At 44.6% G+C, this 144179-nt stretch overlaps 1 protein-coding gene across 11 annotated transcripts; it reads right to left on the bottom strand.

Annotated features, from left to right (window-relative positions):
- Positions 1-27629: 27629 nt before the first annotated feature.
- Positions 27630-143327, bottom strand: WDR59 (WD repeat domain 59). 11 transcript variants are annotated; one of them, XM_021932173.2, is made up of 29 exons: positions 143150-143327; positions 119629-119678; positions 109957-110092; positions 105260-105345; positions 103064-103144; positions 101527-101564; positions 95719-95807; positions 91037-91153; positions 79691-79777; positions 76232-76309; positions 74219-74375; positions 68870-68949; positions 67084-67216; positions 66828-66952; positions 63490-63654; positions 62053-62148; positions 61733-61889; positions 61141-61210; positions 56520-56673; positions 52236-52292; positions 46192-46325; positions 45008-45089; positions 42221-42333; positions 40689-40839; positions 40207-40279; positions 38783-38909; positions 38170-38312; positions 35655-35775; positions 28422-28521 (listed from the first exon to the last, which is right to left on the bottom strand). In XM_021932173.2, the coding sequence occupies exons 1-28, from the start codon at positions 143201-143203 to the stop codon at positions 35672-35674; spliced, it is 2937 nt and encodes a 978-aa protein (XP_021787865.2). In that variant the 5' UTR covers positions 143204-143327; the 3' UTR covers positions 28422-28521; positions 35655-35671. The 11 variants fall into 11 exon arrangements, with proteins under 11 accessions (XP_017809051.2, XP_009195120.3, XP_017809054.2 ...); XM_017953562.3 differs by lacking the exon at positions 35655-35775 and having other exon boundaries at positions 27630-28521; XM_009196856.4 differs by lacking the exons at positions 35655-35775; positions 52236-52292 and having other exon boundaries at positions 27630-28521.
- Positions 143328-144179: the final 852 nt, after the last annotated feature.

The raw sequence follows: 144179 nt of genomic DNA, 5'->3' as shown, positions 1-144179 counted from the left end.
AAAGTAGAGGTTACCAAGGGCTGGGCAGTGCAGAGAGCAGGGGGTTCTTATTGAACGGGTATGGAGTTTCTGTTTGGGAAGATACAGTCCTGGATTTGGATAGTGGTGATGGTTGCACAGCATCATCAATGTACTGAACGCCAGTGAACTGGTAAAATACCATTTTAAAATGGTAAAAATGGGGGAAAATGTTTAAAATGGTAAATGTTTATGTTATATATATTTTACCACAATAAAAAAAAAAAGCGGCCGGGTGCGGTGGCTCAAGCCTGTAATCCCAGCACTTTGGGAGGCCGAGACGGGCGGATCACAAGGTCAGGAGATTGAGACCATCCTGGCTAACACGGCGAAACCCTGTCTCTACTAAAAACACACAAAAAAATTAGCCGGGCGAGGTGGCGGCGCCTGTGGTCCCAGCTACTCGGGAGGCTGAGGCAGGAGAATGGCGGGAACCCGGGAGGCGGAGCTTGCAGTGAGCTGAGATCTGGCCACTGCACTCCAGCCTGGGCGACAGAGCGAGACTCCGTCTCAAAAAAAAAAAAAAAAAAAAAAAAAAAAGCATCTATTCACAAAGTGGATCTGAACTATGCACGAATTAAGGTCCATTTGATAGAAATGCTCTTTTTATAATTAATTTTTAAATTCTTTTTTCTTTGTATTTATTTTGTTTTTACCACAATAATGACTAAGAATGCTTTTTTTTTTTTTATTGGCTTCCTCAAATGCTGGGGAGCAAACGCCGACTCCTTTTTCCAGAACGCCTGCACTCTCTTTGCCTGTGAACAGTAATGACAAATGCTTATATCTGGTCTCTTGGACGTCAATTTGGAAAAGCTAAATGATTTTTCAGAATTATTACCAAGGCTTTCTTGTTGCTGCCTAAGAAATTCCCGTAAGCCCAAAACGATCATTTCTGAAATCTTAGAACCAGGAGATAAAAATCACGATACATTTGCCAAAGTCTACCCCCAGGTTTTTGCTGTAACTCGGCTACTGGTCATTCAAGGCATAAAGGGAAGAGCAGGGGGGAGGCTGGAGCCCTCAGCCACAGGTCCACTGTGTGTGCATGTCAGTTACACTACCAGGGAAACAAGAAACGAGTATCCTACACAAGGGAGAAACAAGTTTATATGGCTTTTATAGTAAAGGAAATGTTAAAACTTAAACCAGCCTGAGCACAGTGGCTCATGTCTGTAATCCTAACACTTTGGGAGGCTGAGGCAGGTAGATCACTTGAGGTCGGGAGTTCGAGACCAGCCTGGCCAACATGGAAATACCTCATCTCTACTAAAAATACAAAAATTAGCTGAATGTGGTGGCGCATGCCTGTAGTCCCAGCTACATGGGAGGCTGAGACAGGAGGATCACTTAAACCCCAGAGGCAGAGGTTGCAGTGAGCTGAGACTGCCCCACTGCACTCCAGCCTGGGCAACACAGCAAGACTCCATTTCAAAAAATAATAATAACTTAAACATTGTGATTGTCTAATCCAGATGGAGAGGCCTTACATTACAGTAGGCAGATTAGAGGTGGTGAGTGATATAAGTGGTGAAGGGTGGGCTTCCAGGAGCTGCTCAAATTTGTGGGGCCTGAAAACCACACACAGGAAGCCCCAACAAAGCCCCTCTAAGCACAAGAGGCATTGGTCATCTCCTGTGTCAGACTGTGGCCCTGTGGCCAGTGGGTCAGCAGCACACCACAGGGTCCATTCACAGGTGGGTCACCAGCCAATGGGTGGGAGCCGAGAAAGAGGGGTCCATGCCAAGGCCAACCTAGGTTTTCAGAATGAAAGAAGAATGGGTTTGGGAATCTGACCATGTACCTCTGACTCCAGCATTGCCAAATACTAGCCTAATGGCCTTGGGCACCGCTCTTAACACGGTCTCAGTTTCCTCACGTGTAAATGTGGGAAGAAAATACCTCCCGTTCAGGACTGCTATAAGGATTAAAGGTAATGAACTATTTATAAAGTGCCTGTTGTTTGGGGTGCTCAGATGAATGGGGGCCACCATGATGAAGTCTGCCTGACTTTGTTATTTAAAATAGTTTTAATGATATGCTCTATGGGAACTCTGTCCTTTCCGCTCAACTTGCAGTGAGCCTAAAACTGCTCTAAAACATAGTCTATTTTTTAAAAAAGCAAGGTTCCCTTTGAGCATCACTGCCAACCTTGGTCTCCCTGCTGCTCTGAGGTAACCAGTTATCAGTTTGGTGTCTCCTTCCAGAACATTCTCTGTGTATTTAGATATATACATGTACCATAGCAGACATAAGGCATCATTTTGTTTGTTTGTTTGTTTGTTTTGTTTTTTGAGATGGAGACTCTCTCTGTTGCCCAGGTTGGAGTGCAGTAGCACAGTCTCGGATCACTGCAACCTCTGCCTCCCAGGTTTGAGCAATTCTCCTGCCTCAGCCTCCCAAGTAGCTGGGGCTACAGGCATGTGCCACCATGCCTGGCTAATTTTTTTGTATTTTTAGTAGAGATGGGGTTTTGCCATATTGGTCAGGCTGGTCTCAAACTCCTGACCTCAAGTGATTAACCCGCCCCAGCCTCCCGAAGTGCTGAGATTACAGGCATGAGCCACTGCACCTGGCCCATTTTGTGTATTTCTGTGTGCTTGTTGATACGGTTTGGCTCTGTGTCCTCATCCAAATCTCATGTTGAATTGTAATCCCCGGTGTTGGGGGAGGGACCTGGTGGGAGGTGATTGGATCATGGGGCAGATCTCCCCCTTGCTGTTCTCAGGACAGTGAGTGAGGAGAGACAGCGCGAAGGTGGGCGGGGTGAGGGTGTTACACACTTATAAACAACCAGATCTTTGCGCTCTCTCTCTCCTGACACCATGTGAAGACATGCCTTCCTTCTCCTTTGCCTCTCGCCATGATTGTAAGTTTCCTGAGGCCTCTGCAGCCATGCAGAACTGTGAGCCCATTAAAACTGTTTATAAATTACCCAGTCTCAGGTATGTCTTTACAGCAGAGTGAGAACAGACTAATACATTCGTCTCCATCTCCTTCCTTGCTGTCATCTGACTGTTCTGTGAATCTTGACTAAAAGTATGTGATCATTAAGATACAGACTTATACATCGTTCATTGGAAGGAAGAAAGAAAAGAAGGAAGAGAGGAAGAGACTAAAAGACTGGAGAATAAGCAAAGCTACCAAGATGCTAAGGATTTGGCTGAGTAGATAAAAACTGGGTTTGTTACTTTGAAAGTGGAGTTGGTCTGACAAAATCTGTCATAATTGCGCGTGGGATAGAGGAAGGCATCCCTGACGCCCTTAGCTGTGTGTTGCTGTTCTGCTGGTGAGCACACACAATTTCACAAAGCATCTACATCAGACAAGGTAACAGATCAAGACAAAAAAACAGATCTCCACGATGGTAACAGATCAAGACAAAAACCAAGACCACTTGGGTATGGTGTTCGAACACAGACAAAACCTGAACATTTTCGAAGTCACAAATACCAATCATTGCCCCGCCTTCTCCCAGTCAGTATGAGGGATGGCTACTTCTTTACCAATTACAGCTGTAGCCTCACTCTCATCCATCCTTCCTATGATTAAGCTTTAGTAAGATATCCAATCATAGAATTATCCTTGCTTCCAACAGCAACATCTAACCCTGAGCAAATCTCCACTTCCATAAACCCACCCCCAAATCACCAGCCAGAAGTGCAAATCCTGCAACAAGGCCCTTAGAGCACTTTCCTTCTGAAATGCCCCAGGTTTCCATGGTGTGAGGTTTTCCTTCCCTGAAATGAACAATAAACCCAACTTGCTTAACTGCAGGTGTGTTCCTGGTGGTCTTTGGCTGGAGGTAGTCACAGGGATTTTCTTTAAAACTTGAAAAACGGTGGATCCAGTGGCTCACGCCTGTAATCCCAGCACTTTGGGAGGCTGAGACAGGCAGATCCTCTGAGATAGGGAGTTCTAGACCAGCTGGCCAACATAGTGAAACCCCGTCTCTACTAAAAATACAAAAATTAGCTGGGCATGGTGGTACGTGCTTGTAATCCCAGCTAATCGGGAGGTTGAGGCAGGAGAATCGCTTGAACCCAAGAGGCGGAGGTTACTGTGAGCTGAGATTGTGCCACTGCACTGCAGCCTGAGTGACAGAGCAAGACTCCATCTCAAAAAAAAAAAAAGAAAAAAGAAAGAAAGAAAGAAAAACAATGAATCCTGACCTAAATACTCATAGGCCAACCCTCATTAAAAACTGCTTCCCACAGTGGATTTAACGACCACCTTCCCGATATCCATTTCCCATTTCTCTTGGTAACCACCACTAACCCCACTTTTCAAGTAACCTCTCCCACTCAGCCTACCTGTCCAACAAGTTGACTTCCAGGAGCCCCCAAGACCCAGGCACTCAGAGACGAAGCCAGAGTAGATCTGCTTTCACAGGACCCAGGAAACTTCCAGGCCCACCTGCAGGGCCCCGAGCTGACTGGCAAGCACTTAAACCCTGCTAGTGGGCGGCCCAAGGCCTCACCACACCTGTCAGCCCCTAGACCTCAGCAGCCGGTTGGTATAGGAAAAGCAGATGGATGGACTGGAATTGTGAATGGGATAATTTTTCCATGATTTAAAATGTGTATATGTGCAGAATTTTGTTTTGTTTTAAACAAAAACTACTAACATAAATATAAGTGCTTTGTCATATCTTTTTTACTTAATATATTATCATTATTTGCTCCAAATTGTTCTAAACCCCTTGCATTCAAGTCTCTGAGAACTGACTTCAGCTGGCCTGTTTGAGTTATTAACAAAACCTCTCTTTCCTTCACTCTCTGCAATCGGCTTTTGAGACTATTGGGAAGAAGAGTCAAGTTTTTTGGGGTGACACTATTATTTCCATGGACTATGTAATATTCGGAATGCCAAAACTCTTTAGGGACGGAAAAAACTCTTTATATTTTCAAATATAATTTTAATTGTCACTATCTATTAAGTCAGCTATTAACCTTAATGTCAGGCTGATGACTTCAGGCCATATTGGCATAACATTTGAAATATCAAACACACCCATGAAAGCTGCCTTGTAATAAATCTGTTGATAAGCACACATTCTTTGGGTGTGTGCTTTATTTGACCCATATAAACATTTGGCTCCAGGTATAGCCATCCCAATTAAAACAAAGTGTAGGAATGACAGTGGTTTGCACCCAACAATGGGTGCTGAGTGCTGCCTCCAACACGTGTCATTCTCAAGAAAAAAAAAGAAAAGACTAATAATAAAATACATGTCATTCTTCTTAGCCACGCACTGAGCAGCCTGCAAAAACTTCCCTTTTTATATTTAAAAAAGTTTTGTTTTGGGTTTTTGTGGCAAGAAGACCTTACAATATTTAACTAGCTTTTGTTTTGTTTTGTTTTTGCTTTAAGACACGGTCTCACACTTTCACTCTGTCACCCAGGCTGGAGTGCAGTTGTGCAATCACAGCTCACTGCAGCCTCAAACTCCTGGGCTCAAGGGATCCTCCCGCCTCAGCCTCCCAAAGTGTCAACTAGCTTTTGTTTACATGTAAAAACTCAAAGAAACGTTAAAAAATCAAACAGGGCCCGGCGCGGTGGCTCATGCCTGTAATCTCAGCACTTAGGAGGCCAAGGCAGGCAGATGACTTGAACTCAGGAGTTCAAGATCAGCGTGGGCAACACGGTGAAACCACGTCTCTACAAAAAATACAAAAAAATTAGCTGGGTGTAGTGTTATGCGCCTGTAGTCCCAGCTACTTGCGGGGCTGAGGCAGAAGGATTGCTTGAACCTGGGAGGTCGAGGCTGCAGTGAGCCAAGATTGTGCTACCGCACTCCAGCCTAGGTGACAAAGTCAGACCCTGTCTCAAAAAAAAAAACAAAATAAAATCAAACAGTGCAAAACATTAAAAATATAAAAGTAAAATTCTGTTCCCATCCCAACTCCCTCAGGCCGATTCACCAGAGAAAATTCCCATTAACAATGTGGCCTTCCAGAAATTGTCTATGTATTTATAAATACATTTAGAATGTACATTTATATATAATTTATATATTATATATATCACTTATATATATTTAAACATTGATATAGTTTATATATCATATATCATTTTTAAGAAATAGAACCATACTGGCTGGGTGCGGTGGCTCACCTGTAATCCCAGTGCTTTGGGAGGCTGAGGCAGACGGGTCACGAGGTCAGCAGTTTGAGACCAGCCTGGCCAACATGGTGAAACCCCGTCTCTACTAAAAATACAAAAATTAGCCAGGTGTGGTGGCGGGCACCTGTAATCCCAGCTGCTTGGGAAGCTGAGGCAGGAGAATGGCTTGAACCTGGGAGGTGGAGCTTGCAGTGAGCCGAGACTGTGCCACTGCACTCCAGCCTGGGAGTCAGAGTGAGACTCTATCTCAAAAAAAAAAAAAAAAGAAAAAAGAAAAGAAAAGAAATAGAAGCACGTTTGATATGTAATTTCTCTGTGTGTTCTTTGAACAATATTTACGGCAGCATATATGATCCGGATCCATGTTTTCCCAGTGTTTTGTAGTATTCCATTGTATGAATATATCCACAATTTCTTTTATCAGTTCCCTGTTGATGAACATGTATTTAGGCTGCTTCCCCTTTTTCTCACTGTAATGAACAAAGTGAAAGTAAACATTCTGGCCAGGTCCAGTGGCTCTCATCTATAATCCTAGCACTCTGGGAGGCCGAAGTGGGAGGATTACTTGAGCCCAGGAGTTCAAGACCAGCCAGGGCAACATAAATAACACTCCCCCATCTTTACAAAAAATAAATTAAAAAAAAAATTAGCTGGGCACAGTGGATCATGTCTGTGGTCTCAGCTACTTAGGAGGCTGAAGTAGGAGGATCGCCTGAGCCCAGGAGTTCAAGGCTGCGATGATCTCGCCACTGCACTCCAGCCTAGGCAACAGAGTGAGAAAGAAAAACATTCTCATACAAACATTTTTGTGCATTTGTGTAAGCACACCGATGGGGTCAATTCCCTCTAATGAAGTTGAATGAAAGGACTGAGTATTGAACATTGAGAGCACTGTTGCCAAAGTGTTTTTCAAGAAGGCTTCATCAATTCACACTCCTCTTAGCAGCGTACAGCTCTGCATGCTTCCCCATACACTTGCAAACACTGTGTTTTCTTAGCTTTTAATCCTGCCAGCCAGAGAGGTAGGAAGTGGGATTCGCCTATGTACGTGTGTGTGCTTTTAGCCAGTACACAACGAGTTCAAGGTTGCTGCCGTTTCTGAATACAGGAGCCCAATTAAATAAATGCAGAGTAGTAAGAGGTATAAATGCTATTTCAAAAGTTTATCTTTTTGGTTTTTGGCTTTTTGTTTGTTTGTTTAGAGATAAGGTCTTGCTCTGTCACCCAGGCTGGAGTGCAGTGGCACGAACATAGCTCACTGTAGCATTGATCTCTTGGGCTCAAGCAAACCTCCCGCCTCAGCCTCCCTGAGTAGCCCTGAGGCATGCACCACCACACCTGGCTAATTTTCAACTTTTTTTGTAGAGAACAAGTCTCACTGTGTTGCCCAGGCTGGTCTCGAACTCCTGGCCTCAAGCAATCCTCCTACTTTGGCTTCCCAAAATGTTGGGATTACTGGCGTTAGCCACCATGCCCTGCCTATCCTTATTTCTAAGCATGATTAACTGGCTTTGCAGCCTAAATTGGAAAGATTTTCAGGTACTAAGTAGCACTTTTGTGCCACTTTCTGATTACTCCTTGATCTCAAAATGTCAAGCTAAGAATCAAGACAACCTCAAGATAACATAAAGAGTAATTACAATTTTGATTCAATTATTTAGAAAGGTCACCTCATGTACAGGCATGGTGGCTCACACTTGGAATCCTAGCACTTTGGGAGGCTGAGGCAGAAGGATTACTTGAGCTCAAGAGTTAAAGACCAGCCTGGACGACTTAGTGAGACACTGACTCCATTTTTAAAAAGTCAGGCCGGGCGTGGTGGCTCACACCTGTAATCTCAGCACTTTGGGAGGTCGAGGTAGGTTGATCACAAGGTTAGGAGATCGAGACCACCCTGGCTAACATGGTAAAACCCCATATCTACCAAAAATACAAAAATTAGCCAGGCGTGGTGGCAGGCACCTGTAGTCCCAGCTACTTGGGAGGCTGAGGCAGGAGAAACACTTGAACCTGGGAGGCAGAGGTTGCAGTGAGCCGAGATCGCACCACTGCACTCCAGCCTGGGCGACAGAGAAAGACTCCATTTCAAAAAAGAAAAAAAAAAGAAAGAAAAAATTTAGCACAAGTCATTTGAAATCATGGTAATGGTAACAATTCATAGGGGTCACCATATTGTATGTTTATACAAACATTCTCAAGAATATACTAAATATAAATCAAGTATAAGTATGGTAAATCTCATACCTTTTCTTTACCTCTAATGAACAGCTTTGGAAGAAAGTAGTTACTGCCGTTATGAGAAGTCTTAAAACCCTTACCAGCTGGGTGCGGTGTAATCCCAGCACTTTGGGAGGCCAAGGTGGATGGATCACCTGAGGTCAGGAGTTCAAGAACAGCCTGGCCAACATGGTGAAACCCCATCTCTACTAAAAACACAAAAATTAGCTGGGTGTGGTGGTGGGCGCCTGTAATCCCAGCTACTCAGGAGGCTGAGGCAAGGGAATCGCTTGAACCCAGGAGGCAGACATTGCAGTGAGCCGAGATCGTGCCACTGCACTCCAGCCTGGGTGACAGAGTGGGAGACAGAGCAAGACCATGTCTCAAAAAAAAAACCAAAACAGACAAACAACAACAACAACAAAAACCACAAACCTACCAATAAGCTTTTTATTTTAGAAGATTTTTATTTGTAGCAAAATTGCAAAGATGTACAGAGCTCCTACATCCCGTGTCCAGTTTACCCTATTTATTAATATCATACATTAGCGTGGTATATTTGTCATCATGAATGAACCAGTGTTGGAACATTATTACTAACTAAGTCCCACACTTTACTCAGATTTCTTTAGTTTTCACCTCATGGCCCTTTTCGGTTCTAGGGTCCCATCCAGGATCCCACAACATTTAGTTTTCTTCTCTCCCTCCGTAGGTTCCTCCTGGCTATAACACTTTCTCAGATTTTCCTTGGTCTTGATGATCTTGACAGTTTTGAGGAGTGCCGGTCAAGCATTTTGTAGACTGTCCCTCGGATGGGATTTCTTTCTCTCAGTTTCTTTCTCACGAACCTGGCCTGAGGTTCTGGTTTTAGACGAGGATGGCCACAGCGGCAAAATGCCTTCTTCACTGCATCATACCAACTAACTTATCTTACTACCGACATGACTGTCATCACTGTTGGCGTTGGCCTTGACGGCCTGAGTGAAATGCATTTCTAAACTTTTCCTGTTGGCATAAACAAGGATATAGGGCGTGATGGGTTGAGTCCTGATGGTTTCCAACATAAATCATGGTGGCGAGGCTGAGTATTAAGAGGCAGGAAGGGCACGTCCTTTCCGGGAGGCCCCACCAAGACAGCAGGCAGAACTCCACGCCAGAGCATAGAAACTTCAAAGCGCCGGCACAGCGGCTCACACCTGTAATCCCAGCACTTTGGGAGGCCGAAGCGGGTGGATCACCTGAGGTCAGGAGTATGAGACCAGCCTGACCAACGTGGAGAAACCCCGTCTCTACTAAAAATACAAAATTAGCCAAGCGTGGTGGCGCATGCCTGTAATCCCAGCCACTTGGGAGGCTGAGCTAGGAGAATCACTTGAACCTGGCAGGCGGAGGTTGCGGTGAGCCGAGATCGTGCCATTGCACTCCAGCCTGGGCAACAAGAGTGAAACTCCGTCTCAAAAAAAAAAATCAAAAACAAAAAACAAAACAAAACTTTAAAGCATATTAGAAATTTAGAAATACATTCTTCAAATGTATTGAGATAAGACTATTACCAGCACTTTACAGAGGAGGAAATTGAGGCACAGTGACAAACATACCACCAAGCCGAGATGCAAGTCCACATTGTCTGGCCACAGGGTCCAGGCTCTTAATTACTACCCACTGACTCACCAATGTGATCTTTTGTCTTAACTTGCATTTCCCTGATTACTGGTGAGAAGGGGCATCTTTTTCAATTGATCGGCTATTGGACTTCTTTCCAAGACCTCGATGTGGAGAGGTGTACAGAGGGGAACCTGTGAGGAACAGGTTCAGGGTGGGACAGCAGGTTTTCAGAGTCAGAGTTGGCAGAGACCTGGTAGGGGTGAGGGGGGCACATTGCCTGTTCAGAGTCAGGGCTGCGTAGCATCGCTGGTATTAGGACCTCGGATCATCTCAGAGTATAATTTAGGCATTTAGCCACCTTGGCTAGGGTGGCCAGATTTTGCAAATAAAAATAGCAGATGTCCATTTAAATTTGAACTTCAGGTTAAGAACAAATAAGTATGTTCCAAATGACATCCAGATTTGCCTGAGGATCCTGCATTTTATCTGACAGTACCCGCACTGGCTCTCATAGCCTTCAAGCCTGGTTTTCCAGCCTTCCTGGAATTTCTGTGAATTACTCAGTAACTTTTTTTTTTTTTTTTTTTTTTGAGATGGAGTCTTGCTCTGTTGCCCAGGCTGGAGTACAGTTGCATGATCTTGTCTCACTGCAACCTCCACCTCCCAGGTTCCAGCAATTATCCTGCCACAGCCTCCCAAGTAACTGGGATTACAGGTATGTGCCACCACACCTGGCTAATTCATTTTTATTTATTTTTAGCAGAGACGGGGTTTCACCATGTTGGCCAGGCTGGTCTGGAACTCCTGACCTCAAGTAATCCGCCTGCCTTGGCCTCCCAAAGTGCTGGGATTACAGGCATGAGCCACTGTGCCCGGCTCAGTATCTCTTTCATAAATCTCTTTCCTGCTTAACATAGCTGTAGTGGAGACTGTTGTGTGTCACTAAAACCCCTTACACTGTGTCTCTATCAATGTGGAAAAATAAATGAAAGATCTAGAAGGCAGAGTGTTTTAAGAAACATGGGACGGAACACAATTTTTTATATATATATTTTTTTATTATATATTAGTTTTATTATATATATTAGTTGTATATTTTATTTTAGGTTCAGGGCTACATGTACAGGTTTGCTATTTAGGTAAACTCGTGACTTGGGGGTTTAGTGTACGTATTATTTTGTCACTCAGGTACTAAGTGTAGTACCCAATAGTTGGGTTTTGTTTTCCTGAACCTCTCCCTCCTCCCACCCTCCACCCTCAAGTGAGCCCGTGTTCGTGGTTCCCCTCTTTCTGTCCATGGAGATCACAATTCTCTATGGAAGAGAAAATAGTGCAATATGCTTAAAAGGTGGGAATTCTACTTAATGTGGTTATGAAACAAATCATAACACCTGCTTGCTTCATGGTGCCTGAACCCCGTAGGCTTTGGAGTTTGCAACACCTGGAACAGTTCTGCATCTTGATTTTACAGATGAGTAATTGGAGATTGACAGAGGTCCTGTGTCTTCTCTCAGTCACACAGCAAAGCTAGAGTGAGAACAAAGGTCTCCAGATTCACAGATGCTATTCCCACTGCCCCGAATTCCTAATCCAGAAAATTCGTTCCAATAAGCACGGTGCATACAAAAATGTATCATAAAAGAATAGGAACCATGTCTAATTAACAAGTGTGTCTCTACAAAGGGTAGCATAATTGCCTGAAACTGAACAGATACTCCTTAAATAGATGGATGGAAAAGTAGAATCAGGCCTTTTAAAAAAGCCAGTGATTTAAATATTAATTTATTGAGTACCATGAAATTTTTTCCAACCCAAAGCTGATCTTTGAATGATAGGACATAATCAGGTGGGTAAAAGGAAAGGTAGTCAGTTTCTTTCCTAAACATCTTAACATTTTTTTTAAATTTTATTTTTTTTGAGATATGGTTTCACTCTATCTCCAGGCAGGAGTTCAGTGGTGTGACCATGGCTCACTGCAACCTTGACCTCCTGGGCTCAAGCAATCCTCCCACCTTAGCTTCCTGGGTAGCTGGGACCACAGGTATACCCCACCATGCCCAGCTGTACTTTTTTTTTTTTTCTCAGAGACAGGGTCTCCCTATGTTACCCAGGCTGATCTCAAGCTCCAGGGTCAAGCAATCCTCTCACCTCAGCCTTCCAAAGTGCTGGGATCACAGGCATGAGCCACTGTGCCTGGGTTTCATAAGGATCTTTATAGCTCATGGGTGCACCCTCTTAGCCAATGCAAGAATTCCCTCTACAACAGCTTTGACAGATGTTCCTAAGAGAACTCTTCCAGTGACGGGGAGCTCACTACCTCATTACTGGACAATTTTAAGTCTCCCCTAGTGTAATCTAGATACCCCAATCCCCCTGTCCTGCTGAAGTCACCTTTAAGAACTAAGGAAGGCGGATTGTGGGCAGCCTCCTCCAGCGTTCCCCATATTGAGCAGTTTGTCCAGGCTGCCGCTCACCTGCCCTCCTTGCCCACCATTCAGTGTCCACCTTCATCATCTTCCCTCCGGGGCCCCTCTATCTACCAAGAACTCCAGTCCTCTTCTGTCACTTCCCCCACCAAACACTGCTGATACAAGGTCACTGTGTCTGGCACACTTTTCTGAAGAGTTAGTGGTCGTCGAGGGTAATTATGGCACCAAACAGGAAATAATGTCAAACTTAATGAGAAATTTAACAGCCATTCCCCACCTTGGCAAATTTCTCACTCCATGAGTCCTGGACTTTCCCCAGCCCTCCTCATGTTTCTTCCTTCTTTCCATAGCTCCCTGGGGAAAGCAAACATTCTTCCCACCTTACCAGGCAGTGGAATTGGATTTTATTTTTTGTATCTTCCCCCTATGACTGCAGCCAGAGGCAACTCACCTTGCAAAGCCAAAGAGGCTCATCAAGGTTATCTCCCTAAACAGAAATACTCTCAGGTGAGTTATGTTACAGCCATAATATGTGAGTCAGTACTATCAATTGATTTATTTTTTTCTGCTACACTTAAACTGAGCTGAAATCCATATCCTTGTAGCTTGATTCCATTAATCCTACTTTTGATTTCTGGAACTACAGAATAAATCTAATTTACTTTTAGCCATTAAAAGTCAGCTTTTCAGGCCAGACTTGGTGGCTCATGCCTGCAATCCTGGCAGTTTGGGAGGCCAAGGTGGGAGGATTGCTTGAGGCCAGGAGTTTGAGAGCACCCTGGGCAACAAAGCAAGACCCCATCTCTACAAAAAATTTAAAAATTAGCCAGGCATGGTGGCACGTGTCTGTAGACCTAGCTACTTGGGAGGATCACTTGAGCCCAGGAGTTCAATGCTACAGTGAGCTGTGATTGCACCACTGCACTCCAGCCTGGGCAACAAAGTGAGACCCTGTCTCTTAAAAAAAAAAAGAAAAAAGAAAAAAGAAAAAAAAGTCAGCTTTTTATATCTTCTCTATATCTTCCCTTTACCAGGTTAAAATTTTCCAATTTTGCAGTAATTCTATTTTTTTTTTTTTTTTTTTTGAGACTGAGTCTTGCTGTGTTCCCCAGGCTGGAGTGCAATGGAGCAATCTTGGCTCACTGAAATTCCGCCTTCCAGGTTCAAGTGATTCTTCTGCCTCAGCCTCCAGAGCAGCTGGGATTACAGGCACCTGCCACCGTGCCCAGCTAATTTTTGTATGTTTTAGTAGAGACAGGGTTTCGCCAGGTTAGCCAGGCTGGTCTTGAACTCCTGACCTCAGGTGATCCACCTGCCTCGGCCTCCCAAAGTGCTGGGATTGCAGGCATGAGCCACCACGCCTGGCCAGTAATTCTTCATTGTATATAGTTTTCAAATTCGTCACCACCTTGCCCATTCTTTGAACTCTGTCCCTCTAACAATGTCCTAGAATTGAACAGAATGATTCACAAGTAGGTTAATAAAGTAGAATAAATGGGGCTATTTTTCTCTCTCCATTCAGTGAACTCTGAGATTTCATTGACTTTTTTGATCACAAATGCACATTGTTGCTTCATACCAAGCAATTCGCTAAAACCTGTGGGTCTTTTTCATAGGAACACCCTCATCCTGCACTTCTACAGTTATTTCCAACCAACTGGAGACTTTGCATCCATCCTTCATAAAACCTTTTTTTTTTTTTTTTTTTTTTGAGACAGAGTCTCGCTCTGTCGCCCAGGCCGGAGTGCAGTGGTGTGATCTTGGCTCACTGCAACCTCTGCCTCCTGGGTTCAAGTGATTCTCCTGCCTCAGCCTCCCGAGTAGTTGGGATTACAGGCATGCACCACCACGCCCAGCTAATTTTTGTATTTTTAGTAGAGATGGGGCTTTACCATGTTGGCCAGGCTGGTCTCGAACTCCTGATCTGCCCACCTTGGCCTCCCAAAGTGCTAGGATTACATGCATGAGCCACCGCACCCAGCCCCTTCGTAAAACTTATCTTTTCAGCCTGGATCTACAACCATCATTTGTTGAGATTTTTTTCATCTGGATTCGATGCAGTTATCCAGCACATGAATTACTATTTCCCTCTGGCTTCGACCCATCTTAGAAGGATATGTTGTCTGTGAACTGTCCCCACCAGGGGAGCTACACATTCTTGCCGTTAAAACAACGCGCTAGAGCAAAAGAAGTCAGGCTCACCTATAGGAGAGCTGGGTTCCAATCCTAGCTTCGTTGTCCTTCCTGTGAACTGCAGCAAAAGTCTCTGAGCTTCATTCTCACCGAACTGTCAAATGAGCTTTGTCTCTGATAGGGCTGGTGTGAAGGTCAATGGTGAAATACACAGAAAGACATGAACCTGGTTTCGGCTCGTTTTTATTTTTTATCTTTTATTGCTTATTTCAGTTCCGCCTTTGTCCTCCAATGCTGGGCTCTATGTTGTTGGAGTCCCCCTACCACCTTACTGACCAAGCTCCTGGATTTCATGTGACCACATCCATCTTCCTTATTTATATGTGCATTGTAACTATGTTTCTCATTTTAAAATGTAACTTTAGGCCAGGTGCAGTGGCTCACACCTGTAATCCCAGCACTTTGGGGGGCCCAGGCAGGCAGATCACTTGAGGTCAGGAGTTAGAGACCAGCCTGACCAACATGGAGAAACCCCCTCTCTACTAAAAATACAAAAAAATTTAGCCGAGCATGGTGGTGTGTGCCTGTAATCCCAGATACACTGGAGGCTGAGGCGGAGAATTGCTTGAACCCAGGAGGTAGAGGTTGCAGGCAGCCAAGATTACGCCATTGCACTCCAGCCTGGGCAACAAGAGTGAAACTCCATCTCAAAAAAAAAAAAAGAAAAGAAAAAGAAAATGTAATTTCAAGTTAATGTGTAGAGCTCTGATTTTAGCAAGAATGTGTAAGACACGTTCATGCCCAAGAAGGTGAGAGGCAGGATTTCAAACAGCTTTTCTGATGTTATGTTTGTCAATCACTGCATTGACAAATCCAGAATGAATTACAAGTGAGCGGATCTTTCATTTCACAACTAGCAAAACGAGTGTAACTAGACTGAATTAACTCTCATTCTTATCTGCACTTCAGATGGATGATGCACTCACCTGCACTAGGTCTCTGCTGCCACCCAGTGTTAATAATTTCTCAGTTTTAAAGACGTCAATGTTCAGGAAGAGATGAATGTTCTAAAGATTACACCCTCAGCTCTAAAAATTACACTCCGAGCTCTTGCAGCCATCTCTTACAGGATTTCCAATTCTTTCAAAGCCTTTTGTGGGAAAAACAAGAAAGAATGTATCCTCTATTTATACTGCACAAGCAACCAGTAGCTTGGGCCAGTTAATGCTGAAAGAACTTTCAATAAGGAAGTACCCAAGGTGAAGAGAAATGTTCTCCCGAATGGCAATTCAGGCCCATGACAGCGACGAGCTGAGTTCCGTGAAAAAAAGAGCTGCCATTTCTATTTCATTGTTTTTCTCATACTTTATATTGTGTCTTGGATTCACACAGCAAAATAAAGGCAGTAGTTAGATATCGTGTTGTAATTTATGTTGCTGGAAGAGAAAAACATTTATGATAAAAGAGCTGGGTCCTCATGTCCATGGTTTTCTTTCTTTTCTTTCTTTCTTCTTTCTTTCTTTTTTCTTTTTCTTTTTCTTTCTTTTTTTTTTTTTTTTTTTACAGAGTCCTGCTGTGTCACCCAGGCTGCAGTGCAGTGGCTGGATCTCGACTCAGTGCAACTTCTGCCTCCCGGGTTCAAGTGATTCTCCTGCCTCAGCCTCCCGAGTAGCTGGGATTTCAGGCACACGCCACTATGCTTGCTAATTTTTTTGTAGTTTTAGTAGAGACGGGGTTTCGTCATGTTGGCCAGGCAGTCTCAGACTCCTGACCTCAGGTGATCTGCCCCCCTCAGCCTCCCAAAGTGCTGGGAGTACAGGCATGAGCCACCGCACCCGGCTGTGGCTGCGGTTTTCTTATGTTTTCTGGTTAGCACACCGTGAAAACAGCTTATCCATGGGCCTTCCCATATGCTAATAGCCATTCTCTCTGATGGCAGCAGTGGGATTTTCTGATATCTGGTTTGGGAGGATATAACCAGTCTCCTGAGATTAGTTGTCTATTTCCAAAGTGATGGCAAACATGGTTGTCCGCTATTCCTGAAAGTTCATATTGCTTTTCAACCGCAAGTGTAACTGGAAAATAATTACCACTACCATAAGGGAAATATAGAAAGAGAACTCAAAACAGAACACAAACTAGAAGATATGGCTTGGCTCTGTGTCCCCACCCAAATCTCACCTTGAATTGTAATCCCCATAATCCCCACGTGTGGAGAGTGAGATCTGGTGGGAGGTGAATGGATCATGGAGGTAGTTTCCCCCACGCTGTTCTCGTGATAGTGAGTTCTCAGGAGATCTCATGGTTTTATAAGTGTTTGACAGTTCCTCTTACACACACACTCTCTCACCTGCCACCATGTAAGATGTGCCTGCTTCTCCTTCCACCATGATTGTAAGTTTCCTGAGGCCCCAGCCATGCAGAACTGTGAGTCAATTGAACCTCTTTCCTTTATAAATTACTCAGTCTCGGGCAGTTCTTTACAGCAGGGTGAAAACAGACTAATACACTAGATATGCTTATTATTTAACATCAGACAACCCTTCTAGTAGTGGCAAACCAGGGCTGAAGTCAGTCCGACTGAGTCTACCACCTAAATATCTGACTCTTTCCCCTTCTCTCCATTGCTACTCCTTATCAAAAAGAGTTTCACTCACTACTGTTACTCTCTTCACTCAAAGGAAAGACAAAAATCTTTACCATGACCCGCACAACGAGCCCCGAGTTTCTTTGTTTGTCAGGCAAGGGAGCACACACCATGCATGGCTCGGCCAGAAGAGACAGCAGCTGGGGTGTTGGTGTGTGTGTCGGGGAGTGAGTGTGCTAATGAAGGATCAAATCCTGCTCCCGAGGTAGGACAGAATGAGCCTACAAGCCCCTGTGCAATTAGTTAAAACAAGTCCCACTGGCCCGGTGCAGTGGCTCACACCAGCCCTTTGGGAGGTTGAGGTGGATAGATCACTTGAGGTCAGGAGCTTGACACCAGCCCAGCTAACTTGGTGAAACCCCATCTCTTCTAAAGATACAAAAATTAGCTGGGCATGGTGGCAGGCACCTGTAATCCCAGCTACTCAGGAGCCTGAGGCAGGAAAATCACTTGAACCCAGGAGGCAGAAGCTGCAGGAAGCTCTGACTGCACTCCAGCCTGGGCGACAGAGTCACTCTGTCTCAAAAAAAAAAAAAAAAAAAAAAAGAAGTCTTCAGTTACATCCAGAGAGGTTCTAGCACAGCTAAGTTGATGTTCAAAATTCATAGTTGTTTATCAGACCCAAATGTGGTGAATCACAGTACCCAGCTTTTTTTTTTTTTTTTTTTTTGAGACGGAGTCTTGCTCTGTTGCCCAGACTAGAGTGCAGTGGCGCGATCTCGGCTCACAGCAACCTCTGCCTCCTGGGTTCAAGTGATTCTCCTGCCTCAGCCTCCCAAGTAGCTGGGATTACAGGCACCTGCCACCGCACCTGGCTAGTTTTTGTAGTTTTAGTAGAGACGGGATTTTACCATTTTGGCCAGGCTGGTCTGGAACTCCTGACCTCGTGATCCACCCACCTCGGCCTCCCAAAGTGCTGGGATTACAGGCTTGAGCCACCGTGCCCGGCCCACAGTATGCAGCTTTTAAAAAATAATTACACTTTTTATTTTGATAGAATTGTTGATTCACATTCAGTTTTAAGAAACAACACAGACAGCCAGGCACAGTGGCTCACGCCTGTAATCCCCAGCACTTTGGGAGGCCGAGGCAGGCAGACTACCTGAGGTTGCGAGTTTGAGACCAGACTGACCAACATGGAGAAACACCACCTCTACTAAAAATACAAAATTAGCTGGGCGTGGTGGCGCATGCCTGTAATCCCAGCTACTCTGGAGACTGAGGCCGAAGAATCACTTGAACCCAGGAGGCGGAGGTTGCGGTGAGCCGAGATGCCGCCATTGTACTCCAGCCTGGGCAACAAGAGCGAGAGTTTATCGAAAGAAAGAAAGAAAAGAGAGAGAGAGAAGAAAGAAAACAGATAATCTGTGTATGCTTTGCCCAGTTTCCCCCAATGGTAACATCTTGCAAGACTACAGTACAGTATCAAACTCAGGATATTGACATTCAGACAATCCACTCATCTTCCTCAGATTTCCCTGGTGTTACTTGCACTTCATGGTGGGTACTTAGTTCTGTGCAATTTATCCCATCCCCACAAGGGTCCTTTGTGCTGCCCTTTTATAGCCACACCTCCCAACCTCCTGCCCCTGCCCACCGCTCATCACTGCCCAACTCTCTTCCAGCTGTAACCACCCAACGGGTTCATTTGCCTGCTGCCCAGACAGAGCCCATTTATCAAGACAGGGGAACTGCAATAGAGAAAGAATTTAATTGGTGCAGAGCTGGCTGAACAGGAGACTGAAGTTTTATTACTCAAATCAGTCTCTCCAAAAGCTCAGAGCCTAGGGTTTTTCAAGGACAGTTTGGCAGGCCAGGGTGCTGCTGACTGGTTGGGGGTGCAATCCTAGGAGTGTGGAACACGGTCCTTGCACAGGCTGAGTCTGCTTCTGGGTGGGGTCACAGGACTGGTTGGCGGGTAGGAATGGAGCCATCAATAGTCAGAAGTGCAAAAACCTGAACAGATAGCCAGGCATTGTGGCTCACACCTGTAATCCCAGCACTTTGGGAGGCTGAGGCAGGTGGATCACTTGGTCAGGAGTTCGAAACCAGACTGGCCAATTTTTCTGTTTTTAGTCTCTATTAAAAATACAAAAATTGGGCTGGGTGCAGTGGCTCATGACTGTAATCCCAGCACTTTGGGAGGCTGGATGACGACTTCAGGAGTTTGAGACCAACCTGACCAACATGGCGAAACCCTGTCTCTACTAAAAATACAAAATTAGCTGGGCATGGTGGCACATGCCTGTAATCCCAGCTACTTGGGAGGCTGAAGCAGGAGAATCGCTTGAACTCGGTAGGCAGAGTTTGCAGTGAGCCAAGATTGCGCCACTGCACTCCAGACTGGGCAACACGAGCGAAACCCTGTCCTCTCCCTAAAAGGTGGCAGTAATCCCAGCTATTCAGGAGGCTGAGGCAGGAGCATTGCTTGAACCCGGGAGGCGGAGGTTGCAGTGAGCCAAGATCACACCACTGCCTGGGCGACAAAGTGAGACTCCATCTCAAAAAAAAAAAAAGCCTGAAGAAACATCTCAAAAGACCAACCTTAGTTTCTTGAGGTGTTTTTGAGACCAGGTCTCTCTGTCACCCAGGCTGGAGCGCAGTGGTGCAATCTCGCTCGGCTCACTGCAACCTCTGTCTGTCTCCTGGGCTCAACCGATCCTCCCTCCTCAGCCTCCTGAGTAGCTGGGACTACAGGTGCGCACCACCATTCCCAGCTAATTTTTGTATTGTTTATAGAGATGGTGTTTTACCACATTGCCCGGGCTGGTCTTGAACTCCTGAGCTCATGCGATCTGCCCACCGTGGCCTCCCACAGTGCTGGTGTTACTGGTGGAGGGTCTGGACTGCAAGTTTTCCAGGTTCTTGGCATTCTGAACAAAGAATTGGATGAAACGCACAAAGCAAGGAAAGAATGAAGCAACAAAAGAGATGTACTGAAAGCACACTCCACAGGGTGGAAGCAACCCAGAAAAGAGGCTCAAGGGCTCCAGTTACAGAATTTTCTGGGGTTCAATACCCTTTGAGGTTTCCCATTGGTTACTTGGTGTACACCCTGTGTAAATGAAGAGGATATTTCCTGTTATTGCTGAAGTGTTTCCATTTGATTTTGTTCTAGGAAGCCCTTAGGTTCCCTACTTCCAGGCCCTATTCTCTTGCCTCCCTGGTATTATAGGCTTGAGACACTGTGCCCAGCCCCAATCTTAGTTTCTACAATAGTGATGTTATCTGCAGGAGTAATTGGGAAGTTACAAATCTTGTGACCTCCAGAAAAATGGCTGGTAATCATTTATGTCTACATCGTAGCAGAATTCAGGCTCTTCTTATCCTCCTTACCTGGTGGTCTTCTATTGGCTTTACAAAGGCAGTTTAGTTTTGGAGAAGGGCTATTATTATTTAAACTATAAACTACCTGTCGCCCAAAGTAGCTTGGCACAAGCCCAGGAATCATTAAGGGCAGTCTGGAAGTTAAAGGCAAGATGGGGGTTTGTTAGATCAGGTCTCTTTCACTGTCATAATTTTCTCACTGCTCTAATTTTTGCAAAGGCAGTTTCACAGCTCTAGAGTTTTGCCACTTCAAGAATGTTATATAATAACAGTTATCAACCAGGCCCACTGGCTCATGCCTGTAATCCCAGCACTTTGGGAGGCCGAGGTGGGCGGATCACCTGAGGTCAGGAGTTCAAGACCAGCCTGGCCAACATGGTGAAACCCCGTCTCTACTAAAAATACAAACATTAGCCAGGAGTCAGGTGGCAGGTGCCTGTAATCCCAGATACTCGGGAGGCTGAGGCAGGAGAATTGCTTGAATCTAGGAGACGGAGGTTGCAGAGAGCCGTGATCTCACCACTGCACTCCAGCCTGGGCAACAGAGTGAACCATCTCAAAAAAAAAAAAAGTCATGTGGAAGGTAACCTTTTGGGGTTGGCTTTTTTTCACTCAGCCTAATTCGCTTGAGAATCATCTAGATTGCTATGTGTATCTGATGACATAAGGGTGAAGAAGAAATTACTCAGGCAGCTAGTGAGTGTATGGGAGTCCTTACCTCGGTAAGGTTTCCTTTTTAACGAAAAGCAGCTCCCAAATCATTTTCTTTTCTAACAAAGAGCAGCCTGTAAAATCGAGCTGCAGACATAGACAAGCTAGAAGCTTGCACAGGTGAATGCCGGCAGCTGTGCCAATAAAAAAGGGCTACCTGGGACTAGGCATATTCAGCATGGTGGCTCCATCTTCCCTTCTCTTTGCCAAACCACGTGTACAGTAAGGAAGAGACAGCACGGCGCAGGCCAGGCAAAGACCCCATCTACATAATAAGATTACGGTGGGGCCACCAGCTTCCTCGTGTGCTAAAGGTCACACCTGGTCCACCCAATCTGTGGGTCCTGTGTAAACCAGACACTGCCTCCTCAATCCTGTCTATGAAATCTGGTGCACTCAGCCTCGGGCCAGATTTCCCACTCGGTGCCCCTCTCTGTCGCAGGAGACAGAGCTATTTTCTCTTCTCTTTCTTTCGCCTATTGAACCTCTGCTCTTAACCTCACTCCATGTGTGTCCGTGTCCTTGATTTCCTTGGCATGAGGCAATGACATGCCAAGACATGCCCCAAACCACAACACTGCTTCATTTCTGGGGCTGATTCCCTTTTATCGCTGAGTAGCATTCCACAGGATAGAGGCTAGAGTCTGTTTAACCATTCGCCTACTGAAGAACATCTGAGAGAGTTTCAGTTTGGGGCTATTACAAATCTGCCGTTTGAGTCTTTGTTTTCTATGTTTCCTGTTTCTTGTTCTTCTGTTTCTTTTGTCGTGCCTTCCTGTGCGTAGAAAGACGCCCTCACATAGAAGCTCCTATGCTCTTTTTCTTTTTTGAATATATATTTTTAAAATATAGACATAGGGTCTCACTATGTTGTCCAGACTGGTCTGGAACTCCTGGGCTAAAGTGAGCTGCCCACCTCGGCCTCCCAGAGTGCTGGGATTACAGGTGTGAGCCGCCGTGCCCGGCCTCCTGTGCTCTTTCTTAACTCTAGCTGTTCTCTCTCCCTGGGAAGCAGTGCTGAGGCTCCCTATACCTTCTTCATAAGGAAATGGCTTTTACCTCTTTTTGCCTTGTGTCTGTGTTTTCCTGATTTGTGAAAATAAAAATAAGCCCTACTTATGGAAATCATATGGAGACAAGGCAGACAGAACAAAATAGTAACAATATTTAAAGTGCTTCTATAATTGCAAAAAAAAAAATCAAGACATAAAAATCTTTTCTTAAAAATGTGTGGGTCAGATAGACCTGAGTGTGAGTTGAGACACTGCTTTCCTTTTCTGGGTGTGATACTGTGATTTAAAAAGAAATGTATATCCGGTCTGTGCCCTGGTTCCTGACATAGAGCTCCTCAACCCTGTCATTTCCTGAGCAATAGGGCTGCTAAGAGAATCTTTTGTTCTCATATTTAGTCTTTGATCTGGGTTCCTAACACAGAGCTCCTTTGACCTTTGTAATTTCCTGAGTGATAGGAGTGTCTGACACAAAGCTACTAAATCCCTTGGAATTTTGTGAGAGGAACGGCTTTTGTTCTAATGAGTGGACTCTTGGTGGCTTCTCAGACAGCCTCAGGATGGGGGCTGGTTGCCAGGGGAACCAACCCTGTGTGACTGTCCAATGTATCTCTTCATCTGGCTGCCCACCTGTATCCTTTTAAGGCCCTTTATAAAACATGAGGAGCCAGGTGCAGTGGCTCATGCCTGTAATCCCCGCACCTTGGGAAGCTGAGGCAGAAGGACTGCTTGAGTCCATGAGTTGAAGACCAGCCTGTGCAACATAGACCCCATTTCAATTAAAAAAAAAAAAAAGAAGAAGAAGAAGAAATACACAAATAAATGCAAGTAAAGTGTTTCCCTGAATTCGGCACATCTCCTAGTGAAACCCGAGCAGGGTGTCATTGGAACCCCCAATTTAGAGCCGGTAAGTCAGAAGCACAGGTCACACAACCTGCGACTTGAGACTGGCATCTGACGTGGGGGCAGCGTTGTGGGGGTTACCCTCAGCCTGTGGGATCTGACACCATCTCCAGGTAGATGGCTTCACAACCTGGGACTTGAGACTGGCATCTGAAGTGGGGGGCATCACAGGCTCCACTAAGAAACTACACACAGCACCCCCAATGCCACACTGTCTTGTCCCGCTCTTCCTCATTGAAAACACCCTTTATATGAACTCAGCCAAAGCCACCTCCTCTGCGCAATCTCGGCCCTTGGTAGAATTTCTTCTTTCCTTGGAGGCCAGCAGCACGTTTTGGTGTAAGCACTTACATACTTCAGTTTCCTGCCAGACTCCGCCTCCAGCAGGCCAGAGACCACATTCTGTATGGTTCATCCTTGCCCAAGTGTCTATCCTCATGTCCAATACTTGATGAATTATACCAGACCTTCTCAGATTTGAGGAATAAATAGTAAATTAGTGATATTGTGGCGACATAAACTTGCCAAGGTGACAGAATGCCAACATGGGAGATTTATTTCTGATTCTGACAAGATCATTAGATTCTAAGAAGGATGTAGAAACCCAGGTGTTTCCCCTGTGCCCGGGACCCGCCACTGGGTGCGTGAATCTTTGAGGGTGGGCACGCAAAGATAAGCCATAAAGAAGAGGGTGTGATTTGTCACCCTGTTTGCGGAACTATTTTGCTACAATTAGCAAAACCAACCCTTTAAGAAATTGTTCAGGGGCCAGGCACGGTGGCTCATGCCTGTAATCCCAGCATTTTGGGAAGCTGAGGCAGGTGGACAACTTGAGGTCAGGAGTTCAAGACCAGCCTGGGCAACATGGTGAAACCCTGTCTAAAATACAAAAAATACAAAAAATTTAGCCAGGTGTGGTGGCGCATACCTGTAATCTCAACTACTCAGGAGGCTGAGGCACAAGAATCACTTGAGCCTGGGAGATGGAGGTTGCAGTGAGCAGACATCACGTGCGCCACTACACTCCAGCCTGGGCGACAGAGAGAGGCTCCATCTCAAAGACCCCGACCCTAGGGTGGCTATAGCCTAGGTCCTCTCCTGCATTCCTGCTGCACTAAACCACTAAAAAGGAGTTGGCTTTCTCCCCAGTCCTGTCAGCCACCTAGGGAACCACACTGAGTAAGGGAAGGAGCTCCCAGCAGGTGAACTTGGTGTCTTCAGACTGATGCATTTTTATATTAAATTAAACAAAACATAGTTGGCTGGGCATGGGTGGCTCACATCTGTAATCCTAGCACTTTGGGAGGCCAAGGCGGGCAGATCACTCAAGGTCAGGAGTTCGAGACTGGCCTGGCCAACATGGTGAAACCCTGCCTCTATTAAAAATACAAAAAACAGCTGGGCATGGTGGCACACCCCTGTAATCCCAGCTACTCAGGGGGCTGAGGCAGGAGAATCGCTTGAACCTCGGAGACAGAGATTGCAGTGAGCTGAGATCGCACCACTGCACTCCAGCCTGGGTGACAGAGCAAGACTGTCTCAAAACAAACAAACACACACACAAACAAAAATTGTTAAAAGCAACATCGATTCTATCTATGTGACATTACCAACGAAAGCGTTATACCATTTGTGTCTTGGGGGGTTAGGGACAGGAACAAATAGTCAACGTGGTGGTTGCCCTGAGGCTTGCCCCTTCCCCCATCTTTTCCAGTAGCCTGCCTGAGCAACCTTTTGTTTCTGGTGTGCAAATAAGACTCCTGGGCATGTTTTCTTGCAAAGGTACTTTCAAACACAGTTTGTATTGCTTTTATTTATTTATTTATTTATTTAGAAACAGAGTTTTGCTTTGTCGCCCAGGCTGGAGTGCAGTGGCACAATCTCAGTTCACTGCAACCTCCGCCTCCCAGGTTCAAGCGATTCTCCTGCCTCATCCTCCCAAGTAGCTGGGATTACAGGCAACTGCCATCACCCCGGAAAATTTTTGCATTTTTCGTAAAGACAGGGTTTCGCCATGTTGGCCAGGCTGGTCTTGAACTCCTGACCTCAGGTGATCCACCCACCTCAGCCTCCCACAGTGCTGAGATTACAGGTGTGAGCCATCCCACTTGGCCTTATATTGCTTTTAAAAACAAACCAACAAAAAAAAGACTCAGGTGCTTGTAATCATCTATTCTGTGGCTGAGAGAATATCGGCCAAGGCCCATAACCAGACAACCAACCTGTTTCCAAACATGAATATTTTAAAAATATTAGACATCTGTTCTGGTAACTTGGAAATTCAAAAGGAATTTCCATATCGAAGGAAGACATTATGTAATATTTTAAACTTGAAATTTCTTCACACCCATTATTAAGGTTTTTCAGTTTTGAAAGTCAATGTTCCTCTAACAATAAAACAAGAAAAACATCTCATTCTTGATGGGGACTGATAGGGACAGATTTTTACACTAGCGTGAGCGGTCAAGAACAGAAAAAAATCGTTCTCTGCCAATGGTGTGATTTCACTGAGGAACACAACAGATCCTTTCTCTCCGTGTAAATCAGCCAACCTATTCTGTGACCACTATTACAACATAATTTGTGTGTGCAAATTCCTGGCTCGGCCTCCTCCTGTCATGCTCCCAGCAGGCCCCCCTGCTCACTCTACTGAGACACTGGCACCTTACCTCAGACCAGAGCCCAACACTAAACTTCTGGTTCCACTGCACAGGATCTAAGTTCTTTCTTATATCATGAAGTTTCATGTCCAGTAATACAGGCGACGAGGTGTAAGCTTCATTAAAAAAAAAGAGTTCTGAAAATGTTTTTGACTACAACTTTCAGTAAGAAATGAGTTTACACTGTGATCCGGTGTACACCTGTGCACACGTGTGCTGCACACTCATAAACAAGTTACACAAAACATTTTCCTTAGTTATGTATGGTACATTCTGATCATTTTTCTCCTACACCGTTTCATTTTTTTAAATGCTGATTTTCCGCAGTAGATCAATGTCACAATCCACTGATGGGTCCTGAACTGGAGTTTGAAACACACGAATACACAATACTCTCATATTATGGGACATGTTCTAGTCCCTAAGTTAATCTACTTGGAACTGTAACATTCTAAGAAATAGAAATAGATATTTCAATATAAATAATAAAAAAGATTTCTTTTCACTGGCACATACAAAATGTGAAGTTGAAAATCATTCTGAAATTAGCCAGGCATGGTGGTGCGCACCTGTAGTAGTCCCAGCTACTCAGGAGGCTGAGGTGCGAGGATCACTTGAGCTCAGGTGATAGAGGCTACAGTGAGCTATGATTGCATCATCACTCTCCAGTCTGGGTGACAGAGTGAGACCCTGTCTCTCTCTTAAAAAAAAAAAAAAAAAAATTAACTTAAAAAAAAGAAAGTCATTCTGAAGAATTGGTGGACACAGGTGTTACAACTACTCAGAACACAGGCAAACACAGGCAGTGTGCAAGAGAACCCAAAGGAAGAGTGAGGGCACTCACTGGAACCCAGCCCATCTGCACAGAGGCAAAGAAGACTGGCTTATTGACAGGGTCTCACTCTTTGCCCAGGCTGGAGTACAGTGGTGCAATCAAGGCTCACTGCAGCCTCGACCTCCTGGACTCAAGTGATCCTCCCATCTCGGCACCCCAAGTAGCTGGGACCACAGGCATGTGCCACCACAACCAGCTATTCTTTAAAATTTTTTTTTTCTTTTTTTGAGACGGAGTCTCACTCTTGTCACCCAGGCTGGAGTGCAATGGCATAATCTTGGCTCGCTGCAACCTCTGCTTCCCAGTTCAAGCAATTCTCCTATCTCAGCCTCCCCTGTACCTGGGATTACAGGCGCCCACCACCATGCCCAGCTAATTTTTGTATTTTTAGTAGAGATGGGGTTATACCATGTTGGCCAGGCTGGTCTCAAACTCCTGACTTCAGGTGATCCTCCTGCCTTGGCCTCCCAAAGTGCTGGGACTACAGGCATGAGCCACCACGCTCGGCCTATTTTTAAAATTTTTTACAGAGATGGGATCTCCTTATGTTGCCCAGGCTGGTCTTGAACTCCTGACCTCAGGTGATCCTCCCACCTTGGCCTCTCAAAGTGCTGAGATTACAGGCATGAGCCACCGCACTCAGCCTATTTTTTAAATTTTTTGCAGAGACGGGATCTCCTATGTTGCCCAGGCTGGTCTCGAACTCCTGAGCTCAGGTGATCCTCCCACTTTTGCCTCCTGAAGTGTTGGGATTATAGGCGTGAATCCCGTGCCTGGCCAAGGGAGACTTTTCTATCCATGCTGCACAGCAATCTCGTCCTCCTTCTGCTAGAAGAAATAAGAAGACTCTTGGGGTTGGGAAAAACCTTAAATGTCAAATTCTATTTTCTCCTGTCAGATGACAAAAGTAAATCAGCATTTCCTTTAAAAATCAGAGCACTGACTTTGGTCCTATTCAAAATAGCTACCTGCAATTAGAAGTAGGGTAAAAAATGATTCACCAAAATGTTGTTTAACTTTCTCTCTCTTTTTTTTTTTCAAATAATTACTAGAATTTTATTAGCCAAGGGATAGCAGCTGGAGGAGAAATAACAAACAAAAAAATACATCTTAAGAATCCTTAAGTACAGAGCATATTTACAATTTAAGTGTCATATTTTAGAAGGCCACTGTCCATCAGCTCAGTAAATGTACCAGCTTCTAAAGTCACAGTGCCATAGGCCCATTTGTTGATTCAATTCCGACCCCACTGTCCTCGGGCTCAGGAGACTGTCTTTTCCATCTGACTCTGGTCTCTCCATTGGCATCAGGAGAACACCGTTCGGCGGTTTAAGGCTAACATCTTACAGGGTAACATCGGCCCTGGAGCCAGGTGCTGTTCTCCATGAAAACCTCCCCCTTGGCAGCTCAGCCGACAGAGACAACACACAAGCGCAGCTCTGCACTTCTGCCCTCATCTTCCCACAGTGACATCCACGTCAGGTAGCCAAACAGAAGAGAAGGCAGAGGCCCACCAAGAGCTGACACTGCACAGTCCTGGGGGGACCATCCTCCCGTCTCACTGGGGACAAATTGAGGTTCTGGAGCCTCTCCCCTGACAGACAGCTTGTCAGGGGCATTTATGGGTCATCTGGGATTTCAGACAACACCTGTGGTCTGTAGGTTCAGAAAGTGCTTTCAAGCAGGCAGTGGCACCCACACCCAGTGGGACACACCTCCTGGGTCCGAAACCACTCCATCATGTGGCTGGTGTGGCCACCGTGCCCACAGGTCAGGCAGAAATTGGACGATCCCCGCACAGCCACATGGCAGATAGCACACTGGAACGTGAAGCCTTTGCAGATGGCACACTGCGTGCCACGGACCTCACTCCGGCAGTGGCTGCAGTACACGCCGAACTCTGGAAATGGGCAGGGATGGGCAAAACAAGAGGCAGCATGAGTTGAGTTCTGAAAAAGGAAACTGGGGCTTGCTGGGAAGAAGGACATCTCCTCTTAAGACTCCGGCAGATTCTCAGACCAGTGGTTTGCATTTTCTGTTTTTTTGGTTTTTTCTTTTTGAGACAGAGTTTCACTCTTGTCGCCCAGGCTTGAGTGCAATGGTACAATCTTGGCTCACTGCAACCTTCACAGCCCGGGTTCAAGTGTCCTGCCTCAGCCTCCCGAGTAGCTGGAATTACAGGCGCCTGCCACCATCCCTGGGGCTAAGTTTGTATTTTTAGCAGAGACGGGGTTTCGCCATGTTGGCCAGGCTGGTCTCGAACTCCTGACCTCAGGTGATCCACCTGCCTTGGCCTCCCAAAGTGCTGGGATTACAGGCGTGAGCCACCGTGCCCAGCCCATTTTCTGTTTTTTGTTTGTTTGTTTGTTTTAAATCAGAACTCCTTCTGAGCCACTGCACCTGGTTGAGTACTGTATTTACTCAGGGGTCCCACGTGGAAACCCAGTGCCCCACAGCAGGGGGCAGCTGCATCTGATGCCTCTTCCCACCCCGACGGCTGGCAGGGCCTGGCACGCAGGAGATGTTGAACAGGTGAAAGAACTGAATGACTCAGTAGTAACGCTTCAGCAGAGGGCAGACTGGTTTTACCAACGCCTGCTACTGCCCACTCGCCACTGGCCCAAGTCAGGACACCACGGTGCTGCTCCACCGCCGGGCAAGGACTGGTTCCACTGGGCTACCCCGAGTGAAACCTGCTCTATCTACTCTGCTGGCAATAATCTCCTCATCAACTGACCCTCCCGCCTCTGCTGGCCTTTGGATGAAAGGCCATTTCTTACTTAAGTCCTCTGACTGCAGGGGCAGTGGGGTGGGGACTGGGCCCCATCACCGCCTCCAGACCATGACCTTTCTGCTGGAGGCCAACGTCATCCAGCTTCACTAGCCTTTCCCCCTTTTCTCTGTGTCATCTGCGGACATTCTGGAGACACGCCCCCATTCACTGAAGACTTGTTCTCAGCTCTCAATTTTCTCTCTACCCCAGATCTTAGCACAATCCTGGAGGTCTCCCAAACCTACACCACTAACCCTGTGCCCACTTGGCCATTCAGGTCTTTGCCCTCGTCCCTAACCCACCACCACTAACCCTTTGGTCCACCTGCCCCTTTCTAGCTGCAGTTAGCCCTTTGGCCCACCTGCCCCTTTCTAGCTGCAGTTTGCCCTTTGGCCAACCTGAATTACATGGACTCACTTTATAATAATCACTTGTTTTGCAAATGCCTTCAATTCCTTTGCCCATCTCCTGCACCACCTGGCAAAACCTCTACCCGGGATGAACCATATCACCTGCCCATTCCATGCCTGCCCACAAGAGGCTGAGCAATCCTGCAGAAAGGCCCATGGTCAAGAAATGCATCTCACTTCATACACACGATCACCAACAGACACAACACCTAGCCCTGCACAGAGCCTGTGTTCCCTTCTGTCCCCGAGATGGTGACTTCAGGTCTCCGCCACATTCTGCAAACTCCTCCCTCAGGCCTTTTCTCCCCGCTCCTGCACCTGCCGGCCTCTCCTTTCACTTTCCCTCATCATTACACCAGGCATCTTCCAATCTCCCACCTCTCCTTCCCTCTTACAGCGGAGGGAGGGTCCTTTCTTCCGGCAGAACTGGCTGCTCTGTTGAATGACAACTGGTGGTTAGAAAAATACGCCAGTAAAAACTCCTCTGATATGTGGTACCTAAGGGCATATTTTATGATAGTCCCAATTAAGGCAAATCCTGAGACAAATCAGACTAGTTTGATAATTTTGGTTTAAAAATAGCTACGTCTTCTCCCTCTAAGCATAATTTTTTATATTATGTACAAACTTTGGTTATATTCTCATGAAAAGCCTAATTAGTTGAAAACTCTCAAATTTTCATTACTGGTTTTATTGGCCAACATTTAACATTAAGAGAATGCAAATATTGTGCGTTCAGGTAAACTTAATTCTAATGTTTAAAAGGGTTTGTTCTTTGGTACTTGAGATAACTGTAAACTTAATTATTCTCCATATCTATCTGGGTAAAATTATTAAAATGTCATCTCACAGTATCATTAATAATTATGTTTCTCTACAGTGGATCAGATTAAATATAGTTTTCAAGATCCTTGTTAACTTTAAGACCCTGAACTAATACTTCATTTCATTAATTAGTGAATGATCTTTGGGGGGATCTGGACAATTTCTAAGGAGATCTAAATTCACAAAGACAGAAAACACAAAAACCCCAGGACGCCCTCCCTTGCCTCTTCCCGGTATATACACAATGGGATGGCTCAGCAGACGAACCCGTTGAGAAGGATGGGCAGACGCCCGTGGGCCTTGCTGGTGCGCGCCTCCTCTCACCACTTTAGGGCATACAAAGGGATGTGGAATGTGTTCCCCAAACAGAGCTGGCAAGGTGTCTCACATCTGGTTGCCTTTAGAATTTTCCCTGACAATCCACTAATAGTGTCGGTCGCCAACGGTTCCAGGTTTTCTCTGGGTCTCTGAGGGAAGAAGAATGACTCCGGGAGGCTGGGGCTATACTAGATACAAATTGCAAAGCAGATGCCACTTGCAAGTATGAGATATGAATCTATATTCAAAATAATTGATGTGTTCTGTTAGTTCATCAAAGAAATGTTCCAGTTTTATTAAAACGATCAATCAATGTGGTGAGGGTATTGTCTTACTGAATGTGCTGATAAAGTTAGTATATTTTAAAGTTAAAATATTTAAATTTGCTGGTTTTGCGTACATCTCAAAACACACACATGCACACACAAACACACAAAGGTATCTTAACATTTTTAAACAAAATCAAATGATATACACTTTAAGAGGAAAAAAATACTTCCTAAGAAAACTGTTTAGTGATGAAGAAAATGTCAAATGTGATTCTGCGCCAGGATAAGAGGGTTCCTTACAGCACCAAAATAATCTCACTTGACAGCTGGTTAATTTCTGGTGCTTTTTGTCATGCTTTTGAATTACATTAAACAAAAATCTACTTCTGAAAGTCTAGGGTTCTTAATTATTTGCTGCTGTGTTTATTTATTTATTTATTTATTTATTTTTTTTGAGATGAAGTCTCGCTCTTGTCCCCCGGTTTGGAGTGCAATGGTGCGATCTCAGCTCACTGCAACCTCCGCCTCACGGATTCAAGCGATTCTCCTGCCTCAGCCTCCCGAGTAGCTGGGATTACAGGCGCCTGCCAACATGCCCGGCTAATTTTTGTATTTTTAGTAGAGAGGGGGTTTCACCATGTTGGCTAGGCTGGTCTCGAACTCCTAACCTCAGGTGATCCGCCTGCCTCAGCTTCCCAAAGTGCTGGGACTATAGGCGTGAGCCACTGCATCCCGCCTGCTGTGTTTATTTTAAATATCATCATTCTGAACCAAGTATGTTACAATGTCTTGTCTTTAGGCATATAATAACTTATGCTTATATCGAATCACCTCTGACAACTCTTTCTCAAACTGCCTTTTCCCAAATTTGGAAAAAAAAAGCTCTCACTGTCTTCTACACATGTCGGCTACATGTAGAACACTCCAGATGACAAGTGGCCAACACTACAGATTTGTTCCCTCACTATAGGAAGGAGGGAAGCCAGAAATGACTGGGAACGTCTGGCATTCTCTATACTTCTAATAGTTTAGCATTATTGTAAAAGCTCTTGTATTTGTTAAATCCACAATATGAGAAATCAAATAGGGAAGTTCAACCTCCCTGGGGAACTTTACTCAAGTGCAAGATTATTAATGGGAATTTGTCCGCAACTTCTTTCAAGATCAATAGAAGGATACTCATGTCTGTTACAAAGACTGGCATATCTTTCAACAAATTTATTTTTTAAACTTATGTTTAAAATGAAAATACAGCACTTGGCCGGGTGCCGTGGCTCTCGTCTGTAATCCCAGCACTTTGGGAGGCCAAGGTGGGTGGATCACCTGAGGCCAGGAGTTCGAGACCAGCCTGGCCAACATGGCAAAACCCATCTCCACTAAAAACATAAAAATTAGCTGGGTGTGGCAGTGCACACCTGTAATACCTGGAACGCTGAGGTAGGAGAAGTTACTGCTTGAACCTGGGCGGCGGAGGTTACAGTGAGCCAAGACTGCACCACTGCACTCCAGCCTGGGCGACAGAGAGAGACCTTGTTCCCCCACAGCACCCCCTCCACAAAAAAAGAAAACAAAAGCAAAAAGAAAACATAGTACTCCTTTCGTTTGGCAGTAACCTTACAAACATTTTACGGGATGAATTAAAAGAGCCTGGAGATTTGTCAATATCCTCAGAGTCCAAAATATTTTAGTGTTGGGGAATCACTAACTGAATCCTTAAGAAATGATTCCGTGTTTTTCTGCTCCATACGATACTGCTATCATAAACTAGCCAGAGCCATTTCGCATTATTGCCAATTGCCAGTTTCTGCTTTTGTCTCACACTTGCCTAAAGTTACCTGCTATAAACAATAGGTCATAAATAGAAACTTATAGAAGTTTCTATTTATCCAAATAAAGCCTCTTTAGGCACTAATAAAGGTACTCTTCACTACTGATATTACTGAAGAGATTCCTGAATACCAACTTTCCAAATAAGCGACACCAGCCACAAGCAGTTTCTCATGCCTGTAATCCCAGCACTTTGCGAGGCCAAGGTGGGGGTATCACTTGAGCCCAGGAGTTTGAGACCAGCCTGGGCAACATGGCGAGACCGCATCTCTACAAAAACATTTTCTAAAAAATTAGCCGGGCATGATGGTGTATGCCTGTGGTCCCAGCTACTCGGGAGACTGTGGTGGGAGGGTTGTTGAGCCCAGCAGGTCGAGGCTGCAGTGAGCTGTGATCATGCCTCTGCACTGTAGCCTAGGTGACAGAGTGAGACCCTGTCTCAAAAACAAACAAGCCAAACACCATTGCCACCAGGAGACACTTGTCAGGCTGTGGAATGGATCAGGATTTCTACGACTTTTTGGTTCAGAAGCAGATGACTTTAGTGAAAGCAGATGGGTAGAGAAGCCAAGATAATTAGAACAAGAATTACTTAGCAGGGACTGAATATAACTGATGGAAAAATTTAATTCTGGCTAATGATCTATTTTCTATTAGAAAGGAGAAAACATTCTTTCTTTTTTCTTGCTCCATCTCTACCCCTCAGTTTAACACATTATAAACATTGAAATGAGGCCGGGCGCGGTGGCTCAAGCCTGTAATCCCAGCACTTTGGGAGGCCGAGGCGGGTGGATCATGAGGTCAGGAGATCGAGACCATCCTGGCTAACATGGTGAAACCCCGTCTCTACTAAAAATACAAAAAACTAGCCGGGCGTGGTCGCGGGCGCCTGTAGTCCCAGCTACTCGGAGGCTGAGGCAGGAGAATAGCGTGAACCTGGGAGGCGGAGCTTGCAGTGAGCCGAGATCGCGCCAGTGCACTCCAGCCTGGGTGACACAGCGCGAGACTCCGTCTCAAAAAAAAAAAAAATAAAATAAATAAATAAACATTGAAATGAAACACTCTGGCAATGGTATCTTGTTCCAATTACCTTCAGGAGGAAGAAAAATCCAAAAAAGATCTTAATATAGACTATAAGATACCAAATCATTAGGAAAACCTTAGAACAATAATTCCATAGGAAATATCATATGTTGATTAATCTCATCTGCAGAAGTGCTCAGAACAATAGGTAAGTACCACACAAAGGCCTTTTCTTTCCATGACAAAATATTTATACAGGTTCAGTGAGTCTGCTGGGGCTGGGTGTGGCGGCTCATGCTTCCAATCCCAGCATGCTGGGAGGCTGAGATGGAAGGATCACTTGAACCCAAGAATTTGAAACCACAATGGACAACATAGTGAGACTCTGTCTCTATTTTATAAACATTTAAAAAATAAAAAATAAAAGAAGCTGCCCTCCTCCTTATCACGATATACATGGATAGATCAAATTTACAGCCAAGGTCGTGCCCAAAACATCACATTCAGATTCAAATCTCATTTAAATTAGGTATGATATGGCCAGGCACGGTGGCTCACGCCTATAATCCCAGCACTCTGGGACGCCGAGGCGGGCGGATCCCGAGGTCAGGAGATCGAGACCATCCTGGCTCACATGGTTAAACCCTGTCTCTACTAAAAACACAAAAAAATTAGCCGGGCATGGTGGCAGGCGCCTATAGTCCCAGCTACTTGGGAGGCTGAGGCAGGAGAATGGCGTGAGCCCGGCAGGCGGAGCTTGCAGTGAGCCGAGATTGCGCCACTGCACTCCAGCCTGGGCGAAAGAGCGAGACTCCATCTCAAAAAAATAAATAAATAAAATAAATTAGGTATGATAAGTCATTATGAAGGGGAGGAGATTGCTTCATATGTGGACATGCAGCCCACAAGTCCTCCCAGGAAACTTCTTTGGCTTAGGGAATCCCAGCCTTGCCCAAAGTACAGATGTCATTTCCTGACAGGCTGGAAACACTGACTACCCTGAGGATCACAGGTAAGAGGCACAGGACGACAGGATAGGTTTTGCCAGTGGAACTTGATAGGGATGAAATGAATCATTCTTGGGTCCCAACAGACAAACTAACAAAGACCATAAAAATACTCCCAGCACATGGAACAATCAAAGCATGATTCCAAGGCTTTTCAAAACTTCCAGGAGGAAGCGAACTCCAAAGGTGCAGGATCATATGGCTCCAGTTTGTCAACCATACAACAAAAAGTCTTGTGTATTAATCAACATCACCTATTACACAAAAGTAAATAAAACTGGCCAAAGAAATAAGACGTTAAATTAATATACTGAATCAATAAACTGCTGAACGAAATTTAGGTGCGCAGCTCTGTGCCTCTAGGGAGGGAATTCTCCCCATGAGGAGGCTCAGAAAGCAATCGCTTCGCTCTGCCACCATTAAGACCAAGCACATCACACGCCACAATCAGAAACAAAAACAAAAACATCATCTTATATCCTGAGACTTTCTTTAAGGGAATACTCTACCCAACAGTATCCCCACAGAATGAATGAAACCATGAGCCCCATCTGTAAATATTGAATCCCAATGAAACTAACTTTGTCCCTCAGATTTGCTATGCTGAAGTCTGTGGATATGGGCTGATCAAGGAGGTGGAGGTTGCAGTGACCCGACATTGTTCCATTGCACTCCAGCCTGGGCGACAGAGCGAGACTCCATCTCAAAAAAAAAAAAGAAAGAAAAGAAAATACTTCTTTTACTGCTTTTGTCTGTGAGTCCATCTTTTACAATCCTGCCCTGCTTTATAAACCTTGTGACATTGCTTTTATTGAAATTAGGATACATTATTCATCCTTAACTACCATTAAGTCTTCCTGAGTTTGTATTTCAGACTCTCTGACTGCACTACAGACATCTTGACCCGCCAAACCACACTTTTTATTTCTTTGTACATCCCACAGAATCCAGCATGACACTTTATAAAAGCAGATGTCAATAAGGGTTTAGCTGACTGATGGGCTGATACATCAGCTCTGTATCTCCATGATTCATATGTTTCCCTGAAAACTAATTTTTAAAAGACAAATTGCTCCAGGCCATCATTAATCTTTTCCTGAGATACTTTCATACATTTAGATGCTCTGAAAAAATATGTTGCCCACATAGCATTTTGTGTCTTTACATTTCTTCAGGTACACATACCAACATAATCTCTGTTAAAATAATCCTTGAAATTCACTACCTAAACCTACATATTACTCTAGTTTGTTTCTTCAAATAGAAACTACCAGGTATGGTGTCTCACATCTGTACTCCTAGCACTCTAGGAGGCCGAGGCGGACGCATCATTTGAGGCCAGTAGTTCAAGACCAGCCTGGACAACATGGCGAAACCCCGTCTCTACCAAAAACACAAGTGTTATTTGTATTGCATTTTACTATCTCAACTAAAAATTCCTATTAATTGTATTGTATTTTAGTGTCTCTACTAAAAATACAAGTGGCATGGTGGCAGGCGCCTGTAGTCCCAGCTACTTGGGAGGCTGAGGCATGAGAATCGCTTGCACTTGAGAGGCAGAGGTTGCAGTGAGCCAAGATCGCGTGACTGCACTCCAGCATGGGCAACAGAGAGACACTCTGTCTCAAAAACAAAAAAAAGAAAAGAAAAGAAAGGAAAAGAAACTATACCTACACAATTTAAGAGAGTCAAATCATTCTACGCATCTTATTATAAAACCCAGCATTCCCTGCCACTGCCCACCTCATCACTCCCTAGATGAAATCCTTTCCAATCATTTAACTGTTTCTTTTTTGTTGTTGTTTTTTGCTTTCTTTTTTTTGAGATGGAGTCTCACTCTGTCACTCAGGCTGGAGTGCAATGGCATGATCTTGGCTCACTGCAACCTCTGCCTCCTGGGTTCAAGCGATTCTCCTGCCTCAGCCTCCCAAGTAGCTGGGATTATTGGTGTGCACCACCATGCCTGGCTAATTTTGTATTGGTAGTAGAGACGGGGTTTCACCATGTTGGCCAGGCTAGTCTCAAACCCCTGGCCTCAAGTGATCTGCCGGACTTGGCCTCCCAAAGTGCTGGGATTACAGGCGTGAGTCACCATGTCTGGCTGAATCCGAATTCTTTACTGCAACTTACAAGCCCCTGCCTGACACAATCCTAAGTACTCTACACTCTAATTTGATATCGCTCTTCTCCCCACTGTACTCCAGCCACACCGCGCCACCTTCCTTCGCTTGTTCACAACGACAATCATTTCCCTGGGGCCTGACCCTCAGTGTGGGACGCTCTTTTCACCACTCTGCACTGATGGCTCCATGGTTCCTTTAAACCTTCAGACCGCAGCTCCTTGGAGGCCTTCCTAACACACCTCAATTCCTCTTTTAAGATTCTCCCTCTCTGTTCTCCCTGCCCCCACATCGTTTTTGTTTGCTTGTGAATATTTATTTGAAATCATTTAATATCCCCCCCCACTCAGTTGTAAGCTCCATGCAGGGAAGGAATGTGTGGGCACTGTGCCTAAGAGGAGTTGGACACATAGAGGAATAAATGAAGAAATATCCATCCCTCTGATCCATGCTGGAGTACTGTATATAAACTACTTCTGTTGCAATAGAAATTTCATCCTGGACCAGGCACCATGGCTCACACCTGTAATCCCAGCAATCTGGGAGGCCGAGGCAGGCATATCACCTGAGGTCAGGAGTTCAGCCTGGCCAACATGGTGAAACCTCATCTCTACTAAAAGTACAAAAATTTAGCTGGGCATGATAGCAGGCACCTGTAATCCCAGCTACTCAGGAGGCTGAGGGAGGAGAAGTTTGAACCCGGGAGGCAAAGGCTGCCATGAGCCGAGATCGCACCACTGCACTCCAGCCTGGGCGACAAGAGTGAAACTCCATCCCAAAAAAAAAAAAAAAAAAAGATTTAATCCTGTTATGAAATGCAAGGGCTTTTCAGAAGCTTGGAATAGACTCAAAATGCCTTTGAAATTTCTGCTTAGAAATGAGAAGCTGAAACTTCATTCCAAGTCTGATGCTGTGGACAAATTAAATTACAGGATCTTTCAGACAGTGATAGGAAGAGAGAGAAATGCATACTCACCGATCCCTTTGTGAGGGTCAGGAGGACAGGAGACAAACTTCAACACTTCGGCTCGCTTCTCTCTCAGACCCCAACGGTAGAGGATTTCCCCATAGCATTTCTTGAAGTCATCAAATTGCTGGGTGTTGGCGGGGTCCAGGAGCCTGGAGAAAGTGAAAAAGATTTCCTGTCAGTTCCTTTAAGAAAAAATAAGCTTGATCCTAAATGGCACTTAATATGCCCTTCTTAAAGCAACAGTCCTGGCCAGGCATGGTGGCTCACACCTGTCACTCCCCGCACTTTTGGAGGCCGAGGCTGGCAGATCACTTGAGGTCAGGAGTTTGAGACCAGCCTGGCCAACATGGTGAAACTCTGTCTCTACTAAAAATACAAAAAATTAGCTGGGCGTGGTGGCATGTGCCTGTAATCCCAGCTACTCAGGAGGCTGAGGCAGGAGAATCACTTGAGCCTAGGAAGCAGAGGTTGCAGTGAGCTGAGATTCCACCACTGCACTCCAACCTGGCGACAGAGTAAGACTCTGTGTCAAAAAAAAAAAAAAAAAAAGGCGCAAGAGTTGTGATTGTGGAGAAACTGGAGTCCTGGCATCGCAGCTCTCACCTGGGAGGGTGGTTACCTTTTATTTTTATCATGCTGGTCGCGTTCCCGCTCCCGGGGATCACTGCAGGTCAGACTCCCAAAGCGGAGCTCTTCTGGTGAGGATTCTCCCCAAGGGGAGGACAAGTGCTCTGCCTCTCTCCCCGCTGAAGAAAATCAAATGCGAAGGGAAGATGGCAATCAGAGAAGGCATGGAAAATATCTGAAAAGTCTCATAAGACCGCGTGTGGCCAATGGATTTCCCAGAAGAAAAGTAAGTGAGGCTGAATATTCTGAGAAATGTAACTAAACAGAACTCTTTCCTACCCTTACCTTTTTGCCCAGGTATTTATTACTAAGAGAACCTGATAGCTAAGTACACACACACATGATGCTAAAGCAAACGATGGGCTGGGCATGGTGGCTCATGCCTGGAATCCCAGCACTTTGGGAGGCCGAGGCGGGCAGATCACCTGAAGTCAGAGGTTTGAGACCAGCCTGACGAACATGGTGAAACCCCATCTCTACTAAAAAAAAAAATACAAAAATTAGCTGGGCATACTAGCACGTGCCTGTAATCCCAGCTACTCAGGAGGCTGAGGCAGGAGAATTGCTTGAACCTGGGAGGTGGAGGGTGCAGTGAGTCGAGATCACGCCATTGCACTCCAGCCTGGGCAACACAGCAAGACTCCATCTCAAAAAACTAAAAAAATAGATAAATAAATAAAGCAAATGATGGCACAGAGATATAGTGGAATGCTATGTAGTCATTATTTACAAAGACTTTTTGAACAATATTTGCTCATGATTTAATTAAAAATAGAACACAAAGTCACATATATGGAATGACCACACTCCTGCACACAAAGAATGGATGGAAATGTTCTAGAACATTAATGGACGCTATTCCTAGGTGGGAGATCAACGATTACAATTTTCTTCTCTAATACTTCGTGTTTGCTTTTCTTCACTGCGCATGAGCTACTTTTGAAATCAGGAAAACTAAGATCATTTTAAAAAACTGTTTCTTAAAAAAATTCCAGGAAATACAAATACACCTACTCCGCAAATAGCTTTATGATCAGCTGGAGTCAGATCCAGCTGTATTTGTCTACACTGAAAGCGTTCGTGGGAAGGAGTAGGCGGCAGATGAATATGGAAAGGGCATGTGAAGGAGAAAGGATAAGGGTTGGATTTTGGGGGTGAACAGCGGGAAGTCCCATTGTCAGTTTCTCAAGGTTATGAGATGAAAAGCAACACAGCAAAAGGCACAAAGACCCCCAGAACGTGGCCTGTTCAACCTGCAAAGCCAGGCCTCCAGCAAGAGGATCCCTATTACAGTAAATGTAAAGAGAAATAAGAAACAAGAAAAAATATGGAGACTAAGCATCAACTAAAGCTTACATATGCACAGCTATCAGAGAACTAAAAATCCAGCGTGGGCTAAGTCATTTCCATACAAACCTATGTTCCAGCCGCCAGTGCTGAGCCCTGGGTCTGACATACTGGAGCACGAACCAGAAGAGGTAAAGCTAGGCTACAGATGGAAAGAGAAGAACCAACAGGACTAGCGTCAGAATACTGTTCCCCATGACAGTTCACATTAAGAAAACAGCAGGCCAAGCGCGGTGGCTCATGCCTGTAATCCTAGCACTTTGGGAGGCCAAGGAAGGCAGAACACCTGAGATCAGGGGTTCGAGACCAGCCTACTCAACATGGTGAAACCTCATCTCTACTAAAAATACAAAAATATACGGGGGGGGGGGGGGCGGTGGTGCATGCCTGTAATCCCAGCTATTCAGGAGGCTGAGGCACGAGAATTGTTTGAACCCAGGAGGCAGAGGTTGCAGTGAGCTGAGATCGTGCCACTGCACTCCAGCCTGGACAATAGAGTAAAACTCCATCTAAAAAAAAAATCAGACAAAACCAGAAAAGGACAAACTTACATATCGACTATGGGACACCACAAGATTAGAAGAACGGTTGGGGAAAGGCCCAAAGGGGTTTGGTATCCCCTGAGGCCGAGACTGGGCTTCGAACACGCTACAGAGCATTGCCAGTGTCTGGACATCCCGGAGCCGGCAATAGTGAGCCAACCTGAGGAAAAGGTGAGAGGAAAGAAGACAAGTCAGGAGGAGGGACTGAGGAGGAACACGATCACAGTCATGGCGTGTTACCGTCACGGGGTGGGACGGGAGGATTCTTGATTTGGCCTCAAAAACCCGTCAGGAATGGGGGCTTTCTACAGATCCAGTGGTTTGACCTACTTTGAGTTTGCCTAAACTTGTTTTGGAATATAAGACATCGACGTATTGCAAATGATCTACAGAATGCATCTCAAAGCCTCTGGCTAACATTCAGGCATGGGCTTAAACATGAATTGGCTTCTCCAAGAATTAAGTGGACTAACCTGACATCTGAACTAGCCAATACATGCTCTCTCTGTCCTCCTAGCTCCAAGGAAGAATCACACTGCTTTTGGGGGATTCCCATACATGCCATTTATATAACCTAAAGCTACATGGAGGAGCCCAGAGGACACTGGACTACCACAGTATGCTAGCAGGCAATCAACTTTGGAGGTGCAGTTATGAAGATGAGCTATTAGGTAAGAACAACAAGGAGTGTTTCTACCCTTTAGGTACTCATACCCCCTTTGTCCTTTCAGGAAGATTAGGCTAGAATGTGAGTAAGGAATCAGAGGAGCTTTGCCTTTAAGAATGAATAATATTACTGTCTTCCTATCACTCAATGTCTAATATTTGTGTTTTCACACTCACTATCTTATTTGAGTCTTACACGAAGTAGGCAGAGCAAACCTTATCATCCCCGTGTTAGTGACAAGGAAACGGAAGCATGAACACGTGTTCCAGGGGTGGCCTTAATGCATAAATAAAACCTCAACCTGAAGGCAGGAGCATTTCTCTCCCCAGGCCCTGGGCCTCCAAGTTATGGAGATTCAAATGGTTTTACTTGGTGTTAAATTATATTGTATAGTATATTCCAGTTTGCCACATGTCAGTGCAATAAACTGAACACGAAGCCAATGTTTTCTCGAATTGCCTAACAGGGTGAAAGTGTCGTGGTCTCTGGCAAACATGAACACCAACACGCAGTTCTCTAATCCATTCTCAAAGGTGAGACCCTAGAGCTTTCAAGAAGAAACTTACCATCTCCTGAGCTCAAACTCCTGTGTTCAGACTGACGTGATTTGTGGACTAACGCATGAATCTCTAAAGGATACATGAGTCTCAGGGGTCTCAAATCCTTATCATAAATGACAAGTATTGTATAGTTCTGTCTGCTGTAAGAAGTTTGTTCTGCACAGAAATTATTTCAGCACTGAAAGGAAAGATCCTATTCCTTCCTTTCATTCCTCGGGCCTCTGCACCTTTCTCTTAGGTGATGACATTTCAAGTGTTCACAGACCAAAAATGGACATCACTCATTTTTCTCACTTTTAGCTCTCATAACCTACAGAGACTCCAGCAGCTGCCGCCCAAATGGATGTCGAGCCCAGGGTGTTTCCAAATCTGGGTCAGATTTCGGACCAAGGCAAAGATCTGTAGCTACCGTAGCCAGCGACCAAACCTGGACAGATCAAAGAGAAATACAAACTCAAACTGGCAAGGACAAGAACCGAAACCGTGAAGCAACCCCATCTGTCTTCCATATAAAACCCGATGCCTTGCTACTCTGGGGGCAGCAAAAGCTGGAACCTTATTGAAATGCAGAAGTTTAGGTCCCAGTTAGTTCTACTGAATCAGCATTTACATTTTCACCAACTCCTTCAGGGAGTTCAGTGCACTCTAAAGTTTGAGAAACACTAGGCTTAAAAACTTTTCATTAAGCAAACTTCAGAGAAATGACACAGTGTAATAATTTCAATGGGTCATCTACTTAACCACTAACTCACATGACTTTTTATTTTATTTTACTTTTTTGAGACAGAGTCTCGCTCTGTCGTCCAGGCTGGAGTGCCGTGGCACGATCACGGCTCACTGCAACCTCTGCCTCGTGGGTTCAAGCCACCCTCCTGCCTCAGCCTCCCGAGTATCTAGGATTACAGGCATGCACCACCACACCTGGCTAATTTTTGTATTTTTAGTAGAGATGGGGTTTTGCCATGTTGGCCAGGCTGGTCTGGAACTCCTGGACTCAAGTGATACGCCCACCTCGGCCCCAAAAAGTGCTGGGATTACAGGTGTGAGTCACCATGCCTAACCTCACATGACTTTTTAAAATGCTGCTTCATCAGTAAGTGGGGTTGGCAGGGAGGAAAAAAAAGGCAGTCTATAACACATTTAAGATCTGTCCTTCTTTACCTGAATAATGAAAGACTTTGTTGCCTTCATTATATAAGTTTCAGTATCCTCTCTGAAGCTAAAATGTACGAATAATAAAAATAGGCCAAGACAAAATGGATTTGGCTTTCTTTTTGTTGACATCAAATCTGAGGAATACCTCCCGACTTGAAATCCCATGGGGCCTGGAGCCATCGAGCAGAAACCAATAGCCACTAAGTGTCTATTTAAGTCCAAGGCACAGGCTAAACCCATCATGTCATAAGCAAAGCCCCCACCCCCACAATACCTTTAAAAATCAAATACGGCGGACCCCGTGGCTCACGCTTGTAATCCCAGCACTTTGGGAGGACAAGGAGGGCAAATCACGAGGTCAGGAGTTCGAGACCAGCCTCGGCCAATATGGTGAAACCCCGTCTCTACTAAAAATACAAAATTAGCTGGGCGTGGCGGTACACGCCTGTAATCCCAGTTACTTGTGAGGCTAAGGCAGAAGAATCGCTTGAACCCAGGAGGCAGAGGTTGCAGTGAGCCAAGATTGCGCCACTGCACTCCAGTCCGGGCAACAGAGTGAGACTCCGTCTCGGAAAAAAAAAAAATCAAATACTATTGTCTGGAAAACCTTTCTTAGTAGCAGCACATCACTGTATACCCATTAACTGGAAAACATTATACTAGACTCTGAGATGCTCAAAAGAAAGAAGATATGGACTTTGAATCAAGGAGTTTGCAATCTTAAGGAGAAAGAATAGGTAAACAAAGACACTGAGAAACAGGTAGAGAAGCATTAAGCATGCAAAATCAATTAAATCATGTGGCACTAACATACTTGAAAAATATATAGAAGGTATGATCGAGAAGGAGAAACCTGAAGTTCACATTCATCTCTATAATCAATGACCTAGTGAATCAGTACCAAAGGAAGTTGATGATCTTCTGGGATAAGATAAGATGCTTACTACCCTGGCTAAAAATTTAAGCATGTTATTTCCTCACTGATAATACACATTTCCTAAATGTCCTTAACAGAAACAGTGACTCTTGCATTTACTTCTGCAACTCTTTGCAAAATAGTAAACATATCTTCAACACAAGCATAAAGAACAAAAAGGCTGGGTGTGGTGGCTCATGCCTGTAATCCCAACACTTTGGGAGGCCAAGGCAGAAGGATCGCTTGAGGCCAGGAGTTCAAGACTAGCCTGGCCAACATGATGAAACCCCATCTCTACTAAAAAATACAAAAATTAGCTGGTCTTAGTAGCTATAATCCCAGCTACTCGGGAGGCTGAGGCAGGAGAATCACTTGAACCCGGGAGGCAGAGGTTGCAGTGAGCCGAGATCATGCCACTGCACTCTAGCCTGGGTGACAGAGTGAGACTCCATCACAAAAAAACAAAAACAAAACAAAACCACTGAATGGTGTATTTTAAATGAGTAAATTGCATGGTAGATGGGCTATATTTCAGTTAAGCCGTTTAAAAAAATACAGAGATACTTTGTTATAATACACTGATATGTTGCTGCAAAGATGAAGAAAATTTAAATAGTTGTCATGTTAAATCATATTTTAAAACTGAACATCTCTATCTAAAGGAACACTTTGGTAAATATTTCATCAAATGAAGCATTTTAGAAAAAAAAAAGAATTGAGGGTGCAAATGGCAAAGAAATGGGCATGCAAGTTTAGCTACACAGCAATCACCGTGATACTGGAACGGAAAAGAGATGTATGATAAAAAAAAAATTAATCAATGTTTTAGGATCTTCCCAACTAAGCACCAGGAAGAAAAATTTCCAGATTTGGAAAGGCACTCTAACCCTGCAGACTGGCAAAGAAAACGGAAAAGGAATTCCAAATCAAGACACACACTGTGAAAATGTCATTAAACGCCAGTGACGAGGTAAAAACAATTTGCTCCTGAAGAAAAATCCAAATCTCCACCAAAAGGGATGGACAATACCTGGACAAGATCCTTTCTTCCAACAAGCAAGGCAGAAGCGGCATTCTTCTGACACGTTTCCTGAATATCATTCACATTCAATCTGAAATGTTTTTTAAAGAATTAAAAATTTCATTCTAGTGTAACTTCCCACATCAACAAACAGATGAGAAACTGCCTCTTTGGTTGCTACTCAAAATGTTTTACTCTGTGTTTGCCTTGGGCCTCCTTCCTATCTGACTCAGAGGAAAAGCTTAACTAGAGCTGATGCTAATACATCTGTGGGTTCCAGCCTGGGGAAGATGAAATTGCTCACCTCTTTAAAGTCAGGAGGGGAGGCCATACTCAAATACCAATTTACCTACCAGCTTTTCTATGGAGTTCCCAAGCCCTGAGTGTTGAATAAAAATGAATTGAAATACATGCGACACTGACTATGGTTCCTAACAGAAAGAGTAGTGTGCTATGTACAGACTACAAAGGAAACACTTTCTGTTATGAGTTCGAGTTTAGGAAGAGGCAGGGGAACTGCAGGTGGCCTCTGCATGCCAATTACTCACCTCTCACTTCCGTCCAAACAAAAGTAGCTGTGCTTTGTATAATAGCTCTTCTGCTTTGTAAAGCAGCATGCCTTGTACAATACTCCACCCCTTTGAACGTGGGTGACACCAGTGAATATTGATGGGATATCACTTCTGTGATTATGTTATTAAGCAATTGACTTTGAAGTCACCTACAGAGAGACTATTCTGGGTGGGGCTGACCTCGTCAGGTGAGGCCTTAGAGGGAAGGTGAAGCATATGTGAGCCATTCCTGCTGGTCTCAAGACGAGATTTACAGATAAGTTCTACAGTTGCAAGGGTCTGAATTCTGCTGACAACCTGAACAAGCTTGGAAAAGGAGTCTGTGCATCGGATGAGACCACTGCCTGGCCAATGCCATTTCAGCCTGCTGAGACCCTGAGCAAGGACACAGAAAAGCTGTGCCCAGACTCATGACCCACAAAAACTGGAAGATGAGAAATGAATGTTGTTGGAAGCTAAGTTTGTGAGAATTTGTACACAGCAACAGAAAGCTAACACACTGGGCTTCTCCTGAAATTGCTTTTGAAGAAAGGATTCCCACACTCAAAAAAAGAAAAAAAAAAAAGGTTTGCTAATCCTAGCTAAGTGACGAGTACAGCAGACTTGAAATTTTGTACTTACATGTACAGTTCTCCCAGCGATTTGTGAACTGGCAGGAGGCACGCAACATCCTGGATGATGACTTTCCCAGCAGCCTTGATCTGTCGATTGCCAGAGTCCGATCCCTCACGCTTACTTTTCCATCGCCTTGATTTCTAGGGGTAGATGAAAGGATGTAACTAATGGGGACTTTGACAAGTGGAAACCAACAATTGCAGAGCTCATCATGTTGGGGTCATTGGTAATTTGCACTTTTTAAAAATTACATCATGCCTACAATTATAGGAATCAGCATCTGTAGGAAATAAAAGGATGAGCTCTTGATCCAATAATCCTAACAGGAAAAAAGCACCTACTGCCGGGCTAGATACATTCTGCAGGTGCTCAGAAACATGTATCAGGAAGCCAGGATTAATACATTAATTAATGAATTTGAAAACAGCAAGTAAATAAGTTAGTAAAGGCCACAAAAATGTGGGAGAACAATTTTTAGATTGAAATCAGTCCTAGGTTCAAAATTCCTGCCTGAAACTAATCAAAGTTTCTTTCCTTAGGCAGTTTGAACAACGTTTGTTGAAAATTTATTTCAGACATAGCAGTGTGTGGGCTCTGCAAACCTCGATCTGTAGTAGGAAGACAGAGAAATTTTGCAGCTTGAGGAGAATTACCCCGTTTTTCTGGAAGACTTGAATTATTTCCAAAAGTGATCTTTCTCAATGTCAAAAATACCTGATTTGAGGGGCTTGGGTAATGGACTTGAAATATCGTGGGCAAGTTTCCCATTTCCCCAGGCTTACCTATGGGTGGCTACATATGTGAGGAGTCTGTATGTATGAAATGAGAGATGTCCGGGAAAACTCGAATTATGAGAGCACAGCCCCATCTGGAATCTTTAAAATGACAAGCCAAGGAGCGGGATGCTATTTTATTACCAGAAGTTAAAAAGGGGGACACCAAAGTGATTCAACTAAGGAAGGAATGACATATTTATTAGCAAAAAAAGGCAAAAGGAGCTAGTAAAAAGGGCCTCCAATTCGGAATGAGAAAAACCAAGATTTCCAGGTCTTATTACTACGTGTACTGGCTCAGTAGGACCCTGCGCAAGTTTTCATTTGTTGTGAATTTAGCCTAAGGCATGTCACTCTTTGTTCGCTCACTGACAACTTATGGCCAATCATGACCTCTGTTGTTCCAATCTCACAAGGTTAATGAGCGTACAATGAAGAGGTAGGGGTGCAAATTAAACGGAAAAGTGTACTCTAGAAACCTGTAATTATTATGAATGTATATAAGCTCTCGGGAATTTAAATTGGATCATTATTTAGATTACTCACAAATAAATTCATTTTCTGTAAGTGATTTTTATACAATCATTCTTCCATAAATTAGCCTTGGTCTAAAGTCAGGGATTTCTGACCACTGATATCCCATTTAATCCCCAAAGTTGTCCAATGCATGTAACTTCCTATAGGGTTATCATGTGTCTTAGAACCTACTAAATTCAGGACATGTGGAGTTAGTTCAGGGCAGGTAAATGAAGAAGTTTAGCTGAAGTATCTGTCAATTGTTTATCGTCATTTGTAAATGCATGTATGCATGTTACACTATCAATTTGGAACTTTAACTCGTTTGATCTTTTTTTTTTTTCCTTTTGAGACAGAGTCTCCCTCTGTTGCTGAGGCTGGAGTGCAGTGGTGTGATCTTGGCTCACTGCAACCTCCGCCTCCTGGGTTCAAGTGATTCTCCTGCCTCAGCCTCACAAGTAGCTGGGATTACAGACATGCGCCACCATGGCGGCTAATTTTTGTATTTTTAGTAGAAATAGGGTTTCACCATATTGGCCAGGCTGGTCTTGAACTCCTGACCTCAAGTGATCCACCCACCTTGGCTGCCCAAAATGCTAGGATTACAGGAGTGAGCCATCACGCCTGGCCCCATTTGATCTTAAGAACCAGATCAGTGACTATTTACCATTTATCCATACCCAAGTCATCATTCTGCAATACAAGGGGAAGCTTTATCAATTATTATGGGGTAGCCCTTCCATTCCTACTTGCCCTGGTTTTCTAAAACATTATGTGCATACTCACAAAAGTGTTACCCTTTTAGACACAATCATCTTGACATGGGTGTAAGTAAGGGGAGGTTATGTTAAAGAGCAAAGAACCTGTCAGAATGGGCTGGAGCCAGGCAGTGTTACTGACCTAAGACAGACGTAGTCACATGTGCACTAAATACTATGGCAGGGCCTGTTTTAGGGAGGGTCATTTAACCTGTGTCTACCTTGCAGTGACAGTGAATAGCACAGGGGCTTTAGGATAATAGGGAAGGGACAAGGTACACAAGCTCATTCACTGTGATTTTCATTCAGGTTTCCAGGACTTAAAAAAGCCCAGGAAACAACACACCCACAGGCCCCACATAATTGGTCATCTCAAGTGAGACTCAGGGTACTGGATTTAAAAAAAAAAAAAAATCTATGCCAGAAAGATTCCACCTAGAATGGAATCTGATCCGTCTAATTTGATCTTCCGGGTAGGGTGGAAGGCTTCTAAAACACTGATCCAGGCAGTCACTCTGGCTCTTTATTCCAAAAAAAGAAGGAGAAGCGCTTAAACAATTAAGCAATTCACTATTGCTCAGTTTAACTACACAGCTGAATTGAAGGCCTCAATGAAGGATGAGGTCTACTAGCTTACAGAACACACGGAAAATAACCATGGGCCGAGCGCGGTGGCTCACACCTGTAATCCCACACTTTGGGAGCCCAAGGCAGGCAGATCACTTGAGGTCACGAGTTCAAGACCAGCCTGGCCTTGGCCCACATGGTGAAACCTCGTCCATACAAAATATACAAAAATTAGCAAGGCATGGTGGCATGGGCCTGTGGTCCCAGCTATTCGGGAAGCTGAGGCAGGAGAATTACTTGAACCGGGAGGCAGAAATTGCAATGAGCTGAGATCGCGCCACTGCACTCCAGTCTGGGCGACACAGCAAGACCCTGCCAAAAAAAAAAAAGTCGCAATTTCCTGACCTTTGAAACAAACCTAATGAAAGTATATTATTAATTATATTAAGATTCATATGCCCAAAGCAGCTCATTTGCAAAACAGACTAGCTCATTTGAAATTGACAAATGACACAAGTCCAAGTGTACAGATGTTTGACTGAGGACTTACAGTATCAGCTCCTGCTCCTGGACCGCTCACTCTGTGCTAGTATAAGCCTCACTATGACAGCTCTGTGACGAGGGATACTACCTGCATTTTACAAATGAGGACATGAGGCTTACTCTAGGTCACAGCCATCAGTGCTGAGATTTGAATACAGGCCTGTCAGGCTGCTAAGCTCATTCTTGTTAACTTGATTTTCAGTATACAATTTTATATTAAAAAATAATAAATAATAAATTCTAAGCCCCCTGTTAATATGGAAATTGCCTGGTCCATTTTTTAATGGATCCATTTCTGCAGGAAGGAGATTAGCACTGGATTCCAGCGATGCTTGTCCAGCTCCACCCTTCTACGACGACTTACTTCTTCAGTCACTTTCTGCCAGCATCGTGCCTCTGTTCTGCTCAGCCCGAGTGTCTACTGAAGATCTGCAGCTCCTGCAGCTACATGGTTTCATAGCAGGGCAGGCCAGATTCAGACCAAGATGCTGCATTTCAGGCCAGGCACCTCACACTGTTTAGGCTTTGGGGTTTAGGCACATTCAGGATTAGGCACATTGAGAGAGAAGAAAACTGAGTCCAAAGAGATGTCTTAGGGACTCTTCCCCCATTTGCAGCTTTGGGTTACAAAGGTGAGTAGAAACAAACCTATGTGACCCGTCCATACTTGATGCAAATACAGATAGTGGTCTTTGCAACTTTTTGCAATGATTCTTCAATGAATTATGAAAATCACAGTCTGTAATTCCTGGGACTTCTTGAGACACCAGGCTTCTAGATATTTCTGTTTGATCTGTACTGGATGGATAGCAGGTGCTTTATGAAACCTCACTCATCTGCCTTTAAGCCTGCCATAAAGGAGGTTCCGCAACAAAGGATCACCCTAATTAGAGTTGCTACCTGGAACCAAACTGTAAAAGCAATTACAGGACAGTGCTGTAAATTTTTTTAATCCAGCAAGAAATAACTGCAAAACATTGTCAAAAATCTTTAAGGGGCTGCAAAATATTGTCACTGTCAGTTTTTCATAATGTGTTGGTTAGCGGTTTTTAAACATAAATATCTCCCCTTTAGGCTTCAGGGGTCTCTTGGTAATCCTGCCTACTGGCCAATTACTCTGGGGATTCTAACAAGGCTGTCTAAATGGAGAGGCTAAATCTCAAATGAGATCAGATACCAGTTGGGGTCTTAGGCCCTTGCTGTTAGCTAATGAGTAGATGGACACCTTTTCAGGGTTTTTTCCCCAGTGCTCTGGCAATAAGAACCATTCATGTTCCATCCACATCTCTCCTAAGAAATTTTCACCTCAATATCTTGCTGGCAATGTTTGGAATCTCTCTTGTCTGTGCAACTGCCAGGTAATAACATACGGATTTCTTTTAGGATCCTCTGGTTCCAGAGCATACTGACACATGAGGCTAAGGTGTGGTTAATCTTTCTGCACTCAGGAAGGGTGCCATGGTCTAAAAGCCCCTGAACTTCCTGCATTGCTCCAGTCCCACTCTGACGGGCTTAAATATGGACACTTCTCTATGCAGTAAAGTTAGTACCTCTGGGAGGCAAAGGATTTGATCCTTTCAATGCTCCATCAATAGAAAATGTCCTGTCCCCACAGATTTCAGGAGAAGAAATTGAGGGAAGAGAGACAAAGCAAGACAGACAAATTATTACATGATGAGCACCAGGCTGCCCCTCTGAACAAACCAAAAAGGTGTTCATGGAGTTATGGCAAAGAGGACAAGGAAGAACGGAGTGGGGTGGAGGCTGGGGGGCAGGAGGGAGGCACTGGTGCAAATAGCACTGAATGACAACCAATAGCCAGCTTGCGACTGTACCACCAGTGTTACTGCTACAATCAGAGGCAACATTAATGCCAATAAATGGGTTGAATGTAAAAACAGCCCAAGAATAAGCCACCAACTGCTTCGCAGAAACCCCATTAGCAATGTATAATCCGCAGAGCGGGCAGGGAGTCTAAACGAATCCCTGTTTAAATAGCAGCGGGAGCAGGGACTTTTGGACAATCAGTGGAAATTCAGCAGTCGGGTTGGCTGGGACAGGCTTTTGGAAGGTGGCCCCATTGGTGGCTCCACCTACAAGCTGTTGGCAGCAGTGGTACTTGCTAATCGGGGCTTCTGATTCCAACTGGTTTTCTCTGACAAGGCTATAGGATGATTCCCCTCAGTATTCTTTATACCAAATGAAATTTATACAAAGCCTCAAGGCTGCCTTGCACAGCGTGAGGTCACCTTGGCACTACTGAAACATGAAGGGATGGGAGAGGAAGACAGAAGAGGGGAAATGGCCAATAGGAGTGAGTAAGAAAGAAAGAAAAGGAAGAGAGGATGTCCACAGCGGAGGTTTTACTGTCTACGCAAAATATTGATGGTAAGGAAAAAATTTGTTCCAGAAACTTCCCAAAGGATAAAAACTAGCTTCTGTGTTATGCCAATGAAGCAGGTGGGCACCTCCCTCTGTGATTGTAAAAGCAGAGACAAAATAGTGGAAGCCTCTTATATCTTCCTCTGCTCCCCCCATGCCAAAGGTAGGCTTTTGAAAGCTCCAAAAAATTACACAAATGCTCCAAGTGAAATTGGGTGAGCTAACGGCTTACAATCAGGGTTCTTTCCAAGAAACCCAGTATTTAGTTTCCTTTGCAAAAAGAGTCCATTCAGGATCCCTGACAATATTAGCCATTTGAAACTCTGTGATTGGACAAGGAGACAGTCCTTGGTGCCTGAACTCCCCCAAGCAAAACATTGACTGTTGCTGGTCCTGAAAACAGCTAGTCTGTCATTTCAGGTTCCTCAAAGCCAGGCAGGTGGCATTTTATTCTTGGGCCTTGGGTAGAGACAGGATTAGTTAAGGAGAGCATTTGCACAGCGCACAGTACCGGGAAGTCGTTAATTGCTTGTATGGACCAACGCCGCCGGGCAGAGCGAGGAGACATCTGTGCATGAAAACGTTACACCCAGGAGGAGGGAAGAAAAACACCAAGAAAATTAAAAGGGAAAAATATAGAATAAAATGAAAGCTTCCCACACATCCGATGGATTCAAATGTACCATAATACACTGTAAAGTTGGGATTGGAACGACTAAAAGATCTGATCCTAAGCACAGCGGTATTCGGCTTCCCTCACCTCCCTCCCACCCCATCACACTCCAAATACAGCTTCAATTTCATTGTTCTTTTGGTCACATTTCAAGGTATATGGAGGCTGACATCAACACAGTTCTGACAAAGGAACTACAAATAGGTTTGAGGAACACTAACACACACTAAGATCATTGTGCAAGTGGAGAAATAGGCAGAAGCCCGTTTTCCCCTGCAGGAGGTAAGAAGGAGAACATATATCGAGAGCACATACTCATTCCTAAAAGGAAGACATTCTTGAATAGACTCAATACCAAATTTTTTCTGGTATGCGGTTGGGGGGCGATGAGGGAATTCGGTGTCTTGACATTGGGCCTGCAGGACTGTCTTCAGAGTGACACCATGCAGAAATGGGAACCGTGAAGAAACGAGGGGAAGGAAGAGGCTAACACTGAGGAGGGACCTTCTTGAAAGCACCCTTGCTAACAAGATGAGTATCTGTTTATGGAGATCAGAAATTATTCTATTAACTTAAAGATCTCTCCAGTGATTTACATCAGAGCTATTTTAGTAACATAAACTAAAGCAAGAGTGGGAGGTTGCAACAATGTTTAAATGTATGCAAGGCAACACCTAACGCTTATCCTAAGTTCTGGGCCTTCTGATTTACCCTAGGAATGAACAACACTTCATCAGCTATTAAGAGTTCACTTGTCAAATTAATGTTAGCAATTTGATGGCTTTTGAGGCATCACACGTTTTAAAATTTTTAGGAGCAAACCTTAGCATTCCATCTAGAGAATATTTGGGTGAATAAAACAACATAACCTAAGTAGGGCAGGTTAAAACACACAAGACCACAGGAGAAACAAACAACAATCTCTAGATGGCTCTATAAAGATGTTTTGTTATTACACTCTACTGGGCCAGGCGCGGTGGCTCACACCTGTAATCCCAACACTTTGGGAGGCCAAGGCAGGTGGATCACCGGAGGTCATGAGTTCGAGACCAGACTGGCCAACATGGTGAAACCATGTCTCTACTAAAAATACAAAAAATTAGCCAGGTGTGGTGGTGGGCACCTGTGATCCCAGCTACTCGGGAGACTGAGCCAGGAGAATTGCTTGAGCCCAGGAGGTAGAGGTTGCGGTGAGCCAAGACTGTGCCTTTGTACCCCAGCCTGGGCAACAAGAACGAAATGCTGTCTCAAAAAAAAAAAAAAAAAAACACTATACTGGCTGGGTGAGATGGCTCATGTCTATAATCCCAGCACTTTGGGAGGCTGAGGTAGGAAGACTGCTAGAACCCAGGAGTTTGAGACCAGCCTGGGCAACATAGCAAGACCTCATCTCTACAAAACACAGACCAAAAAAAACCCAAAACCAAAAAACCACTACACTTCCCTCACTGCTATGCCTTAAGGCAGTTACATTCTGTTCTGTTTTTCTTACTCATTTAAAGCTCTCAGGGGCAGAGATCTAAAAGGGAATAAAAATATGTAGGAGAAAAATTTGGGCTAAAAATGAAGACCTAAACACAGAGAAATCCAGCCTGGGCAACATAGTGGGACCTCAGCTCTACACAAATATTTGTTTTTAATTAACTGGGTGATGAGGTGGACTCCTGTAGTTCTAGCTACTCAGGAGGCAGAGGTGGGAGGATCACTTGAGTACCGGAGTCTGAGGTTGCAGTGAGCCATGTTCACACCACTGCACTCCAGCCTGGGCAACGAGCAACAGAGTGAAGTCTCATCTCTTTAAAAAAAAAAAAAAAAAAAAAAAAAAAATTCCAAAACCCAAAAACACAAACAGAAATTTAGTAGACTGGAATCATTTCCAAAACAAAAGCAACAAAAGCGACATCATTTGACATGTGAAACTAGACAGCTGAGGATTAGAAAATGCTCCTCAAGGGTATCAACCTTTGTAAGGGAGGTAAGGTAGCCCACATAAGATATCATGGCCATATTACACTTATGTAATTCCCTCCTTGGCCCCTACGTAAATGGGATGAATGTGAACAAACTTCAAGGAGAGAGAAATTTATGTCAAATTCATCACAAAATGACTGACTTATTTTTATCTTGTTAACCTATTAAGTTGAACCACAAGAATCTTTGTTTAGGTCAAAAATGGTCAAATATCAGCAATTTCGTATGACTTAAGCTAATAATCCAAGGTTTCTGAGGTTCTTAAAATGTTCTATTTCTTGACCTGTGAGATTATTAATTCACTGAACTGTACACGCCTTTGATTTGTGAACTTTTCTGTATTTGGTATATATCAATACAAGAGTTTCATATGAAATTATAATCAAAGCATCACCCCATTTTATTTGGTCACTATTTGAAATAATACATAAAAGGCCACTTACTATGTCTATTAGGGGGCTCGAACAGCCCACTTTCTGTGCCGAACAGAACACTGGGAACCACCCCGAACTGAAATTTCACAACTCTTCCTCCACTACCCTGCATATGCTATCTGATGAGAGAATTATCCACGTGCTCTTGGTTCCTCTTTGTAATTATGGTGTTTGTAGTAAAAAAGTCCATACCATCAAAAACATGAACACAGGCTTAAAAGAGGCCCCATCTTGGAACCGGAGTTATTTTGATTTTTGTGGGCTTTTGTGGGCTTTACACACCCCCACAAAGTCAAAATTACTAGTCAGTCTATTCTGCCCAATCTGAACCCAAGCATGGGTGGCACACGACACGAATCAAAGAGGAATTCAGAACTGCCTCTTGGACTGAAAGATCTCCTTGACCTGCCCCTGATACTAAAGAGAACTCCCACATGTACCCAACCATAAGCCTGGCTTTCATCTCAACGAAATGTCTTAGTTCCAACCTGTTCATCAAATCATCTCTCCAATTACCTGCAAACATGTGGGAAAAAAGAACTAACAATTTTGAATGGAAAGGACCTGGAGATGATATAGATGAGTGGGTGTTCCAAGGAGGTCTGTACTAAGCAAGTGGGCAGAATTCCATCAGAGATGTGAGGAAGGGGACTATAGGAAAGTGTCCAGAAGAAAAAAAAAAAAAAACCATTTTCCCTATTCAACTAAATGGTTTTGTTCAAGGCTGGCTGGTCTCAAACATCACTTGCTGCCACTCATTTTAGTCACATACAACCCTAAAATAAAGTCAGAGATGGCCAACTCTCAGTGTAAACCAAGAAGGTTGGACATTCTACTGCAATCGAACTGAAGGCACTTCTAATACTCCCTAGAAATGGGTGTTTTGTCTAAAATAATTCAGTTTTTTTAAAAACAAATATTAATTACAATCCATTATTTCCCATTCAGCAAGAGATAACAACAAAGAATTCCTAAGGCCTGAGTTTGTGCAGTGCTCAGTGGTAACTCTGTTGAAAACATCATGTCAGCTAAAAGTCTGTTTAACCCAGACCTGCAATCTGCCAACACAGAAAGCTTTCTTAGGATCATTCCTATGCTCTGCCAACATTCTCTACATTGTTGGCACCACAGGTTTCTGACAGCTTAATGATAACTACTCAGGGACAATGAGTTCTTTAAGAAACTAGGCACATAAGAACAAGCTCAGGTGATTTCTGTGTCATCTGGTCCACTCAGATATGTATTTCCATGTAGACTTAGTAAAAAAAAAAAAAAAAAAAAAAAAAAAAAAAACCTTTTAGACATTAACTTTAAGACTTCTCACAACTATGAAGTTCCAAATATATTAAGATCCCAAGACTTCAGAGGCATCCCTTAATTTGTTGACAAACATCACAATACCACAGAAGACCTGAAGCTAAGGTATTCTACCCTGAAATAATGGGAATCAGCTCAGTGAATGGAGATTACAAGGACAGGGTTAAATGGGGAGTAAAGATTATGGACCATAAGAACTACCCCCCAACCCATACACACACAATTTAGAGCAGGTAAAACCAACCGAAAGGAACAAAGCAATGGCTTTCTTGAACAAACTGATTATGAAAGTGAATGGTTACAGGGGGATTACTAATCTAGCTGCTGCACCAGGCAGGAGCTGAGGAACAAGAATCCAGGAGAAGGGGTAAGAATCAAAGGCCGCGGCTCTGGCACTTACCCGCTCCTTGTAGTAGAAGGAGCTGATGGAGACCTGCTCTTTCTCGCTGCGAGTGGGGCTCCCACTGTATAAACGAAGGTTCCCCGGGGCCTCTGTGCGGATCTTCATGGGCGCGATCAAGCCAGTGTGATAAGCGGACAAGGCTGAGAGAGATCTGTAGTTGAAAATGATAATTATCCACACTGGCTGCAGTCCTGTCATATTTCCAATGGTGCTATTCTTAGCACTTGATACCAAGAGGAGAAGACAAAATGAGAAGATGGAAACTCCAGAAAAAGAAGTCAATAAAACTTTTAACACTGAAAAATGCTTTATCTGCAGAAGCATAGAATGCTTCTATGATTACAGACATGAAAAATTCAAAGGAATCTGCAAACTACTAGAATAAGTGAAATTGAATACAAGGTCAACCTACAAACATCTACTATAGTTCTATCAATTAGAAACAAACATTTGGAAAATAAGTATTTTTAAAGCTCATTTATAATAGCATTAAAACACATCAAATACCTAGGAATAAATTTAATTTTTGAAAATGTGCATGACAATACAAAATGTTGCTGAGAGAAATTAAACGAGACATACAATGATGGAGAAATACACCACACTAGTGGATTGGAAGAGTCCGTATTCTTAAGACATCAATTTTCTCTAAATTGTTCTACAGAGTCAACACAATTCCAATCAAAATACAAGCAGGCTTTGTAGTAGGAACTAATAAGCTGATTTCATAATTTTATTAAAAGACCTAGAATAGCCAACCTGAACTAAACAAGAATAATATAATTGGAGAACTTGACGTATCAGATTTGAAGACTGAACTATATAAAAGTACATTATAAATGTAGTGTTGGCATAAAGGATAAACAGATCAAAGGAAAAAGGAGAGTCCAGAAAGACCACAAATATATGATCTATTGATGTTCACCAAAGGCATCAATACAAATTCAATGAAGAAAGGAAATCTTTTTATAAATGGTGCTAGAACAACTGTTTTTCTACAAAATAAAACAAACTCTGACCCCTTAACTCACAATACATGCAAAAATTAATTTGAAATGGATTACAGACCTTAAATAAGGAATTTAAATCTATAAAGCATTTATTTTTATTTATTTATTTTTCTATAAAGCTTTTAAAAAGAAACACAAGGCCCGGTGTGGTAGCTCAAACCTGTAATCCCAGCACTTTGGGAAGCTGAGGCGGGCAGATCACCTGAGGTTAGGAGTTTGAGATCAGCCTGGCCAACAGAGTGAAACCCCGTCCCTACTAAAAATACAAAATGAGCCAGGCGTGGTGGTGCATGCCTGTAATCCCAGCTACTCGGGAGGCTGAGGCAGGAGAACCGCTTGAACCCGGGAGGCGGAGGTTGTGGTGAGCTGAGATTGCGCCATTGCACTCCAGCCTGGGGAACATGAGCGAAACTCCGTCTCAAAAAATAAAAAATAAAATAAATAGGCCAGGCACGGTGGCTCACGCCTGTAATCCCAGCACTTTGGGAGGCTGAGCCAGGTGGATCACGAGGTCAGGAGATTGAGATCATCCTGGCTAACACAGTGAAAACCCGTCTATAACTAAAAAATACAAAAAATTAGGCCGGTGTCGTGGTGGGCACCTGTAGTCCCAGCTACTTGGGAGGCTGACGCAGGAGAATGGCGTGAACCTGGGAGGCAGAGCTTGCAGTGAGCTGAGATCATGCCACTGCACTCCAGCCTGGGTGACAGAGCAAGACTCTGTCTCAAAAAAAAAAAAAAAAGAATAAAAAAATAAAATAAATAAAATTAAGTGATAAATTGGACATCATCAAAATTAAGAAAATCTGTTCACTGAAAAACATTAAAGAGGGAGAAAGACAAGCCACAGATTAGGAGAAAATCAATACATACATCTAGCAAAGAATTTGTAACCAAAATAGATAACAACCAGAAATAAATAAGAAATGCAGTTCCCCCAAAATGGGCAAAGTACTTAAGCACATCACAAAAAAAGATACCCAAATGGTTAATATGCACACAGAAGCTGCTTGACATCATTCATCATCAACATGGAAATGCAAATTAAAACGACAGTGAGATACGAGGACACTCACATCACAATGGCTAAAGTTGAAAAGACTGGCAATACCAAGTTTTGGAGTGGATACAGAGCAACCAGTGCTCTGAAACATTGCTGGTGACAGGGTAAATGGCACAATCACTATGCACAAACTTTTGGGCAATTTCTCAAGTTAAACATACATCTATTCAATGACTGAGGAATTCTGCTCCTCAGGTGCAGAAATTAATATACAAGTCTTTTTATGAAAATATGTATCCAGGTTTGCTCATAATGGCCAAAAACTGGAAAGGATGCAAATATCTATCAACAGGACAATGAATAAACAAAGTGTTATATTCATCGGATGGACCTACTGACACATGCGGCAATGTGGATCAACGTCAGTAACCTTAAATTGAGCAAAGTAAGCCAGACATAAAACAGGTCATGCCGCACAATTCCACTTCAATGAAGTTCAAGAACAGGCAAAACTATGAGGACAGAAGTCAAGACAGTGGTGTCCTCCGGGTGCTGAAGGGCTGGGAAAAGGGACTGGGAACCTTTGGGGGTGAGGACAATGTTCTATATCTTAATGAGAGTGTTGGTCACCGAGCCGTACACTTCAGATTTGTGTACTGTAAACTATACCTCAGTAAAGGACTGTCAGTTGAAAAACATTCTAATAGGAACATTTTCCCCTCTAATCCGAAGTCCGGATACAGATATTCCTTCTTTCCCTTTGAGAATACAGGACATTCTCTACTCCAATAAGGAACTGGGTGTAATGTAGGTATTCCCTAGTACTGAACCCCAGTTCCCATGGGGCCCAGGTCACATCTGCCCAGGTTACTGCAGAGATTGGCCACCTCTTGGCAAAACAGCAGTGTCTGCTCACACAGTTCTCTCATTCAGTTCTCTTTCTTTCTTGTTGGCTCAGCTATTCATTCATAACTGATAGGGTTAGGCTTTGTGTCCCCACCCAAATCTCATCTTGAATTGTAATCCCCACAATCCGCACATGTTGAGGGAGGGACAGAGTGGGAGGTGATTGGATCATGGGGGCTGTGTCCCCCATGCTGTTCTCATGATAGTGAGTTCTCACCAGACCTGATGGTTTTATAAGATCTGACAGTTTCTCCTTCACATACACACTCTCTCTCGCCTGCTGCCATGTAAGATGTGCCTCTTCCCCTTCCGCCACGATTTTAAGTTTCCTGAGGTCTCTCCAGCCATGTGGAACTGTGAGTCAATTAAACCTCTTTTCTTTATAAATTACCCAGTCTTGGGCAGTTCTTTATAGCAGTGTGAGAACGGACTAATATAATGACTATGCTGATGATACTGTATCCAGCGCCTTCAGGGGTTTGCAGCAGGGAGCTTTGCAAGTTATTATATCTTGGTCACCAGACTGCAGAACCAGAAGTCTACTGTATAATCCTAAAGTTTTAAAACCCAGTAATCATAACAGGACACACAGAGCACTTCCGATATACCAGGTGGTGTTTTAAATGTTTTTAGAGGGACTTAATCTTCCCAGCAACTACAGGTGGTGGGTGCTACGATCATCCCATGTTACTGTTGAAGGAACTGAAGCTGAAGTTGAGATAACTTGCCCAAGGTCATAAAATGAGAGGGCCAAAATTTGGATCTGGACACGTTGGCTCTGAAGTCCACATTCCTATCTGCTACACTAAAAGAAAAACTTTTTTTAAAGCACAGAAAAACAATGACTAGACAGAAACATGTTCTGTTGTTAAACATGATTATCTCTAAAACAGGGAAAAGGCAAAGAAAGGCTTTCACATTGTAATTTAAAACTTCCAGGCCGGGCATGGCGGCTCATGCCTTTAATCCCAGCACTTTGGGAGGCTGAGACAGGTGGACTGCTTGAGCTCAGGAGTTTGAGACTGGCCTGGCAACACTGCAAAACGTTATCTCTAAAAAAACATATAAAAATTAGCTGGGCATGGTGGTGCACGCCTGTAGTCCCAGCTACTTGGGAGGCAGAGGCAGGAGGATCACTTGAGCCAGGAGGTAAGGGCTGCAGTGAGCTATGATCATGCCACTGCACTCCAGCCTGGGTGACAGAGCCAGATCCTATCTTAAAAAAAAAAAAAAAAATTTCGTTTGTGTTTTCCCAATGTACTACTTACATAATGTTATAAAATTACACATTGTTTGGTAATATAAGAAGTGGCATATTAATGTTGTGAAACCACAGATGGTTTTTTTGTTATTTTTCCAGTTTTATTTAATGTTAAATTGAATAATAAAATAATCAAAAACAAATAATAAATAATATGCTAGCAATAGGGGAAAGGCATATTTAAAAACAATTTGCCTTGTTTTGACAAGAGCTTTTACCAATCTACTTCTTCTAATGGTTTGGTAATAACTGTACAGCAGAAATCTCAGCTTTCTTGTAACTTAATTGACTTCAATCTTTCTCAAATAAATCTTGTAATAGGAGTTTACTGAAGAACTAAAACGCATTGTCCAAAGACAAACTCCGTGGTCCTTCCCAGGTCTCTGGCCACTTCTGGCCACGGGAACGTAGAGTGGCTTCTGCATCTCCCGCACTCACCTCGGAGTAGGCTCTGTGGGAGACACCGCCCGATGCATTGTCATGGGCCTTGTGAAATACACCAGGTAACCTAAAGAAGAAGACATCACATGAGCCGTCAGTGTCAACAAGCTGGACGTGGGAAATCCTGAGGCAGGACTGGCCAGTCTTTCTTCTATCTCTGTATACCTGAGGGTAAGACACATGTTCATAAGCTGCAAGACTCATGAGTGTGGTGACCCTTACCAAGAACAAAGGTCGGCACTCGAGTCCAGGAGAGAGGATGTAGGTGGACGGGGCAGAGTCATCAGCGGGACTCTAAGGCTCCCTACCAGGGGACTGTCCCCTGCTAAGACTCAGGGCTCTGAGTAAAGACTCAAACCCAAGCTCATCAGAATGAAGAAAGTTAAGATCACCATTCTGGTGCACACTCTTAGGATAAGTCCAGAGACATCGACTGGGCCTCAGACCCTGCCACGCTACTATGAAAGTCTCGTTGGAGTTCTCTGGGACTAAAAGCGAACATTTTTTGCTCAAGATGTTTATACAGAATCTATGGCATTCTTAGCTGCTCCCTCTCAAAATCTAGAATCAGAGAACCAAAGAGACCCACCTGCTCCACAGAACCTGGCCCCAGAAGTCCTAGGAAACGGAATGTTGGCATCCTGGTATGACCCGTAGGCTGTGGTCACACGAGCAAAAGTCGGTAACGGGGGTGTGACGGAGTTGGGGAGTGCAAACGGATTGCTGGAAGCGCTGTCTTCCTGGTTCTGAAATTTAAAATTCCATAAGCTAAAACCACAACCTGTCTTGAAGTTGAATTACAAAATAAGCACCCAGCAGGAAAAAAAAAAAAAGCCCATGATTTTAGGGAGAAAGAAATGAAACAAAACCCCAAAGCATAAGTTGGTACAACAGTTTCATGCTTCCCACCACAAAGGACTCGAGGCAGGAGACGAGCTGGCGCAGGCAGGGCTCCAGGCAGCTCTGGCCGCGCTTCACTTTCTGCAGGGCCGTGTCCTTCAGGATCTAGAAAAGGCCCAAAACACAGTCAAGAAGAGGAACACATTTCTCTGACAGGCTATTCTGTTGTTTTTTTTTTTTTTTGAGATAGAGTCTGTCTTTGTTGCCCAGACTGGAGTGCAGTGGTGCGATCTCGGTTCATTGCAAACTCTGCCTCCCGTGTTCAAGTGATTCTCCTGCCTCAGCCTACCGAGTAGCTGGGAATACAGGCATGCGCCACCATGCCTGGCTACTTTTTGTATTTTTAGTAGAGATGGGGTTTCACCATGTTGCCCAGGCTGGTCTTGAACTCCTGACCTCAGGTGACCCATGCGCCTCGGCCACCCAAAGTGCTGAGATTACAGGAGTGAGCCACTGCACTGGGAAAAGGTCTGATTTTTCACAAAAAAATTTTGCAATCTAATCGTATCATTTTATACTAATAGAAAAATCTATCTTTTTTGTATGTCCAAACTAGGCAATGACATATTCAGATTCCAAGTTTAACATGTCAAATACCACAAGATCTGAGTTACTGGCATTTCAGAGATCCTTAAGCCACTTGAAAATGTCCTGGTTCCATGTGATACCCCAACAAAGTGGAACAATCAAGTGTCCATGACCCAAACCGGGCAAAAAATGAGCAACATTCAGGTTGGCCTGAGTTTGTCAAAAAACTTCAGTCCCTTTACTTGTGACACTGCTCAAAATGAACAAGGGGTATGAAGAGGCTCATGGGGCTTTGTCATGGAGATTCCACCTGATTTGCTCTGGATGAACTGACACATCAAGTCTCTGAATCTGCAGAATTAAACACTGATGTCAGGCTGTGGCACCTCCATCTGGACACCCACTGTGTAGCTAGCCAGCCTACCTCTAGGATAACACCAGCTCCTTCTATGGGATAAAATTTTTTTATGACCTTACACATGTTTTTTTCTAATTATAAAATATCTTTTAGCTTCAGAATACATCTTGCTTGTTGTTTCCACATAAATGAAATTGGACTGCAGTGCTCCTAACCTGGGCTCCTAAATGAAATTGGATTGCAAATGTTAATAATGTTAATGAGATCTGTGGACAGATTATATGCAATTCACATATTTATAGGCAGTATTTCTCAAACCATATGCAATCATTGTGTAGATTTTTCTGAGGAAGGCCATGACCCAAAAAAGGTTAAGAACCACGCTCTTATGTTTTCTACACAAAGTAAATGGCAAGTGCAGAGGTTACGTTGTTAACACTAGTGTGTATATGAAACAGATGACTTCTGAATCTCATCTACTAGAGTTTTCAGTCTTCTTTCCTACTCAGTCTAGACAATGATGCAGAACAGCAGGAGAATTTGGGAACCCAGACCCCTACCTTTAGCAGCTTAGCTTTCATGGTGGACGTGATGGTTGTGGGGTTAATAAACTGGAAGGAAGGGGCGGCGTTGTTTGGATACTGAGCAGGGAACTTCACCAGCATCTTGACGCGATGGTTGCTGCAGTGCACAGACACTGTGCAGCTCCTGTCTGCCGCATCCATCTGCAAGAGACAAATCCACAATGGCTTTGGAAACAAACCACAAAGTGTCTTTCGATGCACGTGCATTTAACTGAACGCTCCATGTTCCTAGTAACTGGGTGAAGGGAAAGACTCTACAAATTTGTGTGGAAGACAATTCATTTTCAAAAAGATTCTTAAATTTTCATATCAGATTATTAAATTTTCATACCAATGAAATAAGCTGAAAGGTTTTTTTTTCTTTGACACGGGGTCTCACTCTGTCGCCCAGGCTGGAGTGCAGTGTGGCACAATCTCAGCTCACTGCAACCTCCACCTTCTGGGTTCAAGTGATTCTCCCACCTCCTACCTCCCAAATACTGGGAATACAGGCAGGCGCCACCATGCCCAGGGAATCTTTGTTTTTGTTTTTTTGGTTTTTTTGTTTTGTTTTGGTAGAGATGGAGTTTCGCCATGTTGGCCAGGCCGGTCTCAAACTCCTGACCTCAAGTGATCCGCCCACCTTGGCCTCCTAAAGTGCTGGGATTCCAGGCGTGAGCCACCGTGAAGTCCAAAGTATTCTGACTTTAACGAAGCTTCCTCCCCAAGTCGTGGGATAGACTGAAACTTGTTATATTTACTTTGAGATAGGAAAATAAAGCAGGAAGAAGTTAAACACCAGATTCGATTTAAAAAGTGCTCCTGGGAAAATCCATAGGGGAAGAAAGTAGATTTGGGATTGCCGGGGGCTGGGGGAAGGGGAAATAGGGAGGGACTGCTCATGAGTATGCGGTTTCTTCTGGGAATGATGAAAATGTTCTGCAATCACACAATGGTAATGGCTGCACAACTTTGTGAACATACCCACAACCGCCAGATTATTCACTTTAAAAAGGGGAATTCTGGCTGGGCGTGGTGGCTGATACCCGTAATCCCAGTACTTTGGGAGGCCAGGGTGGGCAGATCATCTGAGATCAGGAGTTCAAGACCAACCTGGCTGACATGGCAAAAACCCCATCTCTACTAAAAATACAAAAAACAATTAGCTGAGTGTGGTGGTGTACGCCCATAATCCCAGCTATTTGGGAGGCTCAGGCAGGAGAATCGCTTGAACCCGGGAGGCAGAGGTTGCAGTGAGTCATGATAGTGTCATTGCACTCCAGCCTGGGTGGAAAGAGCAAGACTCCATCTCAAAAAAAAACCAAAAAGATTAATTTTATAGTATGTGAATTATATCTCAATAATTTTTTTAAAGTACTCTCAAAGAAAGGAATCAAGATCTTCAACTAGATCACTAGGAATCCACACTGTCCTCAAATGCGACAAAGGGAGTATACACTGACTTGATATAGATCACTAATTAAGCAAAGAATCTTTTATATCTTTCGATTTCTTGTGCTGCCAACTAGAGACAGCAGCTGGAGTAAAGTGACGAGAACCACATGTGGGAAATCTGGAGACTTGGATTCACATGTTATTTCTTCCACCAAATACCTGCTGATCTTGGACATTTCTTCTCTTGATGTCTCTGTTTCCTCAGCTATAAAGTGAGGCTAAAACCACTTAGACTTTTTTTTTGTTTTTGTTTTGTTTTTTGAGACAGAGTCTTGCTCTGTTGCCAGGCTGGAGTGCAGTGGCACAATCTTGGCTCACTGCAAGCTCTGTTTCCCGGGTTCAAGCGATTCTCCTGCCTCAGCCTTGCGAATAGCTGGGATTACAGGCGCACACCACCATGCCCAGCTAATTTTTGTATTTTTAGTAGAGACGGGGTTTCACCATGTTGGTCAAGATGGTGTCGATCTCTTGACCTCGTGATCCGCCTACCTCAGCCTCCCAAAGTGCTTACAGGCGTGAGCCACCACACCCAGCCAGCAGACTTGTTTTAAAGGCCACATGAGATAGTTATGTAACAGCACATATTTGGGTAAAGGAAAAACTAATCAAGCTTTAAAACTCCTTTCTGGAGAGATACTCAATTTTCTAAAGCAAAGACTTTCAATACTTGCCCCCACAAAAAAAGCAAATGTTCCACAGGCTAAGTGAACAAAGAAATTTTGGTCACCTTCTTACTATGAATCGAAATCACCAGGAAATGGCCAGCCTGAGGGAAGACGGCACAGCACAGCACAGCACAGCACAGCACAGCACAGCACAGCACAGCACAGAGAGTGCCCTGGAGGGGCTGGAGGTTTGGCTTCCCAAGGCAACTCTGCCCCTAACTTCAGCAGCAACTCCTGCCAAATTACTAAGCCTCCTGGGCCTAAGTATCTTCCTCTATAGTAAAATGAGATGCTGGAGCATCTAAGGAGGAGCTAAGGCACACAAGCGTCAGGTTCTCCTTTGGCTCATCTTAGGAGAAAAGAATAGGGTTAGAAACAAAGTCTGCATCCATTTATTTATTTATTTATTTAGAGACAGAGTCTTGCTCTGTCACCCAGGCTGGAGGGCAGTGGTACGATCTTGGCTCACTGCAATCTCTGCTTCTCAAGTTCAAGTGATTCCTGTGCCTCAGCCTCTCGAGTAGTTGGAACTACAGGTGCCCGCCACCATATCTGGCTAATTTTTTTTTTTTTTTTTTTTTTTTTTTGTATTTTTAGTAGAGACGGGGTTTCACCATGTTGGCCAGGCTGGTCTCGAACTCCTGGCTTCCTGGTTTCAAGTGATCTGCCCATCTCAGCCTCCCAAAGTGCTGGGATTACAGGTGTAAGCCACCGCGCCTGGCCAGAAAACCCAGGAAATAAAAAAGCAAGCAGAGAGAGTTCTGTTAAAGCTGCGGGGCCGGGCGCGGTGGCTCAAGCCTTTAATCCCAGCACTTTGGGAGGCCGAGACGGGCGGATCACGAGGTCAGGAGATCGAGACCATCCTGGCGAACACGGTGAAACCCCGTCTCTACTAAAAAATACAAAAAACTAGCCGGGTGAGGCGGCGGGCGCCTGTAGTCCCAGCTACTCGGGAGGCTGAGGCAGGAGAATGGCGTAAACCCGGGGGGCGGAGCTTGCAGTGAGCCGAGATCCGACCATTGCACTCCAGCCCGGGCGACAGAGCCAGACTCCGTCTCAAAAAAAAAAAAAAAAAAAAAAAAAAAAAAAAAGCAAGCAGAGAGAGTTCTGTTAAAGCTGCGAAGTTATTTGCTAACCGAAATCGTGGCTGAAACGGTTCCCTCTCCCACAAACTGCCATCAGCAAACATGAGATACAGCCGATTAAACTAAGTACCTCCACATTGACATTCCGGATTTGTACATTGATCAGGGAGAATTCCTGCTGCAAGGTCTGAGGCAGCCCCAACTGATCTGATTTCCTCTCTTCCGGGAGATTTCTAGGGGGATCTTCCTTTAGGGCTAGCAGGAGAGAGAAGTTCAATGTTGGAAAGCATTTTTGAAAAGGAATCAGAGAATAGGTCTGGGGTATCTGCCAAACTCTACAATGCGTAGACTGGCACCTCACCTGAGACATCAGTTTGACAAATTACCTTCTTCCTCCCCATGGCTTGCATTGTGCTGGTGATCTGTATCTTCAGTGTGCAGGGTCTTCTCGGGTTCCGGCAGAAGGGAAATACTCTCAATGAACTCATCGACACCATCTAATATGTCATTTGCACAAAGCTGCAACAAAGGGTAGAAGATGTAGTTCTAGAGAAGTCAGTGGAAATGATCGTCATGTCTGATTAAAGAGTTCTGACTTAAAAATGGGAATGGCAAAGGATGGAGATGTGTCAGCCAAGAGCTGACATAATCAAAATAGATTTTACCCACTGCCAACTCTCCCCGGTTAAAGACTCGGGATAATAGACTCTATTATTCAGCCCTGGCAATTTTTTATCATGTTTGGAGTTTATGCAAGCCTCAGAAAAAAAATTAATTTAAACACCAATCCTTGATGGAGTTATTCAGCTAATCCAGGAGCAAAAATACCATAACCGGCCAGGCGTGGTGGCTCATACCTGTAATCCCAGTACTTTGGGAGGCCAAGGTGGGCGGATCACCTGAGGTTAGGAGTTTGAGACCAGCCTGACCAGCAGGGTGAAACCCCGTCTCTACTAAAAAGACAAAAATTAGCCAGGCATGGTGGTGGACGCCTGTAATCCCAGCTACTTGGGAGGATGAGGCAGGAGAATCACTTGAACCCAGGAGGCAGAGGTTGCAGTGAACAAAGATCACGTGGCTGCACTCCAGCCTGGGCAACAGAGAGAGACTCCGTCTCAAAAAAAAAAAAAAAACATAACCCCAAGGCATTTTGGTGCAAATTGTACCTTTCGGAGAAAACAGATTGAAAATGCAATAAAGTAATGAGATTTGACCAAATTGCTCAAGAGTGACTTCATACTAAGCAGTGTTGAAATTTTTATCCAGTATTTTCTATTCATTCTGTGCAAAGCAGTGTGCCAAGTGCTGTGGGAGATCCAATACAAGTGAGACACCTTCCCACTGTCAAGAAATTTAGCCATCACATGAGGAGAGGACAGAGCCCTGTGATAAGGCAGAGAAGAGCAAGGGCCAACAAAGCAGCTCATACCGGCTACTACTGTGGTTCATGTAAGAAACAGACATCATTTATCGGGAAAAAGTTACAAACAGCTTCATAGAAGTGGTGTTGTTGATGGATGTAGAAGCCTCTAAGCATTTGCAGAGTATAAGGTAGGCTTCTTAGTCCATTAAGAAGAGAAAGAAATGAAGCCCACAGGGCACATGATCAGGGAACTACCCATACTATCTTATGCTAGAATAAGGGAGGGAAAGACATTTAGAGGCTCTCTGGCCTTAAAGTGCTGAATACTGAAGTTGGTTCTTAAAGACCTCAAAGCCTTGATGTGGTACACACCAGCCACTCAGCCAACCAATAAGTACGTATTAAATGTCTATCCTGCTGGGCACGGTGGCTCACATCGGCGATCCCAGCACTTTGGGAGGCTGAGGCAGGTGGATCACTTGAGGTCAGGAGTTCGAGACCAGCCTGGCCAACTTGGTGAAACCCTATGTCTACTAAAAATACAAAAATTAACCGAGTGTGGTGGTGGGCGCCTGTAATCCCAGCTTCTCGGGAGGCTGAGGGACGAGAATTGCTTGAACCCAGGAGGCAGGGGTTGTAGTGAGCCAAGATCATGCCACTGCACTCCAGCCTGGGAGATTGAGTGAGACTCAGTCTCAAAAACAAAACAAAAAAAAGTTCATCTTGTAACCTCTGATTTCCACAAATCCTGAATCTTATATTTTTGGTGGATCCAGGTACATTTCTCCACAATAGCACTGAATACATACCCTCTGCATCTGGGAATCTACCCGCCACATTCTCAAGGTCTGATCCCGGGACCACGTCACCAGTTGATAGTCCTTGGACCCTAGAAATCACCAAATAAGAATCCTGGAAATTCTTCTGGATTCAACATCCATTTTGCTATAGGTTGAAATGGAGTGAGATTCATCCATCCGTTCGACAAATATCTACTGAACATCTCTGAAATGCCAGGCACTATTCTAGGTACCGGGACTAGATCATGAATAAAATAATTTCTATCTTTATAGATCTTGCATTCCAGTGGTAGAAATAGACAAATAAATATCTGATAAAACATCTGGTATAAAAAATAACACAGGATAAGAGGACAGAGACTGACGGTGGAACCATTTTTAGATAGAACTCCCCAAGGAAATGACATTTGAGCAGAAACTTAAATGAAGTGAAATACTAACTGGCAAATTAGCAGGTAAAGAGCGATGCTGGGATTTAATGTGACACTAACCTTTCACCTCTGCAAATGTTCCTCCTTTTACATGCTCTCAAGGAGCTGGAGATGAACATATTTTTGCAAAATGGGTTGTTTCAAATGCATCACAGCATCTTACCATTCAAAAGAATTTTTTGGTAAAGTGATGCATCTCTTTGTAAAATGAATAATCAATCCTTAATGTTCTTACTTGACTGAATCATATTTTCATCTTAAGTCTGGTCAAAGGGATTATCCTGAAAAGGTTCAGGGTGCTTTATGAAATAACTTCTTGGAAGATCAGGACATTTGCAGATAATTTTGCAGTACCTAGAATCTCCTTCACAGCCACCTTCAGAAAGCAAAGAATTTAGAAATAATTTCATCTAATTTCTTAACTTAATGGATGGGGAAACTGAGGCGAGAGAATATGATCTGTCCAAGGTCACAGGGTGAGTTGGTTCCTTCTCTGCGTCACCACCTTCAACCAAAACTTCACTCCTCAATATTTCATATAAAACTAGGCATGGCCAGCCAGAGAGCAACTATTCTGAACCACGGCTTGTTACAAGTGCCACCATCTTGCCTCATGTCCACATCAACAATCTTCTGACCCTACATCTGGCCTCTCTTCATGCCCCTGACTTTGAGGAAAAGGTGCCTAATTCCTTTCTAAAGGTTATAAATTAACTCAACCCCTCGACCTGTGCCTCCCCAGCTGGTCCCAAGGGGCCCTTTGCTTCCCCGACTCCCTTGTATCTTCTCCCTGCCTTCCAGAGAGGGCAGCAGCCTCTCCCAATTGGCTAATCCTATGCCTTGCCTTTGAGGGTAACTTCATTCCCTAAACCGGTTCCTGCTGCCCCTGTTTATGCTACCCTATGATCTGGCTTCTCTCCTCAATTCGCTTTTGGAAAGCCTTTTTTTTTTTTTTTTTTTAAATTTTTTGTATTTTGAGATAGGGTCTCACTCTGTCACCCAGGCTGGACTACAGTGATGCAATCTCGGCCCACTGCAACAACCTCTGCCTCCTGGTTCAGGCAATTCTCCTGCCTCAGCCTCCCGAGTGGCTGAGATTACAGGCACGCGCTACCACACCTGGCTAATCTTTTTTTCTTTTTTTTTTAATATATTTTGGTAGAGATGGGATTTCACCATGTTGGCCAGGCTGGTCTCGAACTCCTGGCCTCAAGTGATCAACCTGCCTTGGCCTCCCAAAGTCCTGGGATTATAGGCGTGAGCCACTACCTGGCCTGGAACTACTTTCTTAATGATTATATGGCTTCCGATTTGGTCAGTTAAATGCTTTTCTCTTACTCTACATTTTGATCTGTCAGCAACACCTGAAACCAAGGACTACTGCTTCCCTCAGGAGGCATCCTTGTCCCCTGGCCACAACATCCTGACTCACTTCCTACCTCTTTGAGAAATCCTTCCCCACAGTAAAATCAAAGCATGAAGTGGTCCAATAAAACTTGATGACTACTACCAGCCTGGGCAACATGGTGAAACCCATCGCTACAAAAACACAAAAAATTAGGTGGCGTGGTGGCACACTCCTGTAGTGCCAGCTACTCAGGTGGCTGAAGTGGAAGTACTGCTTGAGCCCAGGAGGTCGAGGCTACAGTGAGCCATGTTTGTACCACACTGCACTCTAGCCTGGGTGACACAGTGGGACCCTACTTCAAAAAAAAAAAAAAATTGATGATGAAGACATGGCAGTAAAAGTAAACTGGAACAACCTTCGGTTGAGAAAGAAGTAAAATACAGATGGTTCCCAACTTACAATGGTTCAACTTAACAATTTTTTGACTTTATGATGGCGTGAAACTGTCACAATTTTAACATAATGTACAGTATTCAATAAAGTATATGAGATATTCAACACTTTTTTAAATAAAATAGGCTTTGTATTAGAGGATTTAGCCCAAACATAGGCCGATGGAAGTGTTCTGAGCATGTTTAAGGTAGGCTACTTAAGCTATGATGTTCAGTGGGTTAGGAGGGTAAAATATGTTTGGTTTTTTTTTTTTTCTTTTGAGACAGTCTCGCTCTGTCTCCAGGCTGGAGTGCAGCGGCACAATCTCAGCTCACTGAAACCTCTGCCTCCCGGGTTCAGGAGATTCTCCTGCCTCAGCCTCTAGAGTACCTGGGACTACAGGCATGCACTACCACACCTGGCTCATTTTTGTATTTTTAGTAGAGATGGGGTTTTGCCATGTTGGCCAAGCTGGTCTTGAACTCCTGGCCTCAAGTGATCCACCCACCTCAGCCTCCCAAAGTACTGAGATTACAGGTGTAAGCCACGGTGCCCGGCCTAAAATAAATTTTCTACTTATGATATTTTCAACTTACAATGGGTTTATCGGGACATAACCCCATCATAAGGAACATCTGAATAAAAACACATGCATAATTAAATTTGTAAAAGGTTCAGAAACAGGCAAACCTAAACTACCTTTAGGGATTCAGAAATAGGCAGTGAAACCACACAGGAAAAATCCAGCAATGGTTATCACAAGCATTAGGGGAGTAGGGCTCTCAGGGAAGGAGGGGGTTATGATCAGGAAGCTTTGGGGCTCCTGGCATCGTTTTCTTTCTTGACCTGCATGGTAATTACATAGATTTTCACTTTATAATTATTTGTTGCACTATACATGTTCCATGTAATTTTCAAATACATGATATATTTCACAGGAAAAAAAAAAATTTTAATTTAAACTTTTATTTTAGATTCAGGGGTTCATGTGCAGGTTTGTTACACAGGCAAACTCGTGTCACGGGAGTTTGCTGTACAGATTATTTCATCACCCAGGTACTAAGCCTAGTACCCAACAATTATTTTTCTCTGATCCTCTCCCCACTCCACCCTCCGTACTCAAGTAGGCCCCAGTGTTTATTATTCCCCTCTTTCACAGTTAAAAATTTAAAAAAAGTTAAATAGTAACTTGTACTCAAAATTTTGCTACTGGCCAGCCAGTTCCAATTTACACAACTCACCCCACCAGCTTAAAGACAACATGAGTAACTAAAAATGGGTTCCTAAAAACTTTATTTCCATCCAAAACTACCGGTCAACCCCTCCCACTAGACTGAGGAAATCACATCATCTGTTTTGTTTTCTTGGTTTTTGTTTTTGAGACGGAGTCTTGCTCTGTTTCCCAGGCTGGAGTGCAATGGCGCGATCTCAGCTCAATGCAACCTCTGCCTGAGGGTTCAAGTCATTCTCCTGCCTCAGCCTCCCAGGTAGCTGGGACTATAGGCATGTGCCACTAGGCCTGGCTAATTTTTTTTGTATTTTTAGTAAAGATGGGGTTTCACCATGCTGGCCAGGTTGGTCTCGAACTCCTGACCTCAAGTTATCCACCCACCTTGGCCTCCCAAAGTGCTGGGATTATAGACGTGAGCCACCACGCCTGGCCACATCATCTGTTTTCTATGGCAAAATGCAAGAGAAAAAGTTCAAAGCCAAAACCCATGCATGCAATTGGTAGGATAAACATCAGGCAATCTCATGTCTCTAGAAGCAAGAGAGATTTTGGAAATATGCATAGGAAAGTTAACAGGATGATCAAAAGAATATCTTTTTTTTTTTTTTTTTTTTTTTGAGACAGATTCTCACTCTGTCACCCAGGCTGGAGTGCAGTGGCGCATCTCAGCTCACTGCAAGTTCCACCTCCCGGGTTCACGCCATTTTCCTGCCTCAGCCTCCCGAGTAGCTGGGACTACAGGCGCCCGCCATTACGCCTGGCTAATTTTTTGTATTTTTAGTAGAGATGGGGTTTCATCGTGTTAGCCAGGATGGTTGCGATCTCCTGACCTCAAGATCCGCCCATCTCGGCCTGCCAAAGTGCTGGGATTACAGGTGTGAGCCACCGTGCCCGGCCAAAAGAGTCTCTTTAATAAATATCCTGGAAGAAGTTTATGAGAGTCACAAACAAGCTGGGACAGAAGATGACTGCTCTAATTCCAGGTCCACTAGAGACCTTTCCGGGGACCCTGGACAAGTCACATCACTCCACCTGCCTGGCTTCCCATGTGCAACATGAAAACACCAACAAATAAACTTGTATTCTGTCAAACACTTAGAGATCATAGCAAAACGATCGCAAGAAAAGACAGGCTGTATCTAAACTTGCATGGTGAGCTGATGGAGAAACTGAGGCTGCGGCTTCTTGACTCCCATTACACTGGGGCCCTGCATGAGCGAGGGCTGGATGATGAAGCTGCAATAACAAACCACCCCAACACCTCGGTGGCTTACATTTCCTGCTTGCTCTGCATCTCCGCCTCATCCTCATGCCAGGATGTGCTGGAAGCAGCTCTATCTTGAGCTTTGCCAACTGATGTGGCAGAGGCAAAGAGGGCGTTTAACTGCACATCAGCCCCTAACCTTTCAACCCAGAAGGGACCACATCATGTGTCATGATCAAAGCAAGTCTATCAGCCAAATCTATCTTCAAAGGGCTGGGAGGTAAAATAGCACTACGTGCTTATGAAGACAACTGAGGGTAGGTAGTAGGCAGTCCTAACGACCACCTTGGGTCTCCCTCATCAACAGAGTGGCAGGGGTAAATGCCCTGGACTTCTGAGCCCAGAGTCTTTCAGTCCCAGAAACAATCCGACAGCAAATCTCTATCTTCCATCTCTTACTGGAGCAGATCTCTTCCAAGCAAGAGAGACTACGCTGAAAATTAAGAGAAGAGGACAGAATTTGGAAGAGGAACAGCAGCCTTATATAGTCCCTTTACCCACCTATGATGAAAGATGGCAACAGTCCTGGCTCTCTGGTTCCTAAAGCCTAGCTCTCTCTATGTCTTCCTTATTGGACTCCACGGCAGCACTGACTGGCACTGCTCTCACCAGAGTTCAGAAGGAAAGTCGGCAGCAGGCCTCTGCCACTCACCTTCCTTCTGCTTCCTCCACTGGAACTCCAGCACCACATCATCATGCCCCACGAAGGTGTGGACTGGGGTGTTCAAGTCAAAGACATTCCACAGGAGAAGGCTGTTTTCCCTCCGCAGCTGGGGAACCATCACAGTCACCAATCCATTGCTGAAAGGCTAAGGCAGAGAAGGCAAAAGCAGATGATCAGATTATTTCAGGGAGCGTCGGCTGAGTCTTGAGTTTCCAAACCTAGAATCCTTCCTAAGTAAAATAATTAGATAATGGAAGGCCCCAACTCATCTGGAGAAATTTTTCCCAAACACCGTTAAGCTGAACATCGTTACTTTTCTCTTTGCTTATGGAAGGTACCACAGCAAGTAAAAACTCAGGCTGAGGCAAGCGCTTGAAGAACTTTGAAAATTCTAAAATAAGCAAATGGTTCTGATTGCTATGCACGGAAACACACTGTTTCACATCCTAGCTACTCTCCACGAGTAGCTCAAGAGTTACTAAGTGCTTTCCCAGAATGAGCATGCAGGGCTGACGGGGAAAATCCCTGGAGCAGCAAACCGAATTCTTGCCACGTGGAAACGCACCAGAAACACGCCATCCATGTGAAGCATCACCTTCCCGCCTCCCCAGCACTGCAACTGCTCAGAGGAAAACTTGCTCACTTCAGGACTGACATGTTTTACTTGGCAAAACCCAATCTGCTAGGTAGCTAAGGGGTCCATTTAGTTGAATTAGACTGTTATTTAAGGAATAAATAATCACCTAAGAGCACATTTATCTTCATCACCCTTCCTGGTAGCACTCTTGGACTTTTCTGTTTATTTTTTAAAGCAAACATATTAATCCAGAAAAGTATTTCAATTCATAAGAAGGGTGTCTGATTTCTTGGCAAGTGATCCCAGGTGCAAAACCACCTTAATACCCTAGTTATCTTAATACCCAGGTTATCTTTTTTGCTCCCCATGGTGACAGTCGAATATATAAAGGTAGCTTTATTCATCCCTGTGCTAGCTTTCAGATTGACATTAAAGGAAAAACATTATCTCTCACCCGTGTGGCAATGGAAAATTACTGGAAGGTTGATAATTGCCTACCCACTCTATTTGTAGCATTTAATGGTTTAAAAAGCACATTCATATAAGTTATTTCAAAAGAAAGTCAGCTTGTGAACCACAGAATTGTATACTTTAAAATGGATTTTATCACAATTTTAAAAAAAGGAGGGCATAGTAAAAATTACTATCCATATTCTACAGTAGAGGAAATTTCTGCTCAAAAACATCAAATGGCTTCCCCAAGGCCACATCCGTATTAAATGATAGAGCATGACCCCCAGCCCAGGTCTTGTTAATTTAAAGCCAGAGTTCACTCCACCACAACTGACAGACCTCGAGCCTCCTCACCCTCTCCTTCATCTACCCTGCTGCCAGCCCTATCATTAGTCTCTTTACATGGCCTAGCTTCTCTGTGGAGCTTTGATCAGCAATTCTGATATACTTACCCAACACTCGAAGAATAAAATGTTTTTATTTTATTTACTTATTTATTTTTTTGGAAATGGAGTCTCACTCTGTCACTCAGGCTGGAGTGCAGTGGCGCAATCTCTGCTTACGGCAATCTCTGCCTCCTGGGTTCAAGAGATTCTCCTGCCTCAGCCTCTCAAATAGCTGGGACTACAGGCGTGCGCCACCACACCCGGCTAATTTTTGTATTTTTAGTAGAGACGGGGTTTCACCACATTGGCCAGGCTGGTCTCGAACTCCTGACCTCAGGTGATCCACCCGCCTCGGCCTCCCAAGGTGCTGGGATTACAGGTGTGAGCCACTGCGACCAGCCAAGAATAAAATTTGAAATAGTTAACAGCATTTATGCCATCATTATCAAATTTGTCCCACCACTAAACCAAGAGAGAAAGATAAAATCACCTCACAAAGAAAATAAGAGAACATGTCCCTGGGCTCCTTGTTTTTGGAACACCCAAAAAGAAGTTTCCTATCAGGAGGCAAGGTGGCTCACTCACTGTGTATCTGGCCTTCCAGACAGGCACCTGGCAAGGAAGAATATTGAGGTATTTCCGAGGCTGGCGGTAATCCCAGAACTAGAAGAGAGCAAGCAAGATCGTTTGTGAAATAAATGCCATAAAAAATTCTACCGAAATAAGCATAGCCTTTGAACTCATTGCTTCTGGTCCTCTAAAGATACACTTCAACAGCATATTTTTAGTTCAGCTCCTATGACCATACTACTGTGACAGAGACACAAAGAAACCTCCCTTTCCATTTCTAAAACATTACAGGAGAATTTCTGGACTTTATGAGGACCACTAATCAGGGCAGGTCACTATCAACAGGCTTGATTGTGAAATGACCTTTAGAGCTGAAAATTAAAAGAGATGTGTTTGATCCTGTATCACGTTTACATCACGCAGGTAATTTCAAAACAATAGCTGAAGTATCCTGACTACTCATTACATTTCAGACATATATTTAGAACTTTTTTCTCCCATTTAATCTTTGTACCAACCACATAATGCATGTTTTTAATCTCTTTTTTAAATGTAGAGGCTATATAAAGACAAGACATAATGTGCAAGGTCACAAAGAAAAAAGGCAGCTGTGTGAGAACCTAGGAGCCAATCCATTCAAGTCCACACCCACTATCATCCTCCAACGTCTGAGGTGCAGTTCTTGAAACTGTAGAGCACACAAAGTGAGCCACATAAACTACCATAGAGACACCTATGCTTCTAACGTGAGGGGCACATACGCTTAGAACTCCAGCATTTGTCACAAAGGCAGGAAAGCCAAGAGTGAAACTCAGAACTGTTTTAATGAAATTATTTTCAAAAACAGATGACAGCAATCACTCTGGAAATCGCTATAGCAATTTCTTTTTTTAATAGAGATGGGATCTTGCCATGTTGCCCAGGCTGGTCTCGAACCCCTGGGCTCAGGCAATCCTCCCACTTTGACCTCCCAAAGTGCTGGGATTACAGGTGTGAGCCACCACTCCCGGCTACTTTGGCAATTTCCTATAAAGTTAAGAGTATACATACCATATGACCCAGCAATACCACTCCTACATAACTGCCCTAGAAAATTGAAAATGTCTGTTCACACAAAAACCTATACATGAATGTTTATAGTGGCTCTATTCACAATCACCAAAAACCAAAAATAGTCCAAATGTCCTTAAATGGGTCAACAGAAAATTAATGGTGGCATATCCATAAGTGGAATACTACTCAGTACTAAAAAGTCTATGCATTATTACTTTTTAAAACAACTTGGATGACTCTTAAAGGCATTATATTGAATGAAAAAAAGACAATCTTAAAAGGTTATATACTAGTCCGGGTGCAGTGGCTCATGCCTGTAATCCTAGCACTTTGGGAGGCCAAGGCAGGCAGATCACTTGAGCTCAGGAGTTCAAGACCAGCTTGGCTCACATGGTGAAAACCCATATCTACCAAAAGCACAAAAATTAGCTGGGCATGGCGGCACACACCTGTAGTCCCAGCTACTCAGGAGGCTGAGGCACAACAATTGCTTGAACCCGGGAGGCAGAGGTTGTAGTGAGCCAAGACAGCACCACTGCATCCCAGCCTGGGCAACAGAACAAGACTCCATCTCAAAAAAAAAAAAAAAGCCCTTCTCAAAAAGACCAAATTATAGTGATGGGGAACAGACAAGTGGCTGCCAGAGGTTAGGGGCAGGAGAGGGTATGAGTGCAAAGGAATAACACGAGGTGGCTCTTCAGTGTCATGGAACTGTTCAGTACCCTGACTGTTTGGGGGGCAGTTATATGCAACTCTGCATATGTGTATTTCATAGGTTTTCAAGGCTGGTGCAGTGGCTCATGCCTGTAATCTCAGTGCTTTGGGAGGCTAAGGTAGGAGGATCACTTGACGCCAGGAGTTCAAGACCAGCCTGGGCAACAAAGCAAGACCCCGTCTCCTCACCTAGCTGATTGGGAGGTTGAAGTGGGAAGACTCACTGAGCCAAGGAGTTCAAGGTTACAGTGAGCTATGATCATACCACTGCATGCCAGCATGGGCAACAGAGCATGACCCTGTCTCAAAAAAAATGTTTTAAATAAAACAGTAAAAAGTATATCAGACTATATGGAAAACAGTGAAGAAGTCTAATAAATGTATAATTTTTTTTTTTTTTGAGAGTGAGTTTCGCTCTTGTTGCCCAGGCTGGAGTGCAATGGCGCAATCTCGGCTCACTACAACATCCGCCTCCCGATTTCAAGCGATTCTCCTGCCTCAGCCTCCCAAGTAGCTGGGATTACCGGCACGCACCACCACACCTGGCTAATTTTTTGTATTTTTAGTACAGATGGGGTTTTACCATGGCCAGGCTGGTCTTGAACTCCTGACCTCAGGTGATTTGCCTGCCTCGGTCTCCCAGAGTGCTGGTATTACAGGTGTGAGCCACCGCGCCCAGCTGATGTATAATTATTGTTCCAGAGGAAAGGAAAGAGAAGGAATAGAACAGAAATAATATTTGAAGAGTGGCCGGGCGCAGTGGCTCAAGCCTGTAATCCCAGCACTTTGGGAGGCCGAGACGGGCGGATCACGAGGTCAGGAGATCGAGACCATCCTGGCCTACACAGTGAAACCCCTTCTCTACTAAAAAATACAAAAACTAGCCGGGCGAGGTAGCGGGTGCCTGTAGTCTCAGCTACTCGGGAGGCTGAGGCAGGAGAATGGTGTGAACCCGGGAGGCGGAGCTTGCAGTGAGCTGAGATCCGGCCACTGCACTCCAACCTGGGTGATAGAGTGAGACTCCGTCCCAAAAAAATAAATAAATAAAATTGAAGAGTGAATAATGGTTGAAAATTTCCCCAAAGTGAGGATGGCCAACAAGCCACAGATGTGAGAAGTACTTTCCTCCTCCTTACAAAAGAAACCAGTTTTGATAACGGCCTTTAATAATCATAACCTTTGCTGTAGAAGGATATGACCCACACAAGTACTGTCACACTGGCCTTCTCTTTTCAAAACTTTTAGAGACTTAATAAAGTATAGGGATATATATTCAGACCCACAAATCTCTTACTACACTTTAAAATATTCAAAATGGTTTAAAGCTGGTTTTACATGGTTTTAGAGCAAAGGAAGAGACTTTCTAAAGGTTTTGCTTGGTTTGGTTAATAATTTTGTGAATAAGCCTGAATGGAAATGGATATGACTTGTCTGGAGTTTCATAACCTTCTGAAAAATCTAAATAGAGTTCGAAGTGGGTGACTTTTTCTCCTCTCAAAAGAAAATCACGATATCCCAAAGAAATATACAAATGAGCCAACCTGGAATGTAAGGGAGCGTTCTATGTGCCAACAATGAGGTGTTAATAAATCTTAGAAGCTGTTCCTCTACTTAATGCACAATCTGAATGAACGAGTATTACAGAGCACAGCACACAGGAACAGGCAAACACCCAGCTGTAAACTCTTGCTTAGTTCCCCAGCCTGCCTGAGGGCTGGATGAGGTTCCTCCATTGAGTGCGTGGGAAGAGGTGAACGCAGTCATTTCTGAGCAGACGTGTGAGTGTAATTTTGCCTATTTCCAAAAAAAAAAAATTAATGATTTAGATTGAAAAGTTTAGATGGCATAACTGCTAAATTTAATAGCATCCCTGTTTTGATTCAAGACTAATAATCAAATAGCTAAACATAAAATGAGAAAACTCAAGAATTTCTAGGAAGAAGCCAGGCACGGTGGCTCACACCTACAATCCCAGCACTTTCGGAGGCTGAGGCGGGCAGATCACCTGAGGTCAGGAGTTAAAGACCAGCCTGGCCAACATGGTAAAACCCAGTCTCTACTAAAAATACACAAATTAGCCGGGCAAAGTGGCACGCGCCTGGAGTCCCAGCTACTTGCGAGGATGAGGCAGGAGAATCGCTTGAACCCAGGAGGTGGAGGCTGCAGTGAGCTGAGACTGCACCACTACACTCCAGCCTGGGCAATGGAGTGAGACTCCATCTCAAAAAAAAAAAAAACAAAACAAAACAAAAAAAAAAGAATTTCTAGGAAGAAAATAAATTTAAAAAAAGCTTCTAATAAACTTCTAATGTTTTAGATTTGCTGCTCTTTAAAAAAAAAAAAAATCGGCCGGGCGCGGTGGCTCAAGCCTGTAATCCCAGCACTTTGGGAGGCCGAGGCGGGTGGATCACAAGGTCAGGAGATCGAGACTATCCTGGCTAACATGGTGAAACCCCGTCTCTACTAAAAATACAAAAAACTAGCCGGGCGCGGTAGCGGGCGCCTGTAGTCCCAGCTACTTGGGAGGCTGAGGCGGGAGAATGGCGTGAACCCGGGGGGCGGAGCTTGCAGTGAGCCGAGATCGCGCCACTGCACTCCAGCCTGGGAGACACAGTGAGACTCCGTCTCAAAAAAAAAAAAAAAAAAAAAAAAAAAAAAATCTCAGCTTTCTCATTTTCAGTCCAAGGGACACATTTGGTGGCAGCAAGAGAAACTTTACTCAATGGCTGTTTTATTAAAAGATCTTTTCTATGTCACGAGATGTGTATTTAAAGAACCAGATGCTGGACTTGAAGAGGAAAGTATCAAGGATTCCTTTTCTTCCCCCTTTTCTTTATTCTTTCTTTTTTTTTTTTTTTTTTTGGAGATGGAATCTTGCTCTGTTGCCAGGCTGGAGTGCGGTGGTGCGATCTCGGCTGACTGCAACCTCCGCCTCCCAGGTTCAAGCAAGTCTGCTGCCTCAGCCTCCCGAGTAGCTGGGACTACAGGCATGCACCACCACGTCCAGCTAATTTTTGTATTTTTAGTAGAGACAGGGTTTTACCATGTTAGTCAGGATGATTCCGATCTCTTGACCTCGTGATCCACCCACCCCAGCCTCCCAAAGTGCTGGGATTATAGGTGTGAGCCACCATGCCCAGCTTTTTTTTTTGTTTTTTGTTTTTTTTTTTGAGACAGAATCTCACTTTGTAGCCCAGGCTGGAGTATAGTGACAGGATTATGACTCACTGCAGCTTTGACCTCCCCAGTTCAAGTGATCTTCCTGCCTCAGCAGCCTTGTGAGTAGATGGGACTACAAGGGCACACCACCACATCTGGCTACTTTTTTTAAATTTTTCTGTAGAGACAAGGTCTCCCTGTGTTGCCCAGGCTGGTCTTGAACCCCTGGACTCAAGTGATCTGCTTGCCTAAACATCCCAAAGTGCTGAGATTACAGGTGTGAGCCACTGCGCCCAGCTTTTTTCCCTGTTCTTGTAAGGCCAGATTTGCCTTATGTGGGATAGCTACATTGAAAGAGTTATGCAACTGTCCTTAGTTTTATGTTAAAATACTCCATGAAATGGGTACACTGGCTCATGCCTGTAATCCCAGCACTTTGGGAGACCAAGGCGGGCAGATCACTTGAGGTCAGGAGTCTGAGACCAGCCTGGCCACCATGGTGAAACCCTGTCTCTATTGAAAAACAAAATACAAAAATAAGCCTGGTGTGGTGGTGTGCACCTGTAATCTCAGCTACTCGAGAGGCTGAGGCACAAGAATCGCTTGAACCCAGGAGGTGGAGGTTGTAGTGAGCTGAGATCACACTACTGCACTGCAGCCGGGATGACAGGGCAAGACTCTGTAGCAAAAAAAAAAAATAAAAGAGACAATACACAGAATGGGAGAAATGATCTGCAAACTATCTAAAATGATCTGCAAACTATCTATGTAACAAGGGATTAATAACCAGAATATATAAGGATCTCAAACAACTCAATAGGAAAAAAATCTAATAATCCAATTAAAACATGGCAAAAGATCTGAACAGACATCTCTCAAAAGAAGACATACAAATGGCAAACAGTATGTGAAAAGATGCTCAACATCACTGATCATCAGAGAAATGCAAATCAAAACTACAATGAGATATCATCTCACACCCGTTAAAATGGCTGTTATCCAAAAGACAGGCAATAATGAATGCTGGCAAGGATGTAGAGAAAAGGGAACCCTCATACACTGTTGGCAGGAATGTAAATTAGTACAGCCACCATGGAGCAGAGCTATCGTATGATCCAGCAACCCCACTGCTAGGCATATACCCCAAAGAAAAGAAACCAGTATAGCGAAGAAATATCTGCACTCCCATACTTATTGCAGTATTATTCTCAATAGGCGAGGTATTCCGATCCCTGGTAGGATGAGGATATAGACTTCAGGGTGACCGAAGAATCAGAATAAATGTTGATACAAGATGGGATCACCTCCTCCAGCTGGATCAAAGAAAGTGGTACTGAGGTTACGGTCTGTTAATAGTATGGGGATGCCAGCGGCTAGGACTGGTAGAGAGAGGAGGAGTAGAACTGCTGTAATTTCTGGAAGCAAAGTAAATGTTCACCAACAGACAAATGGAAAAGAAAATATGCATATACACAATGGAGTACTATTCATCCATGAAAAAGAATGCAATCCTATCATTTACAACAACATGGAAGGAACTAGAGGAAATTTTGTTAAGTGAAACAAGCCAGGCACAGAAAAATAAACTTTGCATGTTCTCACTCATCTGTGGGAGCTAAAAATTAAAACAATTGAACTCATGAAGATAGAGAGCAGAATGATGGTTACCAGAGGCTGGGAAGCATAGGAGGGTAGGGCAGGGGGAGCCAGAAGTGGGGATGGTTAATGGGTAGAAAAATATAGTTAGGGCCGGGCGCGGTGGCTCAAGCCTGTATCCCAGCACTTTGGGAGGCCGAGACGGGCGGATCACGAGGTCAGGAGATCGAGATCATCCTGGCTAACACGGTGAAACCCCGTCTCTACTAAAAATACAAAAAACTAGCCGGGCGAGGTGGCGGGCGCCTGTAGTCCCAGCTACTTGGGAGGCTGAGGCAGGAGAATGGCGTAAACCTGGGAGGCAGAGCTTGCAGTGAGCTGAGATCTGGCCACTGCACTCCAGCCTGGGTGACAGAGCGAGACTCCATCTCAAAAAAAAAAAAAAAAAAAAAAAAAAGAAAAATATAGTTAGGCAGAATAAATAAGAGCCAGTATTTGACAGCACAACAGGGTGATTACAGTAAACAATAATTCACTGTACATTTAAAAACAACTGAAAGGGTATGATTAGAATGTTTGTAACAGAAAAAATTGATAAATGCTTGAGGTGATGGATACCCAGTTTGCCCTAATGTGATTATTACTCATTATACGCCTGTATCAAAATATCTCATGTACCCCATAAATATATACACCTACTAGTTACCCATAAATTTCTTTTTTAAAAAATGGAAACGGTAAAACAAAAAAACAAAACAAAACAAAAAAAGTCTTAAACGCTTGCTGAAACTGTACCTCAGGGAAAAACTAGCAGTGAGTTAAATTAATGGCTGTGAACAGTAGAGTATAAAATAAGAAGCTTGACAACAGGATAAAAACAAAACACAAAAATCAAATAAACAAAAATGGAAAAAAATTCCAGTACCTTGAAACAAACTTTATGAAAGTTCTTTTTAATTAATATATAACCATAGAAAGAAGTTCTGCCAGGAACGCTGGCTCACTCCTGTAACCCCACCACTTTGGGAGGTCGAGGTGGGTAGATCACCTGAGGTCAGGAGTTCGAGATCAATCTGGCCAACATGGTGAAACTCTGTCTCTACTAAAAATACAAAAATTAGCCAAATGTGGTGGCACACACCTGTTATCCCAGCTACTTGGGAGGCTGAGGCAGGAGAATCATTTGAATCCAGGAGGAGAAGGTTGCAGTGAGCTGAGATCATGCCACCACACTCCTAGCCTGGATGACAGAGAGAGACTCTGTCTCTGACTCCAAAAAAAAAAAAAAGAGCGAGACTCTGTCTCCAAAAAAAAAGAAAGGAAAGAAAAAAGTTCAGGTAATGTTCTAACGTAGATGAATCCCTGGAGAAATTAGACTATGTAGTTTAATAATTTGGATTTATAAATATCTATGTGTGTTTTCCTGACTCTATCATAGTATAAATATTAATTTTTAACATACTATTCTAACTTAAATAAGCCTTGGGTTTATTTTCTCATGGAAAGCTTAATTAAACTTTCTAAATTACATAACTATTTATATGGATTATAGGAGTTGTCACTGTTTCCACAAAATATTTAAAATTATTAAAATGTAAAAATTACATCAAATCGAATGAATGAAAACAACTGATGCTCTTAAAAAAATGTTTGCTCTCATGCTCTTATGAACTTTTATTTTTTCTTTTTTGAGAGATGGTCTCCCTTTTTCAGGCAGGTTGGAGTGCAGTGGCTCAATACAACCTCAACCTCTTGGGTTTGAACAGTTCTCCCACCTCCACCTCCCAAGTAGCTGGGACTACAGGTGCTTGTTACCACGCCTGGCTAATTTTTTGCATTTTTTGCAGAGATAGGGTTTTGCCATGTTGCCCATGCTGGTCCCAAACTCCTATGTTCAAGCAATCTGCCCGCTTCAGCCTCCCAAAGTGATGGGAATTCAGGTACGAGTCACTGCACCCGGCTGCACTTTCTATAATAATAAGGATCACAAGAACTGAGTCTACAGCCTGGTGACATGCGGAGACCCATCTCTAAAAAAAAAACCTCGAAAATTAGCCAGGCATTGTGGCTTGCACCTGCAGTCCCAGCTACTCCGAAGGCTGACATGGGAAGATTGTTTGAGCCCAGGAGGTCAAGCCTGCAGTGAGCTGTGATTGTGCCATTGCATTCCAGCCTGGGTAACAGAGCAAGATCTTGTCTCAAAAAAAAAAAAAAAAAAAGAGCAACAACTTAGCTATTCCATTACAGTATCAAGGTAAATATGTTTAATATTTCTCTAACAAACTCTTAATATAAACTTTTGTTTCTGTGTTATAATATAAACTTAAATTGTAATTTCAAAATCTTTAGATTAACTTTAAGACCTTGAACTAATATTAATGAATAACCTTTGAATATATTATAAATAATGTCTAGGCATAATTTTATATATATATATATATATATTTTTTTTTTTTTTAAGAGATAGGGTCTCACTCTGTCACCTAAACTGGAGTGCAGTGGTTTGATCACAGCTCATGGCAGCCTCGAACTCCTGGGCTCAAGCAATCCTCCGGCCTTAGCCTGCTGAGTAGCTGGGATGACAGGTGCATGCCACCAGCCCGGCTATTTTTTTATTTTTTAGAAACAGGGTCTCACTATGTTGTCTAGGCTCATTTTAAACTCCAGGCCTGAAGGAATCCTCCCACCTCAGCCTCTCAAGGTGCTAAGATTACAGGCATGAACCACCACACCTAGCCAAGAATACCTTTTGAAAATTGAGTCATGAAACACAATTTTCACACACACACCCTTGCTCCTTGATACTATTTATTTATTTATTTGAGACAGGGTCTCACTCTGTCACCCAGGTTGGAGTGCAGTGGTATGATCACAGCTCACTGCAGCCTCAACCTCCTCGGCTCCAACAATCCTCCTACCTCAGCCTTCTGGGTGGCTGAGACTACTGGTATGCACCATCACCCCAAGCTAATTTGTTTATTTTTTGTGGAGATGGGGTTTCACTATGTTGGCCGGGCTGGTCTCCAACTCCTGGGCTCAAGTGATCCTCCCTCCTCAGACTCCCAAAGTGCCGAGATTACATGCGTGAGCCACCATGCCCAGTCTTGATGCTTTATTGATTGTCCAGTTAATAGGGTGAAAGGATTTACAAATACCTTTTGATCACACTGGTATACATGCTTACTTCTGCTGCCTTAAAAATGTCAAATACTATCTATGATTGTATGAGGATGTGTTTGCAAGATAATACATGCATTTCTTGCCTTATCAAGGAGAAAAATAGAATATTTTTGCCTTATATAAGACATTGACAAAGTTGGCCAAATGTTATGGATTTTCTTATAAAACAAAAATGACTTGTGGAAAAGATTTTTGTGCAAAACATTATATGGATAGTACACAAAAGGAATAAAACTAAAATGCCAGCCTGGGCAACATAGCAAGACCCTACCTCTACAAAAAACAAAATAATATGACATGGTGGCATACACCTGTAGTCCTAGCAACTTGAGAGGCTGAGGTGGGAGGATCACTTGAGCCCAGCAGTTCAAGGCTGCAGTGAGCTGTGATCATGCCACTTGTAGTGCAGCCTGGGTGACACAGTGAGACCCTGTCTCTAAAAAAGAAAAACAAAACCTAAAATGTAGGTTTTCTTTCCATTTAAACAGCAACTGATCTCTGAGCACATCATTTGTTTAAAACAGTAAAAACTTAGTCTATATCTACAGAGCAGAGGTTCACCAAAATACTGTTACTTTTTGTGTTTTTCATAAAGCTCCTGAATTATTTGCCTAAATCTCGTTTTTTAAAAATGCTACCATTCTTAATAATTTTTATCACTTACTGCTGTATTTAACTTTAGTTTCACTGTATATCAAGACTCTAATCATTTCTTATCTTTATTTTATTTATTCGGTTATTTTTTAATTTTTTTTTTTTTTTTTTGAGACGGAGTTTAGCTCTTGTTGCCCAGGCTGGAGTGCATGTAGCATGATCTCAGCTCACTGCAACCTCCACCTCCTGGGTTCAAGCGATTCTCCTGCCTCAACCTCCTGAGTAGCTGGGATTACAGGCATGCGCCACCACACCCAGCTATGTATTTTTAGTAGAGATGGAGTTACACCATGTTGGCCATGACCTCAGGTGATCCACCCACCTTGGCCTCCCAAAGCGGTGGGATTACAGGCGTGAGCCACTGTGCCAGCCATTTCTTATCTTTAGACCCTTATATGACAACTCTTTGTTGCCAAATTCAGGTCCTATGTTCAAAATAATAAAATGGTCAAGATCTCTTTTCAGCTTAAACTACTTTTGGGTTTCCCATATGGCCACATGGTAAACTATAATTCGCCCCTCAACTTATAAAAGGAATTATACTCAAAATAATTAGGTATGCTTGTCATTCTCCAGATTTCTAACGAGCTCCACACTGTGCATGCCGCCCTATTATCAAACCCACAGTGTGTGGAAAGCTAGCAAAGAAAAGTTCAGCCTCCCCAGATTAATTATATACAAGTAAAATGTTGTTAATATGAATACATTCTAGCAACTGTTTACTTTTCAATTGGGATAGAAACATATTCACATTCATGTACAAAGATCGGCATATAACTGTTAGCAAGATTAATGGTTTTTTTAAGAAAAAAAGAAAGATTTTGTTTCTAGATTTAAATATGCTCACCAACTGGTGACAATTATATAATTTATGGGATTAATTAGAGGACCCTGGAGATTTGACGATGTCCTTACTGTTCATAACATGCTCTTGATCTCAAGGCAATCACTGATGCAGTCTTACAAAATGATTACACGTCATTTGGAAACAGAAGACTTCATTCTATTTCAATCTGATACAGGTAGTTATTACAAATTAACCGGAGCCATTGCATCCCCCCATTCACAGACAATTTCTCCTTTTCATTTACCCTCGCCAAAGGGTTCCTGCTACAAACTACAGAGCAGAAAAAAAGTCCTCTGAAGAAATATCAGGGGCTAGGTGTGGCTCACGCCTGTAATCCCAACACTTTGGGAGGCTGAAGCAGGAAGACAGCTTGAGCCCAGGAGTTCAAAAGCAGCCTGGGCAACACAGTGAGACAGAATACATATTTTTCCTTTATATATAGATATAGATATACACATATCTACATAGAGATGGAGAAAGAGAGGTATAAAGAAATATCACAAGAGCCTTGGTCAAAAATGAACCAGGTTTCCTTGAGTGTTGATACCCTAGGAAATAGACTCAAAGCTACATGTTTCTCATCAGAATGTACCAAGGGTGGCAGGGCATGGTGGCTCATTCCTGTAATCCCAGCACTTTGGGAGGCCGAGACAGGTAGATTGCTTGAGGTCAGGAGTTTGAGATCAGCCTGGCCAACATGGTGAAACTCCGTCTCTACTAAAAATACAAAAATTAGCCTGGCATGTTGGTGCACCCTTGTAATCCCAGCTACTGAGGGAGGCTGAGACATGAGAATCGCTTGAACCCGGGAGGCAGAGGTGCAGTGAGCCAAGATCACGCCACTGCAATCCAGCCTGGGCAACAGAACAAGACTCTGTCTCAAAAAAAAAAGAATGTACCAAGGGACTATGTCTGGATTTCCAGGACTCTCTTTGTCTAGAAGGCAGCAATTTTTGTGAAATAGGCTGCTGTTAACCCAAGATCAGGAAAAACAAAAAGATTATGTAAAATGATATGAACTCATTTAATTATAGTTAATGTTCTATTTCTAAGGGCCACATAAGAAAAATTCTTTTCTTTCTTCTTGATCTACCCCTAACCTTCAACTCAACTGTTCTGTAGTTAAACAATTTACAAACTGAAGTGAAATACACATTCAGTGATAACCTTGCTCCAGCTGACCCCTTCGAATTTAGAAAATAAAAATACAATAAAAATAACTAATATTAATTATGAGCTAATAATTTTGTATTTTTACATCATATGGATAGTATACAAAAGGAATAAAACTAAAACACCAGCTTGGGCATTTGTCATATACACCTAAGAATTGTCATATAAACCTAACAATGATTATGTAGAAAAATTACACATATTGATCCTTATCTACCGAAAAAATGGTTGAATGTTATGCAAAGTCCCTTTTATAAGTTTCTTCACTTTTTATGATCATGCTGTTTACATACATTCAATAAAACTGTCTTGCTAGCACTGTGGGAGCCTGAGGCAGGTGGATCATGAGGTTAAGAGATTGAGACCAACTTGGCCAACATGGTGAAACCACGTCTCTACTAAAAATACAAAAGTTAGCTGGGCGTGGTGGCATGTGGCATGCGTGGGAGAATCACTTGAACCTGGGAGGTGGAGGCTGCAGTGAGCCAAGATCGTGCCACTGCACTCCAGCCTGGGTGACAGAGCAAGATTCCATCTCAAAAAAAAAAAAAATTGTCTTGCTTCCAGGATATAGTGGAATAAATCAAATACCATGCCAAAAATCTCATTTCATTAATAAGCTAAGCCTGCTGGTAGAGAACAGAGAAGGCTCTTTGTATGGGGAAACAATGCCTATAAAGTCCTCCCAGGAAACTGGCTGTTACCTGCTTTATTACCTATGAAACCCCAGACTCACAGGTAGGAAAGATGCCACTGAGTATCAACAAACTCGGGCATCTCATAGAAAGAGGTAGAGTCGAACTGGATGGTTTCTGGTTTCTGAACTTGGGAGACAAGCTGATTGGGGTATGGGGACAGAAACCCAAATGCGGCCGGGCATGGTAGCTCCTGCCTGTAATCCCAGCACTTTGGGAGGCTGAGATGGGTGGATCACTTGAGGTTAGGAGTTCAAGACCATCCTGGCCAACATGGTTAAATCCCATCTGTACTAAAATTACAAAAATTAGCCAGGCATGATGGCGTGCATCTGTAATCCCAGCTACTCGGGAGGCTAAGGCAGAAGAACCAGGAGCGGACGTTGCAGTGAGCCGAGATAACACCACTGCACTTCCGCCTGGGTGACAAAGCAAGACTCAGTCTCAAAAAATAAAAATAAAAATAAAAACGGAAAACCAAATGCAATATGAACAAACAAACAAAAAAGTCACATCTGGCACATTAAAAATAACTTACAACCCTGAGGGAATTACAAACTTCAAGACAGGAGTTAACTTTTAACTTAGTGTATGTCTGTAGTTTGCTAATCATATCACAAAGATGTCATCTATGACTATATAAATACAACAAAGCATTAAATAAATGACACTGAATCATAAAATTGCTAAACCAACTTCTGTAGTCAAACCCCTGTCCTTAGAGACCTGACCACAAGGAGGAACTACTGGAGCAAAGATGACTCTGCCCTGCCATCATTCTGACCAAGGGTGAACACCACATGCCACAGAGAGGAAAGGCAAACAAACAACGCTGTACCTTGTGATAAACCAAAAATAATCGGGTTACTGAAACACAAAAAATCTTGAGCATTTCCTGTAAGTTAGAGAATCACTAATAAAACGACTCTAGCCTGAAAACGTCAGAACTTTCTACATATGATAAGCATGTGAGGGAGCAGCTGTTTTTCCACCAGGAATAGACTAATTGTAAACTTTGCAACCTTAACAACTCTGTAGGCTTTTCTCCTTTACTTAGATCTGTTATGCATACCTGACATCCTTGCAGTTTCTTTGCAAGGGAACCTCTTTCCCTTTCTTGAGGCAGAATCTCGCTCGGTCGCCCAGGATGGAGTGCAGTGGCTCAATCTCGGCTCAGTGCAACCTCTGCCTCCCAGGTTCAAGCGATTCTTGTGTCTCAGCCTCCTGAGTAGCTGGAATTACAGGTGTGCGCCACCACACCCAGCTAATTTTTGTATTTTTAGTAGAGATCAGGTTTCACCAGGTTGGCCGGGCTGGTCTCGAACTCCTGACCTCAAGTGATCTGCCTGCCTTGGCCTCCCAAAGTGCTGGGATTACAGGTGTGAGCCACTGCACCCGGCCAACTTCTTTCCCTTTCTAAGTACTTTTATCTCTGACTTCCTTTCACAAAGGGAAAGACGAAAACCTTCTGAACAAATTCTAAGAGACGTATCAGAGGAGATCCTATGGCATGTCACTCTGCCATCATAACGCAGCGCGGTTACGTTGAACAGCACCATGTTGGATCTCGCTCTGTTGCATTGCACTGGTCAACATAACCAAATTTATGTGTTCAATTGCCCAAGAAGCACATGCACCATGAAATACATACTATGCTAACACACTATAGCTTTCCTCCCAAGGTGGAATCATACATCCCTTATGCCACCCAAACACTGCTCCTCTAACTTCCCCATGGGCGCCACTGACCTTCACAGAATTGTCTTGACTGGAGGTAGCAAGAATGTGCTCGCTGTCTGGGTGCCAGTCCAGGCCATGGATTTTGGAGAGGTGGGCGGCTAGATATTCCACTGCTGTACTGGGTTTCTGCAACAGATCAGCACCGAATGTTATCGATTTAGAAAGAACTCATTGAGTGTCTACCACATAAAAGTCTGCTAGGTAGTGAGTGAGGATGCAAAAATACTACCAGATACTGTTTCTACCCTACACAGACTTTGTTTTGGTTAAGCCAAACAAAACACCATCACCAAAAGACTCATCCAACTCTCCTTCACATGCTCTGGAAATGCACCTGTGAGCCTCATTTCTTCCCACTTCAATGGAGGATACAAGGTAGTGGGTACTTTTCCCCCCGCTTTTTGTTTTATGAGACGAAGTCTTGCTCTGTGTGCAGTGGCACCATCACGGCACACTGCAGCCTCAACTTACTGGGCTCAAGCAGTCCTCCCGCCTCAGCCCTCCAAATAGCTGGGACTACAGGTGCATGCCACCTTGCCTGGCTAATTTTTTTGCATTTTTTGTAGAGATAGGGTTTTGCATGTTGTCCAGGCTGGTCTTGAACTCCCGGGCTCAAGCGACCCACCTGTTTTGGCCGCCCAAAGTCCTGGGATTACAGGCACGATCCACTGTGCTCAGCCTCACACTTTAATAGTGCAATCTGACAATTCCCACTCGCCTTCCCCATGATCACCCACGAAGAGCGACTGAGACATCCAGATGAACCCAGCTTCAACAAAAGGGTAAAACCACCATCTTAAAGTGATGGAGTGCTAAGATTCCGAAGGAGAATGAATGTACATCACAAAAGAAAACAATATACGATTAATAAGCATAGAAAATAAACAGGCCGGGGGCGGTGGCTCACGCCTGTAATCCCGGCACTTTGGGAGGCCAAGACAGGTGGATCACCTGAGGTCAGGAGTTCGTGACCAGCCTGGCCAACATGGTGAAGCTGGTCTCGAACTCCTGGCCTTAAGCAATCTTCTTGCCATGGCCTCCCAAAGTGCTGGGATTATAGGTTTGAGCCACTTTTCCCACCCCAAAATTTTTCCTGTCTTAAGGGAATAATCCAAACTCACAAAAAGCTTTAGATACAAAAGAAGTTCATCTTGATGCTATCTGAAACACTAGAAAACCAGAAAAAACCTAAATGATCAACAAATGGGAAATAATGAAGCTGAATCAATATCCTACAGCTACGTGACACCATATGATGATACAATATGATGTGGCCACTGAAAGCTATACTTAGAGCTTATAGTACGAGGATAATGCATCTGTTATAATGTTAAATGAAAAAAAGTGTACACAACTACGTATACAGTATGACAAACTAAGTTAAAAAAAAAAAAAAGCATAAAACAGAAAACACCAAAATGTTAGCATTTGTCTCTGGGTAGTAGGATTATGAATGATTTTTATTTTTTCATTTATATTTTCTACAAAGAGCTTGTATTACTTCTATAATTAGCATTAGTCTATGAGGTTAAGAGTGCAATCTCCAGGCTGGGTGCAGTGGCTCACACCTGTAATCCCAGCGTTTTGGGAAGCCAAGGCAGAAGGATCACTTGAGACCAGAAGTCAAGACCAGCCTGGGCAACACAGTAAGATTCCCATCTATACAAAAATAATTTTTTTAAATTACCTCATCATGGTGGTGCATACCCGCAGTCCCAGCTACTCAGGTGGGAGGATCACTTCAGCGCAGGAGTTTGAGGCTGCAGTGAGCTATGATTGTACAACTGTACTCCGACCTGGGAGACAGAGGGAGACTCTGTCTCAAAAACAAAAAAAGAGTGCAGTCTCTAGCACCAGCCTGCCTGGGTTCAAATTTTGGCAGCAAATTGTGCTTTGGTTTACGCATCTGTAGAACAGGGATAACAATAGCACGTACTGGCCAGGCACAGTGGCTCACGCCTGTAATTCCAGCACTTTGGGAGGCGGAGACGGGTGGATCACCTGTGGCCGGGAGTCGAGACCAGCCTGACCAACACAGTGAAACCCTGTCTCTACTAAAAATACAAAAATTAGCCAGATTTGGTGGTGGGCACCTGTGATCCCAGCTACTCGGGAGGCTGAAGCAGGAGAATTGCTTGAACCTGGGAGGTGGAGGTTGCAGTGAGCCAAGATCGTGCCATTGCACTCCAGCCTGGGCAACAGAGTGAGACTCTGTCTCCAAAAAAAAAAAAAAAAAAAAAACCTTTACTTTAAAGGCTAATTATAAAGAGACATTAATCAATAAATGTAAAGCTCTTAAAATAATGCTTATGTACAATAAATGCTCAGTAAATGTTAGTATGTTAGTCATACATGAGTTTGGGTTAAAATTCACTGTCAGCGCTGACACTGAACTTTTTGAAGTCTGTAATGCTTGTTGCAATCAGTGCTGCTTTGACACTACAAAGCGCCAGAGAAGTGAAAATATAATCAACAAGTTCTACAACTCACCTGAGCAGAAGTCCTAAGTATCATTATTTTTAGTTTATTTATTTATTTATTTATTTTTGAGACAGAGGCTCACTCTGTCGCCCAGGTTGGAGTGCAGTTGCGTGATCTTGGCTCACTGCAACCTCCGCCTCCTGGGTTCAAGCAATTCTCCTGCCTCAGCCTCCCGAGTAGCTGGGACTATAGGCATGCAGCACCACCCCTAGCTAATTTTTGTATTTTTAGTAGAGACGGGGTTTCACCATGTTGGCCAGAAATGGTCGCGATCTCATGATCCACCCAACTAGGCCTCCCAAAGTGCTGGGATTACAGGTGTGAGCCACCGCCCCTGGCCCTAAGTATCATTATTAATTTAAAAAAAGAGAAAAAAAGCTAAAACCCTTTCAATAAAATAGATAAAAAGATTTGCTGAGGGAAATTAGTGTTATCAGTTACCTCCTTTCTAATCAGGAGACTAGAAAATGTTGTTCTAGTGACAAATTGAATAAAACCAATCACTAATTGAAGAAATAAAGAAGGCCAGGAGCAGTGGCTCATATCCGTAATCCCAGCACTTTGGGAGGCTGAAGTGGGAGGATCGCTTGACCCCAGGAATTCAAGACCAGCCTGGGCAACATAAGAAGACCTTGTCTCTACAAAAAAATATTTTTTTTAATTGGCTGGGTGTGGTGGCATGCACCTGCAGTCCCAGTTACTCAGGAGGCTGAGGCAGAAGAATAGCTTGAGCCCAAGAGGTCGAGGCTGCAGTGAGCTATAGTCACACCACTACTCTCCAGCCTGTGTGACAGAGTAAGGCTCCAACTCAAAAAAAAAGAGAGAAAGGGAAAATGGCCATACAGGAACAGAAGACAAAAACTAACATGTAGAAGATGCGGCTGGGCACAGTGGCTCATGCCTGTAATCCCAGCACTTTGGGAGGCCGAGGCAGGCAGATCACTTGAGGTCAGGAGTTTAAGACCATCCTGGCCAACATGGTGAAACCCCATCTGTACTAAAAAATACAAAAATTACCTGGGTGTGGTGGTGCGCGCCTATAGTCCCAGCTACTCGGGATGCTGAGGCAGGAGAATTGCTTGAACCCAGGAGGCAGAGGTTGCAGTGAGGGAAGGTCCCCACTGTACTCCAGCCAGGGCAACAGAGCCAGACTCCGTCTCAAGAAAAAATAAAAAAAGAAGATGCACCCGCCCAACCTCTACGAAATCACCTTCTCACTTAAGAGCTACCTAAGGCAGAGGGCTTCTGCCACATAAGGCTTCCCCAGCATGCCTGGAGCCTGATGCAGCAGACAGGATCTGCCACGCCTGATCTCTGCTCCACTTCCCGCTTCTCTTCCAAATGTATGAAGCGAGGGGAGCAGCCGGAAGATAAGACGGTGGAGACATCCCTGAACAAGCCATCCCCACAACGCCTGAGCATCTCTAGCCCCAGGTCTCACAGGCAGTGAGCAGGATATACACCCAGGTCCCATGGCAGCGATGGCTCTGTTCATTATTACTCAATAGTCTGGCAGTCAATACGGGGGAGGCCTTTTCCCTGTGCCGTGACCCTCACTGAAGCCAACACAACCAACTTCAGTAGACTTTCCATTACAGTCACAGCCTAGGAGCCGGTGCTATTTCCATCCCTAGATGTCCAATGGGCTGCTGCAGTGAGAACGTATGATCGATATGCAGGCTACTTTGAGGCTGATGGGACATCTAGGCTTGTAAGGGGAAATTTAAGCATCATGAGTGCCCTGCCTCGCTCATCGTTACTGGAAGTATTCAGGATGGCAGGCATTCGAGAACAAATACATTTCACTTTGCAAGCATGGGCAGGGATAAGACACCTGCTGACAATTCTAGAATAGTGTCTGGGCTCCACGGCTTAACCCCAGTGATACACACACAGTTAGTATCTTTATTTTGAAGGAAACTGAGGTTAAGAGAAATGACAGTGGCTAGCTTACCTGGTGTCATAATTAGGAGGTGGCAAAATGGGGCTGATTTTTTCAATCACGGTTGCTAATGTCTCACTTCCCTAGCTTCCTTCAACACTGGACTGAGACGCAAATATCATCTGGTACTACAAGCTTAAAATGAGCATTTACCATGCTGCCCAGGGTTCCCCGGACTCTCAAGACAAGCCCTGGCATTCATAAAGTCATCTTCACACCCTCTGGGAGGGATCAAAGACCAACAAGGGGGAAAAAAGAGATTACTCACCCTCTTATCCCATATCCGCACATCACCGTCATGGCTGGTGGCAAGGCAGTTAGCATTTTTTTTATTCCATTTGACCTGGGAGGCACCCGCTGCAAAGAAAAATCAGGGAAGAAAGCTGCTGCCCTTGGTGCCTTCGGAAGCAGAGCGGAGCACAGCCAGGGGAGCTGGATAATGAGTTCTGGCTGAATAAGCCCAGAACCCTTCAAGTTTCTATGACTACACCAACTCCACTATTCCAGATAAAATGAAGCCAAAAAATAAATGAATTAACACATGGGAACAGGATCATAGTCACCTAATTGAGGAAATCATCTCAGGGGAAAAAATCTACAGGTTACTCTGAGCAGAATCAGCAGGAAAACGTAGTTTCTTACAGAGCAGTAGTTGAGCATGGCACTGCTGGCTGGTAATTGACTTGTCACACAACCTGACCATTTCTCATCCCCAAATGACACCTGCTCGCACTCCTAATCAGAACAGCCTCAGCTCTTATGCCTGCCCCTTCTTCTTGTTTTAATTGTTGAGCGATAGTCTTAGAAAAACACAGCCTTAGCTGAAGATCAACTACAGAATAAGCCCCAGTGGTGACCAGTTCTGCCCCAAGGGTTACATGCTCCCGGCACCCCATCTCCCCATGAGCTGCGTCAGCCGTGGCCACTGGTACCACATTGATAAGGGAAAGGGAACACCCTCAGCAGTGTGTGACCTCAGTCCTTTTCCCTCTCCGCCAGTACAGAGTGTCATTGATACATTAGTGACAAAAGGGCTACTTAAGACAGGAGGCATAATGTGAGATGCAAGAAAGAGCTGAGACATGGAAAACTGGGACATAGTGGCACTTCTAGCTGACTCCTAAAAAATAAATCATTAATCAAGAACCAAACCAGAACCAAAGTGACAGCACTGCTTCCTGCCTCCTCCTGCCCTTGCTCACAGCACACATGACATTACTGCCGTGACACTGGTCCCTCTGCCTGGTGGTTATTACTGGGGAAACCCACGGTAGATCCACAGCTTTGGAGAGCTACTAGATCCAAGAAGTCCAGAGTAGGACAGAGCAATGACTCAGAACCTAACAGGACATAGAGCATTAGGCCCAGAACTTGGTCCTGTCCAAGGATATGCTTTGTTGGTTTTGATGAGGCTATTTGTCTGCCTTGTTCTTTCTTGAGACATAGGGTATCTTAAGTCATCTAAGAACAAATGGAGACCAGTGAAGATGAAGCAAGAAAGCGTGTCAGGAGGTGGTTTCTTTGCAAGGAAGGATATCAGCTGGAGGAGAAAGTGAGTGAGAAGAACTTGCTCTACCTCCTCTTGACAGAGTTACTTAAGAGTCCAAGAGAACACACCTTTCTCAGTGAGAAGCCATCAGAACTCAAGGGCTCACAAAGGACTCTGGGAAGCCCCCCAGTGCAATCTGCTTTATCAAGATCATGTATACCAGGGGCCAGGCGCAGTGGCTCACGCCTGTAATCCCAGCACTTTGGAAGGCCGAAGCGGGTGGATCACCTGAGGTCAGGAGTTCGCGACCAGCCTGGCAAACATGGCAAAACCGTGTCTCTACTAAAAATAAAAAAATTAGCCAGGCGTGGTGGCGTATACCTGTAATCCCAGCTACTTGGGAGACCAAGGCAGGAGAATCACTTAAACCCAGGAGGGAGAGATTGCAGTGAGCCAAGATTGCACCACTGCACTCCGGCCTGGGCAACAGAGCAAGACTCTGTCTAAAAAAAAAAAAAGGCCGGGCGCGGTGGCTCAAGCCTGTAATCCCAGCACTTTGGGAGGCCGAGACGGGCGGATCACGAGGTCAGGAGATCGAGACCATCCGGGCTAACACGGTGAAACCCCGTCTCTACTAAAAAAAATACAAGAAACTAGCCGGGCGATGTGGCGGGCGCCTGTAGTCCCAGCTACTCGGGAGGCTGAGGCAGGAGAATGGCGTGAACCCGGGAGGCGGAGCTTGCAGTGAGCTGAGATCCGGCCACTGCACTCCAGCCTGGGCGACAGAGCGAGACTCCGTCTCAAAAAAAAAAAAAAAAAAAAAAAAAAATCATTACACCAGGGTCAGATGGACGTCCCGGGCTCTGAAAGCGCTCAGACACAGAGAACACTCTGGAATGCTTACAACGTGATCCCCTATCCCAAAGGGCATGAATAATGTGCCCCCTTAGAGATGGGGACCATGGGCTCTGGGGAGCAGGCAGTACCTGAGGCTGCACCACTCGGGGGATGTTAGGTCCAGCAGCTTATCAAGGTCCACAAGCCTCTCACTTGCCTCTTTTCCCCCACGGTAGCTCTGCCACCACTGAGAAACCTCACTGAGTACAAAGGAAAGAAGTCTTCTACTTCCCATTTTTTTAGAAAGATCTATAACAGAAAAAAAAGCAATGAGAACAAGCAGGCTAAAAAAAGAACCACTTTCAGCTGGGCGCGGCAGCTCATGCCATAATCCCAGCACTTTGGGAGGCCGAGGCAGGTGGGCCATGAGGTCAGGAATTAGAGACCAGCCTGGCCCATATGGTGAAACTCCGTCTCTACTAAAAATAGAAAAATTAGCTGGGTGTGGTGGCCCATGCCTGTAGTCCCAGCTGCTTGGGAGGTTGAGGCAGGAGAATTGCTTGAACCCAGGAGGTGGAGGTTGCGGTGAGCCAAGATCGCATCACTGCACTACAGCCTGGACAACAGAGCAAGACTCCGTCTCAAAAAAAAAAGAGCCACTTTCCTTTTTAGGATTTCCCTAAAACCAATCTAACTCAGAAATCTATAAATGTGACCGGGCGCAGTGGCTCACGCCTGTAACCCCAGCACTTTGGGAGGCTGAGATGGGCGCGTCACATGGTCAGGAGATTGAAACCATACTGGCTAACATGGTGAAATCCCATCTCTACGAAAAATACAAAAAATTAGCCGGGCGTGGTGGCAGGCGCCTGTAGTCACAGCTACTCAGGAGGCTGAGGCAGGAGAATGGCGAGAACCCGGGAGGGGGAGCTTGCAGTGAGCCGAGATTGCGCCACTGCACTCCAGCCTGGGCAACAGAGCAAAGTTCTATCTCAAAAAAAAAAAAAAAAAAAAGAAACCTATAAATGTAAGTAACAAAGTCAGGAGAACCTGATTGAGGCATCTGTAGACCATCTATATTTCCACTCAGTTATACGCCCTCTCCAGCCAGTCTGTGTCTCAGATCATAAGTACCTAAAGCAGGTGGGGGGCGGGGGGTAGAGCAGTAGAACTGTTAAGCACTTAGCACAGAAGCACAGGTGTTTGATTCACATATCCATGCAACAAATGCTTAGTCCCCCTTATCCACAGTTCTACCTTCTGCAGTGTCAGTCACCCCCGATACAGTACAAGGAGATATTCTGAGACAGAGAGAGACAGACCACATTCACATCACCTTTATTGTGGTACAGTGTTATAACTGTTCTATTTTATTATTATTAGTTGTTGTTGTTAATCACTTACTGTGCCTAATTTATAAATTAAACCTTATCCAAGTTATGTATGTACAGAAAAAAACATAGTATATTTGGTTCAGTATTATCTGCGGTTTCAGGCATCCAGTGGGGGTCTTGGACTGTGTCCTCTGAGAATGAGGGGGGGGGGGATTACTGTATTACTATATTAAGTATCTCCTTGGATCAGTCACAAATGCCTGTAGTGCACAAATACATACACTAGTCTACAGGACTGAATAAGAAGGAAATGGTTTCTGCCTGGGCGCGGTGGCTTGCGCCTACAAACCCAACACTTTAGGAGGCCGAGGCAGGCACATCACTTGAGGTCAGGAGTTCGAGACCAGCCTGGCCAACATGGTAAAACCCTGTCTGTCTCTACTACAAATACAAAAATTAGCTGGGTGTGGTGGTACGTGCCTGTAATCCCAGCTACTCGGGAGGCTGAGGTGGGAGAAACGCTTGAACAACAGGAGGTGGAGGTTGCAGTGAGCTGAGATTCCGCCACTGCACTCTAACCTGGGTGACAGAGTGAGGATCTGCCTCAAAAAAGAAAAAAAAGAAAAAAAGAAAAGAAAAGAGGTTTCTAACTTCACAAATCATATCACCCAGCTGCTAATACAATCATGATGCTACAGGCCTTTACATAAAAAGGCGTGGGGGTACAGAGGGAAAAAGAACCATGTACAGTAACCATTTCAGAGCAAACACCAAATGTGTGTTCCAATGCACCAAGGAGAGGCAAAGGGACAGAATTTAAGAGACAGATAATACATGCTTTTATAAAGGATGCCAAAATATTGACAATTTAGCTTTATCTCTGTGAATAAGTTATACCAGTTCTATTCCACATTCTACTCTTAGTAAGTGCTGGGAATATTCCCTAGTAGCCCCAATTGAGAATTCCAGAAAAGGTCAGTTCCAAGTAAGCAATGAAAACAGGTAGATCAGAATGTAACTACAAAGGCTTGGTTCATCCATGTTAAACAACACCATGGGCCAGGCACGGTGGCTCAAGCCTGTAATCCCAGCACTTCGGGAAGCCAAGGCGGGTGGATCACCTGAGGTCAGGAGTTCGAGACCAGCCTGACCAACAAGGAGAAACCCCATCTTTATTAAAAATACAAAATTAGCTAGGCATGGTGGCACATGCCTGTAATCCCGCCATTGCACTATAGCCTGGGCAACAAGAGCAAAACTCTGTCTCAAAAAAACAAAAAAAAAAACAAAAAAAAACCACCATGCAGATACAGTCAGTGTAATCTAATTGTGGAGAAACCACAGGATGAACCATTGCTTTAATAAACTACAGGAAAAGAAAAACAAAAATCCAAAGAGGAGGAGAGAGACTTAAAAAGATGAGAAATATGTCAACCACTTACAAGTATAGACTTTATGTAGATTCTTATTCAAACCATTTTTCAAACAATTTGTAACTAAAAAGGAGAGAGAGACTATTGGGGAAATTTGAATGCTGCTTAGATACTTGATGATATTAGAGAGTTACTGTTAATATTTTCAGGTATTTTTAAGTATGGTACTGGGATTCTTCTTTTGTAAAAATATACACTGAAATATTTGTTGAAGAAATGATATAATACTTAGCTTCAAAATAATCGCAAGGGGGCCGGGCACGGTGGCTCACACCCATAATCCCAGCACTTGGGAGGCCGAGGCAGGAAGATCACTTGAGGTTAGGAGTTCAAGACCAGCCTGGCCAATATGGTGAAACCTGTCTCTACTAAAAATACAAAAATCACCCAGGTGTGGTGGCAGGCGCCTGTAATCCCAGTTGTTTGGGAGGCTGAGGCAGGAGAATTGCTTGAACCTGAGAAGCAGAGGCTACAGTGAGCCGAGGTTGCACTACTGCACTTCAGCCTGGGCAATAAGAGCGAGACTCTGTCTCAGAAAAGAAAAAAAAAATCACAAGGGGAATGAAGGTGGAGGTAAAATAGTGGGTGGAGGAAAAGATGAAATAAAATTGGATGTATGATGACAAGTGTTGAAGCTGATGATGAACACAGGCAGTTCATTTTCTTCTCCCTATTTTTACAGAATGTTTGAAATTTTCCACTACAAAAAGGTTAAAACAAATCAACTTGGCTCTTGTCCTTGGACTCTGAAATGAGGTCCTGCTCCACACCCAACAGTCCTAACCGTGGCTTCTGGGAGCAGTCTAAAGTGAGCCTCTTGCAACAACATGGGACTCACGATTCCACTCGGCCATGGCGCAGCCCAGGGAGAGGCAGTCAGAGAGGAAGATGGAAAGAAATAGGAAGGAACAGGAAAGAAGTGGAAGGAAGAAAATGAAGACAAACCGAGGCGCCGGGGCGAGGTAGGAGAAGCGTACACTCACCAACAGCAGATAGTGCAACAGTAGGTTTCCTTGTGTCTCTGAAATATGAAAATAAAAAATCAAATCCCCAATTTATATGCCACCACCCACCTGGTATTTTTCACCCTTTGTACACAATTCTTCACCTTCCTTTTAGCCGGAACTTGGAGTAGGTAGATCCGCTGTGAGGGCCTTAAAAAGAGGTGTAAAGAGAGACCTGCTGGCCAGGCGCGGTGGCTCATGCCAGCACTTCGGGAGGCTGAGGTGGGTGGATCGCCTGAGGTCAGAGTTCAAAACCAGCCTGACCAACATGGTGAAATCCTGTCTCTACTAAAAATACAAAAATTAGCCAGGTGTGGCAGGCACCTAAAATCCCAGCTACTCGGGAGGCCGAAGCAGGAGAATTGTTTGAACCCGGGAGGCAGAGGTTGCAGTGAGCCAAGATCGCGCCATTGCACTCCAGCCAGGAAGATAAGAGCAAAACTCTGTCTAAAAAAAAAAAAAAAAAAAGAAAAGAAAAGAAAAGGAAAGAAAGAAAGAAAGAAAGAGAAAGAAAAAAGCAAGAAAACAAATTATAGGCCATGTACAATGGCTCACACCTGTAATCCCAACACTTTGGGAGACCAAGGTGGAAGGACTGCTTGAGGCCAGGAGTTTGAGATCAGCCTGACAACACAGCAAGACTCTGTCTCTACAAAAAAAACCTAAAAAATAAAAATTAGGCCAGGTGCGGTGGCTCATGCCTGTAATCCTAGCACTTTGGGAGGCTGAGGCAGGCAGATCACGAGGTCAGGAGATTGAGACCATCCTGGCTAACACAGTGAAACCCCGTCTCTACTAAAAACATACAAAAAAATTAGCCGGGTGTGGTGGCCAGCACCTGTAGTCCCAGCTACTTGGGAGGCTGAGGCAGGAGAATGGTGTGAACCCGGGAGGCAGAGCAGGCAGTGAGCCGAGATCACGCCACTGCACTCCAGCCTGGGTGACAGAGCGAGACTCCATCTCAAAATAAATAAATAAATAAATAAATAAATAAATAAATATTGGCTGGGCATGGCTGAAGTGAGAAGATCACTTGAGCCCAGAGTTTCAAGACTGTACTGAGCTAAGATGACACCACAGTGCTCCAGCCTGGGTGACAGAGTGAGACCATGTCTCTAAAAAAAAAAAAAAAAAAGAAAGAAAGAAAGAAGAAAGGAAAGAAAGAGAGGAAGGAAGGAAAGACAGGAGGGAAGGGGGTAAGGATGAAAATGAGGGAGGGAAGGAGGGAGGGAGGAAGAGAAGGAAGGAGGGAGGGAGGGTGGGTGGGACAGAAGGAAGAAAGGAAGGAAGGAAGGAAGTCTAACTAAGGAGAGTTCTCCTTAAGGTCTTACCTAGAGAGGTCCTAGCTCTCTTCTCCATCCCCCTACAACTGTGTCTTTCACTCCCAAATAATACATTTGCACTCAAATCCTTGCCTCGAGGTATTGAGGGGAAACCAAACTAAGACACTTGATCTCTAAAACAAAGGTCCCAAATCACCCCCAACCAAGTGGTTATACCTCCTAATTGTTCTTACTTGATATCCCAAATGTAGATGTAGGTGTCCACAGAGCTGGTAACCAGGAGGTCAGGCTCAAACACTGCCCAGTCCAAGTCGCTGGGACACAAAGAATAAACAGAACAAAGAAAAGAAAAAAATTTCAGAGTCCAGGTCCGAAGCACTAGCACATCGAGTCTCCAGTGGCTTCAGAATGTCATTGTTAATGGGCTTCTTAATGTGGTTTAGGCTGAGAATCTCCAAAGTTCCTTGGTAATGAACATGAGTTTGGAAGGAACCTGTCAGGTCCTTCGCCCTGTAGTTGCCAGCTATTCTATCATCTGCTCCCAGAAAAGAAATGCAGTGCTTCAACTTAAAACATTCTCTCAGGGCTGAGCCTGGTGGCTCATGACTGTAATTCCAGCACTTTGGGAGTCCAAGGTGGGCTATCACTTGAGGTCAGGAGTTCAAGACCAGCCTGGCCAATATGGTGAAACCCCATCTCTACTAATAATACAAAAATTAGCCAGGTGTGGTGGCACACACCTGTAATCCCAGCTAGTCGGGAGGCTGAGGCAGGAGAATCGTTAGAACCTGGGAGGCAGATGTTGCAGTGAGCTGAAATTGCACCACTGTACTCCAGCCTGGGTAACAAGAGTGAAACTCCATCTCAAAACAAACAAACAAACAAACAAACAATAACCTTTCTCTCTCTAAATAAACAGAAAAAAAGAAGGAAAAACACACAAAGTAATCTTTGCATTATCATTTTCTAAATCAAATTCCACCACAGGCACCTTGGGTAAACTCAACATCCTTAAGCAGCGGAAAACTGTCACACCGCCATGCAGCACCCAGAGACGGCCAGAGGCCTGTGGTGTTCCCTACCCGTGCTCTGCTTCCTAGACAGGCAGTGAATCCACAGAACTTCCACCCGACCCAGGTGTCTCACCTTCCCCAGCACTTCCAGGTCAGCTTAGCCCAGAAATAGTGACCCAGGGAAAGAGTGGATCAAGGAAGACTCAAAACCAACTGGAAGCCTTGACTGGGAGGCGGCTGTGCCCTTGGGTTATGAACTGTGATGCAGGAGCTCTGTTACCACTGCCACCAGAGAGAGAGCCAAGGGCCACTCCCTGACATCTCCATGTCCTCTCAGGCACCACTGACCATGAACTGGGGGATTCTGCTGCATAATCCCTCCTCTCCTATGACAAAAATCAGTTCTAGGCCAGGCATGGTGGTTCACGCCTATAATCCCAACACTTTGGGAGGCCAAGGCAGGTGGGTCACTTCAGGTCAGGAGTTCAAGACTAGCCTGGCCAACATGGTAAGACCCTGTCTCTACTAAAAAAAAAAATACAAAAATTAGCCCGGCATGGTGGAGCACACCTGTAATCCCAGCTACTCGGAAGGCTGAGGCAGGAGAATCGCTTGAACCCAGGAAGCAGTGGTTGCAGTGAGCCAAGATGGCACCATTGCACTCCAGCCTGGGCGACAGAGTGAAACTTCGTCTCAAAAAAAAAAAGGCCGGGCGCGGTGGCTGAAGCCTGTAATCCCAGCACTTTGGGAGGCCGAGACAGGTGGATCACGAGGTCAGGAGATCGAGACCATCCTGGCTAACACAGTGAAACCCCGTCTCTACTAAAAAATACAAAAAACTTGCGGTGGCTCAAGCCTGTAATCCCAGCACTTTGGGAGGCCGAGACGGGCGGATCACGAGGTCAGGAGATCGAGAACATCCTGGCTAACACGGTGAAACCCCGTCTCTACTAAAAAATACAAAAAACTAGCCGTGCGAGGTGGCGGGCGCCTGTAGTCCCAGCTACTCGGGAGGCTGAGGCAGAAGAATGACATAAACCCGGGAGGCAGAGCTTGCAGTGAGCTGAGATCCGGCCACTGCACTCCAGCCTGGGCAACAGAGCGAGACTCCGCCTCAAAAAAAAAAAAAAGAAAAAAAAAATCAGCTCTAATCCTTTACCCTGGACTGGACTATATCTGTCCGGGATGTGGTCTGGGATGGGGGTCAACAGCTACGCGATGGTGCTTTCTAAATGACAGCTGTTCCTCACTGTGTTCTCCACCATCATCTTAGTGAATGCTAATAACCCGCTGACCACCCAGGGCCTGTGTAACACAGACGGTCAAGCCATGCAAGGAGGATGGTATCATCATTTCGTTCCCAGGGGACTGTGACAAAGCAAGACAGCTAAGGAGCTGTGGAGGACTGGTGCCTACCTGATGACACGAGTGTGGCCTTGTAAGGTTGTGCCAACTTCCCCACTGCCGTCTTTCCACTTGTAAAGGTCCACCCGTTGGTTGCTCTGAAAAGAAGGGAAAGAAGGCCGCAGGCAAGTACGTTGGTATATATGCTCTTGCCCCAATCAGCTTAAGGCGGAGAAGAGGAAGCCAGGGATCTCACGCATGGCAGAGATCCTTCAGGCTGAACTTTTCTTTGAAAAGCCATCAGGAATAAGTACAATTAACATTAGCTTGAGCTAACTTCAGCTCAGTATGTAGGTCTGTGAATCTCAAAATGGAAAGGCAGGACTATCTTAAGAGACACATCTTGAACAGTCACAGCTGAACTGAAGGTGCAGAAACACTTCTGCACATGAGCTTCATGGGCCAGGAAAATGTCCCGGCCACTGGAGGAACCTCCTCCCTCTGAAGGTCACACTCGTCTCCCCAGCTGCTGGTATACTGGATGTCTCCAGCTCACCCTTCCATGATCAAATGGCCAGAGTCCACCTACCACAGGTTTTTGTTTTTTTTTTTTTTGAGATGGGATCTATATTGCCCATGCTTTTCTAGAACTCCTGAGCTCAAACGATCCCCTTGCCTCAGAGTCCAGGATAGCTGGGATAAGGTGTGAGGAGTGAAGACTGCGCCATCACAACTGGGTCCTACGACACTTTAAAACCAGAGGTGCATAAGAGAGAAAAAAGAGGCTGGGCGTGGTGGCTCATGCCTGTAATCCCAGCACTTTGAGAGGCTGAGGCAGGAGGACTGCTTGAGCCCAGGAGTTCAAGACCAGTCTGGGCAACATAGCCAAATCACATCTCTACAAAAAAAATTAAAAATTAGCCAGTCATGGTGGTGCATGCCTGTGGTCTCAGCTACTCGAGAGGCTAAGGTGGGAGGATCGCTTGAGCCTGGGAGGTCGAGGCTACAGTAAGCTGTGATTGTGCCACTGTACTCCAGCCTGGGTGACACAGCAAGACCCTATCTCAAAAAAAAAAAAAAGAAAGAAAGAAAAGAAGAAAGACCATCAAAAGGGTGTCCTAGAAGGCAAAATTATTTAACATTCCTTGAAATATGCCTGTATTTAATTTCATAAAGAGTTAAGCAGAAAGTGACAGGGAAAATGGACCGGAAGAAACCACAGCTACAATAGAAAAATAACTTCTATCGAAGTACATTTCACTTAAATATATAACAAAACAGCAAAGGCTCCCTACATACCATGAGTTTATGAAACACACTGAAAGTGATAAAGATTACTAATAGGCTGAGAACAATGGCAGGCCACTTAATAATTTTCGAAATGATATATATGTAATAGACTGTCATTTTAGCTCAGAGACAGATGTATAAAATTCTGAGATTTTTATCCTGAAATACCAGTTTCCAAATTGAAAAAGGTAAGATTCTTGTGAAAAGGTTAGGATTCAAAATAGCTTCCAACGGGAACAGGAATGAAAAGAAAAGTCCCCTCATCTTCTGATAATTTTCCCTGCCGTTTCTGGAGGGTCTGCTAGTGCCAGTCCACCTTAACGCATCTGGCCTCTGTCCTCCCCCAGCACACGCCACAGTGGGTATCATCACCCACATTATAGATGAGGCAAGCAAGGCTCAGAAAATTGTGGGGCCTCTCAAGATAAAAGATAGAATGTTAAAACTAGGACTTGACCTCAGATTTCCCTAACTAAAGCTTTCTCAAAAGGTTTTCTTCCTGCCAGGGGCAGTGGCTCACGCCTGTAATCCCAGCACTTTGGGAAGCTGAGGCAGGCAGATCACTTGAGGTCAGGAGTTAGAGACCAGCACGGCCAACATGGTGAAAGCCCGTCTCTATTTAAAAATACAAAAATTAGCCAGGTGTGGAGGCACGTGCCTATAGTCCCAGCTACTTGGGAGGCTGAGGCACAAGAATTCTTTGAACCTGGGAGGTGGAGGCTGCAATGAACTGAGATGGCGCCACTGCACTCCAGCCTGGGCAACAGAGCAAGACTCTGTCTCCAAAAAAAAAAAAAAAGTTGCCTTCCAACCAAGAAAAAAGAAAAGAACAGATAAACTTCATTAAAATTAAAGCTTTTGTGCATCAAAGAACACTGTCAAGAATGTAAAAAGACAACCAACAAAAGGGGAGAAAACATTTGCAAATCATATATCTGATAAAGGTCTAATATCCAGAATATATAAAGAACTCCTGCGATTCAACAGCAAAAATGCAAATAACCCAATTCAAAAAAGGGCAGAGGCCTTGAATAGACATTTCTCAAAAAAAAAATGACATATGCATGGCCAATAAGATACTCAACATCCTTAGTCACTGGGGAAATGTAAATTAAAACCACAATAAGGCCGGGTGCAATGGCGCACGCCTGTAATTCCAGCACTTTGGGAGGCCGAGGTGGGTGGATCACCTGAGGTCAGGAGTTTGAGACCAGCCTGACCAACATGGAGAAACCCTGCCTCTACTAAAAATACAAAATTAGCCAGGCATGGTGGTACATGCCTGTAATCCCAGCTACTCGGGAGGCTGAGGCAGCAGAATCACTTGAACCCGGGAGGTGGAGGTTGTGGTGAGCCGAGATCGCGCCACTGCACTCTAGCCTGGGCAACAAGAGTGAAACTCCAGCTCAAAACAAACAAACAAACAAACATAGTAAAGTACCACTTCACACCTTCACATCCACTAGGATGGCTACAATTTTTTAAAAATACAAAAAATAAATTTTGGAGAAGATGTGGAAAAATTGGAACTCTGCATTGCTGATGGGAGTTTAAAAGGTTTAGCAACTGTGAAAATAGTTTGGTGGTTCCCTCCAAAAGTTCAACACAGAATTACCATATGACCCTGTAATTCCACTCTTAGGTGTATACCCAAAAGAAGTGAAAACAAGTACATCCACACATCTGTTCATGCCAGCTCTAGTCAATAGCCAGTCAAATGTCCTCTGATGGATGGACAGCTAGATAAATAATTACACAATGGAATATTATTCACTCATAAAAAGGAATGAAGTTCTGATACCTGCTATAACATGGATGAACTTCAAAACATTATGCTAAGTAAAAGAAGTCAGACACAAAAGACCACTTATTTTATGATCTCATGTCTATGAAAGATCCAGAATAGATCAATCCATTGAGACAGAGCGCAGACTGGTGGTTGCCACGAGTTGCAAGGGAGGGAGAAATGGGGAGAAACTGCTTAATGAGTAAAGGGTTTTACCCTGGAGGGATAGAAATGCTTGGGAATTGGATAGAGGTGGTGATTATACAACACTGTGAATGCAGTGAAGGATACTGAATTGTTCACTTTAAAATGATTAATTGTGAAAGAACAAATTTTAAAAAGGCTGTCTTTGTTAGCACTCCCGAACAAATGCAGTGTTAATCCACGGAGTACAACTACTGAGGCGTCAGTCTAAACCAAAGGTTCCCAATCAGAGGTGATTTCGCTTCCCAGAGGACACCTGACAGTGTCTGGAGACATTTTTGATTGTTATAACAAGGGGAGGGGAGGATACTACTGAGATCTAGCAGGTAGGTCCAGGGATGCTGCTGAACTTCCTACAATGCACAGGACAGCCCCCACCACAAAGAGTGACCTAACAAGCCAGTAGTGCCAAGGTTAAAAAATCCTGGACTAGATGATCAGGGGCTGAGGGTGAGAGGGGAATAAGAGGCCCAAGGTATAAACCAACTAAAAGAGCTCCTTCTATCACCCAGGAGAGAGGCTGAGAGTAGAAAGGCAGGAAGACTGACTATCCCTTTCTCTTTCAGAATAGCCCTGAAAATCAGCGCAACCTCAGACATCCACAGTTAAAGGCAGATCCTATTTTGGAAACAGCTTTGGAAGGGCGGCTTTCTGTTCCTTCTCAAGCTGACAAAGTTGCTCTTCTTTCTTTGCTCAGATGCTTTCCTTCCGCAGACTGCCTTTCCTGACAAGAACAGACTGAGACAGGCTGTACAGTGGTCCTGCCCCTGGTGAATCAGAAGGATTCCTTTAAATACTCTCCTGCCAGCCCAATGCAAAAAGAGCAAAAAGTTTAGATCTCTCATTATTCTAGAATACAATGTGACACAGAATCTGGAGAAAGATGCCAGAGAGGTTCTAGTCCAGAATCCTTTTGTATAAAGAAAAGATTTTTGTATTAGAAAACCTAACAAAACATATACATGTTTTCCCAAGGGAAAAAAATCACACATAAACAGGCACATAAAATTTGATGGGGTTAACGAAATCTAATGATTCCCAACCAAGGAAGAATCCTTTCCTTTGAATGGAAGGGTAGGGGAAGTCTTCTGATCCCTCTGAAAGCAATGAAGGTCAACTCCATACCAGCTCCCCAGTTACCCTCCTTAGAATGTTTTTCAAAGTCATCTGCCATTTGGCCGCTGGCTAGTTACATTGCTGCTGATGAAACAGGTTCTCATCACTCACAGAAATGGATGCATCTGCCTGTTTCCCTTTCAAAATCTGGATTCAGTCCCTAGAAATACAAGGCCTGACACCGATGGGACCAGCGAGCATTCCCACATATATTTAATTTGTAACTTGCCTCTGTCTTTCTTTCAGAACCATCCAAACCTCTTTTCCAACTGAGCAATGAGGACTGCACTCTCTTCTCTACACAGGACATAGATCTGCCAGCCCCAGATGACACATTTAACAGCATTCTCCTGTATTCCTTAAATAAGCTCACCGAAGCTGCAAAATAGTGTGCAAAGCTGTCATGAGGATTCCACTGCACAGCTCCAATGTCCCATTTGCTCTGGCGAGAGATCTTTCGGTGACCTTCGAAAGGGGCATCCAGATTGACGATGTACAAGAATCTGCGGCTAGAGACCAACATCAACATTGTAATAGTATAAAAGCACAACATCATTAGCATTAGGATAGAAAAGCACAATTGGAATTGCATACAATTTGCAAGCAGTGCTCCAAAAAACCCAAACCCATATGGCATTTATTTACTCTGAAAGGCAAAGAAGTGACAAGAGTAACTCAAGATGGCTGTCACACAAAGAGAAGAAGTGTCCCTGTGACAGTCCTACCTCCAGAGATGGCCTTCCCTACCACATCCATTCATGAGAGTCTGGCCTTCTCCCGGGATTCTTCTCCAACTCTCCCAGCCTTTCCTAATCCCCCAGCTAGGGTTAATTACTAAATTAGTTAATTCCACATTACTCCCATTGCATAGTTTGCATTTTGACCGCAGCATTTATCTTGTAGCAGGACTACTAATTTAAGGCTCTTGTCCTGAGTCAACTAAGTGTTCAAAGAACGAACCATGTCTTGAGTATCTTTTGTTTTTTTTTTTTGAGACAGAGTCTCGCTCTGTCACCCAGGCTGGAGTACAGTGGTATGATCTCGGCTCACTGCAACCTCCACTTTCCAAGTTCAAGTGATTCTCCTGCCTCAGCCTCCCGAGTAGCTGGGTTTACAGGCACCCGCTATCGCACCTAGCTAATTTTTGTATTTTGTGTAGAGACGGAGTTTCACCATGTTGGCCAGGCTGATCTCGAACTTCTGACCTCAGGTGATCCACCCGCCTCAGCCTCCCAAAGTGCTGGGATTACAGGCATGAGCCACCGTGCCCAGCCGTCTTGAATATCTTTGTATGCTTCACATCACTAGGCACAGTGCTCTGCACTCAACAAATGTGAGTTAAATTAAACATATCACTTATTATTAAGCCAAAATCCTGTAGAAGCAGAAAATCTCAAAATTCCCCGTACTAATCCCTGGTCAAGAAAACTAAACTAAATCTATCAGGAGGGTTACAATTTCCCCGTACTACTCCCTGGTCAAGAAAACTAAACTAAATCTATCAGGAGGGTTAACAATAACAACCAAAAGGAATAATAATTAAAATAACATATGAAGTGCCAGTAATGTTCAAGGTGCCAATCAACACAAAGGATCTGAGAACAGGGAGGTCCTGCATTCACCTATTTTCTTTTTAAGTAAAATATCCTTGGTGTGTGAATCAACCTCTCTGCAGCCATCAGCTATTGATTCTTTGCTAGAGACCACTCCAAGCCCCTGGAGTTCAATGAGAATAGGCAGGCTCAAAAATGAAGAAAAAGATTAATCATCCCTGCTCAGAAGAGCCAGGAAATGGCATACAAAACTCTAGGTGGTAGCAGAAACTCTGAGGAGAGATGATGGAGGGAGAAGAAGAAAAGTCAGGGGAATACACAATTTCACAGAATTTCCAGGACTTCTAAGAAAGTGCAGAACAAAGATCACATAGAATCTCTGGCCTCCTCCAAAGGAATCACCTGATCCTGCAATGGCTGGCTGGCATCGTCCCATCAGAACAACAGGACAAGCCTAGTAATCATATATGTGAGGTGTGTATCAATAGCGGGGTGCAGAGACCTTAAGGGCAAATGTACAAAGGCAGAAAGTGTGCACTTCAGGGTGAACATGCCTGATGCAACATAGGTGTTTATCTTCATTTTCCCCAGTGCTCCACTACAGTAAGAGTAAAGAAAGACAAAAAACCTCCAAAGACAAAGAAAATGAGACAGGAAATGAAAAGCAAGTGGACAAACAGTAATTGATCTAAAGAAAGCTAAATAGGTCGGGCATGGTGGCTCACAACCGTATTCCCAGCACTTTGAGAGGCCAAGGTGGGTGGATCGCCTCAGGTCAGAAGTTGGAGACCAGCCTGGTCAACATGGTGAAACCCTGTCTCTACTAAAAATACTAAAAAATTAGCTAGACATGGTGGCAGGCACCTGTAATCCCAGCTACTCAGGAGGTTGAGGCAGGAGAATTGCTTGAACCTGGGAAGCAGAGGTTGCAGTGAGCTGAGACCATGCCACTGCACTCCAGCCTGGGCGATCGGCTGAGACTCCATCTTGGGGGAAAAAAAAAAAAAAAAAAATCTAAATACAGCCAAAGTGCGTAAAGAGAGGAGTGAGTGCAAAGCAAGCTGCTTCCCCCCAACTGGAGGCTTTAGTCTCAAGACAAGGGCAAGGGGTGGGGCTAGAGGACAACAGGCAGAACAAAAGTAGGAGAGCTGTTTGAAAGAGCACTAAGGAGGCCAGGCACAGTGGCTCACACCTGTAATCCCAGCACTGTGGGAGGCCAAGGCGGGTGGATCACCTGAGGTCGGGAGTTCGAGACCAGCCCGATCAACATGGAGAAACCCCTGGCTAATAAAAAATTAGCCAAGCATGGCGGTGCATGCCTGTAATCCCAGCTACTTGGGAGACTGAGGCAGGAGGATCGCTTGAACCTGGGAGGCGGAGGTTGCAGTGAGCCGAGATCCCACCATTGCACTCCAGCCTGGGCAACAAGAGCAAAACTCTGTCTCAAAAAAAAAAGAAAAGAAAAGAAAAAAAACCACTGAGGAGAGGGTTATGTGCAACCCATCCAGGCAGGTGGTTGCCTCAGTGGAGAGTGGGTGCTGTTCTCCCCTAGAGCAGCCGCAGACCTGGGAAGTGGGAAGTGCGGCACTAAATCATTCCTCTCTGTATGCGGCACTCACAACTCTGCCTTTTACTCCTCAGATAGAGACTTCTTAGGAGAAAATGACCAGCCCAGGAAAAAACAAAAGCAAGCAAACAACAACAAAACCCTAGAGATAATGACATTTGGACACTCACTAACAGGGCCTGGTTCCCACCTGATCTCCTCCACCATCTACCCACTTAAAGAGAGATGCCAATCGCTCTTTAACATTAGCAGCCAATGATCTCAACCACTGGAGGAAACCTGAAGGATAGAGACTAACACAACGGAAAGAAGAAAAGGCTTCATGGCTGGACACAGCAGCTCACACTGGAACTCTCAGTGCTACAGGTAGAAGGATCGCTTGAGGCCTGGAGTTAAGACCAGCCTGGGCAACCTGGCAAGACCCTCTCTGCATTAAAAAAAAATTAAAATAAAATAAAATAAAATCAGCCAGGAGTGGTGACATGTGCCTGTAGTCTCAGTTACGGAGAAGGCTGAGACGGGAGGATTGCTTGCCCAGCAATTCAAGGCTGCAGTGAGCCATGACTGTGCCACTGCGCTCCAGCCTAGGTGACAAAACAGAAAAAGAAAAGGAAAGAAAAAACTCCTCCCTTGCCTCCCTACTGCCCTCCAAAATAAAAACAATAACAAAAAAAAAAAAAAGAGAGAGAGAAAGGAAGAAGAAAAGAAGGAATTCAAAGGAAACAGCGATAAATGCAGAAGAGAAAAAATCTTGGAAACACTATTCTCCAAGAGTTAAGAGATAATATAAATAATAATAAATATTAAAACAATAGTTGAAATTTTTTGAAAATTAAAATAGTTGAAATTTTTTTTTAAATCTGAAAGTAGTGTTAGAAGCTAAAGTTTAGGCTGGGCGCCGTGGCTCACGCCTGTAATCCTAGCACTTTGGGAGGCTGAGGCAGGTGGATTGCCTGAGCTCAGGGCTTTGAGACCAGCCTGGGCAAAACGGTGAAACCCCGTCTCACTAAAATACAGAAAAGTTAGCTGGGCATGGCAGCGTGCGCCTGTAACCCCAGTTACTTGGGAGGCTGAGGCAGCAGAATTGCTTGAACCTGGGAGGCGGAGGTTGCAGTGAGCCGACATCGCGCCACTGCACTCCAGCCTGGGCAGCGGAGCAAAACTCCATCTAAAAAAAAGAAAGAAGCTAAAGTTTAAAACTCCCAGAATGCAAAACTGACAACAAGGCCAGAAGAAAAGTCATACAAGATATCCAACATTGACTACTAGTAGGAATTCCAACAAAAAAGAATGAGAAGAGAAAATGAGGTCAGGCACAGTGATTCACAGCACTTTGGGAGACTGAGGTGGGTAGATCACCCAAGGTCACGAGTTTGAGATCAGCCTGGCCAACGTGGCAAAACCCTGTCTCTACTAAAACTACAAAAATTAGCTGGGTGTGGTGGCATTCACCTGTAATCCCAGCTACTTGGGAGGCTGAGGCATGAGAATCGCTTGAACCCAGGAGGCAGAGGTGGTTGCAGTGAACCAAGTTTTCATCACTGCACTCCAACCTTGGTGACAGAGCAAGACTCCGTCACAAAAGGCAGAAAATGATCAAAGACATAATACAGAAAAATTTCTCTAAACTAAAAGATTCAGATTTCCAGATTTGAAGGGCCTTTCAAGGTGCTAAAAAAAAAAAAATTCTGTATCTTAATCAGAATGGTGATTACATGAGTGTATATATTTGTAAATTTTAGCTATTTACTTAAATTTACCACACTTTATACAATTTACTACACATATTGTAAAATTCAACATAAGAAAAGGTCAGGTGCATGGCTCACGTCTATAATCCCAGCACTTTGGGAGGCCAAGGCAGGAGCATCACTTGAGCGCAGGAGCTCAAGATCAGCCTGGGCAACATAGGGAGATCCTGTCTCTACGAAAAAAAAAAAAAAATTAGCCAGGCAGGTATAATGGTACATGCCAGCAGTCCCAGCAGTTCAGAGGCTGAGGTGGAAGGATCACTTGAGCCCTGGAAGTCGAGACTGCAGTGAGCCTTGATCTGCATTCCAGCCTAGGCAACAGAGTGAAACCTTGTCTCAAAACAACAACAAAAAGAAACCCAATATAAGAAAATGAAAGTTCTAGGTCTTTCAAGAATCACCTGTCTTTCACAATGTCTTCCACAATGGTTGAACTAGTTTACATTCCCACCAACAGTGTAAAAGCATTCCTATTTCTCCACAGCTTTGCCAGCATCTGTTGTTTCTTGACTTTTTAATAATTGACACTTTGGTGAGAGATGGTATCTCATTGCGGTTTTGATTTGCATTTCTCTAATGATCAGTAATGATAAGCTTTTTTTCATATGTTTGTTGGCTGCATAAATGTCTTCTTTTGAGAGGTGTCTGTTCATGTCCTTTGCCCACTTTTTAATGTTTTTTTTTTTTTTTTCTTGTACATTTGTTTAAGTTCCTTGCAGATTTTGGATATTAGACCTTTGTCAGATGGATAGGTTGCAAGAATTTTCTCCCATTCTGTAGGCTGTCCACTCTGATGATAGTTTCTTTTGCTATGGGGAAGCTCTTTAGTTTAATTAGATCCCATTTGTCAATTTTTGCTTTTGTTGCAATTGCTTTTTGTGTTTTTGTCATAAAATCTTTGCCCGTGCCTATGTCTTGAATGGTACTGCCTAGATTTTCTTCTAGGGTTTTTATAGTTTTGGATTTTACATTTAAGTCTTTAATCCATCTTGAGTTCATTTTTTTATAAGGTGTAAGGAAGGGGTCCAGTTTCCATTTTCTGCATATGACTAGCCAGTTCTTCCAGCACCACTTGTTAAATAGGGAATCTTTTCCCCATTGATTGTTTTTGTCAGGTTGATCGAAGGTCAGATGGTTGTAGATGCACAGTCTTATTTCTAATATCTTTATTCTGTTCCATTGGTCTATGTGTCTGTTTTGTACCAGTACCGTGCTGTTTTAGTTACTGCAGGCTTGTAGGATAGTTTGAAGTCAGGTAATGTGATACCTCCAGCTTTGTTCTTTTTGTTTAGGATTTTCTTGGCTATACAAGCTCTTTTTGGCTTCCATATGAATTTTATACTTTTTTCTAATTCTGTGAAGAATGTCAATGGTAGTTTAATGGGAACAGCACTGAATCTATAAATTACTTTGGGAGGTATGGCCATTTTCATGATATTGATTCTTCCTATCCATGAGCATGGAATGTTTTTCTATTTGTTTCTGTCCTTTCTGATTTCGTTGTACAGTGGTTTACAGTTCTCCTTGAAGAGGTCTTTCACTTCCCTTGTTAGCTGTATTCCTAGGTATTTTATTCTCTTTGTAACAATCGTGAATGGGAGTTCATTCATGATTTGGCTCTCTGCTTGCCTATTGTTGTTGTATAGGAATGCTTGTGATTTTTGCACACTGATTTTGTATCCTGAAATTCTGCTAAAGTTGCTTATCAACTTAAGAAACTTTGGGGCTGAGACAATGGGGTTTCCTAGATACACGATCATGTCATCTGCAAACAGGGACAGTTTGACTTCCTCTTTTTCTATTTATTTTTTCTTTTTTTATCTCTCTCTTCCTATTTGAATATTCATTATTTCTTTCTCTTGCCTGATTGCCCTGGCCAGAACTTTCAATACTATGTTGAATAGGAGTGGTGAGAGATTCCTGAAAGACCTAGAGGCAGAAATACCATTTGATCCAGCAATCCCATTATTGGGTATGTACCCAGAGGAATCTAAATCATTCTATTATAAAGATATGGCCGGGCGTGGTGGCTCACTCCTAGCACTTTGGGAGGCCGAGGAGGGTGGACTGCCTGAGTTCAGGAGTTCAAGACCAGCCTGGGCAACACGGTGAAACCCCGTTTCTACTAAAATATAAAAAATTAGCCAGGCGTGGCAGCGTGCGCCTGTAGTCCCAGCTACTCTGGAGGTTGAGGCAGGAGAATTGCTTGAACCCGGGAGGCAGAAGTTGTAGTGAGCCGACATCACGCCACTGCACTCCAGCCTGGGTGACAGAGTGAGACTCCATCTCCAAAAAAAAATACAAATAAAAATAAAGATACATGCATGCATATGTTCAGTGAAGCACTATTCACAATAGCAAAGACATGGAATCAACCCAAATGCCCACCAGTGATAGACTGGATAAAGAAAATGCGGTACTATGAGTACTATGTACCCATAAAAAGAATGAGATCATGTCCTTTGCAGGGACATAGATAGAGCTGGAAGCCATTATCCTTAGCAAACTAACACAAGAACAGAAAACCAAATACCACATGTTCTCACTTATAAGTATGAGCTGAACAGTGAGAACACATGGACACAGGGAGGGAAACAATGCACAATGGGACTTGTTGGGGGGCCGGCGGGGAGGGAGAGCATCAGGATAAATAGCTAATGTACGTGGGGCTTAATACCTACGTGATGGGTTGATAGGTGCAGCAAACCACCATAGCACACGTTTACCTACGTAACAAACCTGCACATCCTGCACATGTATCCTGGAACTTTAAATTAAATTAAATTTTTTTAAAAAAGAAAAGAAAAGAAAATACTTCAAGAGGCCAAGGCAGAGGCAGGTGGATTGCTTGAGTCTGGGATGTTGAGGCTGCAGTGAGCCAAGATCACATCAGCAACTGCACTCCAGCCTGGGCAACGGAGTGAGACCCTGTCTCAAAAGAAAGAAAGCGAAAAAGAAAGTAAGAGAGAAAAGGTGAGAGAGAGAGAGAGAGAGAGAGAGAGGGAGGGAGGGAGGGGGGAGAGAGAGAGAGAGAGAGAGAAAATATGAAATGAGGCCAAGGTGAGAGGATTGCTTGAGTCCAGCAGTTCAAGACCAGCCTGGGCAACAAAGCAAGACCCCCATCTCTAAAAACAGAAAAAAAGGCAAGAAAATTAAATAGAAACCTTCGAGATCATGTTGAAAAATAGTAAGAATGTGTGCCAGGCACGGTGGCTCACGTCTGTAATCCCAGCACTTTGAGAGAACGAGCCGGGTGGATCCCTAGGAGTTCAAGATCAGCCTGGCCAGCATGGTGAAACTCCATCTCTACTAAAAATACAAAAATTAGCTGGGCGTGGTGGTGGGTGCCTGTAATCCCAGGTACTCGGGAGGCTGAGGCAGGAGAATCACTTGAAACTGGAAGGCGGAGGTTGCAGTGAGCCAAGATCGTGCCACTGCACTCCAGCCTGGGCAACAAGGGCGAAACACCATCTCAAGAAAAAAAAAAAGAGTAGGGAGCTGCAGGCAGAAAAGAGATACCAATTTTCCCTTATCTAGGCACCCAGTATGACACACAAAAAAATGGTATCAATAATTTTTTCTGGGGAGGTGGTCAGAGGTAGGAAGGAAATTTACTTTTCATTGTATATCCTTCTGAACTTTTTAAATGTTTACTATGTTGTGTGGTTTTTTAAAAAGGTAAATTAAAACACAGTTTCAAAATAAAGTAATGAAGCTGATAGAAAAGAAAATATTTTCATTGATTTGTAAAGGAGTTCATAAACAACTACATTAATGAAAACACAGTGGATCCTAGAGGTAAGGACTGTAATCGAGAGCAACACAAAAGGGAAAGGGGACCATGACCATCAAAAAAAAATTTTTCACCAGGTGCTGTGGCTCATGCCTGTAATCCCCAGCACTTCAGGAGGCACTTTGGGAGGCCAAGGCAGGTGGATCACCTGAGGTCAGGAGTTCGAGGTCAGCCCAGCCAACATGGTGAAACCCTGTCTCTGCTAAAAATACAAAAAATGAGCCGGGCATGGTGGCACGCACCTGTAATCCCAGCTACCTGGGAGGTTGAGGCAGGAGAATCACTTGAACACCGGAGGCAGAGTGAGCCGAGATCGCACCATTGCACTCCAGCCTGGGCGACATGAGCAAAACTCTGTCTCAAAAAAAAAAAAATTTTTTTTGAGATGGTGTCTTGCTATGTTGACCCGGCTGCTCTTGAACTCTTTGGCTCAAGTGATCCTCCCACCTCAGCTTCACAAGTAGCTGGGACTACAGGCGACGCCTGGCTTAATTATTACATTTTATCCCAATAGTACAATATTAGGGTTATTAGCAAAAACAGAGATGGCCCTTAATTGCCAGAGTCTTAAAAATTTTGAGCCAGGGCCGGGCGCGGTGGCTCAAGCCTGTAATCCCAGCACTTTGGGAGGCCGAGATGGGCGGATCACGAGGTCAGGAGATCGAGACCATCCTGGCTAACACGGTGAAACCCCGTCTCTACTAAGAAATACAAAAAAATAGCCGGGCGAGGTGGCAGCGCCTGTAGTCCCAGCTACTCGGGAGGCTGAGGCCGGAGAATGGCGTGAACCCGGGAGGCGGAGCTTGCAGTGAGCTGAGATCCGGCCACTGCACTCCAGCCTGGGCGACAGCGCGAGACTCCGTCTCAAAAAAAAAAAAAAAAAATTTTGAGCCAGAAGACGCTACAGAAACTATGTCATTCGATTCCTTCATGATGAAATCAAATTCCTTCATGAGAAAACCAAAGTCCAGTTAAGCCAAACTGAATAAATGTCCAGGGGCTCACAGTTAGTGGCACCGTCAAACTGGAACTCAGAATCCTTCAATCCTAGGAATCACCTGCTTGACCATAATAGATTACATCCTTCAGGTATATAGTAGCAAACATCCTTGAGTCTTGTAGTAAACAGAAAATTGCAATTTCAAGTTCAAGCTACCAGTCCCTAAAACTTCAAAGGTGTTTTATTGCTTACCTATTAGGGCAGAGAGTAAAATAAACTGCGAATAATCCCTCCAAGTAGCCCTGAAGCAAACAGGACATCAGAACTAAACCCTATGATCATAATCCTAAATAAAAGAATAGCTTCCAAGCTCCCAGAAACTCCCTGATTTGCAATTCGTTTCTAGAAATCATGGCAGACAAACTCAGCAAGCTCACTTACCCAGAAAGCACTGCATGCTGCCCAAGACAGTCCACAGACATCGCAGTTGCCTGAGAGAGAGAACACAGTCAGTGCTGCCAGCAAACCCAGCCAGGGATATAAGACAGAGGTCTCTGTGGCTCTTCCTATCTCCCAAGAAGTCCCCAGCTCACAAGTATCATTAGTTCTCTACAGTGGATGCTTTTACCCACCTACTTCTAATTCGCAACCAAATTTCACATTCACTTTATTTTTTGTAGAGACAGGGTCCTGCTATGTTGCCCAGGCTGGACTCGAACTCCTGGTCTCAAGTGATCCTCCCATCTCAGCCTCCCAAGTACACATTCATTTTTGACAATAGGGCAGTTGTTATCTGTTACCCCCACATCAAGACTATACGTAACCAAGCTGGTACCTTCTAAATTGAAGAGACAGACTGGGCGGGGTGGCTCACATCTGTAATCCCACCACTTTGGGAGGCCAAGGCAGGCAGATCACCTGAGGTCAGGAGTTCAAGACCAGTTTGGCCAACATAGTGAAATCCCGTCTCTACTAAAAATACAAAAATTAGCCAGGTGTTATGGTGGGCACCTGTAATACCAGCTACTTGGGAGGACGAGGCAGGAGCATCGCTTGAACCTAGGAGGTGGAGGATGCAGTGAGTCAAGATCAAGCCACTGCACTCTAGCCTGGGTGACAGAGTGAGACTCCATCTCGAAAAATAAAAATAAATAAATGGAAGAGACAGAAGTCCTGGAGTCCATGGGGAGGCTGATTAGCTCAGAGAAAACAGCAGCTACTATGCACAAAAAGCCTCTTCCAAGTGAAATCTAACCTGGACACCCCCATCCCACACACACCCAAGACATCCATGACTTTCCAAAGGGCATGGACTTCTCCTCAAGCCATACGGCAGCTGGCAATATTCAAACACCATCCCTGCTGAATCCAAGGTAAGATGCTTGATACTGACATGCCCAGGTCACATTCGCTCTGAAATTTCTAGTGCATTTAACTGGTTTCTATTTCCCGGGTCTCCCAATTCCCAGGGAGCACTATCACATAGTTTCAGGATCCAATGTCTAACTCCCAAGAGACTGCACTGCGTCCAAAGAATGTGCATTCAGGCTGAGCACAAGGCTTATTTTAATCCTGGCAGTTATTGCCCTGAATTTCTTTGGACAAGTTCAAATCCTGCTGCATTCTCATGTCAATATCATGAAACAGTTTGTGCCACTGTTTGGTTATTAAACGCTCTAAGTTCCCTCTGAGAGAATATCAACGAAGAATCCATTTAATACATTCTGCCACAATCACAAATCACAAATGGTAAGCACATTCTTCCCCTCACCCTCGCTGGCCTTATTTAGTGGGTTTCTCAAGTCGTTCACCCTCAAGAAACATCACAGGTAATACTGGGGACAAGAAGCCAGAGTACTCTCACCAGACGTTGCAAAGTGATTAATATGCATCCTTCAGTGCACCACAGTCAGAAGCAGAGAGAAGCCCAGAAGGAAAGGCAGGCAGTGAAATGAGATGCCGTTTCCAGGATTCCTCTGTGCAATTTACAGACGGTAAGGAGACGACAAGGAGGAGGGCAAGACGGTTCCTCTAACAAGATCTCAGTAATCTTTCTGGGGAGTCTGTGGTAGGCAGAATCCTAACAGATAGCCCCCAAGATTCCAGGCCCTTGGTAAATACACACCTTTTCCCTGCTATTCAACACTCACAGAACACGAATCTAGCTACTATTGAGAAGGGATTTTAATTTAGCTACTATTGGGAAGGGACTGTCACCCAGGCTGGAGTACAGTGGCAAGTGCAGTGGCTAGCGTCTGGGATATCTTAAAACTTCCCTTTCTATCTCCTACCCTCTTTACCCCTAACCTCCCAATCAGTTGACCTTAAGATAGAACTCAGCAGGGCGTGGTGGCTCATGCCTGTAAGCCTGGCACTTTGGGAGGCCAAGGCTGGTGAATCACTTGAGGTCAGGAGTTCGAGACCAGCCTGGCCAACATGGTGAAGTCTCATCTCTACTAAAAAATACAAACATTAGCCAGGCATGGTGGCAGGCGCCTGTAACCCAGCTACTCAGGAGGCTGATGCAGGAGAATCACTTGACCCTGGGAGACGGAGGTTGCAGTGAGCTGAGACGTGCCATTGCACTACAGCTTCTGCAATAAAGCAAGGCTCGGTCTCAAAAAAAAAAAAAAAGAAAGAAAAACCTCAAATATCCACCAGTGGAGGAACAGATAAACAAAATGTGGTATAGACATATAATGGAATATTATTTAGCCTTAAAAGGGAAGGAAATTCTGATACATGCTATAACATGGATGAAGCTTGGAAACATGCTAAGTGGAGTATTCCAGATGCAAAAGGACAAATATTATATGATTCCACCTAAAGCAGATGAATTCATAGAAACAAAAAGTAGAATGGAGGTTGCCAAGGTCTAGGGGAAGTAGAGAATGGGGAGTTACTGTTTAATGGGTACAGAGCTCCTATTTGGGATGATGAAAAGTTAGAGGACAGGGAGATTAGATTGAGAGACTGAGTCTCATCAGCCCCTTTAAATCTACATCTAGATGTCAGAGACAGGAAGTCAGAGATTAAAAGGGTGAGAGATTCAACATGAAGATTTTCATTGCTGGATGCAAAGACAGAAGGACACGGCAAGGACCTGAGAGAGCATGTAGGAGCTGAGAGTGCCTGGACTTCTGACCTACAGAACTGTGAGCTAATAAATGGACGTTGTTTCAAGATGCTAAATCTGGGACAGGCGCAGTGGCTCACACCTGTAATCCCAGCACTTTGGGAGGCCGAGGCACGTGGACCACCTGAAGTCAGGAGTTCGAGAGCAGCCTGGCCAACGTGGCGAAAATCCATTTCTACCAAATATACAAAAATTAGCCAGGCGTGATGGGGCATGCACCTGTAGTCCCAGCTGCTCGGGAGGCTGAGGTAGGAGGACTGCTTGAACCTAGGAGGTGGAGGCTGCATGCAGTGAGCTGAGATCTTGCCAGTGCACTCCAGCCTGGCTGACAGAGCAAGACTCTGTCTCAAAAACACAAAACAAAACAAAAACGGCAAATAAAGTATCATAACTCATCCATATCAGGGAAAGTTATTTTAAAAAAAAAGAAAAAACAGGCCGGGCGCGGTGGCTCAAGCCTGTAATCCCAGCACTTTGGGAGGCCGAGACGGGTGGATCACGAGGTCAGAAGATCGAGACCATCCTGGCGAACACGGTGAAACCCCGTCTCTACTAAAAAAAAAAAATACAAAAAAAACTAGCCGGGCGAGATGGCGGGCGCCTGTAGTCCCAGTTACTTGGGAGGCTGAGGCAGGAGAATGGCGTAAACCCGGGAGGCGGAGCTTGCAGTGAGCTGAGATCCGGCCACTGCACTCCAGCCCGGGCGACAGAGCGAGACTCCGTCTCAAAAAAAAAAAAAAAAAAAAAAAGAAAAAACACCACCACAGCACCACCTACGTGATTTTCCCTACTACTACCCTAGAAAAAACAGGTTACCACCATGTTTGCAGAAGCACACTGAGGAAGGTTACACTAAGCTGTCCCAAAGAAGGCATGGAGAAAGGGAACACTGAGACGGGGAAGTGAAAACAACCTCACCAGAGAAAGTTAGTGCTTTGTGGGGGAAAGGAGTCTGCAATCCAATTCCTCTCCACCCTCAGCACACCAGGTGGGGAATTCTAGACATCAGTCAAGAACCACAGGACTGTGGGATTTTTGTATGATCCACTGCAAGTGAGGAGGGGAAGCCCTGCAACGACGAAGATAGAATTTCCCATCAGTCTGAAGAAAGGTGCCTGCTGCAGATTAAAGACAGGTTAGAGATGTAAAGTGGCATTTTATATCCTCTTACAGACTAAAATTTAAATTGGCTACTTACAAACATATATATAATATATATATTATATATCTCATATATTACTTTCATATATCTTATATAATATATATATGTTTTATATATATATATTGTTTGTTTTGTTTTTTGACATGGAGTCTTGCTCTGTCATCCAGGCTGGAGCGCAGTGGCACGATCTTGGCTCACTGCAACCTCCGCCTCCTGGGATCACACCATTTTCCTGCTTCAGCCTCCCGAGTAGCTGGGACTACAGGTGCCCACCACCATGCCTGGCTAATTTTTCGTATTTTTAGTAGAGACGGGGTTTCACCGTATTAGCCAGGATGGTCTCGATCTCCTGACTTCGTGATCCACCCGCCTCAGCCTCCCAAAGTACTGGGATTACAGGCATGAGTCACTGCACCCGGTCTGTTTTTTCGTTTGTTTTTTGAGACGGAGTTTCGCTCTTGTTGCCCAGGCTGGAGGGCAACGGCGTTATCTCAGCTCACTGCAACCTCCACCTCCCAGGTTCAAGAGATTCTCCTGCCTCAGCCTCCCAAGTAGCTGCGATTACAGGCATGTGACACCACACCCGGTTCATTTTGTATTTTTAGTAGAGACACGGTTTCACCATGTTTCCCAGGCTGGTCTCAAACTCCTGACCTAAGGTGATCGCCGCCTCGGCCTCCCAAAGTGCTGTGATTACAGGCGTGCACCACCACGCCTGGTCCTATACATATATGTTTAAGAAAAACACTGAAGAGGCCAGGCATGGTGGCTCACACCTGTAATCCCAGCACTTTAGGAGGCCGAGGCAGGTGGATCACTTGAAGTCGGTTCAACACCAGCCTGGCCAACATGGTGAAACCCTGTCTCTAGTAAAAATACAAAAATTAGCTGGGTGTGGTGACATACCTGTAATCCTAGCTGCTCGGGGGCAGAGGCAGAAGAATCCCATGAACGCAGGAGGCAGAGGTTACAGCGAGCTGAATTCACACCACTGCACTCCAGCCTGGGTGACAGAGTGAGAGTTGGTCTCAAAAAAAAAAAAAGAAAGAAAAACACTGAAGAAAACATATCAAAATGTTTAAAAGTAGTTGCTCCTAAATATGTTAATTTGCCTGGTTACCCTACGTTATATTCATAAATCATAACATAATTTTGTACCAAATAAAGACACACAAATTGTCCATTTGCAATAAACTTTTGTGTGTGTACGTGAGACTCTGTCACACAGGCTGGAGTACAACGGCATGATCTCAGCTCACTGCAGCCTCAAGCTCCCGGATTCAAATGATACTTCCCGAGTGCACAGCACCATCCCCAACTAATTTTTGTGGGGTTTTTGGGGGTTTGCTTGAGACAGGGTCTCAATTTTTTGCCCAGGCTGGAGTGCAATGGCTCAGTCTCAGCTCACTGCAACCTCCGCCTCCTGGGTTCAAGTGATCCTCTCACCTCAGCCTCCCAAATAGCTGGGACCACCGGTGCATGCCACACCCAGCTAGTTTTTTGTATTTTTGGTAGAGATGGGATTTCACCATGTTGCCCAGGCTGGTCTAGAACTCCTTTCCCCATTGTTAATTTTTGTCGACTTTGTCAAAGATCAGGTGGTTGTAGGCATGTAGCTTTATTTCTGTGTTCTTTATTCTGTTCCATTGATCTATATGTCTAGTTTTATAGCAGTACCACGCTGTTTGAGTTACCACAGACTTGTAGTATAACTAAAAGGCAGGCAATGTGATACCTACAGATTTGTCATTTCACTTAATTCTATTATCTTCTAAGTCCCAAGATATACCTCCTCTAAGAAGCTCTCCTAGGGACCTCTAAGAAGGTTCCACCTTTTCCAAAAGCACTTTCTCTGCCCCTCTGTCACAGAACTTGCCAAAACTTCTTTGTGTTTAGTTATTGCCATACACATTTTTCTTCTCCTACTAGCTGATGAGCCCCTGCTGAGCACAGTCTGTTTCATTTCTCCCAGAGCACCCAGCAAGGTGCTTTGTACACAGAGGTGCTCTGTAAAAATCTGTAGTATGAAAGATGGTTGCGACTGGGCGTTGTGGTACACACCTATAATCCCAGGACTTTGGGAAGCCAAGGCAGGAGGATCGCTTGGAGCCCAGGAGTTCGAGACCAGCCTGGACAACATGGTAAAACCACATCACTTAAAAAAAAATAAGGCTGGGCGCACACCTGTAATCCCAGCACTTTGGGAGGCCGAGGCGGGCAGATCACGAGGTCAGGAGATCGACACCATCCTGGCTAACAAAGTGAAACCCCGTCTCTACTAAAAATACAAAAATTAGCCAGGCGTGGTGGCGGGCACCTGTAGTCCCAGCTACTTGGGAGACTGAGACAGGAGAATGGCGTGAACCCAGGAGGTGGAGCATGCAGTGAGCAGAGATTGCGCCACTGCACTCAAACCTGGGTGACAGAGCGAGACTCCGTCTCAAAAAAAAAAAAACAACAACAACATTAGCCAGGAAGGGTGTCGCTCACTTGTAGTCCCAGCTACTTGGGGAGCTGAGGGGGAAGGACCGCTTAAGCCCGAGAGGTTAAGGCTGCAGTGAGCCATGTTCACACCACTGCACTCCTGGCTGAATGACAAAGCAAGACCCTGTCTCAAAAAAAAAAAAAAAAGCCAAAAAAAAGATGGTAGGTCAGAACCAGGTCAAAATCAGGGTCCTTCCAGCTCACAATGTGCCAAGGTGTTCCTTGACGTCTCTGAGAATATTTTTGGTGGTCTCTCTTGATGATTCCCCTTAATAATTTATCACCCATGAGTTTATCTGAACTTTTAAAGTTCATTTGTTTCGTTAATACCTCCTAGGATAATGCACTTCAATAGCTCACTGCCTGCCGTGTGAGACATTCTATTAGAATAATGTGATGAACAAAATTTAGTTTCTGACAGGGGTCCCAAAAAAAGAGAAAAAAAAAGACTTGTGTACCTTACCCATACACTTCATACTATAAAATTTTCATCACTCTTCCTTCCTTTCTTCCTCCTTTCCTTTCCTGTCCTTTCCTTTCTTCCTTCCTGCCTTCCTTTCTTTTTCTTTTTTCTCTTTCTCTTTTATTTTTCTGAGATGGCGCTTTGCTCTGTCGCCCAGGCTGGAGTGCAGTGGTGCGATCTTGGCTCACTGCAACCTCCACCTCCTGGGTTCAAGCAGTTCTCCTGCCTCAGCCTCCTGAGTAGCTGGGATTACAGGCACCTGCCACCATGCCTGGCTAATGTTGTTTGTATTTTTAGTAGAGGTGGGGTTTCACCATGTTGGCCAGGCTGGTCTTGAACTCCTGACCTCAAGTGATCCACCTGCCTGGGCCTCCCAAAGTGCTGGGATTACAGGTGTGAGCCACCGGGCCCAGCCTCTCTCTCAAAGAGAGAGTCTCACTCTGTCACCCAGGCTGGGGTGCAGTGGCACTCACTGTAACCCCAAACCTCTGGGCTCAAGTGATTCCCCTGCCTCAGCCTCCCAAGTAACTGGGACTACAGGTGCACACCACTGCACCTGGCTAATTTTACAATTTTGTGTAGAGATGGGGAGTCACTATGTTGCCCAGGCTAGTGTTGAACTCCTGGGCTCAAGCAATCTTTCTGCCTCGGCCTCAGCCTCCCAAGTGGCTGGGCTTATGGGCATGTGCCACCATACACAGCCAAACTCTTGCTTTTCCATAATGAAAAGTCCTCCTCAACTGTAGGAAAACAAACTTATTATCCAGGACTGCTCTCTATCAAAACAGCCATCTTTATACAGAAGAGAATGAAGTTCTTCTTAGGAGCCTTTGTTCCTACAAATGCAAGAAGGATGGTGACTTTTGGCACACTTAACACTTTAGGAATTACATGCCCTTTATGAAATGAAAATTGATGGTGATATTTGATACTTATTCTCTTGGAGAAAATAAAATTAACAATTTGGAAAAGTCAAGCTAACTAATGGCTAATGAAGGAAACCAATCCCATGAGACTCTATTAGACTACATATACAAATTGCTGCTGTCCTTGTTTAAAAAATTTCTTGGTGAGCCAACTTCCAAAGGCAGCTGTGTTCTGAAGCATTTGGTTTCAGCAATCCAAAGCAACAAATCACAATTTATCAAAAAGAGGAAAAATTCTGCCCTTCCTCCAGACATAAAATGGACACAGCCTAGTGCAGCAGGAAGGATGTACATGGGCTTTGCAGTCAGAACTCGATTAAAACTCACATCTAGGCCGGGCATGGTGGCTCATGCCTGTAATCCCAGCACTTTGGGAGGCCGAGGCAGGTAGATCACTTGAGGTCAGGAGTTTGAGACCAGCCTGGCCAACATGGCTACTAAAAATACAAAAATTAGCCAGCTGTGGTGGCACACACCTGTAATCCCAACTACGCAGGAGGCTGAGGCACAAGATTCACTTGAACCTGGGAGATGGAGCTTGCAGTGAGCCAAGATGGAGCCACTGCATTCCAGCCTGGGTGACAGAGGGAGACTTTGTCTCAAAAAAAAAAAAAAAAAAAAAAAAAGGGTTTTACAGACTAAAGCTACAAACTAAAAACCATTGATTATTAAAAGGGTCTGACCATTTCAGAGGACGAGATCCAATTTCTATTTAAATTAGATATTGGCCGGGCCCCGTGGCTCACACCTGTAAATCCCAGCACTTTGGGAGGCTGAGGTAGGCGGATCACCTGAATCTGAGCTCAGGAGTTTGAGACCAGCCTGACCAACATGGAGAAACCCCATCTCTACTAAAAACACAAAAAATGAGCCAGGCGTGGTAGTGCATGCCTGTAATCCCAGCTACTCGGGAGGCTGAGGCAGGAGAATCGCTTGAACCCGGGAGGTGGATGTTGCAGGGAGCCGAGATTGCGCCACTGCACTCCAGCCTGAGCAACGAGAGAGAAACTTCATCTCAAAAAACAAAGAATTAGGTATGAACACTGCTGCCAAAGCTGGTTTGCTTTGTTTTGTTTTTTAGATGGGGGCGCGTGGCGGAGGGTCTCTATCACCCCGGATGGACAGCAGTGGCGTCGCAGCCTCAAACTCCTGGACTCAAGCAATCCTCCTGCCTCAGCCTCGCCTCCTGAGTAAACGGTACCACAGGCACAAGCCATCATGCTCAACTAAGTTTTTCATTTTCCGTAGGGATGGGGTCTCACTCTGTTGCCCAGGCTAGTCTCGAACCCCTGGGCTCAAGTGATCCACCAGCCCTGACCTCTCAAAGTGCGGGATTACAGGCGTGAGCCACCATGCTTGGCCCAATACTGTTTCTGAGCCATCCTTGTCTAATACTCACTACACGTTACCTATCGGAGACTCTGGTTCACACGCCCAGCAATAGGGGTGTTGCTCAGCCAGGCACGGTGGCTCATGCCTGTAATCCCAGCATTTTGGGAGGCCGAGGCGAGCGGATCATGAGGTCAGGAAATTGAGATCATCCTGGCTAACACGGTGAAAACCCGTCTCTACTAAAAATACAAAAAATTAGCCGGGCGTGGTAGCAGGCACCTGTAGTCCCAGCTACTCGGGAGGCTGCAGCAGGAGAATGGCATGAACCTGGGAGGAAGAGGTTGCAGTGAGCCGAGATCATGCCACTGCACTCCAGCCTGGGCGACAGAGCAAGACTCCACCTAAAAAAAAAAAAAAAAAAAAAAAAAAATACGGGTGTTGCTCAGGAACTCTTCCCTTCTAAATGAGAACATTCTTTGAATGTCATGGTGGATTGCAAAATAAAAAACTAATTAATTCAGCTAGGTGCAGTGGCTCACACCTATAATCGCAGCACTTTGGGAGGCTGAGGCAGGCAGATCACTTGAGGTCAAGAGTTCAAGACAAGCCTGTCCAACATGGTGAAACCGTCTCCACTAAAATACAAAAACTGGCCAGGCGCGGTGGCTCACGCCTGTAATCCTAGCACTCTGGGAGGCTGAGGCGGGTGGATCACCTGAGGTCAAGAGTTCAAGACCAGCCTGGCCAACATTGGTGAAACCTTGTCTCTACTAAAAATACAAAAATTAGCTGGGCGTGGTGGCAGGTGCCTGTAATCCCAGCTACTGAGGAGGCTGAGGCAGGAGAATTGCTTGAACCCAGGAGGTGGAGCTTGCAGTGAGCTGAGATTGTGCCACTGCACTCCAACCTGGGACAAAAGCAAGACTCTGTCTCAAAAAAAAAGAAAAAAATTAATTGACTAATGAAATTTAATTAAATGGGAACATTCTCACTTTCCCAGAAACTAAAATGGCACGCACTAGGTACTACTAGGTACATCACCTAATCTTTCTGAGGCGCACGCTCCTCATCTGCAAAATGACAGGGCAGGTGAGAGGACTATTCTGTCAAGCCAAGCATCTTGCTTCCTTAGGCCAGTTTTCTAATTTAATAATGATAGTAATTCACATTTATCAACCACTTAACATATACTGACCACTATGCTAGGTGCTCCACACTGATACTGTCATTTAATCCTCACAGCCAGTCCACAAGGTAGTATGCAGAAAAGAGTTGGCACAGCAGGCCTGAGGCTACTACCCTTGCAAGGCCTGCTTGCAAGGGTGGCTCTTGGCTGGTATCTAGAACTTGGATTTTGGGAGCATTCCACTGCTCCTTAACTGGTAAGAGAGGCTCCCTGTGCCTCAACTGCATGTACAAACGATGTGGTTTACACTGAGTGCCTGCTTTCCTTCGGAAGGTCTGGAATTTTGGTACTGGTTAAGGCAGAGGGTGCCAACATGACCAGCCCCAAATAGAAACTGTGGGTACTGAGTCCCTAGTGAACTTCCTTGGTACAGAACGTCTCTCACACATTGTTCCAGTTACATGCGGGAGGAATTAAGCATATCCTGTGTGCCTCTACAGTGAGCGGACTCTGGGAAGCTTCGGCGTGGTTTCCTTCTCACCTCATGCCATTTGCCTTTTCCCTTTGATTCTGCATTGTGTCCTTCTGCTGTAATATGTCATAACTGCAAATACGACCGTGAATCCTCCTTGCAAGTCACTGAGCCTGGCGTGGCCTGGGGAACCCCCAACACAAGGAGGCACTATTATCCTTGTTTTATGAACAAAGAAACTCAGTCGGGCGCTGAGTCTCACACCTGTAATCCCAGCACTTTGGGACGCCAAGGTGGGCGGATCACCTGAGGTCAGGAGTTCAAGACCAGCCTGGCCAACATGGTGATACCCCGTCTTTACTAAAAATACAAAAATTAGCCAGGCGTGGCAGCACCCACCTGTAATCCCAGCTACTCAGGAGGCTGAGACAGGAGAAGCGCTTGAACTCAGGAGGTGGAGGATGCAGCAAGCCATGATCGTACCACTGCACTCCAGCCTAGGAGACAGAGCAAGACTCTGACTCAAAAATAAAAATAAAAATAAAATAAAAACACAGGGCTGGGCGCAGTGGCTCATGCCTGTAATTCCAGCACTTTGGGAGGTCAAGGAGGGTGGATCACCTGAGGTCAGGAGTTCGAGACTAGCCTGGCTAGTGAACCCCCGTCTGTACTAAAAATACAAAAAAGTAGCCAGATGTGATGGCGGGCGTAATCCCAGTTACCTGGGAGGCTGAGGCAGGAGAACTGCTAGAACCCAGGAGGCAGAGGTTGCACTGAGCTAAGATCATGCCACTGCACTCCAGCCTGGGCAGTAAGAGTGAAACTCCGTCTCAAAAAAAAATAAAGGTGGCCGGGCGCGGTGGATCAAGCCTGTAATCCCAGCACTTTGGGAGGCCGAGATGGGCGGATCACGAGGTCAGGAGATCGAGACCATCCTGGCTAACACGGTGAAACCCCGTCTCTACTAAGAAATACAAAAAATAGCCGGGCGAGGTGGCAGCGCCTGTAGTCCCAGCTACTCAGGAGGCTGAGGCCAGAGAATGGCGTGAACCCGGGAGGCGGAGCTTGCAGTGAGCTGAGATCCGGCCACTGCACTCCAGCCTCGGGGACAGCGCGAGACTCCGTCGCTCCCCAAAAAAAAAAAAAAAAAAAAAAAATTTTAAAAGAAAAACTGAAGCTTAGAAAGGAAGTAACTTGCCCAAGATCACATGGAAGACAGGTGGCATAACCTAAATCCTAACAGAGTCTGGCATCAAATCCTTAATCTCTTTGCTATTCTCTCCTCCCATTCATCACCACATCTTGATATTAAGTTTTCCAGAAAAAAAAAAAAATAGGCAAGGTGCAGTGGCTCACGCCTGTGATCACAGCACTTTGGGAGGCTGAGGTGGAAGGATCACTTAAGCTCAGGAGTTTGAGACCAGCCTGGGCAACACAGTGAGACCCCATCTCGATTTTAAAATACATATATATAAATTTTTTAATAAAGAAAAAATAATTCAAAGCATACATATTAATAGTCACACCAAAAAGTCCTACTCTGCCCCTCCATCTCTATAGTTTTTCAAAATGAACATTGTATGAAACTAGAAAAGTAGGAACCAAAGTTGGATTGCTCCAGAAAAACATATGGATTATCAATTATTTATAATTTTGCTCCTAGCCAAAGAATTTCTTGAGCTGCGTTTTTTTATTTTAGTTTTTATTAGAGTAAAACCCAGTCCTCAATCTTTATGCTTGTGGAAAAGCTGTTGTAATACTGAGACGAATAAATCACCAACCATTATTAGGTCAGCAGAAAAGTATACTTTCTGCTGAGATGATTCATTTTCAATTTCAAGGTAACAGAAAATATTGGGGAATATCTTTATGAACCTAGGATATGAACGTTTTTCTTTTTTTTTCTTTTCTTTTTTTTCGTTTGAGACGCAGCCTCACCCTGTCGCTCAGGCTGGAGTGCAATGGCACAATCTCGGCTCACTGAACCTCTGCCTTTTGGGTTCAAGCAATTCTCCTGCCTCAGCCTCCCGAGTAGCTGGAACTACATGTGTCCACCACCACATCTGGCTAATTTTTTGTATTTTTAGTAGAGAGTGTTAGCCAGGATGGTCTCGATCTTCTGACCTTGTGATCGGCCCACCTCGGCCTCCCAAAGTGCTGGGATTACAGATGTGAGCCACCAAGCCCGGCCCAAACATTTTTCTTAAGAAGACTGAAAAGGAATTTGGGAGGCCATGGTGGGTGGATCATTTGAGCCCAGGACTTCGAGACCAGCCTGGCCAACGTGGCAAAACCTTCTCTCTACAAAAAATACAAACATTAGCCCAGTGTGGTGGTGTGTGCCTGTAGTCCCAACTACTTAAGAGGCTAAGGCAGGAGGATCACTTGAGCCCAGGAGGCAGAGGTTGCAGTGATTCAAGATCATGGCACTCCAGCCTGGGCAACAGTGTGAGACCCTGTCTCAAAACAAAAACAACAACAACAAGACTGAAAAAGTACAATCCATTAATTTAACTGCATTAAAACTAAAGTTCTGTTCATCAAAAGACAGCACATAGCTGGGAGCGGTAGCTCACAAACACAGACCCAGTTACTTGGGAGGCTGAAGCAGGATCATTTGAGACCAGGAGTTCAAGGAGACAGTGTGCTACAATTGCGCCTGTGAATAGGCACTCCAGCCACAGTAACAGCGAGACCACATCTCAAAAAAAAAAAATTTTAAATTAAAAAAAATTTTTAAATACCATAAAAAGAATGAAAAGGCAAGCTACAACCTGGGAGAATGGATTTACAACACATATAACCATGCAGAACTAGAATCCAGAAAAATGTTTACACTCTTCTTAATCTATAAGAAAGAGACAATGCGGCTAGGCGTGGTGGCTCACACCTGTAATCCCAGCACTCTGGGAGGCCGAGGCAGGCGGATCACGAGGTCAGGAGATCCAGACCATCCTGGCTAACATGGTGAAACCCCATCTCTACTAAAAATACAAAAAAAAATTAGCCGGGCGTGGGGGCGGGCACCTGTAGTCCCAGCTACTCGGGAGGCTGAGGCAGGAGAATGGCGTGAACCGAGGAGGCAGAGGTTGCAGTGAGCTGAGATCGCGCTACTGCACTCCAGCCTGGGCCACAGAGCGAGACTCTGTCTCAAAAAAAAAAAAAAAAAAAGAGACAATGATATTTTTAAAAGGGCACAAGACATAAACAGGTATTTCATAGAAGAAACACAAATTGTCTGGGTGTGGTGGCATGTGCCTGTAATCTCAGCTACTTCACAGGCTGAGACATGAGAAATGCTTGAACCTGAGAGGCAGAGGTTGCAGTGAGCCGAGATCGTGCCACCGCACTCCAGGCTGGGGGACACAGTGATACTCTGTCTCAAAGAAAAAAAAAAATTGCCAATTATACATATAAAAAATATTCCCTTGGGCACAGTGACTCACACCTGTAATCCCAGCACTTTGGGAGAACGAGACAGGTGGATCACTTCAGGTCAGGAGTTTGAGACCAGCCTGGCCAACATGTTGAAAGTCCATCTCTACTAAAAATATAAAAAATTTGCCGGGCATGATGGTATACACCTGTAATCCCAGCTACTTGGGAGGCTGAGGTGCAAGAATCACTTGTACTCCAGCCTGGGTGACAGAGCCAGACTGTGTCTTAAAAAAAAAAAAAAAAAAAAAATTCACCTTCATCAGTAATCAGGGAAATACAAATTAAACTAAAAAATGACAGGCTATTTACCAAATACGTGAAAAATCAGTACAATATAAGAACGAGAGTTTGATGTGGGCAAGAAATTCTGTTTTGTTTACTGCTTTATTTATGGTGCCTAACATACAGTAGACTCTGAATAAACATCTGATGAGAAGATAAGAAATGTAAAGTCAGATAATACCAAGTGTTGGTGAGGATACAGACCAACGGGAACTCTTCAAGCATTGCTGCTGGGAGTATAAAATTTCAACCACTTTGGAAAACAACTTTACATTTTTTGATAAGGCTAAAGAATATACACATCCTGGCTGGGCACGGTGGCTCAGGCCTGTAATTCTAGCACTTAGGGAGGCTGAGGTGGGGGGATTGCATGAGCTTAGGAGTTTGTGACTAGCCTGGGCGACATGGCAAAACCCCATCTCTACTAAAATCTCATCTCTACCAACAATACAAAAAATTAGCCAGGCATGGTGGCACATGCCTGTAGTCCCAGCTACTTGGGAGGCTGACGCAGAAGAATTGCTTGAACCTGAGAACGGAGGTTGCAGTGAGCTGAGATCAGGCCACTGCACTCCAGCTGCGGCAACAGAGCAAAACTCTGTCTCAAAAAAAAAAAAAAACAAAGAGTATACACATCTCATCATCCAGCAATTGTACTCCTGTATAAATACCATGTTCATAGAATCATCACCTATGATTTAAAATAGAAAATAACTCAAATGTTCAGTAAGAGGGACAAATCAATTGTGGCACATTCATACAATGGAATACTACTTTACACTACTTTTTGTTTTTGTTGTTTTTTACGGAGGCAGAGTCTCAATCTGTCGCCCAGGCTGGAGTGCAGTAGCACGATCTCGGCTCACTGCAACCTCCGCCTCCCTGGTTCGAGCGATTCTCCTGCCTCAGCCTCCCGAGCAGCTGGGATTACAGTCGTAAACCACCGCGCCGGCCTTGATTTCTAATATTCCCCAATAAAAGGAACCAGGGCTCCTTAGAGAAGCGACTTTTAGGACTGGGGCAGGAAATATATAAGATCAAAGTTGAGCATCGTACAGTGCCAGAAAGTAAAAACTAAACAAAATGACAATGATGAAGGTGTCAAAGGAATACAAGAGCCAACTGAAAAAGCTCCTGATGGTAAAAGCTGGAACAATTTCAGTATCAAAATTAAGTTATACTGGATTATAATACAAAGTATAAAATAAATTTCTCTAAGTTCATACTGATATAAACAAATGACTGAATAAGTAAATAAATAAGAGAGATTAACTCCCCACTCTTCAAGTATGGGCTACATTTGGAGACTGTCTTCCAAAGACAGAAAAAGGGCAAAAAGAGTCTGTTTACAGTACAGAAACCTGACAAACACTACCTCGGCCAGGTGCTCAACATAACACCAGCAGTGACATGTCATATTCATAACCCCTGACATGGTGTGGTAAGACTGGGCACTTTATCTCCAGGGTCTTCATCCCAAAATCTATAATTTTGATCTACTCATGGGAAAACATCAGACAAACCCCAACTGAGGAACGTTCTACAAAACACCTGACTGGTACTCCTTAAAACTGTCAAAGTCATCAAAAACAAGGAAAGCCAGGTGCAATGGCTCACATCTGTAATCTCAGCACTTTGGGAGGCCGAAGGAGGTGGATCACCTGAGGTCAGGAGTTCCAGACCAGCCTGCCCAACATGGCGAAACCCAGTCTCTACTAAAAATACAAAAAATTAACCGGGTGTGACGGCACGCACCTGTAATCCCAGCTACTCAAGAGGCTGAGGCAGGAGAATCGCTTGAACCCAGGAGGCAGAGGTTGCGGTGAGCCGAGATGGAGCCACTGCACTCCAGCCTGGGCAACAAGAGTGAAACTCTGTCTCAAAAAAAAAAAAAAAAAAAACTGGAGACACCTAAATACTTTTTCCTAATTCCTGCTAGAATTCTTGGTTGACATAATCATAATTTTTTTTTTTTTTTGGAGACAGTCTCTCTCTGTCACCCAGGCTGGAGTGCAGTGGCACAATCTCAGCTTACTGCAACCTCTGCCTCCTGGGTTCAAGCGACTCTCTTGCCTCAGCCTCCCAAGCAACTGGGACTACAGGTGACCACCACCACACTCGGCAAATTTTTTGTATTTTTAGTAGAGACACAGTTTCACCATGTTGCCCAGGCTGGTCTTAAACTCCTGATCTCAGGTGATCCACTGGCCTCGGCCTCCCAAAGTGCTGGGGTTACAGGCGTGAGCCACCATGAACAGCCGACATCATTGGTTTTTAAAATTTATTCATTCAACAAATATTTGTTGAGCACCTGCTCCATCCTAAGTACTATTCTAGGCAGCAGGGACACAGGAGCCAAAAATACAAGGTCTCCATCCTCCCACAGCTTATACTGTGGTAGAAGAAAAGTGAAATAAATAGGAGCAATGTGATACAAGAAATAATCTGAGAAGCATGCAAAGACCAGGACACAAAATAGTCCAAAATAAGGAATTTATATTTTATTCTCAGTGCAATAGAATGCCACTGAAGGATCTTCTTTGAGGGGGATATGAAAATGTATGTTTAAAAAATTGGCCTTGATACTTATAGCTACTTATAGCAGCTTTCTTCAGTCACTAAAAATTGGAAAAAAACTAAATGCCCATAAACAAGTGAATGAATACACAAATTGCAGTCTATCTATACACTGGAACACTACTCAGCAAGGAGAAGGAATGGACTAACTGATAGGTTCAACAACAAGAATGAATCTCAAAAGCACTAGGCTAAGCAAAAGAAGCCAGGTCGGGTGGTGGCTCATGCTTGTAATCCCAAAACTTTGGGAGGCCAAGGTGGGAGGGTTGTGTGAGGTCAGGAGTTCAAGACCAGCCTGGACATCAAGAGCCAGATACCAGCCCCATAAAAATTTTCTAAAAATTAGCCAGGCCTGGCCAGGCACAGTGGCTCACGCCTGTAATCCCAGCACTTTGGGAGGCTAAAGTGGGTGGATCACAAGGTCAGGAGTTCAAGACCAGCCTGGAAAAGACGGTGAAATCCCGTCTCTACTAAAAATACAAACAGCCGGGTATGGTGGTGGGCACCTGTAATCCCAGCTACTAGAGAGGCTAAGGCAGAGAATCGCTTGAACCCAGGAGGCAGAGGTTGCAGTGAGCCAAGATCATGCCACTGCACTCCAGCCTGGCGACAGAGCGAGACTCCGTCTCAAAAAAAAAAAAAAAAAGAGCTAGGCCTGGTAGCACATGCCTGTCATCCCAGTTATTCAGGAGGCTGAGATGGGAGGACACTTGAGCCCAGGAGCTGGAGGCTGCACTGAGCAAGGACTGTGCAACTGCACTCCAGCCTGGACAATTGAGGAAGATTCTGTCCCTTCAAAAAACAAAACAAAACAAAAATGAGAGTCAGATTCAAAAGGCTACACATCATATCACATGATTCCATTTGTTACAGAAATCCCATCAGTAGCTGCCAGAGATAAGCGGGGGAGACTGAGTACACAGAGGCACCAAGGAACTCTTTGGAGTGATGGAAACATTCTACATCATGACTACGGCAGTGGTTACATGACTACATCCATTTATCAAAACCCAACAGCCTCTACAATTATACCTGCATAAACTTGGATTTAAAAAAAAGAAAAAATCACTCTGGCTATACGGAAGATAAAATGGAAGAGGGAAATGCTAGCGTGCGGGAAGAGTTTTCTCCAAGTATGTTCAGCTGCTTTGGACATACGGAGCTCCATTTTCTCGCAGACCCTGAAGTGGAGACACGAAGTAGGCAGCTGGCGTGCGTCTGCGGTTCTTCTCTTCAACACAGGAGCCATCCGCCGCAGCGCTTTTGCACATATCATTAGGTTAGCCTTGGAATTGCACATTCCAGCATCTTACCTTTCCTTGAGAGTGAAAACTAATCTCCACACTTCTCAGTACTCCGAACTGTACTTTCCAATGTCATAGCCACTAGCCACAGTGACTATTTAAATGGCAATTAAAATGTCATAAAATTGAAAATACATCTGTCACACATTAGCCCCATTTCCATCATCACTAGAAGTTGTACAAAACAGTATTGCTCTGGAAGATTACCTCTTAGTTGTGTATTTGTTTGTGTGTGCGTGTGTTTTTTTTGTTTGTTTGTTTTTTCGGAGACAGAGTCTTGCTCTTGTCGCCCAGGCTGGAGTGCAGTGGCACAATCTCAGCTCACTGCAACCTCCGCCTCCCAGCTTCAAGCGATTCCTCTGCCTCAGCCTCCTGAGTAGCTAGGATTACAGGCACCCACCACCACACCCGGCTAATTTTTGTTATTTTAGTAGAGATGGGGTTTCACCATATTGGCCAGGCTGGTCTCGAACTCCTAACCTCGTGATCCGCCTGCCTCGGCCTCCCAAAGTGCTGGGATTACAGGTGTGAGCCATCACACCTGGCTTTTTTTTTTTTCAGAAAGAGCTTCACCCTTGTCACCCAAGCTGGAGAGCAATGGCGTGATCTCAGCTCACTGCAACCTCCGCCTCCCGGGCTCAAGCAATTCTCCTCCCTCAGCCTCCCGAGTATCTGGGATGACAGGCATGCGCCACCACGCCCGCTTAATTTTTTTTGTATTTTTAGTAGAAACAGGCCTTCACCATGATAGCCAGGATGATCTCGACTCCTGACCTCAGGTGATCCGCCTGCCTTGGCCTCCCAAAATGGTGGGACTACAGGCATGAGCCACCACGCCCGGCCTAAGTTTTCTTATGGTGTTAACACTCATTGATGCCAGGAACCACTTCACAGTAGTTGCCAAGCAGCACAGGCTGTTCATTATTAATTAGTGACAGGAATATCCCAAAGCATTGTTTTATAAAGTAAATGGCCCTTTTATAATCTATAAAAAACACTTTCACACTTCAGACTGGGGTTTTCCTTTGAAAAATCTAAAAGTCTTCTCTTTTTTTTTTGAGACAGAGTTTCGCCCTTGTTGCCCAGGCTGGAGTGCAATGGTGCGATCTCGGCTCGCTGCAACCTCCGCCTCCCACGTTCAAGCGATTCTCCTGCCTCAGCCTCCCAAGTAGCTGGAATTACAGGCACCCGCCACCATGCCTGGCTAATTTTTGTATTTTTAGTAGAGACGGGGTTTCACGATGTTGGCCAGGCTGGTCTCAAACTCCTGACCTCAGGTGATCCACCTGCGTTGGCCTCCCAAAGTGCCAGCATTACAGGCATGAGCCCACGCCCAGCCAAAAAATCTAAAAGTTTTAATTTTTAAAAATTATTTTCAGACCAGGCGCAATGGCTCACATCTGTAATGCAGCACTTTGGGAGGCTGAGGCAGGCAGATCACTTCAGGTAAGGAGTTCGAGACCAGTTCGAGACCAGCCTGGTCAACATGGCGAAACCCCATCTCTACTAAAAATATAAAAATTAGCCAGGTGTGGTGGGGCACACCTGTAATCCCAGCTACTCAGGAGGCAGGAGAAGCACTTGAACTCAGGAAGCAGAGGTGGCAGCAAGCCAAGATCACGCCACTGCATTCCAGCCTGGGTAACAGAGTGAGACTCCGTCTCAAAAATAAAAAAAATATAAATTTTTAGGCCAAGGTGGGAGGATCACTTGAGCTCAGGCATCTGAGACCAGCCTGAGCAACAAGGTAAAGCCCCATCTCTACAGAAAAACACACAAAAAATTGCAAGGCCTGGTGGTGTGCATCTGTATTCACAGCTACTCAGGAGACTGAGGTGGGAAGATCACTTGATACCATAAGGTTGAGGCTGGCCGGGCGCGGTGGCTCACGCCTGTAATCCCAGCACTTTGGGAGGCCGAGGCAGGTGGATCGCGGGGTCAGGAGATGGAGACCATCCTGGCTAGCACGGTGAAACCCCATCTCTACTAAAAAATATGAAAAATTAGCTGGGCGTGGTGGCAGGTGCCTACAGTCCCAGTACAGTGGTGAAATCTTGGCTTACTGCAACTTCTGCCTCCCAGGTTCAAGCAATTCTCCTGCCTCAGCCTCCCAAGTAGCTGGGATTATAGGTGCGCACCACCAAGGCTGGCTAATTTTTGTATCTTTAGTAGAGACGGGGTTTCACCATGTTGGCCAGACTGGTCTGAAACTCCTGACCTCAGGTGATCTGCCCACCTCAACCTCCCGAAGTGATGGGATTACAGGTGTGAGCCACCACGCCTGGCCATATATGTATATTTTTTAGGCCAGGCATGGTGGCTCAGGCCTGTAATCCCAGCACTTTGGGAGGCTGCAGCAGAATCGCTTGAACCCAGGAGCTCAAGACCACCTGGGAAAGATACAGAGGCCCTATTTCTATTTAAAAAAAAAAAAAAAAAAAAAAGCAAAATGAAAGAAATTTTTATATTTTAATTAAAAATTTTTAATAAAATTATTATTTAAAAGATGTAGAGTGTTTTGAAAAGTTTATTGTTTCTATTCAGAAAGGCATTATGAAGAGTTTTAACTTTTTCTTTCTACATTAACAAAATAGTTAATAAAATGGGTTCCTGCCCCTTCCAGTCACCACCAGAATCACCCACAAAACCATGCTAATTCACATAAAGAGGAAATCTTGTAAACAGAGAAATCAGAACCAAAAAAAACAGAAACTCCCATAAGCCAGTAAAATTACCCAATTTACTTTGTTCGCTTACTATGACAACTGCTGTTGAGATTTAATTATTTGCTACAACTTCATAGCATCCTAATATATGTGTCATCACTCTCTCTGCAGGTCTCTTCAATTACATCTCTATAAAGAGGCAGGGGTGAGACTACCTGGGTTTCTGTGAGAATTAAAGGGTTTGCAGATTAGTAGCTTCCAAATTAGCAGGCTTAGAGGCATGATACACGATTCTATTTTATCCTAGTCCCCAGTGAAAGCAATTCACAAGAAAGGAAACAGGAATACAGTTCCTTTTCCCTAGGAGTCTGGCGCCTCCCTAGGGAGAGCAGGACTCATGGAGACTCCGTGCTGACAGTACTTGGAGATCCTTAATCCAAATGCTACTGCTCAAATTCTCAGTGGAGGCTACTGATCAGAGGGCACCACAGAGCAAACTGGTAGGTAGCTCCTCCACTCACTCATCCTCTGGCAAAAGATAGAATGGGGTTTTGGAAAGAAGAAACCACACCACCCACTTGTACTAATCCAGATCTCCTTCAGTATGAATCACCTGTGCCTGGCACAGTATATACCTGATGGGAGCTCAGTAAATCCTTGTTGAATAAATAAGTGGATAAAAGTGTGGCACACAGAAGGTATTCGATAAATATTAGTTGAATAAATGAAGAGAATGGCCAGGCACAGTGGCTCACACCTGTAATCCTAACATTTTGGGAGGCCAAAGTGCGAGGATTGCCTGAGGCCAGGAGTTCAAGACCAACCTGGGCAATACAGAGAGACCCTGTCTCTACAAAAAATAAGTAAATAGGCCAGGGGTAGTGGCTCACACTTGTAATCCCAGCACTTTGGGAGGCCAAGGAAGGCAGATCACTTGAGGCCAGGAGTTCAAGACCAGCCTGGCCAACATAGTGAAAGCCCATCTCTACAAAAAATACAAAAATTAGCCGGGCATGGTGGCACGCACCTGTAATCCCGGCTACTCGGGAGGATGAGACACAAGAATCATTTGAACCTGGGAGGCAGAGGTTGCAGTGAACCAAGATCATGCCACTACACTACAGCCTGGGTCATAGAGCGAGACTCTGTCTCAAAAAAAAAAAAAAAAAAAAAAAAGGTAAATAAATTGAAAGAGAATCTCTTTCAATTTCAAATAAATTGAAAATTGAAGAGAATTACCAAGACACTGTCCTAGGTACTGGGGAAGAGCGGATGTATATGAGAGGTTCAAAGCTACCCACTATGAGTAAAGCAGTCTAATGAGCTAAACCAGGGCTCTGGGGTCAGATCCGGCATCCAAAACCCAATGGCATTGGCCACATTATAGGAAGCCTTAGCCAAGTCACTGGGATCCACTTCTGGAAAAAAAGAATAACACCTACTTACCTTGCATGGTTATTGTATGAATCAGAAAAAGATGTAGATAAAGCGCCTCGAAGGAGGCCTGGCATATGGAAGACATGGCAAAGAAAAACGATAAAACTCTCTAGTAAGTGCAAACATTTATTGAGGGTTACCACGCACACTTCACTGTATCACACATCCTAAACACACGACCACATAAAATCTTCACTCGAGGCTGTGCTCAGTGGATCACACCTGTAATCCCGACACTTTGGGAGGCTGAGGCAGGGGGGTCGCTTGAGTTCAGGAGTTCCATATCAGCCTGGACAACATAGGAAGACCCCGTCTCTACAAAAAAATGAAAAATTTAGCCGGAAGTGGTGGCGTGCGCCTGCAGTCCCAGCTACTGGGGAGGCTGAGGTGGGAGGATAGTTTGAGCGCGTGAGGTCAAGGCTGAACTGAGCAGTGATTCGCGCCTCAGCACTCAAGCCTGGGTGACAGAGCGAGACCCTGTCTCAAATAAAATAAAATAGAAAATTAAAAAATAAAATCTTTAGGCCAGTCTTGTAAGTATGACGATCTCCCTTCTACAGGTGAGAAAACTAACTTGTAGGGAGTAATGACAGGGTAGGGGCTGCGGGATTCGAACTCGGGCAACACGTGCAGTGTCGCTCCTATCCACTACACGGTATTTTCCACTCTAATGGCATTAAGACCCACTTAATCCCGTAGACACTGCAACAGGCACTTTGCAAACACTGTTTCAACCAATTCACCCCTACAGGGTTAAAAGTCCACGCAGCTGAAGCTCTAAGGAGTCTCGCGACTTGCCTGAAGTCGCCAAAAGCGGCTAAGGGCCTCGGGGAGCCGTCACTCCCTCGCTCCGCACCCTGATCATGGGAAGCCTCCCCTCAGCACTCACGGTGCGCAGTCTCTGCCTCAGTGTCCCAAGGCAGACCCCACTCCCCTACCCGCGTGGAAAGCCCCGAAACTCCGTCCGTGCCCGCCCCGATTGCCCCCGATGGTCTTCTTCCCTCTCCCGCCCGGTCTAAGAGGTCGGGTCAGCCCGCCCACCTCCTCAGTTCGGGGCCGAGGGTCTCCCCGTAGCCCCCGGGACGGAAGCAGCCGCGTGGGGGAGGGGAAGAGGGGAGGACGCATGCCCAGACGGCTCCACTCGGCCTCCAGCTCACCTGGGAGTCACGAAACTCTACAACCACGTTCTCGCTGCTCCATCGCGCCGCCATCTCTCCCGCCCGGCCACCGCGGCCCCAGGACGGCACCCTCCCACCCCGCCGTTCCCAGTATCCCGGGACCGTGCGCCCGACACAGCCGGAGAATCAGCCCCAACACGCCCCGTACCCCGGTTGCTCCTGAACGCAAGCCATTGGTTGACCCAAGCACAGGCTCCGCCCCTTCCTGGCTCCTCCAATTGCTGCACCTCGCCTGCCACAAACAGGCACGCCCCCGCTCACTTCCGTCACTCGGTTTGAGTCACCAAAGCTCCTCGCAGTTGCGGGCACTCCCCCTACCGCGAGCTCTGCCGGGAGTTGTAGTCCAAGCTGGAGCAAGCGTGGGTGACCCGGGAAGGGCTCGCAGGTTTGGGTTTGGGTGAGGTGAGGTTCCTGTTGTCCTCACTAGCTCCTCGCTGGAGTCCCCAGCATTCGTTCAGCCCCAGTCTACAAATCAAAATCAACGTTCGGGGCGACGCCTGTAATCCCAGCACTTTGGGAGGCCTAGGTCAGGAGTTCAAGACCAGCCTAACCAATAAGGTGAAACCACGTCCCTACTAAAAATACAAAAATTATAGCCGGGCGCGGTGGCAAGCACCTGTAATCCCAGCTACTCCGGAGGCTGAGGCAGGAGAATCACTTGAACTCGGAGGGCGGAAGTTGCAGTGAGCCGAGATCACGCCACTGCACTCCAGCCTGGGCAACAGAGTGAGACTCGTCTCAAAAAAAAAAAAAAAAAAACAAATTAGCCGGGTGCGGTGGCGGGCGCCTGTAATCCCAGCTACTCGGGGGGCTGGGGCAGGAGAATAGCTTGAACCAGGGAGGCAGAGATTGCAGTGAGCCGAGATCACGCCATTGTACTCCAGCCTGGGTGACAACAGCGAGACTCCGTCTGGGGGAAAAAAAAAAAAAATCAACGTTCGTGCAAACAGAATATACCTCTTTTCCTTATGCCTATCCCGATTCCCATGGAGATATTTAAAAGTTTGAA

This window comes from Papio anubis, chromosome 18 (assembly GCF_008728515.1).
Source record: "Papio anubis isolate 15944 chromosome 18, Panubis1.0, whole genome shotgun sequence".
NCBI lineage: Eukaryota > Metazoa > Chordata > Mammalia > Primates > Cercopithecidae > Papio > Papio anubis.
Note: the sequence above shows the minus strand (reverse complement) of the source record. Positions and strands in the feature narration are given on the sequence as shown.

What these genes read in the sequence shown, in the direction of transcription:
- WDR59 (XM_017953562.3), bottom strand. Translation starts at nt 143,203, where the DNA reads ATGGCGGCGCGATGGAGCAGCGAGAACGTGGTTGTAGAGTTTCGTGAC. An exon ending in CAGCATGCAGTGCTTTCTGG is followed by an intron (nt 110,093 to 119,628) that starts GTAAGTGAGCTT and finishes GTTGGTCTCTAG; the next exon opens with CCGCAGATTCTTGTACATCG. An exon ending in TCTGGAAGGCCAGATACACA is followed by an intron (nt 74,376 to 76,231) that starts GTGAGTGAGCCA and finishes TCTCTGCCTTAG; the next exon opens with CCTTTCAGCAATGGATTGGT.